This window comes from Pelobates fuscus, chromosome 2, assembly GCF_036172605.1.
Source record: "Pelobates fuscus isolate aPelFus1 chromosome 2, aPelFus1.pri, whole genome shotgun sequence".
Taxonomy (NCBI): domain Eukaryota; kingdom Metazoa; phylum Chordata; class Amphibia; order Anura; family Pelobatidae; genus Pelobates; species Pelobates fuscus.
The window spans coordinates 136,457,927-136,602,105 of NC_086318.1; the positions used below are offsets into that span (position 1 = coordinate 136,457,927).

Sequence of the window (144,179 nt, forward strand, 5' to 3'; positions counted from 1 at the left end):
AATAATGGGCTTGTTTCAGAGATTTGTTTTGCTTTTTAGTACCGTATATACTCGAGTATAAGCCGAGTTTTTCAGCACATTTTTTGTGCTGAAAACCCCCAACTCGGCTTATACTAGAGTCAATGTCTGTATTATGGCAATTTGCATTGCCATAATACAGACAGGGGGCTGTGGGGCCTGCAGAGCGGTTACTTACCTCTCCTGCAGCTCCTGTCAGCTCCCTTCTCCTCTGCGGCGGTCCGTTCAGCACCTCTGTCAGCTCCCAGTGTAAGTCTCGCGAGAGCCGCAGGGTCATAGTGCGGCTCTCGCGAGACTTACAGTGTCAGCTGACAGAGAAGCTGCACGGACCGGCGCGGAGGAGGAGGGTGTTGACAGGAGCTGCAGGAGAGGTAAGTGCTCTCCGCCAACCCCCCCCTCCCCCCCCACTGAACTGCCAATGCCACTGGACCACCAGGGAAGGAGAGCCCCCCTCCCTGCCATGTATCAAGCAGGGAGGGGGGACGAAAAAAAAAAATAAAAAAAAATAATAATAATTAAATTAAAAAAAATAATAATAATAAAAAATTATTAAAATAATTTAAAAAAATAATAAAATTGCCCACCCCCACCAAGGCTCAGCTACACACGCACTCATACACACACTGCACTCATACACACACTGCACTCATACACACACTGCACTCATACACACACACACACATACACACACTGCACTCATACACACACTGCACTCATACACACGCTGCACTCATACACACGCTGCACTCATACACACGCTGCACTCATACACACGCTGCACTCATACACACGCTGCACTCATACACACGCTGCACTCATACACACGCTGCACTCATACACACGCTGCACTCATACACACGCTGCACTCATACACACGCTGCACTCATACACACGCTGCACTCATACACACGCTGCACTCATACACACGCTGCACTCATACACACGCTGCACTCATACACACGCTGCACTCATACACACGCTGCACTCATACACACGCTGCACTCATACACACGCTGCACTCATACACACGCTGCACTCATACACACGCTGCACTCATACACACACACACACACGCTGCACTCGTGTATACACACACACACGCTGCACTCGTGTATACACACACACACGCTGCACTCGTGTATACACACACACACGCTGCACTCGTGTATACACACACACACGCTGCACTCGTGTGTATACACACACACACACACGCTGCACTCGTGTATACACACACACACACACGCTGCACTCGTGTATACACACACACACACACACGCTGCACTCGTGTATACACACACACACACACGCTGCACTCGTGTATACACACACACACACACGCTGCACTCGTGTATACACACACACACACACGCTGCACTCGTGTATACACACACACACACACGCTGCACTCGTGTATACACACACACACACACACGCTGCACTCGTGTATACACACACACACACACACGCTGCACTCGTGTATACACACACACACACACACGCTGCACTCGTGTATACACACACACACACACACGCTGCACTCGTGTATACACACACACACACACGCTGCACTCGTGTATACACACACACACACACGCTGCACTCGTGTATACACACACGCTGCACTCGTGTATACACACACACACACGCTGCACTCGTGTATACACACACACACACGCTGCACTCGTGTATACACACACACACACGCTGCACTCGTGTATACACACACACACACGCTGCACTCGTGTATACACACACACACACGCTGCACTCGTGTATACACACACACACACACGCTGCACTCGTGTATACACACACACACACGCTGCACTCGTGTATACACACACACACACGCGCTGCACTCGTGTATACACACACACACACGCTGCACTCGTGTATACACACACACACACGCTGCACTCGTGTATACACACACACACACGCTGCACTCGTGTATACACACACACACACGCTGCACTCGTGTATACACACACACACACGCTGCACTCGTGTATACACACACACACACGCTGCACTCGTGTATACACACACACACGCTGCACTCGTGTATACACACACACACACGCTGCACTCGTGTATACACACACACACACGCTGCACTCGTGTATACACACACACACACACGCTGCACTCGTGTATACACACACACACACACGCTGCACTCGTGTATACACACACACACACGCTGCACTCGTGTATACACACACACACACACACGCTGCACTCGTGTATACACACACACACGCTGCACTCGTGTATACACACACACACACTGCACTCGTGTATACACACACACACACGCTGCACTCGTGTATACACACACACACACGCTGCACTCGTGTATACACACACACACACGCTGCACTCGTGTATACACACACACACGCTGCACTCGTGTATACACACACACACACGCTGCACTCGTGTATACACACACACACACACGCTGCACTCGTGTATACACACACACACACACGCTGCACTCGTGTATACACACACACACACACGCTGCACTCGTGTATACACACACACACACACGCTGCACTCGTGTATACACACACACACACACGCTGCACTCGTGTATACACACACACACACACGCTGCACTCGTGTATACACACACACACACACGCTGCACTCGTGTATACACACACACACACACACACGCTGCACTCGTGTATACACACACACACACACACGCTGCACTCGTGTATACACACACACACACACACGCTGCACTCGTGTATACACACACACACACACACGCTGCACTCGTGTATACACACACACACACACGCTGCACTCGTGTATACACACACACACACACACGCTGCACTCGTGTATACACACACACACACGCTGCACTCGTGTATACACACACACACACGCTGCACTCGTGTATACACACACACACACGCTGCACTCGTGTATACACACACACACACGCTGCACTCGTGTATACACACACACACACACGCTGCACTCGTGTATACACACACGCTGCACTCGTGTATACACACACGCTGCACTCGTGTATACACACACGCTGCACTCGTGTATACACACACGCTGCACTCGTGTATACACACACGCTGCACTCGTGTATACACACACACACACGCTGCACTCGTGTATACACACACACACACGCTGCACTCGTGTATACACACACACACATGCTGCACTCGTGTATACACACACACACATGCTGCACTCGTGTATACACACACACACACGCTGCACTCGTGTATACACACACACACACGCTGCACTCGTGTATACACACACACACGCTGCACTCGTGTATACACACACACACACACGCTGCACTCGTGTATACACACACACACACACGCTGCACTCGTGTATACACACACACACACACGCTGCACTCGTGTATACACACACACACACACGCTGCACTCGTGTATACACACACACACACACACGCTGCACTCGTGTATACACACACACACACGCTGCACTCGTGTATACACACACACACACACGCTGCACTCGTGTATACACACACACACACGCTGCACTCGTGTATACACACACACACACACACGCTGCACTCGTGTATACACACACACACACACACGCTGCACTCGTGTATACACACACACACACACACGCTGCACTCGTGTATACACACACACACACGCTGCACTCGTGTATACACACACACACACGCTGCACTCGTGTATACACACACGCTGCACTCGTGTATACACACACACGCTGCACTCGTGTATACACACACACACGCTGCACTCGTGTATACACACACACACACACACACGCTGCACTCGTGTATACACACACACACACACGCTGCACTCGTGTATACACACACACACACACGCTGCACTCGTGTATACACACACACACACACACGCTGCACTCGTGTATACACACACACACGCTGCACTCGTGTATACACACACACACACACACGCTGCACTCGTGTATACACACACACACACGCTGCACTCGTGTATACACACACACACACGCTGCACTCGTGTATACACACACACACACGCTGCACTCGTGTATACACACACACACACGCTGCACTCGTGTATACACACACACACACGCTGCACTCGTGTATACACACACACACGCTGCACTCGTGTATACACACACACACGCTGCACTCGTGTATACACACACACACTGCACTCGTGTATACACACACACACACGCTGCACTCGTGTATACACACACACACGCTGCACTCGTGTATACACACACACACACACGCTGCACTCGTGTATACACACACACACACACGCTGCACTCGTGTATACACACACACACACACACGCTGCACTCGTGTATACACACACACACACACGCTGCACTCGTGTATACACACACACACACACACGCTGCACTCGTGTATACACACACACACACACGCTGCACTCGTGTATACACACACACACACACGCTGCACTCGTGTATACACACACACACACACACACACACGCTGCACTCGTGTATACACACACACACACGCTGCACTCGTGTATACACACACACACACACACGCTGCACTCGTGTATACACACACACACACACACGCTGCACTCGTGTATACACACACACACACACGCTGCACTCGTGTATACACACACACGCTGCACTCGTGTATACACACACACACACACACACGCTGCACTCGTGTATACACACACACACACACGCTGCACTCGTGTATACACACACACACACACGCTGCACTCGTGTATACACACACACACACACGCTGCACTCGTGTATACACACACACACACACACGCTGCACTTGTGTATACACACACACACACACGCTGCACTCGTGTATACACACACACACACACGCTGCACTCGTGTATACACACACACACACACGCTGCACTCGTGTATACACACACACACACACGCTGCACTCGTGTATACACACACACACACACGCTGCACTCGTGTATACACACACACACACGCTGCACTCGTGTATACACACACACACACGCTGCACTCGTGTATACACACACACACACGCTGCACTCGTGTATACACACACACACACGCTGCACTCGTGTATACACACACACACACGCTGCACTCGTGTATACACACACACACACGCTGCACTCGTGTATACACACACACACACGCTGCACTCGTGTATACACACACACACGCTGCACTCGTGTATACACACACACACACACGCTGCACTCGTGTATACACACACACACGCTGCACTCGTGTATACACACACGCTGCACTCGTGTATACACACACACACGCTGCACTCGTGTATACACACACACACACACGCTGCACTCGTGTATACACACACACACACACGCTGCACTCGTGTATACACACACACACACACACACGCTGCACTCGTGTATACACACACACACGCTGCACTCGTGTATACACACACACACACGCTGCACTCGTGTATACACACACACACACACACGCTGCACTCGTGTATACACACACACACACACGCTGCACTCGTGTATACACACACACACACACACGCTGCACTCGTGTATACACACACACACACACGCTGCACTCGTGTATACACACACACACACGCTGCACTCGTGTATACACACACACACACGCTGCACTCGTGTATACACACACACACACGCTGCACTCGTGTATACACACACACACACGCTGCACTCGTGTATACACACACACGCTGCACTCGTGTATACACACACACGCTGCACTCGTGTATACACACACACGCTGCACTCGTGTATACACACACACACGCTGCACTCGTGTATACACACACACACACGCTGCACTCATGTATACACACACACACACACACGCTGCACTCGTGTATACACACACACACACACGCTGCACTCGTGTATACACACACACACACACGCTGCACTCGTGTATACACACACACACACACGCTGCACTCGTGTATACACACACACACACACGCTGCACTCGTGTATACACACACACACACACGCTGCACTCGTGTATACACACACACACACACGCTGCACTCGTGTATACACACACACACACACACACACGCTGCACTCGTGTATACACACACACACACACACACACGCTGCACTCGTGTATACACACACACACACGCTGCACTCGTGTATACACACACACACACGCTGCACTCGTGTATACACACACACACACGCTGCACTCGTGTATACACACACACACGCTGCACTCGTGTATACACACACACACACGCTGCACTCGTGTATACACACACACACGCTGCACTCGTGTATACACACACACACGCTGCACTCGTGTATACACACACACACACACGCTGCACTCGTGTATACACACACACACACACGCTGCACTCGTGTATACACACACACACACGCTGCACTCGTGTATACACACACACACACGCTGCACTCGTGTATACACACACACACACGCTGCACTCGTGTATACACACACACACACGCTGCACTCGTGTATACACACACACACACGCTGCACTCGTGTATACACACACACACACACACGCTGCACTCGTGTATACACACACACACACACGCTGCACTCGTGTATACACACACACACACGCTGCACTCGTGTATACACACACACACACACGCTGCACTCGTGTATACACACACACACGCTGCACTCGTGTATACACACACACACGCTGCACTCGTGTATACACACACACACGCTGCACTCGTGTATACACACACACACGCTGCACTCGTGTATACACACACACACACGCTGCACTCGTGTATACACACACACACACGCTGCACTCGTGTATACACACACACACACGCTGCACTCGTGTATACACACACACACACGCTGCACTCGTGTATACACACTGTAAATAAATATTCAATTAATATAATTTTTTTAGGATCTAATTTTATTTAGAAATTTACCAGTAGGTAGTGCATTTCCCACCCTGGTCTTATACTCGAGTCAATACGTTTTCCCAGTTTTTTGGGGTAAAATTAGGGGCCTCGGCTTATATTCGGGTCAGCTTATACTCGAGTATATACGGTATGTTGAAATCAAATTTTATAGCATGACAGGAGGCTTCATATTTGCTTAAGTCTCTCTTTACTAGAACTCCACAGCAGCACATTAACAGAGAGATAAACACCAAAGACAAAAACATAAGGTATCTTTATAAGGCTCCTCCTAAGCCACCATTTCCTCTTTCTTTGCTGCTCTGCATCAGTACAGGTCAGAGTACCTCTGCCCCCTGCTTCTAGTGGGTGGCTTTGGGATTTAGTGTGATTTATTTATGATTGTTATGAGCTATGCTTGGTTGTGAGATTTATGTGCCTTTCTGGCTCTTTTATTTTCTTTGGGGAATGTTTCCTTTACAATACTGATAGTTTTTTTTCATGTGTTTATTTATACAGATTACTGGTAGTTTGCCACAACCACTTCGAGATGGAGGGCATTCACCTTCTTCAAAGCCTTCTCTGGCCAGTAGACTGGGTCGCGAGACTGGACCTAGAAGACTCTTTCCTCTCCGTCCCGGTGGACGGGGCCTGTCACAGTCCCCTCTGATTCGTATGGAGAGACTCTCCGTACCAATTCCCATGCCTCCCCTTCGGCCTCAGCTCGGCCCCTTGGTGCTTCACCAAGCTCCTGAAACCGGTGGTCACCCAATTCAGAGCAGAGGCCGTACGCTGCATCGTCTATCTGGACGACTTGCTTATCTTTTCGAGGACCCCGCCGGGCTCAGATTTCGGACGCGCTCTGCGTTTTCCTCGTTGGAATGCCTGGGGTTCGTGGTCATTCTGAAGAAATCGGCCTTGGAGTCTGCGCAGACGGTGGAATTCTTGGGTTTCGTAGTCGTTGCGCAAGACGGCATTCTCCGCCTGCCTGTGGCGAAGATAACGACCATTCGGAAGGAGATCAGACGTGTTTTCGACAAGACCGAACTCCCCTCCGGGGGTTGGCTCGTGTAGTGGGTCTCCTCTTGGCCTCGATACAGGCGTTCTACCCGGGCCCACTACATTACAGGGCCATGCAGCGGCTGAAGGCGCACTCTCTACGCAAGAGACCCTCTTAGGACCAGATGATCTCCTTGGCCTCGGACGTGCAGGCCGGATTGAGCTGGTGCCTCCTGCATATATCCGCCTGGAACAGCAAGGCGATATTCAGGATGACCCTGGATCTCGTGTAGGAGTCGGATGCGAGTCTTTGGGACTGGGGTGCCTCGTGCACGACGAGGTCCACGGGGGGCCCGTGGTCAGACAATAGATCGGAATCCCGCATCAATTGCCTGGGGTTGATTGCAGGTTCGTTGGCAATTCGGAACCTGGCGAAGCATCTGTCGGACTGATGCGTGCTCCTTCGGATGGACAATGGTTCGGCGGTGCAATACATCAACCACTCGGTTTCGAGCACTAGAGGAGGTGTTATCGCTCAACATGGAGCTCCTGGTTTCGCTGGTGCTTGGAACGGGATACCGATCCCTTTACGGGTCCTGTATCTAGCGTGCTGAATTTCTTGTCTCTTCTCTTTGACCTGGGTCGGTCATATCGCTTGGTTATCGTGGTTAGATCAGCTATCGCGACGGCACTTGTCCCGCTTCAAGGTTTTTCCCCATCGGCCAGGATCCGCTAGTCTGCAGGCTCCTGCGTGGAATGAGACTGGTGCGCCCTCCAGCGCCCAAGTATTCTTCCCTCTGGGACGTGCGTTTGGTTTTGGCGTTCTTTCGGAATTGGCCTGATAACCAGGACCTTTCTCTTCGCCAGCTTTCAGCGAAATTTGCCCTTTTGTTGTGTCTGGTCTCGTTCAGACGTGTTTCGGATGTCCGGGCCTTCGATGTCGGCGCTTTCTCGTTTTTCTCCAGAGGGGGTCTCCGTCAAGGTGCTTAGACGTACCAAGTCGGAATCGACGGTTGTATCATGCCCTTACTTCTAGGACTCGCCTAAGCTTCGTGTAGCGAAGGCACTGGCGCGATGGATAAGATGTCTTTTGGCTCTGGCGGGCGTGGATGCGACCTTCGGAGCGTTTTTGGTTAGGGGCGCTGCAGCTTCCGGAGTTTTTTTGGCGAGCGCTTCCCTTCAGGACATTTTGCGTTCGGCGGACGGGTCCCGTGTAGAGTTTTTTCGCCTATTTTACTTTAGACCGTCGGAACATGCTTCTTTTGCTTTGCTGTCGGAGCGTTAAAACAGCAAATATGAAGCCTCCTGTCATGCTATAAAATTGTAGATTATACTAGCTTTAGTGTAACTATAATCTTAATTTTATTAATGACAGGCGAATATTTCCCACCCAATTTGATTTCTTCCCCCCCTTGTTTTGGATGGATTGCATTGATTGTATTTCTGTTGATTTGTCTGATTATCTGGGCTAGGTTGGTTAGTCTGGGGTGATGTTGTGGGAAGTGCATGTTATACTGTATTGATGGTCATTAGTATGGATTTCGTGTCTTTATTCTATCAGTACTGGATCGTGGGATTTATGTTTTATCAGTACATTTCGTTCACTAATCAGTGTTTTCGATTCTGTTTATTTCGTTTCAGTTTAATGGTTCGACTTCAGTTCATAGGATCGGCCGTTTGGCGGGATAAAGATCAAGTTCATCCATTATCCGAAGTTTTTCCAGATGTCATTCATCGTTATGTTGTGAATTTTTCTTTATTTAGTTATTGTCATTGTTGTGTACGTTACGTTGTCGCAGCGTGAAAGAGGAAATGGTGGCTTAGGAGGAGCCTTATAAAGATACCTTATGTTTTTGTCTTTGGTGTTTATCTCTCTGTTAATGTGCTGCTGTGGAGTTCTAGTAAAGAGAGACTTAAGCAAATATTCGCCTCCTGTCATTAATAAAATTAAGATTATAGTTACACTAAAGCTAGTATAATCTACAATCATGTTCTTAAAGTGGAAACGATTGGGTTTGTATGAGCTAACTAGTGTAGTAATTAATCTTCCACTGAATACAAGATTCACGCTTTTACAGAAGATCAGTTTTAAAAGACTAAAATATAGCCTATCAACAAAATGTTGCATTCATAGCATAATAGAAGCCTGCAGATGAGAAATATTAGCCCCTGAAGGACCGGCCTGTTTTTGCAATGTTGTACGTTAAGGACCAGAGCGGTTTTAACACTTTTGTGGTGTACTTTAACACCTTCAGGACCGCTGACGGTTCAGGACCGTCAGTGGTAAAATGTGCGTTTGGACCGCTGACGGTCCTGAACCGTCATAGCGAAAAACGGGCTGCGGGAAGCGAGCCAGTATAACGCTGTAATTATCTGCCAGACATCCCAGGCAGATAGTAACAGCCAATTGCGGCGTGTGAGCGATCCGCGATTGCTCACAATTGGCTGCTGTGGGTGTTACAAACAGGCTCCCTTGATTAAGGCATTTTGCCGAAACGTTGGGGGCTTATTGGTTGACTCTTGTCCTCCTTCTCACTAGGTCTGGTATGTTGTCTTTTTCTTGGTGTTATTAATTATTTTCGGGTTTATCAAATTTGGTATCTCATATAGCTGTTTAGTACACTTGTATTCAATGATTTATACATTATGTAGTTTACTTATATGCAACTTTTGAACCTGTAGGTATTGCATTGTACTCTTTATTGGACATTTATTGTCTTTTTTATTCATTGATACTGTCTATGAGAGCCTATTATTTTGACCCATTTAATAAACATTTTTTCATATACTTTTGTGGTTGTGCTCCTTGTTCAAGTAATAAAACTTTGACAGTGATCTCTGCCCCTCTCTCCTCTGTAGCGTTTTGTGAGGCGAGAGAGACAGAGATCGTGATAGTTTGTTGCAGCAGAAGTGTTCCAGAGCTTTATACAGTATCTAAAGTGAATAAAAAAAAATCGGTTTTACAGCAGTGCATTTGTACTGTCTGTATTTTTTTTTTTGCCCTTAAAGTGTTACATTTGTTTTAAAAATCTGTGTCTTGGTCTGTCTTGGTCTGTCTTGGTCTGTCTTGGTCTGTCTTGGTCTGTCTTGGTCTGTCTTGGTCTGTCTTGGTCTGTCTTGGTCTGTCTTGGTCTGTCTTGGTCTGTCTTGGTCTGTCAATCTAGTCAAGACTAGTCAAGACGACATGCCATCTGTGTGTGAGCCGGCTGAAGAAAGAAGCTGTGCTTCCTCTGCTACGCCGAATGTGGATGAGTACTGGGTACCTCCACAATTAGCCGAGCCCAACGTCCCCCCTTTTAGTGCCAACGCAGGCATTAATGTTAATGTGGATGGCTTCTCCCCAATGCAGTATGTAGAACTATTTTTAGGTGATACCATCTGGGAGGAGATTGCTTCCCAGACTAACTTGTATGCTACCCAATTTATTGCTAACAATCCAGGTAGCTATACAGTCAGGGAGCATGATTGGCATCCCACAGATGCCCCAGAGCTTAAAAAATTCTGGGCTCTTACAATGCTCATGGGGATTATAAAGAAGCCATCAATTCGCTCATACTAGAGCAGCAACCCAATAATGTCTAGTCCAGTATTCTCCCAAACCATGCCTAGAGCCAGATACAAGTTACTGCTGAGATTTTTACATTTCAGTGACAATACCCTCTGTCACCCTAGAGATCACCCCCAATACGATAGGCTTTATAAAATACGCCCACTGCTAGACAATTTTCAAGACAAATTTTCGGATGTTTATACCCCCCAACAAAATTTATTCATAGATGAATCTCTAATGAAATACAAAGGGAGATTAGGGTTCAGACAATACATCCCCTCAAAGCGCTCTAGGTATGGCATAAAACTGTACAAACTGTGCGAGAGCGAAAGTGGATACACATTTGCCTTTCGTGTATATGAGGGGAAGGATGGTCAACTGGACCCTCCTGGCTGTCCTGACTCCCTGGGGACAAGTGGGAAACTTGTATGGGACCTACTAAACCCCTTGTTTAATAAAGGTTACCACTTTTATGGGGATAATTTTTATAGTAGTGTCCGTCTGTTTAAAAAACTTTATGGTTTACAGACACTGGCCTGCGGCCCTGCCAGAAAAATTCCAAAGACTTTCCACGATCTCTCATAGATGCAAAATTAAAAAAAGGCGAATGTAAAGCACTTCGGAAAGCTGAGGTGCTTGCACTAAAATTTAGGGACAGGAAGGATGTCCACATGCTCACCACCATCCATGACGAACGCATGTCCGACGTCTCTGTCCGGGGCAGAGTAGAGTCCAAACCGGATTGCATCAGGGCGTATAACAAGTACATGGGTGGTGTTGATTTGGCTGATCAGCTGATGCAGCCGTATCTTATTTTACGAAAAACCAAAGCATGGTATAAAAAGGTGGCTATATATCTGATGCAAATAGCAACCCACAACTCATTTTTTACTTTTTAAAAAAAATAATCCAGGGAAAATCACCTTTCTCCAATTTCAATTGAAAATAATTTCTTTAACAATTCATGGAGATGGACAAGTTCCAACAACGGTGCAAGCTGAGTCCAGACATTTTATTTGTAAGTTACCGCCAACTGCTAGAAAAAAAAAACCCCAGAAACGTTCCCCCCTTTTCACTGTCCTGATTGTCCTTCGAAACCAGGACTGTGTGTAGGAACATGTTTCAAGCTGTACCACACAGAACAGTTGTAAGAAGTGTTCCTGAATTTTTATTTTATTTTCTGTTTCTTTGGAAAGCAGCCATTTTTTTGTTAGTCAGTTTCCTTCCCCCAAATCTCCATTTAGATTCTATTTGCAGGAGTCAGTTTAAAGATTGCTGCTAAATGTACATTTGCTACCTGCACATTTGGCCTAACAAGTTTTCTGGCAGTAACACATAACCAGCTGTCCAAAACCAGATGACGTGTGCATAAAAACCAGAATAAAGAAAATACCACTACACTTTCTTTGGGGGGCAAAATGGTTGGGGGAAAGAAGTCAAAACACCCCATCCTCTCTAACCTTTGATGTCTACTTTATAAAAATATATACTATATATACTGTCATGATGGTAACATTAACTGGGGGGGTGCAAAAATATGTCAAACTGGAGATAGACCAAGCATACCTATATATCAAGTTGAAAAACTGACATGTACAAGTTCTGATTGTTGCCTTTTGGCCCCCAAACAACCCAGCAACCCTATACATGTGGGGGTATCACTGTACTCGGGAGATGTTGCTGAACATATTGGGCAGTGTTTGGCAGTGACACATAACAGGATCTGTTAATTCATCCCTAAAGTACAATGTGTGTGACAAAGAAACAAAAAAAGATTACTATCCAAAAGTTTGACAAAGGCTGGTGGTAGAATTCAGTGCATGAAAAGTGTTAAAATACCACCATTTAAAATACCCTGGGTTGTCTACTTTTCAAAAATATATGGTTTGATGGGGGTAAAATACATTGGCTCAAATGGGACATGGGCGCAGGTTGATTACATGTCAAAATTCCAAGTTGGGAAACTGATAAGCGCACCTGCCAAACGTGGCCTTTTAGCCCCCAAAGAACCCGACAAGCCTATGCATGGGTGGTATCACTGTATTCAGGAGATCTTGCTGAATAGTGATGTACCGAACTGTTCGCTGGCGAATAGTTCCCGACGAACTTAGCGTGTTCGCGGCGGGCGGACACATGCGCGGTTCGATCCGCCCCCTATTCATCATCATTGAGCAAACTTTGACCCTGTGCCTCATGGTCAGCAGTCACATTCCAGCAAATCAGCAGACCCTCCCTTCCACACCCTCCCACCTCCCTCCCAGCATCCATTTTCGATTCATTCGGAAGATGCATGCTTAGTGAGAGGAGGGAAAGGGTAGCTGCTGCTGATTAGATAGGGAAATTGATAGCTAGGCTAGGGTATTCAGTGTCCTCTACAATCCTGAAGGACTCATCTGATCTCTGCTGTAAGAACAGCACCCCAAAAAGCCCTTTTTAGGGCTAGAACATCAGTCTGCTTTTTTTTTTCTGTGTAATGTAATTGCAGTTGCCTGCCTGCCTGCCAGCTTCTGTGTCAGGCTCAGTGGATGCTGTGGCCATTTGCCCAGTTAGTGCCACCATTCATATCTGTTGTCACAATAGCTTAAGCTTTACATTTAAATTTTTATTTTTTTTTCACTGTAATAGATTGAAGAGCAGTTAGTTGTCTGCAAGCGTCTGGGTGTCAGGCCTCCTTCAGCGTGTGCTCTGCAGACCCCTGCCTGTGTACTTTGACAGTTGCCACTCATATCTGGTGTCTCTATAGCGTGCTTTTACAAAGAAAAAAAAGGTTTCCAGTGTAAGCTAATAGCAGTCAGTGTCCTTAAAGCGTGTGTCAGGCCTTCAGCGTGTGCTCTGCCAACCTCAGCAAGTGTAATTTGCCACTCATATCTGGTGTCTCTATAGCGTGCATTTAAAACCAAAAAACTTTCTTCACTGTTATAGATTGAATAGCAGTTACTTGTCTTCAAGCGGGTGTGTCAGGCCTACAGCCTGTGCTCTGCAGACCTGTGCCAGTGCACATTGCCACTCATATTTGGTGTCTCTATAGCGTGCTTTTACAAAGAAAAAAAGGTTTCCAGTGTAAGCTAATAGCAGTCAGTGTCCTTAAAGCATGTGTCAGGCCTTCAGCGTGTGTGGCGGAACCAACCTCGCCACTGAGAACTGGAGAAGCCTGGTTGCTAGCCTCCTGCCCAGTGATTATGGTCCCTGGAAGATATTGCCCTTTAAGGGACTGAATTGGGGCTTATGGACTGCTACCATAATGTACTGACCCTTTAAGAACTACTTTTGGGCATGTGGATTGTATAATACTGTCCCTAGCCCTTTAAATACTTTGGGGAAAGATTGGTACTTTTGTATATGGCACTTCGGACACTGTCGAAGTTGCCGGTGTTGCCGGTGTCGCCGGTGTCGGACAAAGGACCACGTGGCGGCGGCCATTTTAACTTCGAACACCGCCGACCGTTAACATCAACTCCACTTCGACACTTCGACTAAAGTCGAAGTACCGGCCAAACTTCGAATGGGACTTAGCCGTTTTTATGCCAGTAATTGACCGACCGCACAGCCCAAATCCATGGAACTCTTTTGGGCAGGAAAATGTGCTTGCGGTCGGTCATAAAGGGACCTCCAGCTAACTATTGATCTACTGGAGGGATTTGAACGATTTTTGAGAGTATTACTAATTGAAGTATGCTGAGTAAGAAAATGTATGTTTTATGTTTGTGACATGTATATTTTAGAAGTTATAGATATTGTGTAAAAGTTATGTTTTAAACTGTATAATAAGTGGATTATCTCTCAGGCTAAGGGGAGGGGATGTGTGGGTTGTACCATATCTCGGATTGGTTATTTTATGCCTCCCCCTGGGTGTGGCCTGTATGTGTACAATTGAAATAAAAGCCAGGCTGGATGTGCCAGTCGAGAGTTCCTGTTTTACCCTCAAAGTGAAGTGTCGTCTCATTATTGGGGGAAGGATTTATTGCATGCTGTTCCAGTTGACTGCTAGGAGTGTAAGCCTATTCGACGGTCTACAGCATTCATATGCTTGAGAGGATTTATACGCTTCTCTGATTCGGTGGTTGTGGTGTCTGCTGCAGTGCTTGGAGTCCTCAGGAAACACTAGGAGCATCCATTAACGGAGGTACCCAGTTGGGGTACCAGGCGATCCGTTACAGCGTGTGCTCTGCCAACCTCAGCAAGTGTAATTTGCCACTCATATCTGGTGTCTCTATAGCGTGCATTTAAAAACAAAAAACTTTCTTCACTGTTATAGATTGAATAGCAGTTACTTGTCTTCAAGCAGGTGTGTCAGTCCTACAGCATGTGCTCTGCAGACCTGTGCCAGTGCACATTGCCACTCATATCTGGTGTCTCTATAGCGTGCTTTTACAAAGAAAAAAAGGTTTCCAGTGTAAGCTAATAGCAGTCAGTGTCCTTAAAGCGGGTGTGTCAGGCCTACAGCGTGTGCTCTGCAGAACGGTGCCAGTGCACATTGCCACTCATATCTGGTCTCACAGTAGCTTGCACGCATAGTACCACTAATCCCAAAAATGACAGGCAGAGGCAGGCTACCCCGCAGGGGCCATCGTGGTCGTGGTGCTGTGATTCCCTTTGGCCCTAGAATAATGCCCAGTTTTCAGAGGCCACGTACCCTGAACTTGAAAAGTTCTGAGGACATAGTTGACTGGTTAACACAGGACACCCAATCTTCTACAGCCTCCGCTCGGAACCTTGACGCACCATCCTCCTCCAGCTTAGCTTCAGGCACCTCTCAAGATACCACTCACCCGCCTGCCGCCACCACCAAAACTAGCACCACAGCCGCTTTACTTTGGTATGTCAGAGGAGTTATTCACACATCAGTTTGAAGAAATGAGTGATGCGCAACCATTATTGCCAGAGGATGTAGATAACAGGGATATGTCTCAGGCAGGCAGCATTACACACATGGACATACGGTGTGATGATGATGATGTTGTACCCGCTGCTGCTTCCTTTGCGGAGTTGTCAGATACAAGTGAAGCGGTTGATGATGACGATGCGTCCATGGATGTCACGTGGGTGCCCGCTCGGCAAGAAGAACAGGGCGAAAGTTCAGATGGGGAGACAGCAGGGCCGGTGCAAGGATTCTTGCCGCCCTAGGCAAGAATACATTTGGACGCCCCCCTTATGAACGCAGCTACATTCCCTCAAAGGCTTATTCACTAAACTATGAACTACACTAAAGAGACATTTAGGGAAAGAGGCACACTGAGTAGATATTAAAGGGAAACTATAGTGCCAGGAAAATAAACTTGTTATCCTGGCACTATAGCTTCCCCCTCCATCAAGCGCATCTCCCCTTGTGGTGCAGCAGGGGTTAAAACACCTCCTGTCACTTACCTGGGTCCAGCAGTCTTTTGTGCTGGCTTGGTTCCGCCTTCGCTCCTCATTGGCCACGCTTGCAGTGGTATTTCCGTGACTGGACGTCCCCGTGCATAGCCACTAGAGGAGTTAACCCTGAACGGTAATTATTGAAGTTTCTTAAAAATTGCAATAATTACCTTTGCAGTGTCACTTACACAATTTCACTAATACACACTCTCTCACTGGCATACACACTTACACATTCTAACTAACTTACACACTCTAACACATACACATTCTCACTTACCTACACAGTGCCACTTGCACACTCTCACTAACACACACAGTGTCACCTACATACTCTCACCTGTACACACTCTCACTGGCATACACATTGTCAGTTACACACTCTAACACCACTCAGTGTCACTTGTACACTCTCCTTAACACACACACCCACAGAATCACTTGCACACTCTCCTTAACACACACACACACAGAGTCACTTGCACACTCTCCTTAACACACACACAGAGTCACTTGCACACTCTCCTTAACACACACACAGAGTCACTTGCACACTCTCCTTAACACACACACAGAGTCACTTGCACACTCTCCTTAACACACACACAGTCACTTGCACACTCTCCTTAACACACACACAGTCACTTGCACACTCTCCTTAACCCACACACAGAGTCACTTGCACACTCTCCTTAACACACACACAGAGTCACTTGCACACTCTCCTTAACACACACACAGAGTCACTTGCACACTCTCCTTAACACACACACAGAGTCACTTGCACACTCTCCTTAACACACACACAGAGTCACTTGCACACTCTCCTTAACACACACACACAAAGTCACTTGCACACTCTCCTTAACACACACACACACACACAGAGAGTAACTTGCACACTCTCCTTAACACACACACAGAGTCACTTGCACACTCTCCCTAACACACACACAGTCACTTGCACACTCTCCTTAACACACAATGTAACTTACACACTCTTTAACACACATACTGTCACTCAAACACAAACTTTACATAAAGTCACACTTTATTTACACACACAAACAAACCAATTTACACACTCCCCCATTTACAAACATGCACACAATAAGCAATCCCCCTTAACCATGCCATACCTGGGTGCTGTGATGAGAAGAGGTCCAGGCTGCAGGATCCAGGATGTTGCTCTTTCTCCTGGGGGAGCAGGAGAGCCATGCACTGTGAGCACAGCCTGCTTCCTGCTCCCTTCACCATGCTTCCGGTGTTCACAGGCTCCCCCTGCCTGCAGGAAGCACAGTGCTCTGCTCGGGGGATGGGGTTACAGCAAATCCCACTGCCCGAGAAGGTAATCGGCTGCAGAGGGATCCCAGCAGGTGAGTGGCTGCGCTGGGGGGTGGCTAAGGAGCCGCTCACCCAGCACAGCATTCCCAGACAGCAGCAGGGCAGCCCACCGGGAAACCTCTCGGTTTGCGCCCCCTAGAGGCCGGCGCCCCAGGCGAATGCCTTATTCGCCTTAATGGTAGCGCCGGCCCTGGGAGACAGAGAGGAAGAGGAGGAGACGAGTTGGAAGCAGGGGGAGGTCGTTGCAAGGAGCTAGTGGCACAGTCAGACAGCATGCATCGGCACCCGGGGTCAGCCCGACAGCACGCCAATCAACGCATGCTGTGTCCACCACCAGAATGCCGTCATTGCAGAGCTCAGCAGTGTGGAATTTTTTTTGTGTGTCTGCCTCTGACAACAGCGATGCAATTTGCAACCTGTGCCAAAAGAAACTGAGTCGTGAGAAGTCCAACACCCACCTAGGTACAACTGCTTTGCGTAGGCACATGATCTCACATCACAAACGCCTATGGGATCAACACATGAGTACAAGCAGCACGCCTACTCTAAGCCGCCATCCTCCTCCTGGTCCAGCATCTTCAGCCACGTCAACCACTGCTGTCCTCCTTGCCCCCTTTCAACCATCCGCCACTCCGTCTCCCGCCTTGAGCAGTTCCCGCTCATCTGCCCACAGTCATGTGTCTGTCAAGGACATGTTTGAGCGTAAGAAGCCAATGTCACCAAGTCACCCCCTTGCCCAGCGTCTGACAGCTGGCTTGTCCGAACTATTAGCCCGCCAGCTTTTACCATACAAGCTGGTGGAGTCTGAGGCATTCAAAAAATTTGTAGCTATTGGGACACCGCAGTGGAACGCACCCGGCCGAAATTTCTTTGCACAAAAGGCAATCCCCAACCTGTACTCGATTGTGCAAAAGGAAGTAAGGGCATGTCTGGCACACAGTGTTGGGGCAAGGGTCCATCTGACCACTGATACCTGGTCTGCAAAGCATGGTCAGGGCAGGTATATCACCTACATTGCGCATTGGGTAAACCTGCTGACTGCTGCGAAGCATGGAATGCATGGCTCTGCAGAGGAGTTGCTGACACCGCCACGACTTGCAGGCAGTCCTGCTGCCACCTCCTCTACTCCTCCTACTCCATCCTCTTCCATAACCTCCTTGGCTGAGTCCTCTTCTGCTGTGACATGATCACATCAATTGAGAAAGCTGAACTTGATGGTGAAACGTGTCTTGGTAACTAAGAAGATAAGAGAGGACTATTTAATATGGTATTTGTTTTTTTATTTTATTAGATTTTATGTTGAAAATTTTAATAAATGAAATAAATTCTACATACTTGCCTATCCTCATCTCCATATTGCACCTTGGATCCGGTAAGGGTAGGGTCACCCTGCAAATTGACACAAAGCCTGTATACTTAGAGCCAGTTATTAACCCCTTAAGGACACATGACATGTGTGCAGGGCCGGATTAACATAGGGGCTGATGGAGCTGCAGCTCCAGGCCCAAGCCCATGGAATAGGCCCATTTAAAAAAAAAAAAAAAAATTAGGTTTGCCACCTGACTGGTATTTAACTGGTTTGCCACCTGACTGGTATTTGAGGCTGCCTGTAATTGCAGTAATACCGGCAATACAAATACAGGTATTTTTCTCAGAATAAATGGAGATTACTCTGCAATACCAGCACCGGCCAGTAGGGGTCTCTGTGTGTGGAGAGAGGCAGGGATAGAAAGTTACAGCATATCCCTCCCTGCCTCTCTCTACTACTTACTGATCCGTGGGGGAGCAGCAACACGGCACAGAGTCCAGACAGCAGCTCTACAGCTCAGGTAAGAGAGGGATGGGGGGAAAGGCAGCAGAGAGACATGGGGACATGGGGACACTGATACATTGGGGACACTGAGACACTAGGGGACACAGACACATGGGGACACTGAGATACTAAGACACATGGGGACACAGACACTGGGAGACCTGGAAACACATAAAACATCGGGACACTGGGACACATGGGGATGCTGTGAGACATAGGGACATTGGGACACGGAGACACTATGTCCCCATTTCTCCCACTGTCCCCATGTTCCCCATCCAGTGTCGCTTGTGTCTCATTGTCCCCAAGTCTCCCAGTGTCTGTGTCCCATGTCTCTCAGTGTGCCTAGTGTCCCCATGTGTCCCTATATGTCCCAGTGTCCCCATGTCTATGTCCCCAAGTGTCTGTCTCCCAGCCAGTGTCCCCAGTGTCCCCTAGTCTCCCAGTGTCCCCTAGTCTCCCAGTGTCTGTGTTCCCATGTCTCTGTGTCCCTAGTGTCTTAGTGTCCCCAAATGTTTCAGTGTCCCCATGTCTCCCAGTGTCAGTGTCCCCATTTCTCCCAATTTCCCTAAATGTTTCAGTGTCCCCATGTCTCTGTGTCCCCTGGTCTCTCAGTGTCCCCATGTCTCACTGTGTCTCCAGTATTCTAGTGACATGGGGACACACGGAGACATTGGGACACTGGGAGAAATGGGGACACTGAGACACTGGGAGACTAGGGGACTGGGCGACATGGGGACACTGACACTGTGATACATAGGGACACTGAGACACTGGGTGACTTGCGAGACTGAGACACTGGGAGCAATCCATCTATACAGCAGAATCAAACTGTGAGTAGTTTGTTGGTGATTTTACAGAATTTTCTCTGATGTCACTCCTTGTGATTAAACAAATGATTACGGCTGGTATTTTTTTTTCCAAGAAAGGTCGCAACGCTAACTACTCTTCACATACTCTTGCTTAAAGGAGCACTATAGGGTCAGGAACGCAATCATGTATTTCTGACCCTATTATGTTAAAACCACCACCCTGGCCACTTCTTGCCTCCCTAAATATAGTCAAATATAACTTGTATTCAAGTCTGCAGCTGCTGGCTCTGCCTCTGAACTGACTGTCTGCTGAGATCATCAGAAGTGGTGGTCTGAGCAAATTACAATACTTCCCCATAGGATTGGCTGAGATTGTCAACTAGGCAGATCAGGGTGAAGAGCCAGCACAAGTCCAACATAGCCCTGGCCAATCAGCATCTCCTCATAAAGATAAATTGAATCAATGCATCTCTATGAGGAAAGTTCAGTGTCTGCATGCAGAGGGTGGAGACACTGAATGGCAGTGCTGCACACTAGGCAGTACTGCCCCAGGAAGCACCTCTAGCAGCCATCTGAGGAGTGGCCAGTGGAGTTATTTTCTCTGAAAAGTCAGTGTTTACTGCAAAAGGCCTGAATGGAATGATTCTACTTACCAGAACAAATACAACTAGAAAAGCTACAATTTCTGGGGGAATTGTGTGAAATGTTCTTGCCTCCACCAGTAGTCTACAACTGGAGTGGGCGGAGTAACTGTTATTATTTATTTATATAGCACATTTAATTGCAACGTTGTTGCCCAAAGTGCTTCACAGTTACTTTAAAACATAGTTATAAAAACATTAGCAGGTGCAAAAGGCCCTGTCTATGACATCACTTGCTGCTGCAGCCTGGCACAGGTCAGAGTATTTTGGTGGTTGCCATCTTCAAACGGTCGTATTTTAAAAACTATACATCCTAGAGCTTTATATTGTGAGAATCACAAGACCCAGACCTACAGTTTGATGCATAGAATGTCTCTGAAATATTAAAAATGAAGGCACAGTCGCAGTTTAGAAATTGCCCTTCAAATGTGAGCTTTGCAGAGTGGAGTTTCAATGAATGTCTATGGACGGCGTGAGTTGCAAACAAATGGTCATATTGTGAAAACTATTCGGACTATGGCTTAGCCGTGGACATTTCTAGTGGCAGCAGGGATAGCTGAACGTTTTGATATAAGATTTGTGTAGGTGGGCTTGAAAATGAGGGAGTGGTGGCAGTTTAGAAATCATGTCCTGATTTTTCAGCTTTTGCCAGCTCCCACTCTAGTTTTGAACATTTTGCCATTCATTCCTATGGGACCAATTTCACCACAAGAACGACGATATTTCGAGAACCATTTGGCGAAACGTTCCACAAAATAATAGCACACCAATCAGGAACAATCCGCACGTTTCGGTATATTTTTGTCTATGTAGTGTAAAAACTGTGGGAGGAGTTAGGGTGGTAAATTTGGCTATAATAAGAATAATAATATATATGTGAGATAACAGTAAGTGGTCTTGCTATGCAAGAACACTTAATAAGCTGTTGTTGTTATGGTGACTATAGTGTCCCTTTAAGTTTGGAAGCTTAAGAGGAATGTATGGCAACAAAACCTGTGTGGACTGGCTGACAATAAAATTAGTTTACGTAATGCAGACGCTGGTCTCTCTAACACTGTGACATGTCCCCTTTCTTTTACACTCACTACATACACCTTTTCTCTGTCTCAGACTATATACCAGGAACTTCTGCCTGCTAGTAAGAAGATAAGGAGACAAGTGGACCAGTGAGTGCTAGGGGACAGTCCTTAGAAAGCATGGAGTGAGCGCATCATTAGATGCATTTATGTCAAGCCACCATATGTCTATGCTGCCTGCATAGTATGCCCTTAGTTGGACAGTCTTCAGGATTGGCGGGCATCCTGACATGCATTCATGCCAGGCTGTCCTTCAAATTCTTTGGGCATGTTCTCCCCTTTTGGCAGGTCTGGTCACGTGATTCGCACCAGTGGCCCACCCTTTTACCCCGCCCATTGACTTCCTGCTTCACTGGACACTGCTGTTTGGGGTTATGGATTTACTTGAAAGATGAAAGCATAAATTAGAGAGAGATTGGCATAGAGTATGTGTATTCTTATAGCCGCATCCTATGAGTTTCCCTCCAACACCATCTCCATCAGATACATGACGATTGGGAGGTATGACTGTTTTAGTGTTTTTGGTCGATAAGATTCCATAATTAGGCCCATCATAATTGTCAGCACCAGGCCCACTGTGCTCTTAATCCGGCCCTGCATGTGTGACATGTCATGATTCCCTTTTATTCCTGAAGTTTGGTACTGAGCACCCATCTTTTACTTGATTTTTACACCAAAGCATAAAATACTGCACCCAGAGGTTTCCTGTTTATGTCTTCCTTTACCTGTACCATTGATGGAAATAAAGGAGAGTGAACAACACAAGAAAGGTTTAGTTGCCTACTTTAACCCCTTAGTGACCAGGCCGTTTTTCAAAATTCTTGCCGCTGGGACCAAGGCTCTTTTTACATTTCTGTGGTGTTTGTGTTTAGCTGTAATTTTCCTCTTACTCATTTACTGTACCCACACATTATATACTGTTTTTCTCACCCTTAAATGGTCTTTCTAAAGATACCATTATTTTCATCATATCATATAATTTACTATAAAAAAATTATAAAATATGATGAAAAAATTTAAAAACAAAATACTTTTTCGAACTTTGACCCCCAAAATCTGTTTCGTATCTGTAAAATATAATAGTAATTGGTGATTTTTTTTGAGACACATAGCAATTTAAGAATATATGTACTGAGAACTTTAAGGTTTACTGCCAAAGAACACCCCAATATGTGTTCAGCATCATCTCCTGAGTACAGGGATCCCACCCATGTATAGGTGTGTCGGTTCTCTCGGGGTTAAAAGACCTTATTTACAGTTTTCCAACTTGGAATTTTCACAGTTAGTTATCATGCACCCATGTCCTATTTGGGACATTTTTGAAGCCGGACAATATAATTTACCCCATCAAACCATATATTTTTTAAAAGTAGACACCCTAGGGTATTTGAAATGGTGGTATTTTGACACTTTCCATGCACTAATTTAACCACCAGTCTCTGTCAAACGTTTGGGCCGTCATTTTTTTGTGTAATTTTTCACTTATTCTACTTTAGGCATGGATTCTCAGCTCCTGTTAGGTGTTACTGCCAAAGAACACCCCAATATGTGTTTAGCAACATCTCCTGAGTACAGCGATACCACCCATGTATAGGTGTGTCGGGTTCTCTGGGTGCTAAAAGACCTTATTTGGATGGTGCGCATTCCAGTTTTCCAACTTGGAATTTTCACAGCTGGTTATCATGCACCCATGTCCCATTTGGGACATTTTTGAACCCGGACAATATAATTTACCCCCATCAAACCATATATTTCTGAAAGGTAGACACCCTAGGGTATTTCAAATGGTGGTATTTTAACACTTTCCATGCACTAATTCTACCACCAGCATTTGTCAAACATTTGGATAGTCGTTTTTTTTGTTATTTTTCTCTCACATTGTATTTTAGGCATGAATTTTTAGTTCTGTTTATATGTTACTGACAAAGAAACCCCCAGTATTTGTTCAGCAACAACTCCCGAGTACAACAGTGCACCCAATGTACAGGTTTTGTGGGCTTTGCAAACTTACAGGGGTCAAATGTAGGTCTTTTCCATGTTTGCACATTGAAATTTGCCAGATTGGTTTGCTGGGTCTATGTTGCCTTTGAGACCATATAGCCAGGGTTCAAGTCCTGGGGAATAAAGTGTGGGAACTCACTCGAGTTCCACCCTCACCCCACCACCAGAAAAAAAACAAAACGTGCATGCATATATAAACACGTACACATACACTCACAGACACACACATACACTCACAGACACACACATACACTCAGACACACACACACTCACAGACACACACGCAGACTCACAGACAGACACACACACACACACACACACATACATACTCACAGACACACACACACTCACAGACACACACACACTCACAGACACACACACACACTCACAGACACATACACACACACACACTCCCAGACACACACACACACACTCCCAGACACATACACAGACACACACACACTCCCAGACACACACACACTCCCAGACACACACACACTCCCAGACACACACACACTCCCAGACACACACACACTCACAGACACACACACACACACACTCACAGACACATACACACTCACAGACACACACACCCAGACACGCACACACACACACCCAGACACGCACACACACACACCCAGACACGCACACCCAGACACACACACACACACCCAGACACACACACACCCACACACACACACCCAGACACACACACACTCACAGACACACACACACACACTCACAGACATACACACACATGCACACAGACACACTCCCAGACACATACACAGACACACACACATACACTCACAGACACATACACACACTCACAGACACATACACACACTCACAGACACATACACACACTCACAGACACACACACATACACTCACAGACACACACACTCCCAGACACACACACACATACACTCACAGACACACACTCACAGACATACACACATACACTCACAGACACACACACACACACATACACTCACAGACACACACACACTCACATACACAAAAAATATTTGTATATATTTTTTTAAATTTCAAAATGTCCACCCAGCCTCCCTACCTGGAATGCTGGCGTGGACCTGTCCCTGGGGTCCAGTGGGGCTTCAGTGCGGCCGGCTCTTGTCTCGCTGTCAGACGCGGCAAGGGAGCTGTGTCCTCTCTGCTCCCTCTCGCCGTGTGGGCTGTCTGCTGATGCCGGGAGCCGGAAATGACGTCATATTCCGGCTCCCAGCATCAGCAAACGGCGCGGCGAGAGGGAGCAGAGAGGACACAGCTCCCTCGCCGCGTCTGACAGCGAGACAAGAGCCGGCCGGGGGGATCCTTCAGGTGGCCATTAGGCCACCTCTTGGGCCCCCCATGACAGGGGGGTCCAGTGGGGCTTCAGTGCGGCCGGCTCTTGTCTCGCTGTCAGACGCGGCGAGGGAGCTGTGTCCTCTCTGCTCCCTCTCGCCGCGTGGGCTCTCTGCTGATGCCGGGAGCCGGAAATGACGTCATATTCCGGCTCCCAGCATCAGCAAACGGCGCGGCGAGAGGGAGCAGAGAGGACACAGCTCCCTCGCCGCGTCTGACAGCGAGACAAGAGCCGGCCGGGGGGATCCTTCAGGTGGCCATTAGGCCACCTCTTGGGCCCCCCATGACAGGGGGAACACGGCCGGCATTTTTTGCCGCCCTCTTTGTGCCTGCAGGACCATAAACGGGAACGGCGTTCCTGCACTAGAAAAAGTTCCTGCAGGACTCGAGCCCTCCATATAGCAGCCCAGGAATTGAAATTAACCCCATCATGGCATACCATTTGTAAAAGTAGACAACCCAGGGTATTCAAAATGGGGTATGTCCAGTCTTTTGTAGTAGCCACTTAGTCACAAACACTGGCCACAGTTAGCATTTTCTTTTGTTTTTTGCATTTTTTTTACACAAAAACTGCACTTTTACTGGTGATTTCATCGTCTGAATACGTTTCACTGATTTAGAACACTCCTATTTGTGTTCAACTAAGTCTCCCGAGTATAACAGTACCCCCCATGTACAGGTTTTGTGGTGTTTTTGAAAGGGTCAATATAGGGCATGCCAGATTGGTTTGCTGGACCTTTGTTGCCTTATGAGACCATATGGTATGCCAGGAATGTGAAATAACTGCATCATGGCATACCATTTTTAAATGTAGTCAACCCAGGGTATTCCAAATGGGGTATTTCTAGTCTTTTGTAGTAGCCACTTAGTCACAAACACTGGCCAAAGTTAGCAGTTTTATTGTTTTTTGTATAAATGTTTTGTTTTTTAAATGTTTATATATATATATATATATAACTGTGTGTGTGTGTGTGTGTGTGTGTGTGTGTATATATTAGATATAGATATATATATATATATATATAGATATATATATATATATATATATATATACACACACACACACCACGGCAACGCTCTGATGGTCTCGCAAGATTACATGCAGACCGGAAACGATGGCCACTAGACCACCAGGCAGCCCACACTGGACCACCAGGGAGCCCACTTGACCACCAGGGAAGAAAGGGTATGTTGTCTCTCCCCTCTCCCCATCAGACCCCCCTCTTTCTCACATCACCCCCCTCCCTCAGCATCACCCCCTCAGCATCATCCCCCCTCACTATCACCCCCCTCACCATCACCCCCCCGACCACCTTCAGCATCACCCCCCACTATTACCCCCTCTCACCACCCTCAGCATTAACCCCCTCCTTCAGCATCACCCCCTCACTATCACCCCTCTCACCACCCTCAGCATTACCCCCTCACCATCACGCCCCTCCCTCAGCATCACCCCCCTCACTATCACCCCCCTCAGCATTACTCTCCCTCAGCATCACCCCCTCACCATCACCCCCCTTCCTCAGCATCACCCCCCCTCACTATCACCACCCTCAGCATTACCCCCCTGCCTCAGCATCACCCCCTCACTATCAGCCCCCTCGCCACCCTCAGCATTACCCTCCCTCACCATCACCCCCTCTCACCACCCTCAGCATCACCCCCCACTATCACCCCCTCTCACCACCCTCAGCATTACCCCCTCATCACTACCCCTCACCATAACCACCCCCTCACCATCAACCCCCCTCCCTCACTATCACCCCCCCTCACCACCCTGAGCATCACCCATCACCATCACCCCCCTCCCTCAGCATCATCCCCCCTCACAATCACCTCCCACACCATCACCTCCCTCATTATCAACCCCCCTCACCATCAACCCCCCCTCCCTCACCATCAAACTCACCCTCCCTCACCATCAAACTCACCCTCCCTCACCATCACCCCCCTCAATCAACATCACCCCCTCCCTCTCACATCACCCCCTCCCTCTCACATCACCCCCCTCACCCTCAAATCACCCCCCTCACATCACCCACCCTCACCGTCAACCCCCCTCACCATCACCTCCCTCTCCCTGTCACCATCACCCTACTCTCACCATCACCCGCCTCTCCCACTCACTATCACCCCCTCTCACCATCACCAGCCTCTCTCACTCACCATCACCCCTCCCTCTCATCACCCGCCTCTCTCACTCACCATCACCCCTACCTCTCATCACCCGCCTCTCTCACTCACCATCACCCCTCCCTCTCATCACCCGCCTCTCCCTCTCATCACCCCCTCTCTCTCTCATCATCACCCCCTCTCCCACTCACCATCACCCCCTCTCACCATCACCCGCCTCTCCCTCTCATCACCCCCTCTCCCTCACTATCGCCCTCCTTCCTCAACATCACCCCCCTCATCACTCCCTCTCACCATAACTATCCCCCCTCACCATCATCTACCCTCCCTCACTATCACCCTCCTCACCACCCTGAGCATCAACCCTCACCATCACACCCCTCCCTCAGCATCACCCCCCTCACCATCACCCCCTCACCATCAACCCCACCCTCACCATCAACCCCCCCCTCACATCACCCTCACATCACCCCCCCCACCCTCACCATCAACCCCCCTCACCATCACCTCCCTCTCCCTGTCACCATCACCCCTTCTCACCATCACCCGCCTCTTCCACTCACCATCACCCCCTCTCACCATCACCAGCCTCTCCCACTCACCATCACTCCCTCTCACCATCACACGCCTCTCCCTCTCATCACCCGCCTCTCCCTCTCATCACCCCCTCTCCGTCACCATCACCCCCCTTCCTCAGCATCACCCCCCTCATCACTCCCCCTCACCATATCCACCCCCCTCACCTTCAACCCCCCTCCCTCACTATCACCCCTCTCACCACCCTGAGCATCACCCCTCCCCATCACCCCCCCTCCCTCAGCATCACCCTCCCTCAGCATCACCCTCCCTCAGCATCACCCACCCTCACCATCAACCCCACCCTCACCATCAACCCCACGCTCACCATCAACCCCACGCTCACCATCAACCCCCCTCCCTCACCATCAACCCCCCTCCCTCACCATCAACCCCCCTCCCTCACCATCAACCCCCCTCCCTCACCATCAACCCCCCTCCCTCACCATCAACCCCCCTCCCTCACCATCAACCCCCCTCCCTCACCATCAACCCCCCTCCCTCACCATCAACCCCCCTCCCTCACCATCAACCCCCCTCCCTCACCATCAACCCCCCTCCCTCACCATCAACCCCCCTCCCTCACCATCAACCCCCCTCCCTCACCATCCACCCCCCTCACCATCACCTCCCTCTCCCTGTCACCATCACCCCCTCTCACCATCCCCCACCTCTCCCACTCACCATCACCAGCCTCTCACCATCACCAGCTTCTCCCACTCATCACCCGCCTCTCCCTCTCATCACCCGCCTCTCCCTCTCATCACCCGCCTCTCCCTCTCATCACCCGCCTCTCCCTCTCATCATCCGCCTCTCCCTCTCATCATCACCCCCTCTCCCTCTCATCATCACCCCCTCTCACCATCACCCCCCTCTCCCACTCACCATCACTCCCTCACCCTCTCACCATCACCCCCTCCCTCTCCCATCATCCTCCTCCCTCTCATCATCAACCCCCCTCCTTCTCATCATCACCCCCCCATACACACAACACACTTCAAGCAGCTACCCCATACATACACATAGGGTTCCAGATAAAAACGCAAACATGCTCACAGAGACATACATTCTCACACACACACAACGATACTCTCTGTCAGACACACTCTAAGGCACATACACAGGTAAACTGTGCATCAATGTGTATATGTGACAGTGTGCATGTATTGCAACTATATTTTTTTCACTTTTTTGTTAGTGGGGCCTCATGTTTGAGTTTCGCCTAAGGCCTCATAAAGTCTAGAGCCGCCTCTGCTCCAGATAACTTGTGTTTATCATATAAAATGTAACTCCAACATATTACATAGAAACTGTCACTCATATTATGTTACAACCATGTCTGACTGCCGGGCTTGTACTATGCATGAACACTGCCATTTTTACTTCTAGTTGACCAATTAAATCTACATAAACTAGTGTGAGACACAACTTGATTTGAGAGTTATTGTTTATTGCTCTTTTAAGTTTGTACATCTTGTAAGTGAATAATAAAACATAATGGTGTATGTGAAGAAGAAAAAGTAAAATGTAATAAAAAAACAAATGAAATTTAATGCATATTTAAAAAGGAAGTGCTGTTGAGTCCACTGGGGCAACAGGTGGAACATAGGTCTTGACTTCTCCTGGGCACTGAGCAGATGGTGAAGCTTGTTCAGGAAACGGTTGAATAAATGACTTGGATGCTTTAGGTTGTGTTTTGTCTCCTTTAGGGCCCTTTTCTTTTTCTGGCTTGGATTTGCCAGGATTATTTTTGTCTTTCTTGTCTTTCTTGTCTTTGGGCTCTTCTTCAGTACCTACATATGTAATTGTGCCTTCAGGTTTTTCAGATTTTGATGGGCGTCTTTGCCCCACTTGAGGGTGATGATGTTCATAGGGGTGGAGATGCTGGTGGTCATGTTCATGATCATCATTTTCATCATGATCATGATTAGATTTCCCTGGTTTCTTCCCTTGTTTTTCTTCCTTCTTTTCTTCCTTCTTACCAGGTTGACGTTTTCCAGCATCTTTCTCAGGTTTTGGATCAGTATGGCCATCCTGATGTTGTTGCTCTTCAATAATAGCATCCTGTAGGTTCAAATAATTGGTATGTATAATTATATGAAGAATAAAAAACTGACATACGTAAGTAAAAGGTGTACCTACACAGCAAGTTTTAATGGGGTTATGGAACATATGAAAGCCTTAATGCTTAAAATTCAGTTTAACTGAGTAATTTCTATGTAATCGTGACATAAAACAGCATTAGGAAAGCAACAATTAAACTTGATGAAATAGCATTAGCATTACAGTGAATGTAGATAGATTGAGAGACCACTTAAATGGGTTAGTTTTTCCATTATATATATTTTTTCTTTAAAAAATAATGATTTATTCCATACCTCTGGCTCAAATACTTTGCAGGTCACTGACAGATATGGATCATTTGGTCTACTCCAATGTGCTAATGCCCGACCTTTGCAGTAGCCGGTGTGCTAGGGAACAAAAATTCATATTATTCTTTTAAAAAGTTCTGTATTGCACATCATTATTTAATTTATTGATTCCTCAACAAAATGGAATTGACTGCACCTTTACTGACAGTTTAAAGGCACACTCCACTGTTCAAATAGAAAAATAGATAAACAAAAATAACTGTTTATTAGACATAACCCAGTTTTGTATTCCTAAAACTATAGTGTTCCTTTAAGATTAGGTTTATTTATGCCCTATATTTAACAAATATGTATTTGTTGAATATGATTGATATAAAATTTATTGGAGAAATCCACATCTCTTTATCCTACCAGTGGGCGCCTCCATATTAGCTTATTGTTGGTCATTATTATAAGCTCTGTGCTTTGCACATTCAGTGCAGAAAAACCTTCCATATAGTGAAGTGAAGAAATGGAACAATATTTACATCTCACCTCCTTATTTGCAATGTATGCCGGGGCAGAGTCTGGAATGAACTGAATTATGATATTATTCGCCAATCTTTAATATAAATTTAAAAGCCAACAAAGCAATACCAGGGAAAAAAAGGTTAAAGAAACATTCTAGAAACATAAAGTACTTCAGCTTTCAGGAGCCTGTATTTTTTTTTTCTAAATATAGCAAATCTATAACATACCAAAGTATTGCACAAGAGAAATACAAAGTATGTGATCGTAGATATGTGATCATAGATACAATAAAAATAAAGTGCTAACATAAAGTGCTTAGCAATACAATATACATACCTACAAAAGTCCACTAGTAAATTATACATGCATCAACCCATAAGTGTATTTTCAAGAATACTGACCAAGAGCTGGAGACCACAAAGCCCCAACATTTCGGGTACTCGTCTTCCTCAAGGAATCTCAAAGATTATGGTCATAGTTCCTGTTTTATACCTCCTCTAAAAGTGCATCCCATAATAAACAATTAAAAACCTGTATTGCAAATACTTTATATGTTAGCACTTTATTTCTGTTGTATCTATGATCACATAATTTGTGAATAAAGTTTCTCTTGAGCAATACTGTGGTGTGCTATGGGTTTCTTATATTTGGTTTCTGGGAGCTCAGAGGGTAGTTGGAGGACACCTCCCCACATCTACATGCTGTCTTTTTATGCTTAGTTGAGTTATACGAGACAATGTTTATTTGAAATATAAATAAATGATACTTACTGCAAATTCACAATCTAAAGGTGAGCAGAGAGCCAAGTTTTCAGTCGATACTGATTTGTTGCAGGTTGTTTCTTGAATTGTAAACTCAACATGATATGCAATTCCAGCAATCACCTTTAAATCACAGAGAAAAGCACAAGGTCAATTCACTTAAAGGAATTACGTGTATGTTTTCAGTGGTCATTAAAGAGCTCCTCACTCCAAACGATTCAATACATTACTTAATATGACTTACCAACTTAATCATTCATCATGTTCATTTATATTAACAGTGATCACAAATATGTAATGCCAGGGCTTAAAAATCTCAGGTAAAATTACTAAGGCTTCTAAAAACAGTAATATTATTGGTATCTAATGATTAATAATTAATCTATAGAAAATGTGATGGACATGTCTCTTCTCTGTGGCATTTAAAAACTAAGTTTGCCTCATTACTGACTCCATTCTTCAAACGTTTACCAAGTATTTACAAACTTGAGCAGAACTTCTGAGATGTTTGCAACTACATAAACATTGTTAGGTATGCCAATATACCAGGGGTAGGCAACCTTCGGCACTCCAGATGTTTTGGACTGTATCTCCCATAATGCTCTTACAGCCGTAATATTTGCAAAGCATCAAGGTAGATGTAGTCCACAACATCTGGAGTGCCGAAGGTTGCCTACCCTTGCCATATGCCTTGGGGACAGCATTCTAAAATATGTTTCGATTTATCCATGGAAATGGTGTGTTTATTTACCCATTTCTAGTGACAGACTACCCAAACAAATGACTCTTCCTATCTGTGGAACAAGCAGTGTTACATCTTTACATTCATTCTCAAAAAGTCTTTTTTGATTGAACAAATCTATGATAATAAAGGAGTAAGCAAGTGAATATACAGTAGTAAAATACGTGTGGTAGCCAAGAAATGGCTACAGACCACCAAGTGGGAACCCCTTATACCACTTATACAGAAAATATTAGAAATACATACAATTGGTGGAACACACGTCTGATGATTCTAGAAAATAAGACAGAATGGCATAGTATAATACTGTTTAGTATAGATATATATGGAAAAAATAAAGCAATATTACTCACAAGCCCAGAGCCAAATTAGCATATGGCTCTCATGGGAAGCGTGATGGGACGCTTAATAGGATGTCCCCATCCTTCTTCTTGTTGTTCCTTAAGTAGTAGTTGGTGAAGGATGCAATATTCAGATGTCTTTCAAATAGCAGATGTGTCTTTATTTGATGAATAAAAGTTGTACAAAGATAAAAGATAAAAAGTCCAATTGACAATTAAAAGGTGATATAAGTAAAAAAGTCCTGTATATACAGTCTGATCCAAAACGCGTTTCGCCCTGTGGTGGGGGCTTCCTCAGTTGGTGTCAGTCAGTATCCTCTGGGTAGGCTTCCTCGGCGTTCTTTTGTAGCACTTCTGTGTTCTACTTCCGGGTTTGCATTACTTATCCGCATTTGGAACGCATACTGCGTTCCACCGCCGTCTACATGCGTTCCACTTCCGGGTCGCGTATTGTGTGTCAATCGGGCGCACAATAGACGTCACTGGAAACCGACTATCATGCGTTCCAGTGACGTCTATTGTGCGCCCGATTGACACACAATACGCGACCCGGAAGTGGAACGCATGTAGACGGCGGTGGAACGCGTTTTGGATCAGACTGTATATACAGGACTTTTTACTTATATCACCTTTTAATTGTCAATTGGACTTTTTATCTTTTATCTTTGTACAACTTTTATTCATCAAATAAAGACACATCTGCTATTTGAAAGACATCTGAATATTGCATCCTTCACCAACTACTACTTAAGGAACAACAAGAAGAAGGATGGGGACATCCTATTAAGCGTCCCATCACGCTTCCCATGAGAGCCATATGCTAATTTGGCTCTGGGCTTGTGAGTAATATTGCTTTATTTTTTCCATATATATCTATACTAAACAGTATTATACTATGCCATTCTGTCTTATTTTCTAGAATCATCAGACGTGTGTTCCACCAATTGTATGTATTTCTAATAAAATCTATGATAATGCCCACAAAAACATCAGAGAAACAGAAAAATCAAGGCATCATAAGTCCACAATAATGTTGTTCTCAGAGGTTTAATGAGGCAGTGTTGTCATGGAAAAGTAATGATTATGCTGTCAAATAGTGGTTATGATCCAGAAGACTTTATAATGGGGTAGGTAACCTTTGATGCTCCAGATATTATGGACTACATATCCCCTGATGCTTTGTCAACATTACAGTTGTAAGAGCATTATGGGTGATGTAGCCCACAACATCTGGAGTGCTGAAGGTTCCCTGCTTTAAAGAAACACTCCAGGCACCATAACAACTTCATTAAGATGAAGTCTGACAATTTCAACTTTAGTGAATAACCCATAACAATAAAATAACAATCTTTTCTGTTAGAAAATTCAACCAAATTCCTGATTTTCCTGGAAACACATGTGCATTCTTACCTGAGCTGTGGCTTTTGTGATATTACCAATTGAAAAATATGCATTGTAGTTGCTCTTCGTGTTAAATTTCTCAATGGCCTTGTTTGCAATATCCTGAAATCTAGAGTCATTCAAAGCAATAGGTGCAGGACAGCCATGGCAGCCTTCAGAACCTCGAGCAACTAGATTTCACACAAAAAAAGTAGATAACAATGAAACATAATACACTGATCACAGTTAATAATGGCACTTACCAAATTTCACTACCAAGTCATTTTAATTAAAATTAGCATCTTAAAAAAATATAGCCTACAAAGAAACCATGTAGTTGTCAGATCTGAACCTTCACATCTCTTATTGGTTGCTAGATTGCAGCCTTAAATCTTGACCTACAAAACTTTCTATGAAGTGTGCAAGAAGGAAGAGGCCTGCCAATTACCTCTGGAAAGGCGATACATTATAAAGGCATTAATTTAATATTGTTGGATACGCCTTCCAAATTTTTAATATGTTTGGATAAACGTTTTAAAAAAATGTTTTTCAAAATATTAAAATCTGAAAAAATATATCATATATTTAAAAAAAAATCAGCATATCAAAATATTATAAAATATAATCCAACGATATTAAATTAATGTCAAAGTGTCTGGCTATGTGTTTATGAGATTGGGACAGGAGTCTGACCCATAAACAGAATTAGCATCTGTGATATGTATAAAATGTAACATTTACAAAATGATTACTCATTAAAAGCATATTCTGGGGCAGTAGGATAGTAAAAATGTGAATCATACAAATGTAAATGTAATGGGATACTGTAAGCGCAAAAATAAAAGAATGAAAAACAATTGCTATGGCTGCATAAATAAAATTATTTAATTCCTAAATTACAGAGAGATGAACACTGAGACTGCAGGAACATGATCTATACACTAAAACTGCTTTATCATGCTAAACTTGTTTTAGTATGAAGACTGTCCCTTTTTAAAATACAAAATTTAAATTTGTGAAGCCATTTTGCCATCTTTACACACTTTTTCTCCGTGCGAAAGACAAAAGAATCACACATAGGTACAAATATCTCAAATATAGGTGGACTGTTTATTAAGAGTTATCTCTTCCTTTGCTAAACCACCAAGCTTGTGAATCTATACATCCACCTACTACCAGCCGGTGCAAGGACTTCTGTCTACACAGGCGAAGACACATTTTGCTGCCCCCAAAATTTGTCTTAACCTTTCCCCAGTTTATCTAAAGTGTACTTGTGCAAATCAACAGATGAGATGAAACAGTTTGATTTTTAATCACAAAAATGTCTCTCTTATATTCCCCCTTTTTCCCCTCTTACCCATTCTTTTGCCCCTTCTGTGCATCTTGCCACCTTTGTCTTTCTTGTTTTCCTTTTTTTGTATATTGTATCCACTGTTTGGCATTCTTTTCATGTTTTTGTGTCTACATTCTAATGTTGTAGTCTCCTTACCCCCTTGTGTCACACACTCATTCACTGGCTCTTACACACACACACACACACAGTCTCTTACACACAAACTACTTATACACACACACTGCCTATACATAAACACACACTGGCTATTACACACTCACTGACTCTTACACTGCTTATACACACACACACACTGGCTTTAACACACACACTAACTCTTACACACACACACTGCTTATACACACAGAGCAACCCACAGCAGTTTTCATCACTGCTCCTGCCCTTGACCTTTACCTGGACAGACCGGTCTCCTCTGGACACCAAGAAACCCACCCACGCTGCTAGATATACACAGGACTGAAGAAGAATCTTCCCCTTCACACAAATATTCCAAACAGCCCACACACAAACACTCAGTCCCCTCAAACACTTCATTACTGACAATGTACATACATGCACACAACTCCACAAGCAGTCTCTCACATGCAATACTATAAATAGCCCAATGCATACACATACCACCAAAAACAATGTGACACATCCAGAAACAAAATTCCTTAAGCAGCAAACATACACAGCCTACATTCATATGTCTCATACACAAAACTACACACTACACACTACTCACGAACATATACAATATAACAGCCCATATATGCACAAATACAAAGTTACAATGCAACTGCAGAACCCATAAATAACATAAGCACAATACATCAACATACACACCTCAATTTAATAAATAAGCCAGAAACACCGTGGGCCTTTAAGATTGTTTTTGGCACAGTACTACTAAAAGATTGCCTGCCCCTGTTCTAGAGCAAGGGGTTCCCAACCCAGTCCTCAAGTACCCCCTACCAGTCAAGGATTTAGGGATTACCCTCTTGTGTCTAAAGTGTGTTGTTTTTTCAACTGTGTAATCCCTAAATGATGTACTCTTATGGGGTACTTGAGGACTGGGCTGGGAACCCCTGTTCTAGAGCATTTTCAGGTACTTCTCACACACCTTACTTTGTGAGTAGGTTGATGTATAGATTCACAATGTTTGGTGGTTTAGCACAAGGGAGCAGAGGAAGAGATAACTCTTAAAACAGACCATCTTTGTTTAAGATCTTTGTACCTATGTGTGGTTCTTCAGTTTTCCTGACGGAAAAGATGGCAGAATAGCTTCACAAATTTACATTTTGTATTCTTAACCCCCAAACTTCTGGAATAAAAGGGAATCATGACATGTCACACACGTCATGTGTCCTTAAGGGGTTAAAGGGAGAGTCTTAGTAACAAAACACCTGTAGCTCAATGAAGCAGTTTTGGTGTATAGATCATGTCCCTGCAGTCTCAGTGCTCATGTCTGTTATTTAGGAATTAAATCATTTTCTTTATGCAGCCATAGCACTAGGTTTTCATGTTTTTTTTTTTTTGTTTTTTTTCATGCTTAGCATATCCCTATATATTTACATTTATTTACATTATATTTTTTTACTATCCTACTGTCCCAGAATATATACTTTGAATCAGTAATCACCTACTTTTCTACCCTACCCTTACCTGTTGTGTCACTATACCCCACTCCCTCTAGAATGTAAGCTCATTAAGCAGGGCCCTCAACCCCTGTGTTCCTGTGCGTCAAACTTGTCTGGTTACAATTACATGTCTGTTAGTCAACCCATAGTACAGTGATTCAGAACTTGTTGGCGCTTTATAAATAATAATAATAAAAATAATACAAATTATGTATATGTTTCCCTTTGGTATGCTTACATAATTCTGCCATTATAAATGCTTGTCTGAGCCGTATTAATTAAAAACAAATTTAATTGTTGGGATAGGAGAAGCAAAACCATTCATTTGTTACCAAGACATATGTGGAAATCTGTAGAATACCATTTGTGTAGTTTGAAACATTTTAGATTTCATTACATACCTGGTGTCAGGGTACAGTCGTAGTTGTATAATTGAGCTATTCTCTGCGGTTTGTTAAGATGGAAAATAAATTTGCATTGTCCAAATGCCTTGAAAAACATAAAAAATACAATGAAACTCACATAGGAATGTACAAGTATTGCATGATTAATGTTAACAACAATTGGGGGATGGGGTGATATACTTGCTTTAAAGAAACAAAGCTGTATTCCTAAAACTCTTATGCCCCCTCCCTCCCCCCAACCTTAAATAAACCTTTAAATACTCATCTGGTTCCAGCACCGAGGTGCCTCTGCACCACTTGAGGACACCCAGCATTAATTTATGGAGTTAAACTCCTGTGGCTGTCTCTTGTGACTGTCTAGTAGACATCCACTAGACAATGGCAATGACAATGCAAATGTTTTGCAGTGCAGGGTTACACTGTCCCTTTAAGGGGTTTATCATCTATGAAATAATAGATGTTTTATACATTGATTTAAATTTTTATACCGCATATTGAAACATTAGCTTGTGAAGGTGGTCAAGTCAGAATTGGATGCTATCTAGTTATACCCAGGAATAGACACTGCAAACGTTTATAAGATATAAAAAACACAATCTGGGAGTTTCAGTTAAACGTACAGCTTGATTGCGGGCTTTAGGCGCACAGTCTTTCCAGTCTTTTCGACTCAGTACATGGCATTCTGTCTCCAACACTTCCAAGGTCAGGTAATACACAAAACCAGTCTCCTCCTGCAGGAACATTTACAGGATTTTCATTATTATATTTAATTAAATACACTCCATCAGTAACACAGGTCAGATATGGTACTTGCATATTAATGTCTGCATTTAGTTTATTGAACATTGGAATAACGTGGTAAGGTTCCAAGCTGTAAACATTTTACAAATGTTACATTTTATACATATTGAAATTTAGAACATGGGGTACGATTTGAACATTGGAACAATGGAGTAAGCAGTAATCATTTTGTGAATGAACCAATTATAACTGGAAAATAAAGGCTGGCTACATACTGCCTGGAAGCTACCAACTGGAATTTATCTGGCCACTTTAACCCCTTAAGGACGCAGCCAAATGTACACGTTGTGATCAAAACATAAACAAAAACTGGAATTTGCGCTGTATGTCTGTTCAGGCGTAATGCGCCTCTTTCATATTATGTGCACCCACACTTATTATATATAATTTTATTCAGGGGAAACAGGGCTTTCATTTAACATCATATATATATACGTATGAAACATAATTTAATATGAATAAAATATAAAAAAAAATGGGGAAAAACAAGAATTAAAATTTTTTTTTTAGTTCTATGTCACATTCTAACTGTGAATGTCATAATACTGTTTGCTTTTACTCCAATAAAATACACATATTTGTATTTAGCGATGTCTCACGTGTAAAACAGTACCCCCTATGTACAGGCTTTATGGTGTTTTAGGAAGTTACAGAATCAACTATAGCATGTTACATTTTTCAGTTTTTTCACATTGAAATTCGCCAGATTGGTTATGTTGCCTTTGAGACCATATGGTAGCCCAGGAATAAGACTTACCCCCATGATGGCATACCTTTTGCAAAAGTAGACAACCCAAGGTATTGCAAATGGGGTATGTCCAGTCTTTTTTAGTAGCCACTTGGTCACAAACACTGGCCCACATGGCCCAGAGGGGCCGAAGAGGAAGGAGGAAGTCCCCATACCGCGATCGTCGGCGTGGGATCGCCAGCAACCAGGTAAGTACATAAGATCGCAGGGACATTCTATGCCGCCCTGCGGCATTTAGAGACGCTTAAGGGTGGCATAGAACGTGCTGCGATATTAAGGGGTTAAAAGGGGTTAAATGTTAAAATTCAGCAGGATTCATTCATTAGCTTAAACCTAGACGTGCACAGTGAGAAAATGCAGCTTGACCTGAAGAATTTTTTTTATAAAAATAGAAACGTTTTTGGAACTCTGAAATTTCAGCCATATGAAAAACTGACTAATTGAAGGAAAAAGATAAGGAGCAATAAAAATAAATCTATTTTTTTATTTCACTGATCTTTCTTTTTTCTTACTATTGCTCACTTTTCACTTGATCTATGAATAAAATCAACATTTAGTGACTGTCCCCTAGCCGTCAATCAACTTTTTCTCCTATCAATTACCTTTTTTTTTTTTGTGCCACAGGCAGACACAGAATCACAAATCAAAACAAACAAGCTTGGCCATTGTCTGTTTTGGTTGATTCATGATTCAGTTACATTTTGTTTCGTAGTTCAGGAATTTGACCTGATTGACCCAAATTTCAGGTGGATTGCCGTTTGGACCGAAATGAATCTCCAAGTCTACTAAAGCCACTTCTGCTCATCCAGTAATAAAAAGTAACCCACTACTCACTCCAGGTGGCAACTAAAAAAAAATTAAAAAATGAAGCATATGGCTCTCAGATTTAGGTCACACAAGAGTAGTCCATTAGCCTTTGAAATTATATAGAATCATCCACCCAAACTCTGGAATGATCTAGACTGGAATAGATAACCTTCAGCACTCTGTTTTGGACTACAACTTCCCTGATGCTTTCCAGCATTATGGCTGTAAGACCATCATGGGAGATGTAGTTCACAACATCTGGAGTGCTGAAGGTTGCCTAACCATGAGAAAGACAAATTATACTGACTACAGTTGATCCCATGGGGGACCAGGTACAGTTTTAGAGGCACTGATGGAGGAGGAATTGGGGAATGGATTATCTGTTGCTTTGATTCTTTGAAGGGAATTTTGAACCTAGTGTTAACTAATTTCATATTGTCTGACTGCACCACTAAAAGTCTATGGTTTTCATGTTATGTATTTTTGGGTTTTTTTTGTACGTGTATTCACACATCTCAATAAAACATTTAATATGGAGATTTGCAGGCATTGTTAGTGAATATGGTATTATGCAGAAACCATAGCTTTAATGTGAGATAATACCCATCTCCGATTTCTCTTTCTGTAGTGTGCTCTGTCTGAGATAGATCCCACTAATGCCAGGAAGGTAAAATAATTTGCTTGGGGATTAACAGATCAAAGAACCCACTTATCTAACTATGGGCCTGTTGGCATCCTTTCTTTCTTTTTCAGTGCATGAACAATATTTGTGGAAAATAAGGGCTGCTCATTTATAAGATTAATGGACATCTTTCAGTGCACTTTCACTGTCTGATGCATACTGTATGATGCACACTCTCAGATACATACCATATGATGCACACTCTCAGATACATACCATATGATACACACTCCCAGATACATACCATATGATACACACTCCCAGATACATACCATATGATACACACTCCCAGATACATACCATATGATACACACTCCCAGATACATACCATATGATACACACTCCCAGATACATACCATATGATACACACTCCCAGATACATACCATATGATACACACTCCCAGATACATACCATATGATACACACTCCCAGATACATACCATATGATACACACTCCCAGATACATGCAATATGATACACACTCCCAGATACATACCATATGATACACACTCCTAGAGATGCACTGTAAGATGAACATGTGCTGTGCACAGAACTGTGCTGTTATATCCCTGTGCTATTACATTCAAACAAAGTACAGGGCTAGGAGAAATATGTGACTTTCCCAAGCCACCAAAACGGGGGGCATTGAAATAAATGTTTTCAGAGAGCTTAGTAAAGTGGGTAAATGACAGAGTAATAACAAGTCTAGAATATATTTAAGAGACTGGAGTGTTTGTATGTATACTTTTGGGCTGAAAAGCTACAAAAGAAACTGGGAGAAGACTAAAAGGGGTTTTGAAAGACTGGTTGGGTGTTTGGAAAGTCCAGATGATGGAAAAAGATACACTGTATCAAAAGGATTAAAATATGTAAATAAATTAGGAAAAATTTGGAAATGGGTTTACAAAGAAAAGAGCTCAAGAAAGCAATAGAAACCAGGGATATGACTGATGAGTGAGAGATATGGGGAACACATAATCAATGGATGAGAAATATAGGAAAAGAGTACATAGTAAAGAGTGAATTGGGGCTAGAGGTTGAGAGATAAATCATTAATGTGGTTCGGGGAGAGAGAAATTGAGAAATGTGAAAAATGAAGAAGAGAAATGTTATTAAAAGTGACCATTAATGAGAAATGAGAATAACTGAACATGTATGAGAGATAAATTAAAATGCACAGATTTAGGTGTAGTGTGAAAAATGATAGATGAATCTTGAATTACTTATAAAGAAAAAAATGGGAGTACATTGAGCTTGAGAGTAGGTGAAACTGGAAAAATTCTACTAAAAAGCAGGATTGTAACAGTAAACTGGGTTTATTAATGAAGGATTGGCAAATGGATTACAACATTTAGACCAAAAATCCCGACCCAAAGAAGAAACTTAGATAAAAGGTAAAAAAAAAAAAAAAAAAACTGGCAAGTTTGATCCAACATTTGCAATTCCAAATCCTTTTCAATTCTTTCTTTTGTTGACTTATTCCCCCAAATTTTTTTTCCTAAATGTATAAGTTCTGTTGTCAATTAATCACTAATCACTAATTAACAAATAAAATATTTATTTGTGTATTACAAATGAATGATTTTGCACAGGCGATACTTTTACCAGCTAATTTTGCTAAACAGCTAAAATCGCATCAATTTATGGAAAAATGTGCTAGAGAAACTTATTAATTTACTTACGTTTCTTAAAATCCTAACTTTTGGCCATTCTAGGAACAATACATTTTACTTGTAATAAACCTAAACCTAATTTTTTTAAAGTTGTTTTAATATCATAATTATATATACAAATATATAAATTTCTGAAACTATTTTTTCAAACTGGTTGGTTGAACATCATATCTTATGAACCTATTGTAAAGAGCTACAGAAGATGTTTGCACATAATAATAATAATAATAATATACCTCATATTGTTCTTGCACATTGACAATCCTCTTCAGTCCAAACACAGCACCCTGTCTGCGGTTGGCATTTAGCTGACTCAGGGACAAATCCGCAGCTGCTTCTGCTCCAGGGTCATTGCAAGGAAGGGCTGTAAGCTTAGACACATGGGTTTGTTTTTTGGCAGCATTAGAGCCGAGTACCTGAATACATACTAGTAATAAAATTGTAAGCTTCATCCTTCTAAGAAGAAGGGTATGGAATATGAAGCTTATTGTCCTGTTATAACTGTCAATTCCCTTCTTAGAGGACATTGCAAAAGTTTGAATGTAAACTCCCTTATATACATTCTTACTCTTTGAACTTTTAACCCTTTGCTAACATAAGAAAAAAAAATAATCAATGCTCAGGAAAATATTTAACTGTATTGCGAAGTCAGGAAGAATCCTTAAGAGAACGATCAATGGGTCTGGTTCATATTCAGACAAATTTGCCTTGACCTGCATAGTTGTAATGTGTGGTAATTTCACCCCCCTCAAAGTCTGAACTCAAAGTCAAAGTAGGGAATTATAAAACATAATGTTATCTTTTTTGGCAAACACATGCATTTGAAGTGCTAATTTGTAATCTTTGTTATTCAACCACACAAATATGTTTCTATTCTACATCTCTCCGGAAACACCATCACGTTTCCACCAGGTTTAACTGTAACCTTTGACACATAAGGCATTGAACTCTTTTTTGTATTTAATATATGTATAGAGTCCCACAAGGGGAAACTAACATCAGGAGAGCTCCACTGTATACAAAATGAGGAAGGGGGGCCCTACCTTTAATCAATCTAAGGATAAAAAGGGATATGCAAACAAAAAGTATAACTTGAAAAAAAAAAAAAGATCTACTAAACGTTGCCCAGGGGATCAATTGTATGGAGCACTAGCTAGCATCTAAGTTCCAGTTCCCCTAGTGTACGACTGATGGGAAGGTAGTGTAAATGAGGTTAGGGAGAGAGAAAAGGCACAGGGTCCCCAGAGAACAAGGGACCAGGTAATCTGGTCCAAACGCAGATGAAAAGCCTCACACATTAGTTGAAGTCAGACCAAAATCAAATAATCAATCTCTTAGTAGAAATAAAATGAAAATAAATTACACATGAGTAAAACAATTCTAAGCAGTCAAAGTGGGTGTAAATGGCACTGGCAGCAGCATCTAGGCAAGAGGAACTTTTTTCATTTTTAAGTCACTGGATGATGAGGAGTCCAACTGTTCCTGTCCAACCTATCTCTGTTGACTACTGGCACTATCCTCATTATCCCTCCTGCTCTGCCTAATGGTGGTGATAGTAGTAGTAGTGGAGGAGAAAGCACTGGGGGTAAATTGGGACAACTGGGCAGAATAAGATACAGAACCAGTCAACCTGCTGTATGTTCTAGTACTTTCTTGTTATGCTAATTTCCTCAGTAATACAGACTTGTGGTGTCTTTTCAGATGCTGATTCATACCAGCATCAGATGACCCTTCACCCAGTGATTGAACTACCGCCAATGCAGTGGGTGCAGCCACATCAGGTCCAGCACGCTGGGTGGGCCCATCAGGTGGCCCATGCACTTGGGGGTAACCAATGGGCATCACTAAACAGGGGTATGGTCAGTTGTCAAGGCCCTTTAACAACACACCCAGGCCTCTGCAAAATTGGCATCAGTGGGAGGTCGTGAGAGCCTGTCACTTTCTCCCATCTACAGAGGGAGCCGCACAGAAGGGAAACAAGAGACAGAGATGAAGGTGGAGAACAAGGAGAGAGCCTGCTCCTTTCACACACTCCCTTCAGCCAGCAGCAGGAGCCCAGGCAAGCTCTCCTGTACATAAACGTTTTGTTAAAAGGAGGGTGACTAAAAATATTAATACTATGACATTTATGTGTGTATGTATGTGTCAGTGTGTGTGTCAGTGTGTTTGTGTGTATATCTGTGTGTATGCATATATGTATGTGGCTGTGTATGTGCCCACATCCCTGCAATCAAACACCAACACTAAATGCAAACACACCCCTGCAATCAAACACAAACATTACTTACAAACACATCTCTGTTGGAGCTCGTTTACTGAGTGTGGCGGAACCACTGCCTGTCCGTGAATTGCCTTTCTTTATATTATGTGTGTCCTGACCATTCTTTCTTTTACTGTGCCCGCTCCCCTTTCGGGAGGTCTTCCACGAAAGGAATCCATTCACCTCTCGAACAAGGATCACCCTGATATCTCATTGAAAATGTTATGTTCGAACGTTTACACCTCACTACATAGGTGTCAAACCGTAAACTGCAAAGGGAAACATTTAATCAGTGCTTCCTTGGGTGGCCACCATTCGTACAGACGAACACCACCAGGGGGAGCATTCGTGGATTGTTTCCCGACTCATTTGTCTCCCAAACAAGGACCTCCCCAGTGCCTCATTAGAACGTTCACACCAATTCATCAGAATGTTCGCATTCGTAACGTTCCCTGAGTTTGGTGGGGACACTCATGGGACACTGGCTAAGTTGATGGGCTTGTTGGTGTCTGTGGGGTCAAAGAGACCAGCTCTTTTCGCGTGGGCGGGCTTTTCTGTGCCTGGGAGACAAAGGGACGGTCCCTTTCACCCGCTCCTGGACTCCCAGGCACAGAGGCTCCTGGGAAGAGGACCACCTGGCGGCTAGTGTGGGAAACCCTGTGTTCACAGTGGTGGGCTTTGGGGACAAAGGGAACAAAGTCCCTTCCCATGCTAGGGTCCCACAGAGGGGGAGGATCTTGGGATGTAACCTTGACTCTTTGTGTGGGAAACCCCTTGCATGGGGTTATGCATAAAAGCTGTGTGTGGCCAATAAAGTGTTGTTGTACGTCCAGGACTGTGTGTGTCGTCCAGTTACTGGGGGGAAATGGGTCTAATTTTTTTTTTTTTTTCATTCTTTATTTTTGCAGTGCAAGTAAAGAATACAGGCTGATCTGCAATGCCCCAACAGCATGACCAGGCAATATGTGTTACATGACGATACAGTGAAATGGCATTTTTACAATTCTGCACAATGTTTTGATAGGTACTACTCATGTAAGATAAACTTGTCTAATTCTCTGTATATACTCTGCAGGGAAGATAGGCAAGACACGGATGGAACTGCTTAAGTACTAAATGTTAGGTAACATGCTAGGCAAGACACGGTTGGAACTGTTTAAGTAATAAATGTGAGGTTAAATGCTAGGCAAATCATGGTTGGAACTGTTTAAGTAATAAATGTTAGGTTACATGCAAGGCAAACAAATTTTATAGTCAAGACCACTGCTGTGAAAATACATATATCTGTGTGGGACCTAGCGGGAGAAATGGTTAGGCAAAAACAAAAATGGCTGCAGATAATGTCAGAGAAGTTTGGATCAGAGGCTGTAATCGGTATCCCAAACGCTGCAGACTCTTGCATAGCCCTTGTTGTGTGTGCCTCTGTGGTGACATAAAGTGTATTAAGGGAGTCACTGGAGACTTATAGTCTGTTAACAGATGATACAGCAGGTCTGAGTAGGTAAAATAATATAGGCCCAGAGGTCTTTGCAGGTATTTCAGGGATTCATCTGCGTTGCATTAGAGCTTCCCCTTTCATGTTTGTGAGGCCCTTCGATGCTTGGCAAGCTTAGTGGCTGTTTAATCCAGTGACTCTCACATTGCTGAGCTCTCCCCAGTGGGGGTTAACAGTGGACTCTCCACTGGACTTGCTTTGCGGTTTTACTTTTCGGTGAGTGGCGTGATTTCTCCCCCCTGGAGCTTCATGAGGGAAGGAACCGTTGGAAGGTAGGCCTTGGGAATTCCACGCCACCCAGTCTCCACACATCCTGAGCTCTCCGCAGTTAAACCCCTACGGTCAACAGGGGGGAAACGGGGCTGGCAGGTGCCTCTGGAAGTCGGCATGTGGCAACCGGGAAGGGAGGTAGCCGTCCACCCCGCTCCCCTCTCGAGTAGGCCGCAGCCCCCGAAGCTTTGTGCTCCCCACTGGGGACCCAAGACTCACGCTCTCAGGGTCTGCCACCTCGTCCACCACCGTGTAGATGTCTCGTGGGCTCGTTTCAAGTACCAGAGCTGCAGTTTTTACCCAGAAGGCCAGATTTCTTCGGAGCCTCTCCTGCATGCGACCGGTCAGCATGGCGGTCCGGCCCCACCCTGGAAATGGGTCTCTTTGTACTTTAAATGGTTCCTGACCTGAAGAAAGGGAATTAGCGGAGGTAACCAGTTGGGTTACCCGTGGTCCACTACACTGAGTACCTCCACCAGGTCAGCTTCCTGTCTAGTACAAAGGAGTCTGAAGCGCTTCAAATTCAGTCTTGATTGGGGTCTCTGAGGACCTCTTCCTTAGGACCAGACTGCAGTGAATATAGCTTGGGAGACCCCCTCTCCTGTAGATTAGTGATTATAGCTTTACTATAGTTTTTTTCCACACACATTTGGCAAGTCTAAATGTAGGAGGTAGAATGATCTTTATTGTACAGAATATGGCTATTTATTCAGAACACTGTTGATTCTCCCTGCAAGGGGTCCTCCATACAAAGCAATGCCCAACACATCCCTCTAAAAGATTAGCCAGATCACGGCACAGTTTCAACCCATGGAAATGTTTCAGAGTGTTTCAGTGTATCTCCCAGGCAGGCGCTCAATATTTAAAACGCATTTAGGAGATCCCCAGAGATCCACAAGCCCAGCTGGGAAGCATGGCATACTCCTTCTCACAATAACAAAAGCCCATTTTGGCTCTTGGAGTTAGGCCTATAGTCTGCGAGCAGGAGGCTGACCTGGGAGCTCAAACTGCCACTGGGGAGTGAGGCAATCTGCCTCCTCTCCCTGGGAGGCAAACTGCTGCTAGTGAGAGAGGCTGGCTATCTTTGCCTCCTTGCCCTGGCGATTCTCCTGCCAATGTGAATGGAGACCAACTACATCCTCTCCCCGTAGTCCAATCTGCCACTGGGGAGGCCAACTACTTCTACCTCCTTTCACTATATGAGAGAATATGTATACCCAGTTGTTGTCTGATGTTCGTTATGATCGACAATTTGTGAAGATATTAAGGATCACTTAGTAAGGCATCCATGTATATTTCTCAAGAACTTTTGATGTCTGATGACTTTTTCTATTTAGGATTTTTTTTTATTTATTTTTTTTGCCGCTTAGCTCAAACAAGTTTTTTTTTTCTCACCCACACCATTTAGATAAAGGACAGAGGTATATTAGAAGAATAGAAGCTCTCTCGGCTGACGCAGGCTGGCAACTGCAACATCCCTTGTTAGAAGTTAGTGAAAAGGTCAATTAATGAAAACGTCCACAACCAAAATGTGTAACATTTTTAAATAATTAGAAATATATGTTCCTTTAAGGATACTACACTTACACATCCTAACTTATTCTAGGATGGCTGATGCATATATTTGCTGTTAAGGCCGGCTGAACACAATGGTTAATGTAGTTTCCTACTTTTTATTTTCTACTGTTCTAAAGGGATAAAAAATAGGGCACCAATTTATATTCCATTAATAAAGAGTGCAATTTCTATGTTTAAACATGACACCATACAATGCAATTGTGAATCTCTTCCTTTAGTGATTTTTATCCCCAAAAGTTCTGGGGTTATTTGCAACTGACTCAAGCTGGTTAACTTTTGATTGATCATTAGCTTGTGGTAACATAACATGTAATATTTGCCTTGCATGTGGTAAACCTTGAATTATTTGCACTATGCTTCCATTGTTTGAGTTGGCATGTTGTAAAAAAAAATCTATCCAAGAAAATTAACAGAGAAGTTACTTCAAAGAATGTAAAGTCCCAGACTGAAATAGCATAAGTGCTAGCTGAGTAAACCCCAAGAACCAGCGTGATTCAAAGTCCCAGACAAATGTCTTCAGAAGTTTGCCATCAGTTAATTAGCTGGAGAGTCAGAGGAATGATATGACCATTTTATCAAGGAATATTTAGTAATTTGTTACATTTTTATGTTTCAGTTAGTATCAAAATAATGTAGTTATTGTATTACAAAGTTCTTTGCCTTTTATATGTTTTGATTGCACTGGAATTTTAGTGACATTATATCGCAAAATACAGGCAATTTTTGTCATAAAGATTCTATTAGATATGACAAGGTATTGGGATGAAGGGGATACAAAGCATCCATTATGTCACGGAGCATTTTAAACATCAGAATGTGAAGCAACATCTCCAAACCTCCTCTCGATTACTTGTGGAGATAAAGTGAATTTCCAATGTTGATTCTGTTTACAGGAAAACCACTTTTCCAAAATGTGTTAGAGGCAATTTAATGTGGGAATGGTGTTTATACTTATTAAAGTGAATTACTAGTATCTTTTGTTTCTGTCCCCAAGTTTATATTATACATAAACAACAATCAGTGAAAAGAAACCATAGTCACACAGACAACTTCATCTCAATATAAAGTGATATTGGTGCAGTGGGGGGGACACAGGGGCTGTAGAGGGGGAGGGGGGACACAGGGGCTGTAGAGGGGGGACACAGGGGCTGTAGAGGGGGGACACAGGGGCTGTAAAGGGGGGGACACGGAGACTGTAGGGGGGACATGGGCTGTAGAGGGGGACACAGGGTCTGGTAAAGTCAATATATAGAAATTACTATAGAGAGCATAACTACATATGCAATTAGTATAATAGGACCCCCGCCTTGGACAATTTGCCATACAAATAGTATTTACTTGTGCAGGTAAGATGGCTGATATATAGAAGGAATGTCTACATTCATGTTACAGTTTCCTCATTTGTAGCTAGAGATAGTGTAGTGTATACTTGTGTTATAGGATTGTGTTAGCTTGAGTTGTCTTCACTTTAATACCAGGGGCTATAGATGGGGTGGGCAGGAGCTGTAGAGGAGGATACAGGGGCTGTGGCGGGGGCACTGGGGCTATAAAAGAAGTTGCCAGGGGCTGTAGAGGGGGGCATGGGCTGACAAAGAAAATGTAAGTATATCCTCCCACCCTTGAGGCTTACCTTGGGCCAGGGAGGTTTGGGCAGGAGCAGGAGCCTGCAGCCAGTACAGAGCTGCAAGGAAGTCAGCCGGCCCGACTTCCACTGCTCTTGAACTGATAGTGTAGATTTAGTCGCTGTTACTGAGACCTGGTATAATGAGAAAAATGACAGGGACATAGCAATACCAGGGTACTCTTTATATAGAAAAGACAGGGAAGGCAGGAAAGGGGGAGGGGTGGCCCTGTATGTGAAGCATAGCATAAAATCTAGCCTAATAAAAGTTAGTGATGCGAACATAGAGTCCGTTTGGGTTACGTTAGAATTTGGTAATCACACAGTAACTCGTGTAGGTGTGATTTATAGACCCCCAGGAAAAATTGAAGAGTTAGCTAATCTACTAGTTGAGGAAATAGCTAAAATGACAATGAAGGGGGAAGTTATCATCATGGGTGACTTTAATCTTCCTCATGTGAATTGGAAAACAAAAATAGCTGCTTGTGCCAGGAGCACACATATTCTAAACTCCCTACAAGTCGTTGAGGAGCCAACTCGTAAAGAGGCCATACTAGATTTAGGGTTAGCAAGTGGAGATTTGGTATCCGATATTACTGTAGGTGAAAGTTTAGGATCCAGTGATCATCAGTCAGTGTGGTTTAATATAAGAACAGTGACTGAATCACACCACACAAAAACAAAAGTTTTAGACTTTAGAAAAACAGACTTTTCTAAAATTAGAATATGTGTAAAGGAGTCATTATCAGACTGGAGCAATTTAAATGGAGTCCAAGAGAAATGGGATTATTTAAAAGTTGCACTACTGAAGGCAACAGAAAATTGCATTAGGCTTGTCAGTAAAAGGCAAAAATTCTAGAAACCACTGTGGTACTCCACAGATGTGGCCAAAATAGTAAAAAACAAAAAGTTAGCATTTAGTAATTATAAAAAAAACCAGAGTGAGGAAGACAGAATGATCTATAAGATTAGGCAGAAAGAGGCTAAGCAAGTTATAAGAGCTTCCAAATCACACACAGAAGAGAAAATAGTAAAAAAGGGGGACAAAACTTTTTTTTTTTAGATACATAAACGAGGAAAGAAAAGTAAAACAAGGATTAGTTAGATTAAAAACAAAAGAAGGAAGGTATGTAGAAGAGGATAAAGGTCTAGCTGACTGCCTCAATGAATATTTTTGTTCGGTATTTACAGATGAAAATGAAGGAAAGGGACCTCAGTTAAAAAAAAAGGATAAATGAGTAATTTATTACACGTGAGTTTACAGAGGAAGAGGTTGTATTTCAACTGTCAAAAGTAAAGACAAATAAGTCAATGGGACCTGATGGAATACACCCAACGCTATTAAAAGAGCTTAGTGGTGTACTAGCAAAACCATTTAAGTTTGGATTCCAATACCTCAGGGATCTGTACTTGGACCCATTCTCTTTAATATTTTTATTAGTGATATTGCAGAAGGTCTTGATGGTAAGGTATGTATTTTTGCTGATGATACTTAGATATGTAACAGGGTTGATGTTCCAGGAGGGATAAGCCAAATGGCTAATGATTTAGGTAAACTAGAAAAATGGTCAGAGTTGTGGCAACTGACATTTAATGTGGATAAGTGCAAGATAATGCATCTTGGACATAAAAACCCAAGGGCAGAGTAAAGAATATTTGATAGAGTCCTAACCTCAACATCTGAGGAAAGGGATTTAGGGGTGATTATTTCTGATGACTTAAAGGTAGGCAGACAATGTAATAGAGCAGCAGGAAATGCTAGCAGAATGCTTGGTTGTATAGGGAGAGGTATTAGCAGTAGAAAGAGGGAAGTGCTCATGCCATTGTACAGAACACTGGTGAGATCTCATTTGGAGTATTGTACGCAGTACTGGAGACCGTATCTTCAGAAGGATATTGATACCTTAGAGAGAGTTCAGAGAAGCACTACTAAGCTGATTCATGGATTGCAGGATAAAACTTACCAGGAAAGGTTAAAGGATCTTAACATGTATAGCTTGGAGGAAAGACGAGACAGGGGGGATATGATAGAAACATTCTATGTTTCTTCCAGACTCCCCAATTGAATAATGGGGAGTCTGGGAAAAGAGCAGTGGAAGTCACTCCCCCTCGTCCTAGCATCATCATGAGAGGCCGGCTGACTCCACTGGCTGCAGGGAGACAGGTAATCTGAAAAATCAGAGTGCTCAGCCAGAGGCAGGGGATTCGGATTTTTGCGCCCCCCTGCTCTGGCGCCCTAAGGCGGCCACCTGTGCCGCCTTATGGATGCGCCGGCCCTGGCTCCTACCCCAAACCCCCCCCCATCCTGACTAGGCACATGCTAGATACAGACTACTACATTCACACTGGTCTCCTTCATCCTAACAGTGGCTGCCTATTATTATTAATAGTATTATTTATAAAGCACCAACAAACTGCCGTATAATGGGTGGACTAAAAACAAGTCTTCACAACAAGATGAGTTAGACGCACAGGAACAGATGGTGTTGAAGGCCCCACTCAAACAAGCTTACATTCTAGATGGAGTGGGATAAAGTAACACAAGTTGTAGGGGTACGATATATTTTATAAACAAGAAAAGAAGGTTGCAAGAATAGTTTAAATTGAAGTCTTAGTTTTTCTGGATGACACAGTTCCTCCACATGACACCACGTGGCCTCATCCTCTACTCATCCTACTATCACACTCCCAACATTATCCCTCTATATCTAGATTCCTCTATATCCCTACCTCCCTACCCCCTAGTAAGACATGGACAGCCGTTGTGAGAGTGGATGTAAGAAGTGGTAGTCATTTCCTAATGTAAATGGAAACTCAAGACATTAAAACTTACTAAATGGACACTATAGTCAACAGAACAACTAAAACTTAATGTTCTGGTGAGTATAATCATACTCAAGGAATATCCATGTCATAGAAAAGGCAGTGTTTACATTGTCCCCTAAGGACACTTCCAAGTTGCCACTCCTCAGTTGGCCACTGGAGGTGCTTCCTGGGGCAGTGCTGCCATTCGGCGTCTCCACGCTCTGCATGGAGATGCTGAATTTTTCTCATAGAGATGCACTGATTCAATTCTGATGATGTCACCAAGGAGGCAGATCGGGATCGGGGCCAGCGTCAGTGGACCCGCGTGGCGCTGGAAATAAGGTGAGTTTTAACATTTTCTACGGGAGAGTAAGGGAGGCAAGCCAGCTAAATAGTGGATAAAACACTATAGGGTCGGGAATACATGTTTGTGTTCCAGAACCTATAGTGTTCCTTTAAATAAAGAGAGCAAATGTAACAAGGCACATTAAATAGTAAGCAATATTTTTTTTATTAGGAAAAAAGAAGCACCATTTGATTTATTGTTTGTACTGGACCAAATGTTGTCACAGCATGTTTTAGTAATTCATAAATCCACACGTGGCATTACAGTAAAGTTTAGCACCATTGGATATATAAGCAAACACCTGTCAAATACAATTTCTAATTTAACAGTGAAGTGTTCTAGATTCATTTCCTGAGCTCAAACAGGGTGATACATACAAATGAAAAGCAGACAATGAGGCCTTTATTGATTTAGAGTTTTTTAAAATTCTGTGTAATTTTTATTGAGAAGATTAGTTTTATGAATATGATTGAAAGAAGGCTCTTAATTTTTGTTATTTTCAAATACAGAGCTGTAATGAACTGCATGTTTAGAAGAATCGTGTTCAACCTTGGCCCTTCTACTGTTATTGGACTACCGAAGTTAGGTGGTAGAGAATTATGATATATGTGGTACAACATTTGGTCGCCAATTTGTGGTTCAAACATATTAAGCAGGAGGAGAGGTTTTGTTGATATTGCTGTTTGCACTCCACTGACAATTCCATCATTTCAGCATATCTGTCTGAAAATATGTATGCAAGCTTGATTGTACAACAATTTTTTTTGTGCCATTTTCTTACCTGTCAACATTTATTATTTAGGCTTTGTGTGGGAAAAAAAATCTTTTAAACTCCTAAATATATGAAACATGATAGACAAACATGCAACTAATTGTGTCCTACTTATTCACTGGTTTGCATTTAACTTTTTTCAAGCGGTAGGCGATTAAAAGAAAATTTTTCTCCCCGGACATAGTGGTCTTTGCAGTGTATTTGGGGGTACAGGCTCACCAGTCAGTGACCTTCTGACCACGGGCTTGCCAATAGCTTTGTGGTGATGCTCTGCAGAACTTGATTCAGATGAGTGTGGCCACAAACTTGAATGATAGAGGTTATGGTGATAATGCCCATGCACTTTCGGTTGCTGTGGTACCACAGGTACATCTTGTACTGTTGCTTGTTGATCTTGTGCAGGCTAAAAACACAAAATTGCAAACGATTAATATGACCATGCAAATTCAAACACATCAGTAACATTGATAGAGCTTGTAATTCATATTTAAGACAGCAGATGGTGGAATAATTCAGCTAAAATCTAAAGATCAAGGTTGGTCCAACAGACCTAAACAACACTTTGGGATGGTGGTGGCACATTGCTTTATGGTTCCATACACATGCCACTCCTTGTTCAATGCATACCCCATCCTGGAAGGTTGCCCTATGCTTTTTGATAGCTATAATTCATTGATGGGAATTGACAAGGCAGCTCTGGTTATATTGCTAAGGAAGACAGGAGGCAATTTGTTGGGATGAGCACTGGAATTTTTAGGTGCAAGACAAAATGTTAACTGCTGTCTGTCCAGCATTCAGAAACTGCAGTAAGAAGGAGAGAGTTACCGTCTGTCAGCTGCATATTAACAGTAAACCAGGCAGAGGGTGTTGGGATGTGAGGTGATATCCTGGCATCCAGTGCTCATTTTTTTTTTTTTTTTTTTTTTTTTTAATTCTTTATTTTTGTTCGTGCATAAGATTAACATGTGAATTTACACTGCCACAATAGCTGGTGCATTCAAGTTTGCAAACACGCATTATTACATGGCATTATTGACATTGCACTTTTTTTAGTAGTTATATAAACAGGATAAAACATTAATGATGTACATAGCTTAGAGAGATTGAGAAACATAACATATAAAAACAACGCTTTTGTTTCCACGCAGTAGGTTAATATGCTGTGTCAGATGCTAGGCTGAAACATGTAAAGTTGTTCTGATTGTAGATTAAGCAGACATGTTACACATTACGACAATACATATGAAGCGGTCACTGTGGATCACCTAAACTTGTGTGACTATATGAGAACGTTGAAACTTAGATTAAAGAAAACATCAAGTCGATTAAGACAATTAGCTAACAGGCTTATTCATGTGTGTGAGTAGCTTGGCAGGGTATGTTGCATTTATCTATGAGCACACAGTGAGACACCATTTCACCTAAGAGCTGTGTGTGTGTGCCGTGGTATTCCACATATGGGTGCTTTCTAAAGTAAAGTAGAGCAATATAGGTAGCATTATGCTGTATACTTTAGGACACGCTGAATGAGTTGTGGGTGTATACTTGCCAGTACTGTATATGCTGTACATATGTATCACATGAGAAAATAAAAGGTGGTGAGAGACAGGATAGCGTTCATTTTCCAGGTGGATTGAGTGCCATATCCCCTGTTTTACAGTGGGTAAGGTGGATGGCCATTAAGTCCATGCGGTGAGGACAGGTTAACCAATTCCCGACCGGAGGTGCACAGAGTCTTGTTTCCAAGCTGAGCATTGCAGGCTGTCCCGATTTATTGTGGGTCTGCAGGTAGGGACTGACGCTGGAGGGGCACTCCCTGGTACTGCTGTTGAGGTGAGCTCTCTGGCTTGTACTTGGTGCTGTTGTGGCTTCACTGCAGGACGTGCGTGTAAAGTCTCAGCTGTAAGTGCGCTGTACTTGGCGGTAAAGTTAACTGTCGCTGGTGGGGGTACATGCTGTAAAGTCTCCCTCTCCTCTAGCACCTCTGCCTTGTTCGTTGGAGACAAGCCCTCACTGTGAGGCTGGTGGGAGGTCAGGTTAGTGTGCCTCTGCTCGATTACTTGCCTTCTCCTATTGCCATCTGACCGGTCCTCGGTCTCCTGCTGCTGGCGAGTGTCTCGCTGCTGCCACCCTTTTACTTGGGATGTCTGTGCCTGCACCCGTGCGGTCTCGTTTGGGTGTGTATGTGGCTTGATGGCAGGTACTGCCCTAGTGCTCTCCGGGAACATAAGGGCTTCCAGCTTGTCCCAGAAAGCCTGGAAGGCCCTGTCCAGCCGGTGCCCTATGTCTTGCTGCTCGCTGTGAGTACAGGGGGAGCATGCGGTCTCCGCCATTTTAGGTGTAGTGCCATCGCTTGTTGTAGGACCCTGTGTCTCCTCAGCTTTCTCGCCGGGTCGTGCCAGGGTCTCTCGAGGGTAGACCGGGATAACCCCCACCGGTCCAGAGGGGGGGGAACGAGGGTCTGGTCTCCGCTTGCCAGCTGTGGGGGTCAGCGGGGGAGCGGCCGTCTCCCTTGCGCCGACCACGCGTGTAGGCCTCATAGGTAGGGCAGGTGGTGTATACCAGTTCTGTCGTTTGGGTGGCATAGTTGTGTGCCCCTTGATGTCACCTGCCGGTTGGTAGCCTTTTTGGGCCGATTAGGTCCCGTTTAGGTGGTTTAATTCAGCTTAATTGTTGCTGCAGGGCAGGAGCTAACCAGGTCTGCGTCCTCTCCCTGCAGCGGTCAGGCCCCGCCCCCCCCATCCAGTGCTCATTTAATGGGCACCATGTAAATGAGGGCAAGAAGGAATGTTGCCCAGTGAACAGATACTGCTTCTCTAACATTCAAAATCATGAAGATCAGCCATAGCCCTCTTCCTTCTCGATGAAACAAGGGTAAGCAGCAGGAGAGAGTGAAGGCACACGTAATACAAATACAATTACAAAATATGGCTGTGAGTGTTTGGCTATATATGTGAGTGTGTGTCTATATATATGTGTGTTACTGTGATTCAGAGTATGAATGCTAGCTTGTGTCTCTGTATATGTGAGAGTATTGGTAAGTTTTGTGGTAAGTGTAGGTGTACCTTCAGAAGGTGGGGTTTGGTAAGTGATGCTTGAGGCACACCTTTTGCCCTTGATCCCAAGCATCAATGTCTTGGGCCAGCCTTATGGATGTATATGTTACATGTGTTATGTTATTTAAACAGCTCCAACATTGCATTTATGGTAGGTAAAGTCAATATATAGAAATTACTATAGAGAGCATAACTACATATGCAATTAGTATAATAGGACCCCCGCTCTGGACAATTTGCCATACAAATAGTATTTACTTGTGCAGGTAAGATGGCTGATATATAGAAGGAATGTCTACATTCATGTTACAGTTTCCTCATTTGTAGCTAGAGATAGTGTAGTGTATACTTGTGTTATAGGATTGTGTTAGCTTGAGTTGTCTTCACTTTAATACCTATGACATTTTGTTAGACAAAAAAATGCAAGTATTGAAGCTTTAATGATATGCACGTGAAGCCTCTTAAAATACATAAAAGGACATGCATCACTTTGTTGCAAGGTAAAGAGATTTTCCAGCTGCACATGTGTAAGTCTGTCAGGAATGCTTAATGCACTTTTCTAGTATTCCTAGGGATAGGGCAGTGATTGGTTAGCTCAGTGTCCCCCTCGAGTGGGTGTGGAAAGCATAAGAAAGAAAAAGAAGGTGAATACATTTATAGTATGAAGACACAATAACAATCATGTAAACATGTACTAGTACTGATGTGGAAGGCACACACAAATGCATATCCATAGACACACTACTACACAAACATGGAGAAATAAACATGCATATACATATCCATGGACACACACCCACACAATCAAGTGATAATTTTAATCTCTCTCCCTCTCCTTACTCACCTCAGAAAGACAGAATAGAAAAGCTCCATACAACTAAGCTATCCCTCGTGTCTAGAGTTATGGGAACAGGAAAGCTGTGCTCTGAGCAGTAGCACTGCCACTTCACAACCTGCACCATTGTCTATGGTTTCCAGACAGTCAGCAGTTACTACTCTATTCAGCGCCTGCAGACTTCAGTGGTGTGTGCTGATCATACCTGTGGTCCATAGATGTTGCACTGCACATTGACAGTCTCCTCCTGTAGAGCAGGATTTGGGACAACTGTACTAACGCACCCACCATATTGCTGTAACAAAATATACATAAATTAGAGATTCTTCCTCATATATGTTATTTGAAGCCAATTATAACTGCTTATACTTTGTATACTTTGTAGACATAAACTATCATTTATAGCATATATATTTAAATGAATATATATGGATAACATTTTGTTTTGCAGTGCAAGCAATATACTTTTTTCGGGTAATTGTTTTTAAAGGGGCACTTCAATCACCATTCCCATTTATGGTTCACTGTTCCTCGTTTTTGGAGGGTGTGGTTTTGTCTTGTATTTTTTTTTTTTTACCTTTTTCAAGTATCTGCATTTCAAAACAAAAGCCAGGGTTCATAATCATGCAACGTACCCCTATGCCTTGGAAGTATTTGAAAAGATAATAGAATTTTACCTTATTACATCACAAGATAAATATGAGGACTTTGACAACAAGTAATTAGCATAAAGAATAAAAAACAGACGAGATGAAGAGATTAAGAAAACCCTGCTCAGATCAGCTTTCAATCTATGAGGAAAGGGTAAAGATGCATGCAATAGGAAGGACAGCATGTCATAGCAGGTATGGGCAATGTTTGGCACTCCAGATGTTGTAGACTACATCCCCCATAATGCTCTTACACCCATAATACTGGCAAAGCATCATGGGAGGTGTAGTCTAAAACATCTGGAGTACCAAAGGTTGCTTGTCAAAGGGTGTAGTGGTTGATGGATAAGATGCCTGTGTCAAAATCCATTAGTCAAAGTGGTGTGTGAAAGAACCACACAGTGGCAAGAGAGAGAGTGTACTGGACTATGTAAGCAAGGAAACTGAGGAAGGCAAATATAATGAGAGAGGCATCTCACAGGACAAAAGTAGGCTATCCTAAAGAGATGTGTTTTCGTTGACATCTTAAATAAATGGAGGCTAAAGGAGAGTCTGATGGCATGAGGTAAGGATTTCCAGGGAAATGAGGCAGCCCATGAAAAAGTTGGCAGTGCAGGAATGAGCAGTACAAAGTCACTTGCAGAGAAGAGGGAATAAGAAGAGGTATATGTCACTGGAGTCTTACCACAACACACAGGGAAGTGGAAACCCACAAAAATTGGATCCGAAAGACATATTACCGAGCCTTAGACTGGCCAGACTTAACGTATTAATACAGCAAGAGACAGGGTTGAGATAAATCAAGGTCAGGATTACAGAAATCACAAAATCAATACAAAGCTTGGTCAGTATACCACAAAGTGACAATCTATACAGAATAGGGCAATGAAAGTAGGCTAAAACAAGCCTTAAATAGGCTCAAAAGGACCCATTGGTCCACATCATCACTGTGACCCCAAACACCATTGGGTCTTCTAGATGACGTGGTCCCTTTAAGGTCATGATGTCATGAAATAATATTTTATTTATAGGGGCTTCAGTTCATCCTACAAATCAGCAGAGGAAGCCATTCGTGGGACCGAAGGTAAGCAATATCTATTCAGGCCGGGCTGCCACGTGGAGCCTTCGGCCAGGCGGCCTAAAGGACGGAGTTGATATGGCAACGCGATGCGTTGTGCCCCCATGGGCCGAGTAAAAAGTCATTGTATTAAGGAGTGGAGCTCCTATCAAGAGCTTACATTGGCTTCCTGTACCATTTGGGTTCTGTGGCGAAAGGGACCTCGCCACTTGTTTTTGGAGGGGACTGATTGTCAGCCTCATGCCTTGGGACTATAGCCCCTGGGAGATTGGGCACTTTAAAAACAGCATTTAGGGCTTATGTACTTCTATTGGACTGTGTATGGCCCTTGTTAAACTTAAACCCCATGGCGATTTTATTATGTTTGTGGGATCTGAGCGCTGTTCGGATATATTGAGCGCTCAGATCCAAGCTATCTGGGGATAGGTTGAATGTGGGGGTTCTGTTCAGTATGATAGGAATTATGTATTTTTATGTGTTTTTACTGTTGTTGCAAATGGAGATATTTGCTGTATGCTGGAGATAATTGGCTTACCACACCCAAGCCATGCTTGCAGTTGGAAAAAGGGATTTCCAACTAACTTTTAAAAACAACTGGACCAATTTGTGTGATTTTGACATATGTTTGTATTTGGAGTATGCTGATTCCGAAAATGTAAGTGAATGTGAATGTGATGTATACATTTAAAGTTATGAATATTGTGTAAAATTGTGTATTTTCCTGCCTGTGATAATTACGTTAGCCCATTGTGTTCAGTAATTATATCATAGGCAGACGGGAGGATTTTGTGTGTTATTGCTGGGAGTGTCTGAGTGTATTGTACGTATTGATTGGTTGTTCTGCAAAACCCTGTGGGCAGTACTATGTGTGTAAAATGTGCATAAAAGCATAGTGTTGGATTAAAGCTTCAGTTCTACTTCACCCTTAATTTGGAGTTCCGTCTCTTATTGGGGGAATCTGCTACAAGGGATTGCTATGCTCTGCATATTCCCTTGCTATAATCACTCCTTAGCTCTTTCAAGAGCTTGTTCCTGCTTCGCTCTGAAAGAAGAGAGGTTTGGCCTGCGGTGGTTGTGGTGTCTGCTAGAGTGCTTGGAGCCCTCCGGAAGCGCCAGGAGCATCCTTCAACGGAGGTACCCAGTCGGGTTGCCAGGCGATCCGTTACAGGTTCCAATTCAAATTACTAGTGTTAACAATTTAAATTGCATCCCAAAGGGTACAGGAAGCCAATTTATCTATTGGCAAAGGTGGCAGCATTCATTTTAGTCTGAATAGTGTCAATGTGGGTACTTGAATGGTCGATGAGTAGTGAGTTGCAATAGTCAGAAAATGAAGAATGCATGAACAAGTGCCTCAGTTATATCTAAAGTTAAAAATGGTGAATGCAGGCAATGTTTTTAGGTAGAAGTTACAGGAGACAGACTGGATGTGAAAAAAAAGATAAGGCCTGAGTCAAGAGTAACTCCAAGGAACCAACCTTGAGGGGTTGGCATAAAAGGTGTTCTATTGACATACAGGGAGATAGAATGAGGTGGATTATTTAAGAGAAAAACACAAGGAGTTCATATTTGGAAATATTACGGTTTAGGAAATGGTAAGACATGCAGTTAAGTTGGAAAAGAAGCCGTTTGTGACATGTTGGAAAAAGTTTAAGGGAAGAGAAGTAAATCTGAGTATCATCAGTATAGCGATGGTATTGAAATCCAAAACAGTTTATAAGGTTACCAAGAGAAGCAGTGTAAATGGAGAATGCAAGAGGACAAAGAACAGAGCCTTGAGGAACGCCAACTGAGATGGTTGGTAAAAAGGAGGTGGCACCAGAAATAAAGATACTAAATGAGCATTCAGAAAAATAGGATGGACAGTACATTGTCACAGAGTATGGGTGTCTGCAGGGGGGAGGGGTAAGGGAGCCTATAGATCAGGGAAGTGAGGCATGGGGGGCAGCCTATAGATCAGGGAAGTGAGGCATGGGGGGCAGCCTATAGATCAGGAACGTGAGGCATGGGGGGGCAGCCTATAGATCAGGTATGTGAGGCATGGGGGGCAGCCTATAGATCAGGGAAGTGAGGCATGAGGGGCAGCCTTTAGATCAGGGAAGTGAGGCATGAGGGGCAGCCTTTAGATCAGGGAAGTGAGGCATGGGGGGCAGCCTTTAGATCAGGGAAGTGAGGCATGGGGGCAGTCTATAGATCAGAGAAGTGAGGCATGGTGGGAGATAGTCTATAGCTCAGGTAAGTGAGAGATGGGGGGATCCACCTACAGATCAGGTAAGTGAGGGATGGGGGAGACAGCCTATAGATCAGGTAAGTGAGGGATGGGGGGAAGGCAGCCTATAGATCAGGTAAGTGAGGGATGAGGGAGACAGCCTACAGGAAGGGTTAGCAAGGAGCTGGAAGATAAAGAAGCACAAAGGTAAAGTAGAAGGAGCAGAAAGGGTCAGCAAGGAGCTGGAAAGGGCAGCAAGGAGCAGAAAGGGTCTGCAAGGAGCATGAAGGGGCAGCAAGGAGCAGGAAGGGGCAGCAAGGAGCAGGAAGGGTCTGCAAGGAGAAGGAAGGGTCTGCAAAGAGCAGAAAGGGACAGAAGGAGCACAAAGGTAAAGGATCAGAAGGAGCACATAGGTAAAGTAGGAAAAGGAGCAGAAAAGTGTAGCAAGGGACAGCAAGGAGAACAAAGATAAAGTAGGAGAAGGAGCAGAAAGGGATCAGAAAGAGAAAGGAGCAGAAGGGTTCAAAATAAGCAGAAAGTAGCAGAAAGGTAAAGGAGCAGAATGAGCCAAGGAGGAGAGAAGACAGTGTCAGAAGAAAAAGAAGACTGTGTCAAATGAAGGAGAAGAAACGGAGATTGGAGCAGGAAGGAGAAGTGAACCCTCCACTTTATTCTGGACACCACATCATAAGGCTTTGGTACCTGGGCCTGGCAGGAAAACTTTGGACCTTCTGATCTCCCCAGGTAAAAAAAAAGTATCAGTGTAAATGTGTTCACTTTTATTTACTGAGTGTCAGGAAGCACAGAGTGCCGCTGGGTAGTTGTGTCGCTGATTGGCTAGAGCAGTCAGCTGGCATTCTAAGCCAATCAGTAGCTCCACATTCATAAAAAAAGTAAAATATTGTTATGAACCGGGAACTAGCGATTGGCTTAGAGCATCAGCCTGACCACTCTAGCCAATCTGCAGCACCCATGCCTGACGTCAATCTGCACTTCCTGACACTCTGTTTCAGAAGCCGAATACCACTGAGTGACCTGGAGATCTGGAGCTGGAGGAAGCCTTTGGAGTTAAACCAATTTAGAGCGGTTTAACCCCTTAATGGAAAGAGAGCACTCAGGGGCTTCCTGGCATCATAACATTTTCATTTAGATGAAGTTGTTATGGTGACCAGAATGTTCCTTTAATTTCCTTAAAGGAACACTATAGTGCCAGGAATACAAACATGTATTCCTGACACCATAGTTGTGAAAACACTATTCACCCTGGCTTTATGTGATAATGACTACGCCCCTTCCCTTTCATGACACTGTCAAAAAGGGACCAAGCATGGATTTAATTACAATTATGCCTCCCTCCCCCCTGTCCCCCCCCCCCCCCGAAAAATTCCTGCAGGCGCCCATGTCACAGAGTCCAAGGAATCGTGAAGGGTTTGAAAATATCTTGATATCTTTTAAAGCTAGCGCATGAGAAGAAAGAACACAATAAACTCCCCTAAATTGATGACAAGTACAAGGAATGTTAAAGGAATACTCTAAGTACCAAAACCTCGTCATCTCATTGAAGCTGTTCTTTCATTATAGGAGATTAAATGTTATTCTTGCATCCAAAATAATTAATCTAATCAGTAACATACAGTGTACCGTTAAATATAAAAAGGTACTTACAGCATCAGCTCCAGTTTTCGCCACACATGCACTCAGACCTGAATTTGCTTCTTCTATGGAACAGTTAGATGCTGCTACAACAAATTCAACACGCACACTGTTTGCAGCCTGTAAAATAAATAAAAACAAAACTGCTATAATAATACTGACAGAACGAAGTGTAATATCAGTCCATAAAATTAATGTATCTATGGGGACTAAGGAATGTAAGTTTAGTGTACATGACGTTGGAGGCGATATTATAAATCTAAGGAGAGCAAAAAAACAAGTTGCTAGAGAGTGCTCAGAAAGTGGACAACAGCTCAATTAGCCTGCCCTTCGGTGGGTCCCTGCTCAGTTCTCAAGCTGGATATTATAAATATGTTTTGTGGTTGTAGTGATTTCAATTACAGTGACACTCTACGCACTATAACCACTTCATGTTATTGTAAAAAGAAAATTAAACACCACAATCACTATCATTTTATGAAAATTACCAGTTTAAAAATTCTTCTCAAACCTAGATAAATAACATTACGTCCCGAGTGTACCTTAAATGTTTGGATAGAAACATCATTTTAAATTTTTTTTCGTGGCTGTTACCAGCACTTGGTATATTGAACAGGTATTTCCGTATAGTTGTATGTATGAGTTACATTGTATACATATTAGATAGGATGATGATGATTTGTGATAGTCTTATGAATTACGTGGGTGACCATGTCCCTGGGTGCTGCTTCATTTATTTATTTATTTTTTGTAACAAGAGTTACACGAGATGTGGAAAAAGATAGTACCAGAATAAACTTCCATCTTTCAGCGTGAAGCATGTAGTCGTCAATGGTCACTGATGACTTGTTATGGCTTGTTACGCTTGTTGACATTAGACATGAGTAAAATGTATATGAATACTTGCTTGAAGCCCTATCACTGCCACATTAACTTTTACTTGCCTTTAGGAATGATGATTCACAGGAATTTGGTTATTTTATTCCGACTGTAACTTTTGGTACTCTTTTCCCTTATAATTAAAGAACATTTAAAAATTTACCTGGAATTGCCCCCGACCAATTTCATGTAGGTGGTAGAACACAGTGTTATTTCCAGCATTGAAGTTTACAAGGGACACATCAACTGCATGGATAACGTTTGTGTCATTCAAAGGAGCCAGGTGACATAAAGGACAGACAGGAAATACATTTTCTGCTGAATCTAAAAAAATAAATAAAGATCTAGATGGAGATAATGTTGCTTGAGATGGTTTTGCAGCATCATTCTAAATTCTTAGGTGGTTCTAGGTAAAAATGAATCAGCAGATCTTGAGATAAATTAGCACAATTTATTAAATTTATGTTGAGTAGGTCATAGAGAATGAAACAGCTAGGAAATAGTTCAGCAGACAATGGGATAAAAATGATTGAAAGTTCTGTTTTATCTCTTAAAAGAGTTTGCAGTTATTGCTAGCAGATATACTAGACAAAGACATTGGTCAATCTTCTCCATTCTATCATGTCTTCATTTTTAGTACCACCAAGATACCACCAAGTGTCACCATTTTTAGTACCACCAAGTGTTACCAATGTCAATTTTTTAATAACAAGTACTCAGTTCTCTTTGCTTATCATAAACATCAGAAAATTCTAAGTGTTTGGTCACTGTGATATATGAAATCAAGTATATGTACAAAAGTACAAAATGTACAAAGCTGTAGTCTATTTATTGAACACTATTTAAGGAATAATGGATAATAAATGTAAAAAAATAGCATGTTTTAAAGATACTTGGCCATTATACAGACTCGCCATTTCCATGTGTTTGAGAGAATGATTTTGAAGTTACCATGATAAACACACGGCAATGGGAAAATGTAAATCAACATAATTGTCATCAAGCAAGACAGATATAAAGCAAAATTTCTTACATAGAACAAAGTTGTTGTTTTTTTCAATTGTAAGCTAAAATGATCCATGAAACATACTCTTTCTGTCAGCTAAATAGGGTCTTCTGTCTGCCAAATTAGATCTTTTATTTTCCTATATCTACTCTAGAGCTTTGATCTTGCATGAGGCATAGAAATCCATGTGCCAATGTTTGCAGATGACACAAAACTATTTAAATATAGTCTTAGCAGGTTATATCTTCTCTATCATAGGTGTTGCTGGGGAGTGGGAGCTTTTGGGGCTTTACCCAAAAAGCTTTACAGGTGGTGAAGGGGATCAAGAGCAATTATCTATATATAGGGCTGGACTGGGAATAAAAAGCAGCCCTGGAAAAAATTCTATACCAGCCCCATAATGCATTGAGCTAGCATAGTGTGCAGATATGGAAGCGGGGGGAAAAAACCTTAAAACTGAAAACTATCACTAAAACGTGACAGAAAGCACTCATGGGGCTTCAAAATAAACAAAAGAGTGGATTTATTGTAAGCAGCTGAGCATTTGCATATAATCAATATTTCAGTCCAACTACCTTGACATATAAAGGAAAGTTTGGTAATTGGGCTGAAATTGTGAAATTGTAATGAAAAGAGGAAGTTATCTTGTTTATTTTGAAGTAATAAGAGTGTTCTCTTCACTTTGGCTGACAACTGGATTATCTCAGTCAACGCCAATTCAATTCCCATAGGAAAGCATTGGGAGGCTATTGCGCTTGTGTGGCAAAATGCTGCGTTTCACCACACCAATCAGCATCTCCTCATAAAGATGCATTGCATCAATGCATCTCTACAGGGAGCATTCAGCACATCCATGTAGAGTGTGGAGAGGCTCAACATAGGTGCTGCACACTGTGCAGCACTGGACTAGGAAGCAGCTCTAGTGGCTGTCTGCGTAAATGTTACCTTTCTCTGAAAAGATAGCATTTATAGTGCTTAGCCTTCAGGGAAAGACTATAGATACCAGAACCACTACATTAAACTGTAGTAGTTCTGGTGACTATAGTGTCCCTTTAATACAAAGTCTTTCTCTCACCGGTCAACTCTGAGTTACAGGGAAAGCAGGAGACACAAGTCAAGATGCCTTTTTATGTGTCTTTCTCCCCCAAGCCCCTTTGTCTCTTTCTCCCCATCCCTAGCTCTTCTGTGAGTCTCTTTCCCAGGCCCCAAGCACCTCTGTGTCTCCCTTTCCTCACAGCTCTTCTGTGTGTCTCATTCTCCCTTCCCCAGCCCCTATGTGTGCCTCTTGTTCATCTTCCTCAGCTCCTCCATTTCCCAGACCCTCTTTCTCCCCACAACTCTCTGTGTATTTTTTTACTCCCCAACCTCTCCATGTGTCTTATTACCCCCTAGCCCTCGATGTGTCTCATTCCCCCACTCCCAGCCTTCCATGTGTCTCATTACCCCCACCCAACCCTTCATCTGTCTCATTCCACCCCCTCCAGTCTTCCATGTGTCTCATTCCATCCCTCTAGCCTTACATGTGTCTCATTGGCCCCCATCCCTCCATGTTTCTCAATCCATCCCCAACCATCAATGTTTCTTAATCCATCCCCCCAGACCTTCATGTGTCTCATTACCCCCCAGACCTCTGTGTGTCTTATTAGCTCCCACAGCCCCTCCATAAGTCCCTATAGCCCCCTCACAGCCCTCCAAGTGTGCCAATAGCCCCCTCCCAGACCTTAATGTGTCTCATTATCCCCCTCAGTCCCCCTCTCCATGTGTCTCATTAGCCCCCCCCAGCCCTCCATGTGTCTCATTGGCCCCGTGTGTCTCATTAATCCCCCGAGTCCTCCATGTGTCTTATTTGCTCCCCCAGCCCTCCATGTGTCTCATTTGCCCCCATTTGTCCCATTAGCCCCTTCCCAGCCCTGTATGTGTCTCATCACCCCTCCATGTGTCTTACTAGCCCCTCCATGTGCCCCATTAGACCCCCCATGTGTCCTATACCCCCTCCCAGCCCTCAATGTGTCCCTATACCCCATTCCAGCCCTCTATGTGTCTCATTAGCCCCCCATCCCAGCCCTGTATGTGTCTCCCATCTGTCCCATCTGTCCCATCAGTAGCACCCCCATGTGTCCCATTAGCCACACAGCCCTCCATGTGTCCTATTAGCACTCCCTCCCTGCCCTCCATGTGTCCCTATAGCCCCCTCCCAGCCCTCCATGTATCCCTATACCCCCTAGCCCTTCATGTGTCCCTATACCCCCTAGCCCTTCATGTGTCCCTATACCCCCCAGCCCTTCATGTGTCCCTATAGCCCCCCAGCACCCATGTGTCCCTCATGTTAGTTACCCTGTAATTGCTATGTGCGGCCTGCGGGCCAGTGTGCACTAGACAGCCATGCACCGCCCAGATACTATGCTGGCCCACCGGATAATTTCGTGTCCAGTCCGGCCCTATATATATAGTGGCAGACTTATGCAATGTATGATCATATAATGTAACTAAACCCCCATTATTTTTTGCCTAGATTAGGTTTTTGTTTTTTTCTTTTAAACTAATAAAATCTGTCAGCATTGAAGAAGCTATCTAGTTTTTAAAAAAAGACCAGTAGTATAGTGCCCTAGTTCTCTATCAGACTACATATGGGGAGGAAGTGGTGCCCCCTAGATGACTGTCAGGGGGGTGCTGGGGAACAGAACTTCCCATCTATTAGAATAAAAATGTGTCAGGATGGCATTGAATATCTGCCTGTGCAGCATGTGCTTGTTTCAAGCTATGTTTTCTTCAAAGTTCATCATGAGCATGCTGCTCGTGGGTAAAAAGATGGTGACATAATCTAGAAAGGTGGTAATATGTCACTGTTAGTGTACAAGTTATCAAAGTTTCCTGTGAGTTTAAGCCCCAGGTATTTCTGGAACCCAGCAATGCCCCTATTTTCTGCTGGGGGATTTGGATACATTAGAGGTCTGCATGTGTAAGTAGGAGATAAGTTTAAGCTTTCTTTTTGCTGTAGCTAGCCCCCAGAGTGTGCAGATCATGTAAAATTAAAAAAGGAGGTAGCCCTAGTGGAGAGATTCCCGCAGGATAGTAGGGTGATACTGTACAAAATCTACAAAACTTGCTAGTAAAATGAATACTGTTTCCACAGCTCTGCTTTCAGCATGTCCAAGTTATAGACACATAAAGTCTTTAAATCCTATGGTTTGTCTCATTCCTGTCACCATCCACTGAGTGACTAGATCACATAAAATTTGGACAAGAGGAATCTCTGGGAAATAGTTATTTTAGCATAGCTTTAGAATGAGAGAGACACCTTGAGGACTCAAGCAGTTGACCCTCAAAGTTTGCTGAACACAAAGGGGAAGTGTTGAATTCCGCTATACCATAATTTGTAGCAGAATCTAGAACCAGCGTGGAGCTATCATCTTTGATTTGTTGCTATATGTACAGACTGTTGTGGATTGAAACCCTGTTTACCTGTCATTAATGTGTATTAATCTCTTCTGCCATGCATTGTATGGTGTTTAAATGGGACAGTAGGGGTTTAATCATTGCTAATAGTATAACTGAGGGCAGAAGAACCCTAGATGTCTATAGAGGTGCTCCGTGAAGGAGAGACAGGTGAGGGGGACAGAAAAAGAAAAGAACCCATTGCACACCATACGCTAAGAAAATAGATTTTATTATATTTACTTTAGTCAAAAAGGGACTTGAATAAATTGCATGTGGTAATATAGACTATATAAATATATACATAGATGCATAAACTGTAAACCAAGTATTACCAAAAAGTTAAAGTTCATGTAAACATATGTATATGAAAACCCACATAGAGACCAAATAGGTGTACTGACCTGTGGCTAGGGACCGCAATTACCCCCAACGCTTCAGCTCAATGCCTTTCTCAAAGTGATCTCTGCAATGTACTAAGGTATCCTGTCTTATTTTATATCCAACACCCATGTGTAATGATTTAAAAACTCATTATTACTTAATAAATAACAGCTGGTGTGGGAGAGAATGGGTGGGGGAATTGGCAGTTCGCCAGATGGGTCAACATCTTTGGGTGATACAGTGAGGCTTTTATCGTCCTGTTGCCACTCCTCCCACAACAGAAACTATGCATTTGTTTTTCTTTTTACTATCTACATGCATTTTAGTTAATTATAATAATAAAAGACATTAAAATTATTTTTATAAGATCCGTATTATGTCAGTTAACATGAAAGAAAACATTTACCTAATTCGGATTTGCACCTCACCCCAAGTACAGTATAATTGCCATGCAGCTTCTGAATTTTAACATCACAGTCTCCTTCCACAGCCTGGAATAACAATAAATGTTGCATTGTTTATAACTGATACATGGATGGTATGTAAAAAAAAATAATTATGAGATTATCTATAAAACTGTAATTCTGGAGCATGGGTCTAAAAAATGGAACAATTAAATTGAGTATCCCTTTGTCTTTTGTGTTAATTTCAAATTAAGAACACTTTCAAAAGTAGAACTTTTTACCAGAACTGTTTTTTTTTTTAAAATATATAATCTCCATTGGTCCGATTGCTTACCTTCCGCTGTTTTCTTATGGCGCTGCACAATACATTGAGCCTAACATAATTGAATGCATGCCATACAAATGGGATTGCAGGGGCTGAAGCTATGGTTGTGATTCCACATGTGTTAAAATGTGTTGTATCCCTCATTAACTGACCCTTCAAGTAAAAGTCAGAGGTTAAGTCTCATCTGTGCAGTTATAGGCTCGTTGCGGACCTCAGAAACAGCCCCCAGCTGGCCTACAAACAGGCCCTCAAAGGAAATACTGCAGCCATGTTGCCACCAGAATGGCACATGGCCATGCTACTGTAGTATGATTGATGCTGCTACAAGGGGATAGAAAATGAGAGAGGCATGGGGGTCATGTGGGTTGGAGACATAGAGGTTAAGGACACAAAAGTTTAGAAATGGTGACATGGATGCTATGGGTGGAGTATGGAAAGGAATTATTGGTTTATTCTCACAGTAAGCTTTCACTTCAGGAACATACAGGATTATTTACTAATGTGATAATTACCTGGAATTCAAAAAGAATTCAAGGGGAGTTTCAAATTTTAGATACAAAATAACTGTACTGCAAGCATGGCTGGTTTAGATTCATTTTTCCAATTTACCTATTTTGGACTTGAATTTGAAGTTCACTTTAAATTCATATTGAGTTCCTAACAATTCTCATTTTAGTAAATAACCTTTGGTCTCAATGTAATATTTTTGGATAGTCTTTTCAAAAGATTTAATATTTTAGGAAAAACTTTTAAAATTATTAAAATTTTGAAAAATATTTGTTGATATATTTAATATTGATATTAGTATTTTAATATTTGCAAGAATCAATTTAAATGCTATCCAAACATATTAAATCATTTGAATAGCTTATCAAAAATATTAAACTGAATCTATTATTTGTATTATTATGCAGACATTTAAAGGGACACTGTAGGCACTACAATCATAGATTTGAGTCTTCCGTCGGGTAATACCATTTCATACCAGAAATGGACCCTGTGGCAGGCTGGAATTGATCAGCTGACACCCTCTGACACTCACAGTTGCTCATTGCTGCTCAAAGCTAATGCTTCCTCCATTAGCCCAAGCAGAACAGGAGGCATGGGGACTCTAATTTAGCATTGCAACATTACAAATGTTTTAACAGTAAATGGAAGGATGGTGCCAGGGGACTCCAGACACTATAACCACTTCAATGAGATTAAGCAGTTACAAGTGTCCCTTTATCTAATGCAAATCTATGTTTATGTTATGTTTTCCACTGGTGTGCACTATAGTGTAAATATATATATATATATGTGTGTGTGTGTGTACGGGATAATAGTGGAATGTATGGTTGCAATTGAATGTAATTTGATAACAACAAAGTCGGTTGAGGTGTGCCGTAACCGACGTGAGGTTAGACCTGTAAAAAAGAGGGCCCACCTAGATAAATTAATATGAAATAATAAAGGGTGAGGTGGGAGGGGAACTTACGAAATTGTCAACGACAGGTAAGCAGGGGCTACTGGGTTTAAAAAGGACCAATAATACCTCCCACAATTTCATGCATATGCCTTCCACTTGTGCACGGGATAATAGTGGAACGTATGGTTGTAATTGAATGTAATTTGATATGAACAAAGTCGGTTGAGGTGTGCCAAAACCGACGTGAGGTTAGACCTGTAAAAAAGAGGGCAAAAACTATGAAAACGATTTTCTTTATTTTACAAAACATTAGACATTTCATGGAAAGCAAGTCTGATTTCCTTTTCTGGGTTTGGAATGTATCTGTTGTATGCAGAGGATTTCCAGCGTCCCATATTCTTAATGATATGTGTCGGAACGTGATTAATGGATGCTGCTGTGGCTGCCCCAATACAGAATGAATGACTGGAGAAGGAATGTGGATTGTGGCCTAGCCTGAGTAATAGTGTGCGTATGTATAGCATGAATTTTTGGTGGTAACAGGTTTCCCTTGAAGGGATAATAGTGGGTAATCAGGGTTTGTTGTGAACTGATTCTTAATTAAGTTATCCAATACTAGTATTGGACACCATTTGGAAAAGGTAGAATAATACTTCATTTCTACTGGGGGGCCTGTCTGGCTAGTTTTGGTATGAGGGATTGACAGCATATAATGGTTGTTCACTTTTGCTAAGTGTTGTTGCTTAAGTCATGACTTAAAGTCGAAAGCTTTCTCCACAGATAATTCTTTGGGTCTCAAGAAACTGTAAAATGCCAAATAGGCGGCTGACTTGATTACCAAATTAGTGAGACTGTTGAAAGGGTTGTTATCTAATAATTCAGAGATCTTCCTACATATGTTACTGTCTATGGGAAGTCTTTTAAGGGGATTCTGATGTTTTAGTCTCTGAATGCCTCTCAGGACACTTTTGACTGGATATGAAAATAAGATTGGAGTTTTGTTTGGGTATATAGTTAACATGTAATGTTGTATGCCTGTCAAGTAAAGTTTAATGGTATTGTATGCAAGTCTCAAAGAGATGTGGCAAAAAGTTGTTACATTCAAGTCACGCACAAATTTTTTAAACAGATCATACGCTCTGGCATTAGCTTTTTTTAGTATTAATTGACAAATCAGCGTGTGCGAGGGATCTACTGTGTTTTAACAGCGTATTTAAAGCATAATTAGGACTTTGAACTGTGGAGGTTCTTTGGGCTGAACGTTTGCTGTAGGATGTATTCCTGTAAATTAGAACGTGACAGAGCGTCAGCTGCGTTGTTCAGAACGCCTAGTACGTTGATACAACATACACAGAACTGTAGATTTGCAGCTAACCAGGTAAGTTTCCTTACTAGATTCATTATTGTAAGGGATTGAGATCGGCCTTTGTTAATAATGTTACATGCCGCTATGTTGTCTGAAAAGCACCTAACTGTTTGACCTTTCCATTCCTTGCCCCATATGTGTGCTGCAGCTACTATTGGAAGCAGGGGCGGACTGACCAGTCGGGCACTTCGGACATGGTCCGAGGGCCCGGCCGGGAGGGGGGCCCGCCGCCAAGGTCACCATCAGGGGGCCCCGCGGCAGGACCGGATTGGCCCACCGGGGCCGCGGCATCAGGGTGCCACCGGGTGGCCTGTCCGGTGGCACACACTCTGAGGGGGCCGGCCGCGTTATATGCTGGAGCCGCCGGGCGGTCCGGCGGCATTCCTGTTCTGGCTGTCACTGACGCTGAGGACGGGAGGAGCATGTGTCTCTCTCACTCATGCTCCTTTGCGGTTCCCACAATTCCCAGCACAGCATCCTGTGCTGGGAATTGTGGGAACCGCAAAGGAGCATGAGTGAGAGAGACACATGCTACTCCCTCCTCCCGTCCTCAGCGTCAGTGAGGGGGTTGTGGAGGGGAGAGAAAGAGACAGAGAGGAAGAGAGATGTGGGGGAGAAAGAGACACAGGGGAAGAGAGAGACACAGGGAGAAAGGAGAAAGACACACAAGGGGAGGGGGAGAAAGAGGTAGAGGGGTAAGAGAGACTGGGAAGGAGAGGGGAGACATGGACACAGAGGAGCAGTGAGGGGGAGAAAGAAACATACAGAGGGACTGGGGGGAGACAAAAAGGCACACAGTGGGACTGTATATATCACTGGTGGATCCAGGGGGCAACGGCGTAATTTCCCCTCCCCTGCCGGCCGATCTCTCTCCCCGGTCCGCAGGCACCGTGCGGGCAGCCAGCAGGGGAGGGAGGAAGAGAGGACCCGGGAGCTCAGCCTGCAGCTCCTCTGGGTCTTTCTTGCGCGAGCACAGAGCGTTGCCGCGCTCTGGCTCTCGCAAGAGTTAACTCTAGCCCTGGAGCTACGGGCTAGAGTTCACTCTCAACACTGTGACCACCAGGGATTCCTGGTGGTCACAGTGGTGAGAGTGAACTCAAGCCCCATAAACACACTGCCCCCATATTCACACCATACACATTCACACACTGCCCCCCCACACACCATACACATTCACACACTGCCCCCACACACACCATACACATTTACACACATTGCCTCACACACACACATAATCTGCCCACCCATACACACACAGACCCCCCATACACAGCCCCCCATACTAACATTGCCACACACATACACAGCCCCCTCATACAGACATTGCACCACACACCCTACACATTCACACACTACACCCCCCCCCACACACACACTGAACATTTCACACTGCACCCCGCACACATTGCACCACTGCTCCTATACCCTACTACAGCCCCATATCCCAGCAGACCCCAGGTAAGTTTTCAAACTGTTCTTAAACGGTTTGACTACTTACTCTGGGAGGGGGTCCCGGCCCTCCTGGCACCAGAGCAGTAGTGGTTATTGTGCATGGATTATTTCTTTAAATAATCTACAAGTGCCCCAGTAGCCAGCCAGCCAGCCTACAGACCAGCCAGCCCACAGGCTGGCCAGTAGCCAGCCAGTCAACCCATTGGCCAGCCAGGCCAGCAGCCAGGCACAGGCCAGTAGCCAGCCCACAGGCCTACAGCAAGCCACAGGCTTACAGCCAGCAAGCCCACAGCCTGCCAGTCGTAGCCAGCAAGCCAGAGCCTGCCAGCCCCAGCCAGCAAGCCCACAGCCTGCCATCAGTAGCCAGCAAGCCACAGCCTTCTAGCAAGCCCACAGACTGCCAGCCAGCAACAGTAATTAAGGTAAGAGGAGCCAACTTGGCCTAGGTATCAGCAAGCTATGTTGTGTTGCTATATTGTGAATAGGAACCAGAGTGTTGGAGAGACACCCCTGCAGGCCCCATTATACTCCATTGTAGTCTCTAATGGGGCCTGGAGGAGATTCTTTCTAACACACTCTCTAAAGGACACTGCGATAGCCTCTGCTAGAATGACCCCCCCTCCATGGCCCAGTAGCTGTCAATTGTAATCTCTACTGGGGCCTGGAGGCGACTGTTTCCAGTAGAGTCATCCTAATGGACTCTGAGATGGCCTCTGCTAGAAAGACCCCACTCCATGGCCCATTAGCCCTCAATTGTAGTCTCTACTAGGGGCCTCGAAGGGATAATTGCACTTTTGTTCCTTGTGCCTAAAGATTGTGTAGGGTGTGGCTGGAGGCGGGACAAGGGTGGCGCTTGCTGTGGAGCATGGGTGGGGCATGTAAGGGGGCCCTTGATTTATTTGGCCCGGGGGCCCTGAGGGTTCTCAGTCCACCCCTGATTGGAAGATTTCAAACAGTGCTGAGGTCTTCTTAAAATTCTCTAGGGTGGAGGTTTATGGTGGCCAAGTATCATATACCCAGTTGTTGCCAAAAATAGCAGCGTAACCTATGGCTCCTGCTGTGTCAGTCCATATTACAGGGGAATCATCAGAGATGGTGGAACAAATAAGGACCTGCCATTCCAAGAGGATAAAAATAGATGCCACATTCTTAGGCCGGCCCTGGCTGGTTTGTCTAAACTAGTTCTAGAGTCGTCGTCAGGGAGACCGTGTAGAAGAGAGAGTATTCTAGAGATGAAAGACCTTCCTTGATGAATAATCCTCATAGCAAAGTTGAGTGAACCTAAAAGTGGTGCAAGACCAATGAATGGTGCAGACTTCAATATAGGTTAAAACACTGTCTACCTTTTCCTGAGGCAGGCTAGCAGGATACTGAATTTAGCTTGATACCCAGGAAAGTTATTTCGGTGCTGGGACCTTTTGTTTTGTCTGGGGCTACCGGAACTCCCAGATCTTAAATAAAGAAAGCATTTGTTGTAGACTGCATGGTGTGTTGTAGTGTGGTTCAATGGAGAGAAAATCGTCAAGATAGTGAATCACTACTGGACATCTGCTTTTCTTAATCAAGAGCCAGGTCAAAGTTTCTGCGAAAATATCGAAGATTTTTGGGCTACTTTTGGAGCCAAAAGTCAGTCTAGTCGCGAAATAGTATTTTTTTCTCCCACTTAACGCCATGCAGATGCCAGAGTGATTGATGAATTGGTAATAATTTAAAAGCATTTGTGTTGTTTGTTTTGCTTAACCAAGCTGCCTTGCCGGAGTTAATAATAGCTTGTATGGCATCGTCTATTTTTGCATATTGTAAAGAGAAATCCTCCGATGGTATTAGTGCATTTAAACTAGGGGAAGTAGAAGAGTGAGGTGCTGAGAAATCGATGTTGAGTCTCTTTTTATTGTTAAATTTCCCTGTAGCTATGCCTAGAGGGTTCGTTCTCCAAGAAGTGAATGGTGGGGTAGTGAAAGGCCCTATCATGAAACCATTCTCAATATCTTTATTGAGGAGTTCCTGCAGACTAGTTGGGTCTGTGAGTGCGGATTGTAGGTTGGGACATTCTATAAATAACTGTGAGGAGTGCAACAAAGCCAGGGTGAAACCCGAGGTGAGAAAGTCTACAAGATTTGAAGAAGGATAATCAGTCAGGTAACATTGCAAATTGGGTACGTTTATTAGGGTTGATGATTTTTTTGGGAACAATTTATTCGGACACATTGTTTTGGCGTGTGCTCTGAAACAAAGTGAGAACACATGAAGAAGTCTGCAAGCACTGTAACTACATCCCCCTGCATTGAAGTTATTACATACTTTCCCGAGAAAAATTATAGGCCTGCCTAATTTATCTTTCAATTCTCTTTGAGTCATATTACGTTGAAACTGTGGGTTGGCATTGCTAGTGGAAGGTACAACCATGTTATTGGGACAGAAATTAACAGTATGTGAAGCTGAGGAACATATTGCACAAGCTGGTGTTTTAAGACCCGCAAAATGTATGCAAAACAACTCTGTATCTAACTGGCCCCAGTCAGTAGTATTGAATTGGGCCAGCGTCGCAGCAGATCTTGCTGAGAAGGACTTATGGTAATCGTAGAATGCGTAGCCTCCGTATTTATAAGCTAAGTCTACCAGCTTTTGTAAGTATAAATCTAATTTCTCTCTACGGTGGGGAAGAGCAGAGCAAATAACGTCCCAATATAATCCGAAGGCTAGGAGCTAAGTCTAGGGTCTCTAGACTTCATTACCACGGATAAAACGTCAAACATGTATGACCTGTTTTCAATTATATCTTGTGATGCTATGAGGAGAGAAGACAGATTAATATCTTTGCCTTCTAATATGTCACGTTTAAGGTTTTGTGGAATGAGATGTACTGGATTAATGATATTAGTACTTTTAGCGTTTTGAGGGTTAGAGTTACCTCCTGAGTTTGGTTCTGGCTGAGATACGGGAATTTAAACATCTGGGATGATTGGTTGGTTATTGGATTCCAGATTATCCAATCGGTTGTTAATGGTGGCTACGGAAGTCACTAGAGAGGAGATCATGTTATGTAGTTCTGACAAACTGTTTTGTATATTACAGTCAGAACTAGGGCCAGTCCTTTCATTATCATCATACGTGTTTAACAGGCGAAATAGTTTGGTTTTCCTGGCTGTGGCAGGAAAGGGAATGTTCTTCCTTTTAAGTTCGGCTGTAATTTTTGGTATTGTCCAGGATCTGAAGCTGGATGCTGGGCTGGCTATAGCGGTTTGCCTCGTCCGGGACTTAGGTCTGGTAGGGGTGCTGGTAAGCGACAGGTCATCTCGTTGTATTGAATCGTTAGACATGTTATGGGTGTGAGGTAGATGACATGGTTAAAATGATATCCTGATAGGTATGAAGGAACCCAGCTCCCTAGATTTAATGTCCAACAGCGAAATTATATTATTCTAACTAATTTAGGTGACAGGCGATGCCTTCACTACTTGCCAAGTGGCTTTGAGAGGCTCTACCTATGATTTGGCTCGTGGGAGCATTTGGTGCCACTGACGTAAGCAATGGGGCGTTGGCCTTTCGTGACATTTATGATATTTAAGATAGATTGGCCATGAAAGGTGAGGCCCTAACTATGACACAATGCAAGGCGCTAACTATGAGTTGGGCCGTTGGGCTTGTACCTCTGAGCATGGGGATGGGAGTTGGCCTTGTGGGACCGCTCAACTTAACGCAAAGAGGCCTATGAAGAAATTATTCCTAATTGGCGAGGACTTTTTAAAAAGGTTACTTCCTATCTGGGTTTATTTATTTATTTATTTTTTTACACATACCTGCTAGTGGACTGATAGGGCGTATTTGGTAAGATGACCCCAACTTGTTTCTAAAACATGTCATAATGAATGAGTTATAACTTTATACTCCCAAAGTAGTTGTAGAGCAATGACGAGAATAATAAATGAGAAAAAGAAACTAAATACTAACCAACTTTAGCTATTTATGTTGACTTGGGAGAGCTTGGACTTGTCCTTGGAAAGCATATTAACTTGAAACTATTTATAGAGGGAAACAAACTGGAACTTGTCTTATTAATAGTCCTGGTTATAACACCTGGACCTGGTTTTAACAAACAACGTTGATCTTTTGACCAACATTCAAGTAGGTGAGCACTTGGGAAACTTGGGAAATAGTGAAAAACAAAAGCACATGGGGTATACTAAAACATATAATTTTAAAAAGGCCAATTTCAATAAATTAAGGGCAGCTTTACAATATATTGACATAAACTCTTTAGTGAAAAGAACACTGAGGATAAATGGATCATCTTCCAACAAATATTAGAAAGGTACATTTCTCAGTATGTACCATTGGGTAATAAATATAAAATAAATAAATTAAAACCAATGTGGCTTAGTAGAGAAGTAAAACAAGAGATTAAAAATAATAATAAGAAGAAAAGGGCATTTAAAGCATTTAAATCGGAAAAATCAGATGCATCTTATAAAAGATATAAGAAAGCAAATAATGCGTGCAAAAAGGCGATTCGATTTGCTAAACTTCAAAATGAAAAAATGATAGCTAAAGAGAGCAAAACCAACCCCAAAACATTTTTTAAGTACATAAATTCTAAAAAACTAAAAAATGAAAGTGTAGGTACACTAAAAACTGAAACGGGGGTGTTAGTTAATGAAGACCAGGAAAAGGCAGGAATTTTAAATAACTATTTCTCCTTCGTATATATTAAGGAAGAACCCATGGCAATAGATGTGCAAATGATTGCTACTAAAAACTTGCAGAATAATTGTAATTGGTTAACTCAAGACAGGTGCTGCAGCAACTAAAGAAAGTTAATATAAACAAAGCCTGACGGTATCCATCCACGAGTACTTAAGGAACTAAGTGTAGAAATAAGTGAACCTCTGTTTTTAATCTTTCAAGATTCTTTTCTTTCAGGAAGTGTTCCGGAGGATTGGAGGAAGGCAGATGTGGTTCCGATATTCAAAAAGGGTTCAAAATCCTTGCCTGGAAATTATAGACCTGTGAGCTTAACTTCTGTGACTGGGAAAATATTTGAAAGGTTATTAAGGGATAATATTCAAGAATTCCTTGAGAAGAACATGGTTATCAGCAAAAATCAGCACGGTTTTATGAAGCACAGGTTATGTCAAACTAACTTGATTGTGTTCTACGAAGAAGTAAGTAGAAGTATAGATCAGGGTGTTGCAGTGGATGTGATCTATTTGGATTTTGCCAAGGCATTTGATACAGTTCCACACAATAGATTAGTGTTCAAACTCAAGGAAATCGGTCTAGATGATTGTTCTTGCTTGTTCTTGGGTAGAACATTGGCTTAAAAACAGAGTACAAAGAGTTGTCATTAATGGTAAATTTTCAAGCTGGACAGAGGTGGCAAGTGGTGTCCCTCAGGGGCCTGTTCTGGGACCCCTTCTATTTAACATGTTTATAAATGATCTTGAAGACAGCATTGAAAGTCATGTTTCAGTGTTTGCAGATGACACAAAACTCTGTAAAATAATACAATGTGAGCAAGATATTACTTAGCTGCAGAGGGATTTAGATAGAATGGGGGACTGGGCACTCAAATGGCAGATGAAATTTAATGTTGAAAAATGCAAAGTTATGCACTTCGGCGTAAAGAATACACAAGCAACGTATACCCTTAATGGAAGCGAATTAGGGATAACAACACACGAAAAGGACTTGGGAATTGTTATAGACAACAAACTATGCAACAATGTGCAATGTCAATCAGCAGTGGCCAAGGCCAGTAAGGTATTGTCATGCATGAAAAAGGGCATTCATTCTCGGGATGAGAATATCATTTTGCCTCTTTATAAATCACTGGTAAAACCACATATTGAATATGCTGTGCAATTTTGGGCACCTGTTCTAAAGAAGGATATTATGGCACTAGAAAAAGTGCAGAGGCGAGCTACAAAATTAATAAAAGGGGGGGCGGGGCCGGGCTGCCGGGCCGACTGGACGCCATCCACATGGGCTCCAGAGCCAACCAAGCAAAAAGGCACTAAAAATAGCCCCCAAACTGCTCAAAAACGTGATTCCACACCATCCCTGAACGGAGAACGGCACCAGCTCACTCCAGATGCCCGCACAACACTTACCGCACGTCGGGCAAGCAAAGAGGACCGGGCCGGGCCTCCATGCGGCTGAGAATCAGAGAACCAGCGGCCATTACATGCAGCAATCATCGAAACATCACGCCACATGGAAAACACCCCGGTATGGGGAGGCCCTCGGCCCGGGGCATGGCCCCGCCTCCCCTCTTTTGGGCGTGAGTTGGATGCCGACCACCTGCACTGGCGAAGGCCATGTGAAGGTCAGCCAGCAACAGCAGACACATCCACGGAAGGGAAGCTATACCCTCCAGAGGTAACACCCTGATTGGAATTAAAAGAAGCCTAAGCTTCTACAGAGATTACTGAAGGACCGGGCAGGGCTGCGCCCCACAACCTACAAGCACACTCCTTAAAGGCACCTTGGCAACACCAGAGAAGGAGTAGCTGTGCAGAATATGAACCAAGGGGAGCTGATCTGGCCGCCTGAGCGGACTTTGGTGCAGCCGAGCACTGGATGGATCCTCCGCGGTGACTACCCGCCTGCTGGGAAAGTGAGTGCCCTGGCATCTGGGTCTGAGGGGTCCCCGGAGCGCCAAGTCCCTGGTGCCGTGAGCCCGGTGGGGCGGGCCTGCGCGGCCCCTCCGGCGGACCGGTGGCCGGGAGCAGCGCGCGCCGGCCCCAAGTATGCGGCCGGCACCAGGTGAGACGTCGGGCCACGCGCTCCCCCGAGTCTTGGGTGGTGATGAGGAGGTGCAGGGAGAGGAAGTCCCGTGGACTCAAGGTGTGGGAGTCGTATGGACTGCCTCTGCTCCCGAGTGCCCACAAAGCCACTGAGGACTCTGGCGATGGGCTGGAGTTGCTGCAGGGAGGACAGACGGAGACTCGGCGGCCCAGGAAATGCACAGCAGCTGTGCCATGAGGGTCCCCCACCGAACTGATAATAAGGCCAGCCTTGCTCCTGTATTGCTAAAAGTTTTAAACATTTACAATATTGTTTTTTACAAATTCATCTATATTGCATGCCTCTTCCACAACACATTAGAAACACCCTTACCAGGCACTGACTGTTTTAATTTGATCAATAATACGCTTAGTGGTACATGCATCTGACGTATGATTACAATGCAAATGAGCTGTCTCACTAATACAAATCAGACTCATATTTTCATGCTTCCAAATTTGTATAAATGCATCATATCATATGCCCTTATAAGCTTTCTTTATAACTCTGCAAGATACTAGGACCGTGTAATAAGGGTCTTCACATATGGTGATAATAATATTGCAAGATCCGCTTACCAGCCTTTAACTAAGTTGACTCGATACATAGCTATTAGCCAACCTATATGCATGTAGAAGGGGATGATAAGGCTACGTGCCTACTTTAACATGGGCATAAGACATTGCAATGCTATAGACCATGCAGTTATGAATTCACTTCATCCTGGATGTAGACCATTTTCTTGCTCTACTTAAGATTGGCCCGGTAATGCAATAATATATAAACCTAGATGTTAACTATATTTGCAACACACGCAGACAAAAAATATGTTATCTACTCGTAATGCAAAAACCTGCTCCAACAACCGTACCGGAGAAATGGGCTAGATAAAAAACGTTAATTGTCTCTATACGGTTATAGCAGCTGGGACACAGCATTTAAACGAGGCCTCCCCATGTTCGATTCAAGTTAAGAATCATAAATTATCGTAAAGTTACTACATGTTTAATATACAAGACAACAGCATTTTATATAGGGTGTCTAGTTATATAACCTTTACCAGTACTGCACTGTTAGCAACAGTCTATATCAGACCACGCATTGTAAGTCAATTACTTTAATTAAATGAGCATTCACACGTTTACATGCTTACATAATAATATATTTTATTTGGCTATAAATATGCAAGATAGACAGATAAAAATCAGGCCAGGCAGCAAGGACTTAATGATATGTTATCATTCAATGCCAAATGATTATTAGATACTGCAAAAACACGCTCAAATGTGATATTATATTAAACGCTGTAGAACAATAGACATGATTGATGAGCCTCTGCGCAGGCAACGATTTGAACATCCATTCATGCAATGAAAACCAGGCCTCTGCGCAGGCACTAACCCGCTTTAACACTAATACGTTTGCGTTGGAATATGTTATGAAACAAATAAACATATTTAAAACAAAATTAATAAAAGGAATGGAACATATCAGCTATTAAGAAAGGTTAACAAATTTAAACCTATTTAGTTTAGAAAAATGTCGCCTGAGAGGGGATATGATAACATTATACAAATATATTCGGGGCCAATACAAACCATTGTGTGGAAATCTATTCACAAACCGGACTTTATATAGGACACGAGGTCATGCGTTTAGACTGGAAGAAAGAAGATTTAATCTAAGGCAAAGGAAAGGTTTTTTTTACTGTAATAACAATAAGGATGTGGAGTTCTCTGCTTGAAGAAGTGGTTTTATCAGAGTCCATACAGATGTTCAAACAGCTACTAGATGCATACTTGCAAAAACAGAATATTCAAGGATATTATCTTTCAATGTAGGGTAATAACTGCTTGATCCAAGGATAAATCTGACTGCCATTCTGGGGTCAAGAAGGAATTTTTTTCCTAGCTTGTTGCAAAATTGGAAGCGCTTCAAACTGGGTTTTTTTGCCTTCTTTTGGATCAACAGCAAAAAACAAATGTGAGGAAGGCTGAGTCTCTTTTCAGCTAGGTAACTATGTAACAGATAAAATGACTGTAGGGAAGACAAAATGAAGGGATAGGGAGATAGCAACCTAGAGACCTACCTATTTAAATAATTTATGAGTTAGTTTTAAACTTGATGACCGCAAACCAGTATCTGTAATTATAGCATTTTTAAAGGGAAGAAGAAAAAGAAAACTTTAATCTATTTAACTAGAACTGGCATAATTAGAGTTGCGAAATGCTGTTCTGATTAATTTAACTATTTCTTTATGGAATTTATTAATACAGGCATCTAACCGAACAAATAATAATAATAATAATAATAATAATAATAAAAAAAGAAAAGAAAATTGTAATCCATTTAAGAGAATGAAAATTGTATATATGCCGCAGTTTTATATTGTGAAAGCAATAATATGCACATGAATGAACTATGCTAACTTATTGAATTGAACTTATTGAAATTAACTACCTAGAAGGAGGTACGTTTTTTATTATTTTATGCAATTTGTACACTATATAGGGTATCCTGGTTGCACTTTGTTTCCAGATATACAGAATTAAAAAATAAATTAAAATATATTCTTTTAGAATACACCTGTGATTTTCCTTGTCTCTATTCTTTCACTATTTCTCACAGAAATCACGGTTTTAAATTTTGGAAGCTACACTCCTCTGTATGAAAATGGTAACCAGTTTGCCAAATAGGTTTTAAAATGTCATTTTCACAATTATTCATGCAGTTGCTGCTGCCTCCATTTATAAGTACACACCTTGCAATTGTCAAAAATTATTTTTATTTTGTATCGGATTTTTGTTAGACCACAAACTGCTAGTTTAACATCCTTATTGGCTTTTAGTGACAAGATATAAATACCAGGAATACATATAATCTAATGATATTACTACTAAGTGCGGATCATACCGTAACGGAAGACATTGAAAGCATACCTGTTCGTTACGTGGCCTTACAATACATTGGTCTACTGGAGTTGGGCTGACAGAAGGACATTTTGTCTCCAGAAGATCCAGCTCTAGAATGTATATTACATGATCCTGGTTCTAAAACAGAGAGAAAAGAAAATTTCAGAAACATAAAAAAATTTTAGATTTTGAGAGCGCTGCAATGAATTCAAAGCAATTTCAAAGTGAATCTCAATTGTAAGGCTAAAATAGACAAACTGAAAACAGCATTAAGTTGGAGAATTTTTCCAATTCAGTTATTTTGGTCTAAACGTTTAAATTTAATTTGAATTCACTAAGAATTCCCAGCAATTCGCACTTTAGTGAATAACCCTGTAAGCCTTTTTCAAATCACCTTACTAAATACTATTTAGGATAAGAAGCTGAATAAATTGAATGACTGTTACGAGAAACATTATTTATTTCACACGCAATGTTCAAGAGCAGAAATATGAAAATCATCACTCCAGCTATTATATGTTTTCTAACCTTACATATAAGATCCAATAAACTCACCTTAGTGTATGCTTTTGCATCCTCAACACGGCTCAAAGCATACTTGTATCCGTGATTATGATTCAAATTAATGTGTTGTAGAGCAAATAATGCTGCTTCATGAGTTTGTGGGTCATCGCAGTCTATAACCCTATATAAGTGCGGCAAAGCTGTGCACTGGAGCAATAAAACAAAAAATGATGACAGCTTAAGAATCATTGTGGTGTTGGGTTTGGGATTGCTTGACAAATGCTTAGGAATGGAGAATGAACATGGTATTGCAATATCCTTATATATGTATATATAAAACTATTTGCCAGAAAGAAAATATTTGTTCTGGCTCCTTGATTCTTTACACATAGAACAGAAAAATAAACATTTGGGAGATCAATCTGTCTAGTTAATATTTTGCTAATAAATTTTAACCTCAAATTGGAAAGGCGTTGACATCTGGTACCCCCTGGCAATAAAAAGAAATGGAATATAAATTATAGTATTTAATGGAATACAGGGAGTGCAGAATTATTAGGCAAGTTGTATTTTTGAGGAATAATTTTATTATTGAACAACAACTATGTTCTCAATGAACCCAAACAACTCATTAATATCAAAGCTGAATATTTTTGGAAGTAGTTTTTAGTTTGTTTTTAGTTTTAGCTATTTTAGGGGGATATCTGTGTGTGCAGGTGACTATTAATTTGCATAATTATTAGGCAACTTAACAAAAAAAACAAATATATACCCATTTCAATTATTTATTTTTACCAGTGAAGCCAATATAACATCTCAACATTCACAAATATACATTTCTGACATTCAAAAACAAAACAAAAACAAATCAGTGACCAATATAGCCACCTTTCTTTGCAAGGACACTCAAAAGCCTGCCATCCATGGATTCTGTCAGTGTTTTGATCTGTTCACCATCAACATTGTGTGCAGCAGCAACCACAGCCTGCCAGACACTGTTCAGAGAGGTGTACTGTTTTCCCTCCTTGTAAATCTCACATTTGATGATGGACCACAGGTTCTCAATGGGGTTCAGATCAGGTGAACAAGGAGGCCATGTCATTAGATTTTCTTCTTTTATACCCTTTCTTGCCAGCCACGCTGTGGAGTACTTGGACGCGTGTGATGGAGCATTGTCCTACATGAAAATCATGTTTTTCTTGAAGGATGCAGACTTATTCCTGTACCACTGCTTGACTCCATCCTCAACCCGAAAAGGCCCCACAAGCTCATCTTTGATGATACCAGCCCAAACCAGTACTCCACCTCCACCTTGCTGGCGTCTGAGTCGGACTGGAGCTCTCTGCCCTTTACCAATCCAGCCACGGGCCCATCCATCTGGCCCATCAAGACTCACTCTCATTTCATCAGTCCATAAAACCTTAGAAAAATCAGTCTTGAGATATTTCTTGGCCCAGTCTTGACGTTTCAGCTTGTGTGTCTTGTTCAGTGGTGGTCGTCTTTCAGCCTTTCTTACCTTGGCCATGTCTCTGAGTATTGCACACCTTGTGCTTTTGGGCACTCCAGTGATGTTGCAGCTCTGAAATATGGCCAAACTGGTGGCAAGTGGCATCTTGGCAGCTGCACGCTTGACTTTTCTCAGTTCATGGGCAGTTATTTTGCGCCTTGGTTTTTCCACACGCTTCTTGCGACCCTGTTGACTATTTTGAATGAAACGCTTGATTGTTCGATGATCACGCTTCAGAAGCTTTGCAATTTTAAGAGTGCTGCATCCCTCTGCAAGATATCTTACTATTTTTGACTTTTCTGAGCCTGTCAAGTCCTTCTTTTGACCCATTTTGCCAAAGGAAAGGAAGTTGCCTAATAATTATGCACACCTGATATAGGGTGTTGATGTCATTAGACCACACCCCTTCTCATTACAGAGATGCACATCACCTAATATGCTTAATTGGTAGTAGGCTTTCGAGCCTATACAGCTTGGAGTAAGACAACATGCATAAAGAGGATGATGTGGTCAAAATACTCATTTGCCTAATAATTCTGCACTCCCTGTATGTTTGTCTAGAAATGGGAGCTAAACAAGTATAATTTGTTTAAATTCCTAAATCAAAATTCCTGACTATAGAAGAAGTTGGGTATAGACATTATAATTAATATTCCTACTATAAAGAGTCAGAAGCCAAAAAATATGTTTTGTGACTATAGGCCTCTTTGATAGCACAGTCAAAAGAAAATGGAAACTCTATGCTTACAAAAAGATTAAAGTTCTAGAAAATGTAATCATCTATGTAAAGATCTCAAAGTTTTGAAGGTGACATTTTATCTAGCACATCAATAAGGTCCCTATTAAAGGAACACTGTAGCTTAGATACAGTCCCATTCAACCCATTCAAAAGTTTTACTTACTTTTTTCCATCATTCCTTGAGTCCAGCAGATCTTCCTACCCCAATTTCATTTTGTCTGCTGACTCTTCTTCAAGGGACACTCCAGGCACCCAGACCTGGGTGCCAACTCCCACTACTCTTAACCCTGCAATGTAATTATTGCAGTTTATATAAACTGCAATAATTACATTGCAGGGTTAACTCCACCTCTAGTGACTGTCTACTAGACAGCCACTAAAGGGCACTTCCGCGTTTTTTGGCAAAGATTTTCTTTGCTAGAGCATCGCTGGACGTCCTCACGCTGTGTGAGGATCTCCAGCGTCGCTCAATTCCCCATAGGAAAGCATAGAATTTTTTTTTCAATGCTTTCCGATAGGGAGACATAATGCACGTGCGTGGCATTGCTGCGCATGCGCATTAGGTTACCTCAGCCGGCGTGCGGGATCAGTCTCGCCCACCGGCTGACATGATTACAGGGAGGAGCGACGCCGACCCGAAACCACTGCCGAGGGACATCGGCGGGGTCTCAGGTAAGTGACCTGAAGGGGTTTTCACCCCTTCAGCTACCAGGGATGGGAGGTGGGAGGGAGAGGAGACCTGCAGTGCCAGGAAAACAGATTTTTTTTTCCTGGCACTGGAGTTTCCCTTTAAGCTTCTCGTCCAATCAAATTAGTCTTTTAGAGACACTCCAAGTACCAGAAACACCAAAGCCTCTTTACATTGCTGTGGTGCAATTAGCTCACCTGTCTTTTTATATGCGGCCATTTATAAGTGCAATCATTTGTCAAAATCCCACAAAATTAATATTACACAATGCTTCATGCAAAGTGTATAAAAACTGTAAACTTGCTCACTGACATATAAAACTGTAAAAATATATATAATTTGTCTTTTTAAATCTATCCACATGCTGTGGTCTACCCTCCCTAACAATTGTATCTACTCAATTTGCTATATAGCACCAATCTGATACCTCTTTGTGATACTCGTTTCCACACCAACTAGATACAGCACTGTTTTGTTGAAGTCTTCAAAATTATTTTAGTCACATAGTAACGCGATCAGAACTAGTATCTTGTGTCTTCAGTTTTATATCTCATCTCATCTTCTTCGAGGTAGGAGGATCCTAGTTAGCCCTATTTCGCTCACTTCAAAACAATGGTATAGGTTTGGATTTTTGCTCTCCATAACCCCTTTAAAAAATCTTAAAGAAATACTATAATACTATAATTTGAATCTATCTATGGTAGTTTGCCCCCCGAAGGTGAGTCTTACATACCTTTCACTGCTTGCCACACTGGCCTACATGGGGAAGTTCAACCTCCTTTGCTAAGGTCATCAAAATCGTCAATCTCAGCCAATCCAATGCTTTTTCTAAAGCACTGGGAGGCTAGTGCGCATGCAAGCCACAACGGTGTTTCTCTATGAGACCATCTGTTTTAATTAGCTGAGTTTTGCTTGGCTATTTCATCAGAGTGACAGCCACTAGAGGCATTTAAACCCTTTAACACAAACATTGCAGAGGTATAATGTTTTCATTTGCAGGGACAAAACTAGAAGAACATGGCACCCAGGCCACTTAAATGAGATAAAGTTGTCTGGGGTGCCTATAGAGTCCCTTTAACAAAACCACGTTTCAGTCAACTTTATTTAAAGTTTTAAATCATTGCGTTACACACATATAAGCTTTATTGTCATTTTACCTTTTTGCATCGAAAGCTTCATTAGTGGTTTGCTTGGAAATCAGCAGCTGATTTTCTCTTCAAAGTATAGATTGGGAGGGGGGAAGGAGAAAGCTAAATCCCTAAAATGTCATCCCAGTCTTAAGGCTGGCAAAACATGGTGGGAGTTCCTGCCACACATGTGGATCAGCTGTTTTACCACTTCTGGTGTAGATCTCTACCAGTGGAGCGACTTATGTGGGTAGCATTTCTCTTATACATGATTTAGCAATGATAGCACATGGGTTTTGTAAGACATTATTCAGATGAAATTAAAGAGAGTCAGAGGTTAACCCAATGACATTTTGAAATAAGTGTTTTGCAATGTCATGAAAATGCTAAATAATGAGTAACTGGGTCATTACAGGATGCCTGGGAAAGGTCTCCAGAAACATGCAGGTAAATCAGAAAAATGGAGGAAAACTGCAAGTGTCTGGGTAGGCCCACGTGTGGCTAGGATATGAAAAATAAGTGGATCAGAACCAACTCAGAGAGAGTACATAAAGGCATGGTACACAAGATAAAACCCTGGTGAAATAAAATTGAACGGAAAACTTTTCCAAGTTGCTCAGCATTAATCATTTAATCATTTAGGTCTCCATTGATGTTAGAAAGCTCAGGAATGATGGATAGCTTATGAATGTGAAGATAAGATTTGTACAGTTTTGTTCATATATACTTCAGCCCAGGCAAGTAGAAATTTGGTCCTCTTCAATGTGCCATCGATCCTCCAGACTTATAGTGACTAGTAAGTTAGACCTGTCCTAGTAGTGTAGGCTTTAAAATGTTGATGTTTGATATAGGAATTATACATGTATGCATGCCATACATCCTGACATTTAACCCCTTAATGACACAACTTCTGGAATAAAAGGGAATCATGACGGAATATATCCGTCGTCTGTCCTTAAGGGGTTAAAATGGACAAAGAGGGTTCACATTAATTTTAGGGGTGTTAGTGGAGATGTGGCCAGAGGTGGGACTCTTCTGAGAAATTTCAGGTGACGGATTTATGTATTTTATTTACATAGACTGATTTGGACCTCTGTTATACAATCAGACACAAAAACAATATGGAGCTCATAGAAAAGAGGGACGTTAGGATAGAAGGGTGGACAGAGAGATCCTGTAGTAGCATCCAATGCTAAATTTCAAGTTTAGAATATTTTTTTTATTTTGTATCATATATGTTTGCAGGTGTATCTGTATCCATGGTGATGGATTGGGAAGACCTTGTTTATTACTTCCTGTCATGTGATTAACCCCTTAAGGACACATGACATGTGTGACACGTCATGATTCCCTTTTATTCCAGAAGTTTGGTCTTTAAGGGGTTAAGGTGTTGGCCTACATGGGTTTGTAACCTTTGATAAATAGATTATATGTTACTTGCCTTGGTGTGTTGACCTCATCCCAAAAGGCTATTTGTGCTATACCCTATTACAATGGGGACCTGAAAAACAACAGGTTTCTGAAGCAGACATTCTACAATGAGCCATTTTAGCAATGATGACTCTGTTGGTGTTATGTCCAATATTATTGTAATTCTGTATATGGCTTCTTATTAATATATTTTTAGTAACAGTACACATGTACAATTCGGTTCGGTCCAAATGAAAATTCAGACGAATTTCAGAAATTCGGACATACGGATGCTGCCGCATGTACGAAGTGCCGAATTGCCGAATTTCTGAACTGCCGAAAGAAACCAAATTGCCAAATTGCCGAATTTCTAAAGTGCCGAATTTCGGAAGTGCCGAACCAAATTGCCGAAGTGCCGAATTTCAGAAGTGCCTCAGTGCTTCGGACTTCTGAAAAGTAGCAAAACGTGTAGGGGTAAGATTGGGGTTGGGGTAAGGTTAGGGGTAGGGTTAGGAGTAGTGATAGCGGTAGGGTTAGGTGAGGGCTAGGTTAGGAGTAGGGTTAGGGTTGGGTGAGGAGTAGGGTTAGGGGTAGAGCTAACCCTACCCTAACCCTAACCCTATTCTTAACCTATCCCTACTCCTAACCCTAACCCTACCCTAACTCAACCTTAACTCTAGTCCTAATGCTAACCCTCCTCCTAACCCTAACTCTACCCTAACTCAACCCTAACTCTAGTCCTAACGCTAACCCTCCTCCTAACCCAACCCTAACCCTACTCCCAACCCTAACCCTACTCCTAACCTAACCCTACTCCTAACCCTACTCCTAACCCAACCTTAACCATACTCCTAATCCTATCCTAACCCTACTCCTAACCCAACCCTAACTCTACTCCTAACCCAACCCTACTCCTAACCCTACTCCTAACCGAACCCTAACCCTATGCCTATGCCTACTTCTATCCCTTACCCTACTCCTAACCCCACTCTTAACCCTAACCCTACTTCTATCCCTAACCCTAACCCTACTTCTATCCAAACCCTAATCCTACTGATAACCCTACTTCTAACCCAACTCCTAACTCTAACCCTACTTTTAACCCAACTCTAACCCTAATCCTACTGATAACCCTACCCCTAACCCTATCCCTAACCCTACTCCTATCCCTAACCCTAACCCTACACTTATCACAACCCTAACCCTACTCCTAACCCAACCCTAACCCTAATCCTACTAATAAGCCTACCCCTAACCCCAACCCTACTCCTAACCCAACCCTATCCCTACTCCTAACCCTACTCCTAACCCAACTTCTAACTCTAACCCAACCCTTACCCTACTCCTACCCCTAACCCAACCCTAACCCTACCCCTAACCCTACACTTACCTGAAGTGCCAAAGTCCCGAAGTGCCGAAGTTCTGAAATCCTGAAGTCCCGAATTTCAGAAGTGCCGAATTGCGAAGTTCCCATTTTTTGCCCATGCACATCCCTAAGTAATAAGTAATATGCTCTTTCAACAATATTTTTTTTTCTACTAGCCTAATAAGTAGTTCTAGTTTTATTATAAGAGTGCTCCATTTTGAGTCACTGACTGTATTTATTGCCATATAGTTTTATGGAAATCACACATTAACATAGTCTTGGGGGGGGCGGAGCCTAGCAGCGAACCAGAGCGGCCACACTTTTCCGAGCTCTGCAATAACTTGCCCTAAAAGGCTATTTTCACAAGGCTACCTGGCGACCAAACAGGCTATTCACCCTGCCCTACGAACCCACACCACTATGGGTCGAAAAAATAAAAAGCCTAAAGCGGACAAAGACATGCCGAGCCGAGATATAGGCGAGATGCTCCGCAACACACAGAAGGCCGCATGGGACAAGATGGCGTCCCTCGGGGAAGGCTCCTCGTACTCTTCTGACGACTTTTATGCCGAGTCGGAGGAGGGAGCAGCCCTCAGACCTCGCACAGGTCCCAGAACCAACAACCCAGAAAATAAAGACCCAGTCACCGCCGCTCAGCTGAAAAGTATGCTAGCGGAGCTCCGCGCCAACATAGCGGGAGACATGGCCCACTTCCAAAAAGCCATGGAGGGCGCTACGACGAAGATCGCCCAGCTTGAAGTGGCGCGCAGTGCCCACGATTCGAGGTTGACCAGGGCTGAGAAGAAGATTGAAGAACTGGAGCAGGCGCAAGGTACCGCCATGAATAGGCTTGATGCTATGGAGGATGTACGAAGAAGGTACAATCTCAAGATTAGAGGTGTGCCGGAGATACTGGAGACTGCAGACTTACCACATTTCCTACGGCGCTTCTTTACAGCACTCATCCCTCACAAACAGGCGAAGGCAATAAAGCTTGATGGCGTGTTTCGCTTGCAGAAGCCCGCGAACGCACCGACAACTGCAACGCCAGACCTAATTGTAAGATTCCAGTCCCTGCAAGATAAGGCCCTACTCCTCACGGCGGTGAGAGGGAAGTCTTCACTGGACTTTGAAGGAGCAACGCTGCAAATTTTTCCAGACCTCACCAGAAACACTCTGGCGTGGCGCCGCTCACTGCGTCCACATCTGCAGATCCTGAGAGCAAACGCCATCTCTTATCGGTGGGGACACCCAAGAATTGTCCGATTCCAAGCACAAGGAGAAACGTTCCGGGCGGGCACCTCGAAGGAGCTGGAAGAACAAATGGGTAAGCTGGGAATCCTAAACCCAAGCACAACCCCTGGTTCAGGACTAGCTCACCTAAACCCAGCCACTATCCAGGAATTCACACCCCGCACAGCCCAAGCCTCATCGACGCCCAGAGACTTAACCTGACCCCAAGCCTGAGACTGCCGGCAGAGAGACAACCTAGCTGAGACGGCCTCTCACTATTACGGGACATACCCAACAATGCCACCGCTGTTACCTTCTACAGTTTACATTTTATTTAATTGTTGTTTGTTTTTTAATTGGTTACCTCTACTTGACGTGCTTTATTATTATTTTTCAGTCACTGCAGTATTTTACCTTTCTGCTCATTCCTAGATCAGGCTAATAAGAGCCAATCCCCGCGGAGTAATATGACCGCACACTACCGACGACTCCTGCCTTGTTATACTACGGCAGGTACTCCGCTTAAAAAACTACCCAGATGGTTAATTAGCGCCCTGGTCACTGCCAGAAATGCCACACGGGTACTTTAATTACCCTCCCCCCCCCTCCCCCAGAGAATTTTTAGTAAACCAGCAAACACCCTCTGATGCCACTGACCCACTATGGGGGATAACACTAAATGGTCTGTTCCCCGTCGCTCATCTCTTTCTAGCAACCCCTGTGTAACAGGCCATATTTTCTTTAAGCTCACCCACTATGTGTCGCTCGCTTTATTGAGTAATGCCGGCTTTCCGTGCTGTTGTTGATATTCTGAAACCCCCCCCCCCGGCTAATGTTAAAATGCTGTTCCAACCAGGCGACACACATGGGTGCTGCACCTTTTTCTGTGCTCCATATCCAATTATAAAAAATGTGCAAGTTCCTTGCTAACCATATCAAACCGTTGTAAAACCTGTCATTATATTGTCTGTCTCCGCTGTTGTGGCGAGGCATTATTTTCTGTTAACCCTGGCACACAAAAATAAAGAATTCAAAAAAAAACAAAAAACATAGTCTTGGAAGATTACTAAAAAAACACAAACCTAGAGTGTGTCTTATGTAAATGAACCCTTTCCTAACCAACCAGTCATACTTCCCAACACAAGTGGGCAGGACTAAAGAAGGGGTCACTGGCACCGGCTAACGTGGGCTGTAGTGGTTATGGTGCTTGGAGTGATTGGCTGTGTAAAAAGAGTCAAGTCAGGAACTCAGCTCATATTGATCTCTTTTTCACTGAAATGGGTATATTGTCAGAATATATGTAATAAAGAAGTTGATTTGTGTAAAGAGGGGGCATGGTTAAAAAGTACAGGATGATGATGCAGAAAGTAAAAAAAAATGTTTTCCTTTAATAAAGGAACACTGTATTGTCAGGAACACAAACAGGAAACGTATTCCTGACAGTATGGTCCTGATGTGGCATTTTAGGTGATCACGCTGAAAAGGTGATTTTACTCACCTTTTCTCCCACACAATACTGGCCTTTCCTGACTCCCTCCAATCTTGATGATCTCAGCCAATGCAATGCTTTCTCATAGGATTGAATCAATGCATCTTTATGGTGAACATCCAGTGTCTCCATGCCAAGCGTGCAGACTCTGAATGCCAGTACTACACACTGTGCAGCACTGGACTAGGAAGCACCTCCAGTGGCCATTTGAATTAACACTGTCTTTTCTTTACAGGGACAGGACAGAAACACAAGAATCACTACATTAAGAAAAATGAATAGATAGAAAAACACAGCATGAATATGAGGACAAATGTACTTAAATTATGTTGGTGCCCAGAGTGTTACTTTACATATATACTTAACTGTGCAAATATTTTAGGTACAATAATATTACTGTGAGGTCCAATGTTACAAGAGTTCATTACTGTCTGCTTTTAGGACAAGTGGAAAAATGTTTAATAATTTATAAAATACACAGAATAAACTAGTACATAGAGGAATTACCTCTTGTTCAAGGCCACATATGTCATGTGCTCTGCTTGTTGTTGTACCTGTTGAATATTTATGTATTTTCTATTATTTTCTTGGTGTTTTGGGGTAATATTGTATTCATGGAAAAATGTAAAAAAAATAATAATTTAAAAATAAAGTAGAAAAAAAGTACTAGCCGGCAAAGATTCCCTATTACAGACTTATTTCCTTGTTAATGATTACTGGCCAAGAATTTAACTTCTAAATAATTAGAGCAAAATCTGAACAGAGGTAAGATACAGTTGGCATTTTGCTAGTTTCCAGCTATGCCCTGGTGCCAAATTTAATAGAATTTACATTATTAGTCTCAGAAGGATGTCTTGAACTTGCTCTTGCTCTCTAACCTGCTATGAGATGGAATTCTATCCACTGAGCTACCGTCTTTCTGGGGGGGGGGGGAAGAGTTTTGTGAATCAAATGGGAAAAAAAATCCCAGTTCAAATAACATTCATTTAAGAATTCGAATGTAACAAAATAAGGTAAAACTAATTGTAACAGAATTGTAAATGTAACAGAAGAAGGTAAACAAGACATACAAAGTGTACATCAGCTATCAGTTTAATTTCATGTAAATCTACATCCACATCATCCCCAATTCTCAATGAAGAATTGACAATTAAAAATGCATAATTTAGAATTCAGTGATGGTGATCAAGATGCACTCACTAAAGCCCCTATTACCCACTACAGCTCCAAACCCCTTGCACCCACTACTGCCTCTAACCCCCTGCATCCACTATAGCCCCTATCTGGCAGGGTGTGTGAGGGAGACAGGGGGCATCAGGGTGCGTGTGAGGAGGACATGGGATGGCAGGGTGTGCGTGAGGGGGACATGGGGCGGCAGGGTGTGTGAGGGGGACATGGGGCAGCAGTGTGTGTGTGAGGGGGACATGGTGCGGCAGGGTGTGTGTGAGGGAGACATGGGGTGGCAGGGTAAGAGTGAGGCGGACATGGGGCGGCCGGGTGTGTGTGGGAGACATGAGGCGGCAACATGTGTGTGAGGGAGATATGAAGTGGCAGAGTGTGTGTGAGGGAGACATGGGGTGGCAGAGTGTGTGGGGGCATGGGATGGCAGGGTGTGTGTCCCCCCATGAGGCAGCAGGGTGTGTGTAAGGGGGACATAGGGTGGCAGGGTGCATGTGAGGGGGACATGGGGCGGCAGAGTGTGTGTGAGGGGGACGTGGGGCATCAGGGTATGTGTGAGGGGGACATGGGGCAGCAGATTGTGTGAGGGGGACATGGGCAGGAGGGGGGCGTGCAGAGCCGGTGCAAGGATTTTTGTCTACACAGGTGAAGACGTATTTTGCCAAACACAAATTTCATCTTCACGTCTACTAGACAGCCACTAGAGGGAACTTCCTGCTCTATAGCACAGATTACGCACGTGTGAGGACCTCCAGCGTCGCTCAAATCCCCATAGGAAAGCATTGACATTCGTTTTCAATGCTTTCCTATGTGGAGACCTAATGCGCATGCGCATTAGGTCTCCTCGGCTGGTGGGCGGGATCAGTCTCGCAAACCGGCCGACGAAGTAAGAGGGAGGAGCGGCGCGGAGGAGGAGACAGCAACGAGGGACATCGCCACTGCCTCAGGTAAGTGACTGAAGGGGTTTTCACCCCTTCAGTAACTGGGGGTTGGGGGGTGGGAGGGAGAGGGAACCTCCAGTGCCAGGAAAACGGATTGTTTTCCTGGCACTGGAGTTTCCCTTTAACCCCTTTGTGCCACACTCTCACTCACTTAGTGGCTAATACAAACACACTGACTCTTACACACACATTTACTGGCTCATACACACAGACATACACATTCACTGGCTCATACACACACAGGCACTTACACAAACTCACACTCCCTGACTTCTACACACACACACACACACACACACACACACTGACTCTTACACACACACACACACACACACACTCACACTGGCTCTTACACACACACACATGGCCAGTCCCAACAAATATTCATTCTATATCTATTCTTTCTGCAATCGCACAAGGGTGCCAGTTTATTCTACAAGATGCAGCCAAGGCCCAACACATAATGACCGAATTTCATTGCAAAAAAAAAATGTCCGAAATTCGGTTCTGATTAAACAAATTTTTATTGCCGTCTGAATGGATTTGGACGACAAAAAAAATCTGAATCGTATCCAAGGCTAACTGATAGAGCACAAAGAGCATGCATTGGATTAAGACCCCATCTCATACTCGGACAGGAAAAGTCAGTGACATTACATAAATAAGGATTCGGTTCCATGAAGATTAGCAAAATTATATTTAAAATTAGGTGATTTTGGCTAAGATATATGGAAAGTGGAAAGTTAAGGGTTGAAAAGTAAGGAAGGGGGGAATAAAGTGTATGTGTGACAGAGCAGCTTTAAATATCCATGTCTACACATTTCACTTGCAAATTAAATGAACAGAAATTACTTTATCGAGGCAGGGGTACTTGGGAATTTTTTTTAAGATCTGCAGTGATACTTCTCTGTAAAAGGATGAGAAACATTGCCCTAACACAAAGTCCACCTTGACAATAATACTAAACCTTGCACTGAAGACTTTATTCAAAGACACAGTGGCTCTGAATAAAAAAGACAGGCAGTTAAAATGTCTTCCCTCTGCTAAAGGGACATTTAGACCTTTGCTCAGTTGAAAATAGCAATAGTAGATAGCATAATAACAATATAAAGGTGGAAATCGTGTAAAACATCACTGTAACAGAGCAAACAGCAATAGCAGAAAAATATATATACCCTGTTCCTTTGAACTGATTTGAGATGAAATTACTGTACACTTTTAGTACAACTTACAAAAAGATGTTATTCGTTATACAAAAAGGAAACTTAGAAAGAAACATACCGTAATCTGAATTTGGAAAGAAGGCAGTGCACTGGTAATAGCTTTACTAAATTTACAGAAAGAGTTGCAGTTCCATGAAATCACTTAAAGGTAGAAGTGTTCTGGAATATTAATGGGATTATTCACTAAAGTCTAAATGTTACCATACTGAACAGGCAAAAGCATTCACTGTTGTACAGGACAATATGGATTGTAACATTCAGACATTTTTCACAGTATTAAATAATGTATGGATTTTGCACTTCAGGACCCAAATGGGCCTGAATTTGGTCTGGATCTCAGCCAGACCCAGCACTGCCAGGTAGCTGAATTCCACACCGTGAGTTTTAAAAAAACTCAGAACTATCAACACGCTATTGTTTAATAAAATAAATAAAGAACTAATAAAAAAAACTAAAATTTGTAAAAAAAAGAACAACTGAAAAATTAAAAACCTGACACAATTGAATGAATACATTTTCTTACTATGTGGGCTTGCCCCCAGATTGAGCTCTTTCATAAATCATATATCAGCTACGACATCACGTGGGACTGTTTCCCACTCGTGTAATATCAGTAAGAGTGCTCTTATAGCCAAGTCCCCTGAGAGCCCGCTCCCCTTGTTTAATTAATAAGAGCCCTCACCCACCACACATGGGTGGGGGCTGGGGTGATAATAGGTCCCCACACCTGACGCACATGGATGGTGGTAGGTGTGTGGACAGTGACCTGTCCACTTTACATTATGTATTTTAAAGTCCCCCATCTGATGCCCACAGTTTTTTCACAGCCCCAATGGCTCCGTAGTTGCAATTTTTAAATGTTTAGTAGATATGTCCCTACCTGAAACATGGCCAGCTGCTACATAATTCACCCTTGCATTGCCAAGGGTTATTTAACTATTTGTCAGCTGACTGCTAGCACTGTCGGTGGGCAAATTGTCTTAAAATTATCATTCACTTGCATGAAAGCAATTTGGAAATGTACATCCTGCTGAATACATATAGTCCCACATTTTATTAAAAGCGGTGCTTTGTGAATCTTCTGAATACAGTACTTGAAAGTACCAATTTTAATCCAAACGTCAAATGGATCAGGCCAAATTATGACCACATTTGGCTTTAGTAAATATGAGAATTGCCATTGTGGTCGGAATTTTGTCATTTTCACTGGATTTTGTCCATTCAGACAAAATCTAGTGTTCGGTGAAATATCCTGTAAGTGTATGATTTAAAGAATGTCTGGAATAGATGGACATACAAGAATATATATTTTGTTTTTAGAAAGAACTTTGACACACAGTATTTGTCTGGTACCAAACTCAAATTTTTAAATTGCAATCTTTAATGCCCAACTATAGAAGGCAATATCACTATCACATAATATAATCATGAGATAATTAAAAGTTTTATGGAAAAAAATATAAAGCCTACTGTATTATTATTTGCTCTTGTTTACTTACCTGATTAGCAAAGCAAAAACTAATTACTAACTAAAAACCAACAGTGAAACTTTTATTTAGAATGAAGGAAAAAACCTTGTTGCAACATACAGATGATTTCATAACTATCTCCAGTCTACACCTTGTCATAAAGGACTTAGAGGACACCGCTCAGTCAACTCAGTGTATCTCTCTGTCTGTATGCATAACCTTATAAAGAGATAAGGACGAAAGTTTAAATTCCAGTTTCTCTGTGTATTGTACAAGTCTGGAATATGCTGAACAGCTCAAAAATAATGTATACGGCATTAGACTACCAAGAATCACACAAAATTTTAAATTTAGCTTGTTCTTATAACATACCTCCCATTCCTATGTAGGAGGTACTGTTCCAATGCTAAGCCCAAATCTCCCCCATTCCTCTTTTCCTTCTTATCATCATTCTTTTCTAGGAACTCAATACTGTTTGTGTGTATGAGTGTATGACAGAGGTATAATGCAGTTATAATCAAAGCAATGGTGAAAGTAAGAGAATTTCAGAGAGGGTAGGTGAAAACCAATCTACCTACAAAAAAGTCCCTTAAGTGGAGCGATAAATAGTACTTACCCCTAATCTTAGGGGTATCCGGTATCCCAAATGGAGGTTAAATATGCAACAACAAAAAAAAGGAAAAATACACAGTAGTGGAGTATGTCAATGCTGATACACAAATCCTAAAGTAATATAATCAAACTCACAAGCGAAGAGCCAAGTGGAGGACTGGCTCAAATCACAATCGCCTTGGTGTGCATAAGGAGACACCTTTCCTCTTTGTATTTTCTTTCTTCGATGTTCATACAGGGATATACAAAGGAAAGATATCTAGTTGGTGAAGTATGTTAAGATCAGGTATTAACGCAATCAAAGTACCAAATGGTATAGTGCTCATCTTTTCCAGAGCCAAATCTGTATACCTGGCTCTGGTTTAAACAGGTCGTTACCCACTAAGGGGGGTACACCTTCTTTGGAGGTAGATGAAGATAGCAGCAAGTAGGACTACATATGATCCAATTGATCAATTTAATGAAATGTATAAGAATTAAAAGTAAACATATATGAATTACAAAACAATAAAACCAATGTCCATAAATGCTGGGAATTTCCTTTGAGACGCGTTTCGCCCTTTCCTCTGGCTTTTTCAATCGAAGTTGATCTCCTCTTCGTTACCTTCTTCTTTTTAAACCTGAGTTCTGGCATCAGAATTGTCCTCTAGGCACCTCATTATCAAATCTGGTCCGTCCTTTCTGTAGGTGTTCCTTCTCCAGCTGATCGTGTTTGACGTCACATCCATTCGTCACTTCCGGTGCAGGTATCACCATTTTCCTTACTGGTGTTTTTCGTCGTGCCAATGTCCATACATGGGGGTAAATAAGTCCATGACTCTAATGCAACTTATAATCGCAGAAAATAACAATATCAAGCAGTTAAAATATGAATAGGATAATGCATACATCAATTATCATAAAAGAGCAAAATTGGATGAATACAAAATATGTATATCTTGTATACATATTCTCTTGGATTTAAAGTGGTACACTCTTGAATTGCCCCAAAACCTTACATACCAATAGCTAGTGATGGGCTCTTATAAGCCGTAGCAATAAATATGCTAGTGAATATAAAGAATTAAAGCATATCAAAAAAATAATAAAAATTCACTATTAAAGAACAGCTATTAAAAAAGTGATAAAAACTATATAAAAAAAACTTTATAAAAAACTTTACAAAAAACATTATAAAAAATGGCATAACTCAAAGTCATTGTTTTACCCATAGGGGAGAAGAGAATTGAGATTAAAAATCCATCTCATTTCTATTTTACCCATTGCGGTAATGAGATCTTTTCCCCTCCAATTAGTTTCCACTTTTTGTATTCCTAAAAACATAAGTTGTGTTGGGTCCTTATTGTGCTTACGTTTAAAATGATGAGAAAGACTATGTTTATCAAACCCTATTTTAATATTTCGCACATGTTCTTGAATTCTCACATGCAGTGCCCTTGTAGTTCTCCCTACATAAAGTAAACCACACGTACAACTTATAACATCACTTACTCTCTTCGAGTAACAGGTAATCAATTGTTTTATGGGGAATTTTTCTTTATTGTTTTTAGGATGCGTACATTGTTTAGTGTGTCTTTTTTATTTTTCGTGTTAGTGCATGCCCCACAATTCCCACAGCCATAGAAACCCCCTTCTTCTTTAAATGGGTTTTTGGGCGCCTCTTTTTTTGGGAGATGGCTACGTACTAATTTACTTTTTAAATTTGGTGCTCCCCTGTAAATTACCCTTGGTTTTTCTGTGAGTATGGAGTTTAAAATCTCGTCTTCCTTCAGTATTGGACAATATTTTTTTAACAATTCTTTGAACATCGTTATATTAACAGTTAAAATCACAAATAAATGAGAGTTGATTTTCATTATTGCCACTATTAGATTTATTTGAAATTAAAAGTTCCTCTTTTTTTTTTAAAAGAGTTTCCTCAAGTGCCTTACTCAGGAGTTATTCTTTATACCCGTTCTCCCTAGAATCCCTTAAAACTTCTTTGTGTAATTCTTAGTGATTGTGACTTCGGGATATCTTTTAGCCACAGAGAGAAATGGCAACTTCCCTCTTACACATAGCTATTCACGTCAACCGGTTTAAAATATGACCAAGTTTGAATTTGATTTTCTTCAACATAAATATTAAGATCTAAAAAAATTTACATTTAATTTGCTAAAATCACTTGTCAGGGCGTGGCTTAGCGAGCAACGTGGATGGTCGCACTGATATGAGCTCCACTCAACGCTAACCCAAAAAGCTAAGAAAAAAGCATTATTGCAAAAACACAACGGAACCCTCGACTCACTCAGCAATGACCCACCCAAAACAAAAAAAAACAGGTTGAAAAAACCGACAGATCAGGGTTTTTTTGCAGCCCAAGCATCGACGGCAAAAGTTGCAGGCCTGACAGACCAGGACCAAGATGGCGATGGCGGGAACGGCACGCTGCCGCTGCATACCTCCCCGGGGTCACATAACCTACCGGTAACCCAGGACTTCTTACAAACCTGCCTGGAGGACATGTCCAGCAAAATCCTGGCGTCCATCCAAGGCACTCTGAGGGAGGTCCATAAAGACATGCAGGAGCTGGGAGACAGAACTGCGCGGGTAGAACAGCGCATGGAGGAGCAAGCGTCTGCACAAAATGAAATGGCAGTCCAAGTGCTGAACCTGCAGCAGCAACTGGACCAGACGCAATGCAAAATTATGGACTTGGAGGACCGCTCACGGAGACAAAACTTGAGACTCCGGGGTATACCGGAGGAAGTGACACAACAAGACCTACATGCATACCTAATAGAGTACTTTAAAGCTTTAGCACCTGATTTACCAGCGGAGGTACTGATCCTGGACAGGTACCACAGAGTTCAAAAACCAACGTTCCTGCCACAGGATACGCCAAGGGATGTGCTTACTCACCTACACTACTTTCATGTGAAGGAGGCAATTCTCTAGGCCATAAGGGCGGGCAGGGATCTGCCTAAAAAATTCTGGAACATTAAAATCTTCACGGATTTGTCAGCAGCTACATTACACAAAAGGAAAGAATTTAAGGCCACTACAGAAACCCTGCGCAATAACAACATCCAGTACCGATGGGGATACCCGATCCGCCTACTGATCAGGAGGAACGGCACGATGACAACGGTAAACACCCCAGAGGAAGGCCGCAAGCTACTACGCAGCTTGGGCATCCCACCAACCCAAGAAGGGAAGACCTTAGCAGTCCAACACAGACTGTTTCCGGAGTGGAAAAGGCCCTAGAAATGATCTGAAACGAGGACTTAATGCATGAGAGGCGGAATGACAGTGACTTTAGATGGAGTGGAACAGACACCGAGTTGCAAGTATACCCGACACACACGCTACACATATACGCAGCTTAACAATCAATCCACAATACACATAGTCACACCATTAAAATGGCATATAGCAATGCCTAGCATCCCCAAACTGAATACAACGAGACACGAAAAAAAAAAAAAAGTGGGGGGACGAGAGGAGCTGAGACCTACGTAATCCTGACTATATTATACGCTCCACACATATACGAACCTTCACTTACCTCACCTCTTGCACTTCAGATATCAGTCTCGAGCAATGGGCATAGCGTGCTCACCTAGTAACACTGTATATACCATCACTGTACACCACGCACCCACCGGCACCAAATAACTGGTGCCTCACCCTTCAGTGGGAAATGTTCAAACATAATATTGAAATATTGTTAGTTATTTATGTTACAATGTTAGCCTCAAATGTTATGCATAGTGGTTGCACTACTGTTTCTTTACCCGTACACCTTCTTACCCTAACCCACACCACCAGACAGGTTCCGAACAACAAAGTAAACCTCTCTGTTGAGAACTACAGGAATCAGGGAGACGTAGCACAACACTAGGGGAGATCACACTACAAGGGACACACTGCAACGGGGCAGGTGGGCAACAGACCGAGACCCAGAGATAACAAGAATGACGTACTAGTCTCCAAAAACAAAAAAAAACAGTACAAACCCATGAAATATGAAAATATATAAAAAGCACATTCCTCAATCAACTTACAGAATGCTCCATAGGCACCATAACGTGGTCGGACCACGCCCCAATAACCCTAGAACTATGTGATGCATACGATTACAAACACCGCAGCCCGTGGAGACTCAATGAGTCTTTACTAACAGACCCCCAATTCTGCAACAAATTAAAAGACATCATCTACTACTATTTTGCCACAAACCAAACACCAGATGTCACGCCAGAAACATTATGGCAGGCGCATAAACCGGTAATAAGGGGACTCCTTATAGGGAAACCTAGTGCACTAAAACGAGCAACCCAAACAAAAAGGAAAGGATGGCTGACAACCCTGTACAACCTAAATAGACAGAACCAACTATCACCGACCCCACAACTAAAAGAACAAATTAGAGTAGTCTTAGAAGAAGTTAAAAAGTACAACTTAGCGAAATTGGGATTCACCATGCGGAAACTTCAGGCAACACACTGCACCCAGGGAAACAGAGCAAGCAAACTATTAGCAAGGAGACTATCACACAGGAACGCACAATCAAAAATCCCATATATACTGAACTCGACAGGGGAAAAAAGGGTAACGCCCAAAGACATCAGTGATGTATTTGCTGATTATTACGCAACCTTATACAATCTGGGACAAGACCCGACCACCCCCCAGCCATCACAAGCGACCATAGAACAATACCATGAGGGGGTATCTCTGCCATGTCTAAATGAGGTACAGATAGAGAGCCTACAGGCCTCTATCACAGAGGAAGAAGTCCTACAAGCCATCACACTTCTTCCAAATGGGAAAGCACCAGGACCTGACGGGCTTACCAATGCATACTATAAAAAATTTGCTACCATTCTTGCACCACACCTAGTAAACCTATTTAATGTCACCACCCATAAAGCAGAAGCCCCGGCGGATATGTTGGGTGCCCACATCAAAACACTGCCAAAACCAGGGAAACCCCCCACATGTAGCCAAAACTACAGACCAATATCACTACTCAACACTGACACAAAATTATACGCTAAAATACAGGCAACTAGGCTAAAACACATTCTCCCGACACTGATACATGATGATCAAGTGGGCTTTACCACGGGCAGGCAGGGATCGAACAATACGAGGAAAGTGATCAACCTCATGCATAGTCTACGTAGAGGCCAGACAGAGGGAGTATTGCTCTCGCTAGATGCAGAAAAGGCCTTTGATCACCTTAACTGGCCTTTCCTGGAGGCGGTGCTCCAGAAATACAAATTTCCCAGACCATTCATAACCGCGGTAAGGGCACTATACTCACATCCCACAGCAAAGGTCCGTAATACAGGATTTGTATCCAAACAAATCACCACCATAACGAATAGGTCTAGGCAGGGATGCCCCTTGTCCCCACTACAATACATCTTAGCATTGGAACCGCTAGCACCGTCAATGCGTGCAGAACCATCCATACATGGCATCACCTTAGGAGATAGGGAGTATAAGCTTAACCTATTTGCCAATGATATTCTAGTCACACTCACACAGCCCTTGATCTCCCTGCCAAACCTGATGACGCACATTCAAACATATGGAGCAGTTTCCTACTATAAACTGAACGTAACCAAGACTCAAGCACTAGGGATGCACATAAGCGAAAACCTCATGACCAGACTGATCACGGCATTCCCCCTAGATTGGAGACATGACTACCTGACGTTTCTGGGACTCAAACTCACAAAAAACCCCACTCAACTTTTCAACCACAACTATGTACGTCTGCATAAGGAATTCACAGAATCTATGCAGGCCTGGAGGGGGAAGTTTCTATCGTGGACGGGCCGCATAGCAGTGGTAAAAATGTTGCTTATACCCAAAATCCAATATCTTTTCCGTACACTACAAATACCTATACCGAAACAATACCTTAAAAACATGCAACATACCATTACCACCTTCATATGGGAGGGGAAAAAAACAAGAGTAGCAGCAGGAACTCTACAACAAATGGTGCGCAGAGGAGGACTGGGCCTCCCAAACCTGACAGCCTATTTCAGGGCAGCGTATCTTCATAACATAGCACAAATAAACCACCAAACCAATGCACCACAATGGGTAACCATAGAATCACACTGGGCTCCCAGACGGGATCTACGAGCACTTGTATGGCAGCAAAATTGCTGCAGATACATCCAGGACAAACTTTTGCCCAGCACCCAAACTCTATTACAAGTATGGCACAAAATGAGAGATAAACTGGTGGCGAGGCAATCACTCCCCCTGGCCACGCCGATACAAACAATAGGGCTGGAGATCCCTACCTCCCCGTGGGAAACATGGGTGAGAGGGGGATACACCACATGTATCAGGTAATTGACAGGGGATGCCTGAAAACGCTTCCAGCCATTCAGGCGGAGCACGCATTACCCACCAAGACCACATTCTCCTACATGCAACTAAAGTCATACGTGACGAGTAAATTAGGTGACGAAAAAGACCCAGAGGACAAGATAAGCATGACGAGGATCGAAAAAAATTGTGTGGGAAGCACAAAACTCAGGAAGACTCTATCCTGGGGATACCGGGAGCTGGTCATGTCCCAAACACAAACATTAGACAAGATTAAACAGGCATGGCACCAAGAGCTGGGACAGACAATCCCAGACGATACATGGGATAACGCATACTCGGCACACCAGGGGCTCACAGCATGCAATACACATCTGGAATTGCAACGCAAAATACTGTACCGCTGGTACCTAGTGCCGGACAAACTGCATAGTACGTGGCGCAACACCAGCAACAAATGCTGGAGGGGTGGGAGAGGGGTGGGAACAATACTACACATTTGGTGGTCTTGTGCCACGCTCAGCACATTCTGGAAGAAGGTAGCCCAACTACTACAAAAAATGCTACCGACTCCAAGGTTAGATAACCCACAAACTTGTGTTCTGTTCATGCTGCCAAGGGGTCCACCGAAACACATAAGGACAATAATCTACCACACCATCATATCAGCAAACTTGCTGATATCCAGACTGTGGAAAAACAACAACACCCCCCACGATTGAGGGGTTGATAAAACAGGTAGAACAAAATTGGGAGTATGAACTTATGGCGACAACACAATTCGGTGCACGAACACACATACATGAAGCACACAGGATATAGATAGCATTTACAAAGTCCGAGGTACGAGAGCCAGAAGTCACAAACACACCAAATTGTAGACTGTAAACCACCTACCAAGTGATACTGTGAGTTGTATAGGCAACAACCAACAGATGTAAGGGCACACACCTCACTCAGCACTAACCAATTCATAGTGTGTAGAGCTGAAGTAGGAATGTGAACACTACGTTACTTTGATAGATGTGTGGGAAATAATTCATGCCAAACAAACACAAGTGAATACCCAACATAAAAAGGTACAATGTACTTATGTAAATTCATGAGTGAACTGTCTTGGAAACCCTTCGTCAACTGTATAAATAATAAATGTACCTGGAAGCTCATGTACCTATCTCCTCCCCCCCACCCCATTTCTTTTCTGTACCCCAAACCCATCCCAATGTTACACACCTATGAAAAAAGTCAATAAACTTTAAATTACAAAAAAAATCACTTGTCAGTTGAATGCCCCAGTCGTTGTCATTCAAAAAGTTAAGAAAATCTTGCAGGGAGGTTTCGCTTCCCCTCCATATAAAAAATATATTGTCTATATAATGACGATAGAGCACCAGATTCACATCCCAGTCACGTCTACTGTAAACATACTCATGCTCCCATAGGGACATGAATAAGTTAGCGTAGCTCGGTGCGAATCTGGTGCCCATTGCCGTACCGCAGATCTGGAGATAAAAACTATCCTCAAACCAGAAGTAGTTGTTATCTATCCATTGTATAGCTTCTAAAATAAAATCGATCTGTGAATGGGGAAAACCTTTAAAATATTCTAAACCGTATTTTGTTGATAAGCAACCCTTCTCATTTGAAATGATAGTATAAAGAGATCCAACATCCGAAGTAACCAAAAAACTATTCTCGTCCCAAATGTGGTCTTTTAAGATCGTAAGAAGGCCAAGGGAGTCCTTCAGATGACTTGGACATCTCTGTACTGTTGGTTGCAAGAATCTATCTACATATTGTGAGAGTTTACTCGAGATGGAGCCTATTCCCGAAACAATCGGGCGTCCTGGGGGTTTCTCTCTATTTTTGTGAACCTTAGGAAGATAATAAAAAAACTGGTGTCCTCGGGTTTAAAACATTTAAAAAGTTATATTCTTTCTCATTTAAAATTCCTAGCATTTTTCCTTTACCTATTAATGTAGTATAGCGTTTCTTAAAATCCACTATTGGGTCTTCATTCAGTATCTTCTAAGTATTTCTGTCTCCTAGTTATCATAAGGATTCTTTAATCCAATCTATATAATCTAATATAAGTCTATAAAAAAAAATTGAAATTATCAACTGTTTTTGTTGGGGCGAATTTGAGGCCTCTATTTAATAGAGTTATCTGAGGTTTCTTGAGTGTTCTCTCAGTGAGGTTGAAAATGCCACTCTGTTGTACTGTTTGTTGTTTCTCCTTCCTTCACTGTATATTTCCTCCTTCTCTATTTCCCCTTCCTCTAGGGCCCTCATCCTCTTTCCTGGAAATTTGTGTATTCCTTCCACCTGTTTGTGTCTCCCTTTTGCTTGAGTTTCCCAAAAATCCTCATCTCTAGGAGTTCTATTAAGATGTTCGAATCTATTTTTTGTATAGATCTCATTTCTTTTTTTTATCCATATTATCTCTCTGTTTCTCTCTTTGTATAGGGTATGATTTTGTTCTTGGAGTTTCTGGGTTCTTTTGTTGTTCCTATATCTAACCACCTCCCACTGTTGATCCTTCCTCTGTTCTTTATTTGGAGTTCTAGGTTTATATGTATTCACGGATGTTTTCAATTGAGTTCTATTTTTTATTTTAGCGGGTTATTCCTCTCTATATGGTTCTCCCCAGTTCCTTGTGTATGCATTCTTTTTCTGCTCTTTTTTAGAAAAGGACCCCACCTGATTTTTGGCATAATCAGTTTTATCTCTAATATACTTTCGTTTTTGATTTCTATCACATTGTTTTCTACTTTTTCAAAGATAATAAGAAGTTAGAATTATCTAAATGTTATAAAGATTGCTACTTAATAATAATTATTGAAAGTGTCTCCCTGCAAAGGGAGATAATAAGTATCTCCCTGCAGAGATAATAAGTAGTTAGAATTATCTAAATGTTATAACATACTATTTAGAGATGGCGACATTACCGCAGGGCGCATGATGGAACAGTGCTGGAAGATCATGAAGATTGCAGCTCCCTCGCTGCCTCTGTCTCCATCCCTTCTCCACCCACCCCCAGACAATCTATTTAGGCAGAGTGGACAACAGCTGTCCAGGTAAGCAGGTGCCTACTCAGCCTTAGCGAACAGCTGACTGCCTCCTGTGGGGTTGCAAAGGTGGCCAGCCAGCTAGCTCTTGGCGTAACCCCAGCCTTTTGTGTGCGTACCCCCTTGAATATGTGTACTTCTGGTTGAGAAACAAGGAATTACAACATATAGCCATAATGTGTCAAGCCCACCACTAGTTCCCAATACCCCAATATTGGTGGGTGCTATGTTAGTTTTAACATGGGAGATAAACATGCTAACTGCATGTATTGGGGCTGATGTGTCCTATAGTCAAATTAAGCCCAGGGCTTAATTTTGTATGTTCGTATTTGCTTTTGTAGTACACATCCATATTACAGTGCTGCTGCCCACTCCATGTGTTAACTATTAAGAGTTAATACATATGTGGGGAGGTTAGAAAATTGCCCCTATCTGTCTCACTAGAGATATTACCTTATTTGAATTGTTAGTGTAGGACACCAGCAGGTAGAACAATATCCTGGATGTCCTGGCACAGAAAGTGAGCTGTGGTACCAGTGGACTGGTGATGTGTGGACAATTAGCTAACCTTTGCTTCTATTTGGGCATGACGGGCACATAGCATCATCAGAAAGAGGTCAAAGATTTAGTGGAAACAGTGGAAAATTTCAGCTACTGAGCAAATCACATATTCTAATCCGCTGCTCATGCCACATGTCTGATCAAGTGATACATTTTGCTGGTTATCTCTTATTTTATTTTTTTTATTAATCAGTAACTGTGTCTGAGTGTTTAGAAATTGTGATGCAATTCCAAAGTTACTTAATCCACAATGAAAAGTGATGATTAGAGCTTAACCTAAGATAAATATCGAAAAAAGCAACCACCAAGGTGCTCAGCCTGTAAAGATAAATGGTGATAGCATTGCAGAGAGAGCCCCACCATCCAGGCAACTTGTTTATGTGCAGCAACTCAGGCTCTTTTTTCCATGTCCCCAACTTACGACACTACCTGCATTTATCTGTATCAAACCAAAATAAACAATAATCTAACTGTAAATGATATTTATCTGTAGCTCAAAATTTTTTTTGCATTTTTTTTAATGTGTTAGTGTTTTAGTGTTCTGTTAATTATTTTAAAAAGAACTGTTATATGCTGTAATTGTAATCATGATGAATGGAAACGGCACGTTTGATGGCTGAGTTTATAGTAAATATTCTCCTTCCATTTAAACGTAATCTCTGGGTGCACATCATTATGGAATTTTGTATGGATATATCTATAAGTAACAAAGGAAATGCAGATATTTTCTAATAGGAATTTAAACTTCATAACTTATCAAACATTAATATGATTGAGATTTTATTGTTAGTTCTAAGTTTGTCATGGCAGGGCTCGCACGTATCATTACTGGGTGTCGGTTTGTAACTACAAAGTAGAAGTGCGGCCATTCACCCCTTAGGGATAAGAAGTTGACATCTGTAAAAACATTCAAGCGCAACAACATTTAAGTGAAAGGTCTGAAAGACACAGTGTACTAGACAGGGTGAGTGACCACCAAACCACACATCTCTGAAACCTGGTACAGGACATTTAGCAAGTGTTACTAAAGCTAGTCATACCATATTGATACATCCTATACACATGCTAATATGTCTTACTTAAATGTTACATGTTAATTAAAGGAACACTCCCAAGCACCATAACCACTACAGAACGCTGTGGTGGTTATTTTGCCAGGAGTGCCCTGTTGCCTCCACCATGTAAGTAGACAAACCGTTTTAGAATGCTTTGGCTTCTTACCTAGGGTCCACCGGTCACTGCTTTCTGCCTCCACTAAAACCACCGGGACACCCAGTAGTTCTCTGTCTGAGATATACACACACTATCTAGCTCTCTTTAGCCCCTAGCCACACCTATTACACCACAAACAAATCATGACTGAAACTGACCTAGGTACACAAAATACCATACCATAATAAACTCCAGGACCGGCCTTAGGGGTGTGCAAGCTGTGCTGGTGCCCTGCGGCCGACACAGCTCACACATGGCCGGCCGGAATAAAAAAAAACATTGTGGCGGGGCAGAGCTTCTGTGCAGCGGGGGCGGAGCTTCCCGTGTGACAGAGCGGGGCTTTCCGTGCGACGGGGCAGAGCTAAAAGCGCCGGATAACTGCTGCAGGGGAAGCAGGAAGAGTCCCTGCTTCCCCACCAAACAGTCTCCAGGAGCTGCACTGCCTCCACAATGAACTCCACAGGTAACTGTGTGATTGTCAGTGTGAGTGTGACTGACTGTCTGCCTGTGTTTGTGTGTGTGTATGTATGACTGCCTGTGTGTGTGTGTGTGTGTGTGTGTATGACTGTCTGCCTGTGTGTGTGTGTGTGTGTGTGTATGACTGTTTGTGTGTGTGTCTGTGTGTGTGACTGTCTGCCTGTGTCTGTGTGTGTGTATGACTGTCTGTGTGTGTGTGTCTGTGTGTGTGTCTGTCTGCCTGTGTGTGTCTGTGTGTAAGACTGCCTGTGTGTGTGTCTGTGTGTATGACTGCCTGCCTGTGTGTGTGTGTGTGTGTATGACTGCCTGTGTGTGTGTCTGTGTGTATGACTGTCTGCCTGTGTGTGTGTGTGTATGTGTGACTGTCTGCCTGTGTGTGTGTGTGTGTGTATATGACTGCCTGTGTGTGTGTTTCTGTGTGTATGACTGTCTGCCTCTGTGTGTGTGTGTGTGTGTGTAGCTGTCTGCCTGTGTGTGCGTGTGGCTGGCTGCCTGTGTGTGTGTGTGTGTGTGTGTGTATGGCTGTCTGCATGTAAGTATGTGTGTGTAAGACTGTATGTGTGTGTGTGTGTGTGTGTGTGTAAAACTGTATGTGTGGCTGCCTGTGTGTGTGTGTGTGTGTGTGTGTGTGGCTGTCTGCCTGTAATTGTGTGTGAGTGTGTTTATCTGTTTATCTACCTGTAACTGTGTATGTGTGTTTCTGCCTGATCCTGTGTATGTGACTATCTGCCTGCGACTGTGTGCATGTGGTGGATTTGACAGTGTATATGTATAACTGTGTGCATCTGACTGTGTGCACATAACTCTGCAAAAAAATATACACCTGCATTCACACACAGGCTTAAATGCATGTTTTGTATCTGAATTAAATAGCCATCACACACAGCCAATAAACCCAGCACAAATATCACATCCAACCAATACACGCATATCACACACTGTTAATAAACCCATTACAAATATCACACACAGCCAACACATAGTATACATATCACACACAGGCATCACACCTACTATCACATACAGAGACAACACAAACATTACATCATACATGGATGATGGGGGGGGGTGGGCACTGTGAAGATTTTTCACACAGGGCGTCTAAAGGCGTAAGGCCGGAACTGATAAACTCACTCTACACACACAATCCCAAAAGCAGTCTCCAACCACATCCACAATACGCTTTCCTGGCCCTTTCGGGCTCTGGTATCACCAGAGACAAGTCACAAGCATACACAAAGCAAGCGTATTATAAAAATTGCTTGCTCTGTGCAGAACAAATGCAGGATCTTTTTCTGATGTGAGAGCTCTTCAGCAGGGCTCTGCGCATGGTCTACGGTGCAGTGGCGGATCCAGAGCCTGATCTCGGGAGGGCCACTTGTTGATTATTCAAATAAATAATCCAGACACAATAACCACTACAGCTCAGTGTAGTGGTTATGGTGTCAATAGTGCTGGGACCCTCTCCCAGAGTAAGTAATCAAACCGTTTAAGAACAGTTTGACAACTTACCTGAGATCTGCTGGCAAATGGTGCTGTAGTAGGGCATAGGAGCCGTGGTATGTGAGTGGTGCAATTTGTAAGGGGTGCAGTGTGTGTGTGTGTGTGAGGGGGGCAGTATGTGAGCAGTGTGTGTGTGTGTGTGTGAAGGTTGCAGTGTGTGAGTGAGGGCGGCAGTATATGTCAGGGGTACAATGTGTGTGTTAGGGGCGCATTGTATGTGTGGGTCAGTATGTGTGTGTGTGACAGTTGCAGTGTGTGTGTGTGTGTGTGTGAGTATTGCAGTGTATGTGTGAGTGTGGGGCAGTGTATGTGTGTGGGGGCACTATGTGTATGGGGGCAATGTGTGTATAGGGGGCAGTATGTGTATGGGTATAGTGTATGTGTGTGTGGGGCAATGTATGTATGGGGCAGTGTGTGTATGGGGAAAATGTGTGTGTGGGGGGGCAGTGTATGTGTGTGGGGGCAATGTGTGTGTATGTGGGGCAGTGTGTGTGTGGGGCAGTGTGTGTATGGGGGGCAGTGTGTGTATGGGGCAGTGTGTGTATGGGGGGCAGTGTGTGTATGGGGCAGTGTATGTGTGTGTGTGGGGGGCAATGTGTGTGTGTAGAGTGTGTGTGTGATAAGAAGGGTAGGGGGGCTTTTTATTATAATATGTGTTCTTTTTTAAATTTAATTAAAACAAATATACATTATGTCCCCCTCCCTTCTTTCCTTTACTGAGGGAAGAGGGGGGACATTTCTCGATCCCTGGTGGTCCAGTGGAGAATCCCTGGTGGTCCTAATGGTCAGAGTGAACTCTAGCCCGTAGCTCCAGGGCTAGAGTTCACTCTCGCGAGATCTGGAGCGTTGCCATGGTGCAGGCTAAGCTCCCGGGTCCACTCTCCCTCCCTCCCCTGCCGGCTGCCAGCATAGGGTTGGAGATCTCCCTTCCGGTCAGTGAAGGCACATTACAGGGCCGGCGTCTTGCATGTGCTGGCAGGGGAGAAGGAGACCCTCGGTCTGCTCGGTTTTCTCATGGGGGGGAAGAGGGCAATTGCCCCATCCTCCCTCCCCCTGGATCCACCACTGCTACAGTGGTAAGAGGGATGATTAATTTCACCATTGCCAGATTTACAGACAATGTATTTATAGATTGGATTTATTTAAACATCTTCAGTCTCAGGGTAAATTTTTATTAGTATTTAGACAAATGCAACAAATTACAAAATTAAATTTAGTTGCCTTCGTTCTTCTAAATTGTCATGATTTTTTATTATTGTCTCATTTGAAATCACCGCTTAATTAAAGACCCTTTTGATATAATTTCAAATAATCCCACTATATTGTTATACCTTACATCAAGCATGTCAAACATGCGGCCCATGGGCCGCATTCAACCCACAATGAGTATCTTTGTGGCCCAGGGCTGGACTGGCCTACCGTGAAATTTTGCGGTAGGCCGTCTGCCCTGGGTCTCTTTCGCTTGCACTTGCCAGAGAAGTGTCTGGTTTGCTTGAGCAGAGAAGATTGTGCAGGGCTGGACTGGAAGACAGTTTAAGGTAGGGGAAGAGTTGTGAGAACAACCCAGTAGTGTATAATATTAAATTGGGGGGGGGGTGGTAGTGTATTGGAGTGGGGAGTGGGAGGCAGTGTATTAAATTGTAGGGAGGGAAGTGGGCAGTGCATTAGAATGAGGGGAAGGGCAGTGTATTAACTGAGAGGAAGAAGGGGGCAGTGTATTAGAGTGGTGGGAGAGGGACAGTGTATTAAATTGGGGGGAGGGAGGTGGGGCGGTGTATTAGAATGAGCTAGGGCAGTGTATTAAACTGAGTAGAAGGAGGGGGCAGTGCATTAGAGTGGTGGGAGAGGGGCAGTGTATTAAATTGGTGTGTGGGAGGGCAGTGTATTAAATTGGGGGGAGAAAGGTGAGCCAGTATATTAAATTGGGGGAAGGAGGGGGCAGTGTGTATTAGAGTGGTGGGAGGGGGCAGTGTGTTAAATAGGGGGGAGGGAGAGGGAGGGAGCAGTGTATTAGAGTGTTGTCAGGGGGGACAGTTTATTATAGTGGAGGGCAGTTTATTAGATTGGAAAGGAGGGGGCAGTACATTAGAGGAGGGGGGCAGTAGAAGTGCAGCCATTCACCCTTTAGGGATAAGAAGTTGAAGAGGTGACATCTGTAAAAACATTCAAGCGCAACAACATTTAAGTGAAAGGTCTGAAAGACACAGTGTACTAGACAGGGTGAGTGACCACCAAACCACACATCTCTGAAACCTGGTACAGGACATTTAACAAGTGTTACTAAAGCTAGTCATACAATATTTAAACATCCTATACACATGCTAATACGTCTTACTTAAATGTTATATGTTACTTAAAAGAACACTCCCAAGCACCATAACCACTACAGTACACTGTGGTGGTTATTGTGCCAGGAGAGCCCTGTTGCCTCCACCATATAAGTAGACAAACTGTTTTAGAATGCTTTGGCTTCTTACCTAGGGTCCACCGGTCACTGCTTTCTGCCTCCACTAAAGCCACCGGGACAGCCTGTAGTCCTCTGTCTGAGATATACCTCACACTGTGGCTCCTGTACACACACTATCTAACTTTCTTTAGCCCCTAGCCACACCTATTACACCACAAACACATCACGACTAAAAATGACCTATGTACACAAAATACCATACCATTATAAACTCACTCTACACACACACACACAATCTCAAAAGCAGTCTCCAACCACATGTAGAATACGCTTTCCTTGCCCTTTCGAGCTCTAGTATGCCACTTATGGAGACACCAGAGACAAGTCACAAGCATACACAAAGCAAGCATATTGTTAAAATGTGCTTGCGCCGTGCAGAACAAATGCAGGATCTTTTTCTGATGTGAGAGCTCTTCAGCAGGGCTCTGCGCATCATCTACAGTGGCAAGGGGAATGATTAACTTCACCATTACCAGATTTACAGACAATGCATTTATAGATTGTATTTATTTAATCATCTTCAGTCACAGGGTACATTTCTATTAGTATTTAGACAAATGCAACAAATTACAAAATAAAATGTAGTTGCCTTCGTTCTAAACCTAAATTGTCACGATTTTCTATTATTGTCTTTTAAATCACTGCTTAATTGAAGACCCTTTTGATATAATTTCACATAATTCCACTATATTGTTATACCTTACATTCCACATTCAGCCCACAATGAGTATCTTTGTGACCAGGGGCGGGCTGGGCCGGGGGGCAGGGAGGCAATTGCCCCCCAGGCCGCCCGAAATTCTTTTAGGACCGGCCGCGGCGGGCCGGCCCTTTAAATGCTGCAGCCGCCGAGCGCTCTGTAAAGAGCGCTCAGACGGCTGCAGCAGCTTTTCCCTCCCTCCCCTCCCCTGTAGGTGGCCGAGCTGCACTCCGGTCCGCGGTCCCGGCCGGAGTGATGGGAAGGTGCACACTGAGTGCGCACTTCCTGTCAGTCCGGCCGGGTACAGGAAACAGAAACTCCTGTTCCGCGCGGAACAGGAGTTTCTGTTTCCTGTACCCGGCCGGACTGACAGGAAGGTGCACACTGAGCACCTTCCTATCACTCCGGCCGGGACCGCGGACCGGAGTGCAGCTCGGCCACCTACAGGGGAGGGGGTAAGAAGAAGGGGGGGGGGGGGGGAGAGAGTAAAAAGAGGGGAGGGGGGGAGAGTAAGAAGAGGGGAGGGAGGGGGGGGAGAGTAAGAAGAGGGGGGGGAGAGTATGAAGAGGGGAGGGAGGGAGGGGGGGAGAGTATGAAGAGGGGAGGGAGGGGGGGAGAGTAAGAAGAGGGGAGGGAGGGGGGGAGAGTAAGAAGAGGGGAGGGAGGGAGGGGGGGAGAGTAAGAAGAGGGGAGGGAGGGGGGAGAGTAAGAAGAGGGGAGGGAGGGGGGGAGAGTAAGAAGAGGGGAGGGAGGGGGGGAGAGTAAGAAGAGGGGAGGGGGGGGAGAGTAAGAAGAGGGGAGGGGGGGGAGAGTAAGAAGAGGGGAGGGGGGGAGAGTAAGAAGAGGGGAGGGGGGGAGAGTATGAAGAGGGGAGGGAGGGGGGAGAGTAAGAAGAGGGGAGGGAGGGGGGGAGAGTAAGAAGAGGGGAGGGAGGGGGGAGAGTAAGAAGAGGGGAGGGAGGGGGGAGAGTAAGAAGAGGGGAGGGAGGGGGGGAGAGTAAGAAGAGGGGAGGGGAAGGAGGGGGGGAGAGTAAGAAGAAGGGGGTAGTAAGAAGAGGGGGGGGAGTAAGAAGAGGGGAAGGGGGGAGTAAGAGGGGCGGGGGGAGTAAGAAGAGGGAAGAGAGGGAGTAAGAAGAGGGAAGAGAGGGAGTAAGAAGAGGGGAGGGGGGATAATAAGAGGGGGGAGTAAGAAGAAGGGGAGATAAGAAAAAGAGGGGGGTAAGAAGAAGAAGGGGGGAGTAAGAACAAGAGTGGGGAGTAATTAGAAGAGGGGGTAAGAAGAAGAAGGGGGAGTAAGAAGAAGAGGGGGGAGTAAAAAGAAGAAGGGGGTAAGAAGAAGAAGGGGGGTAAGAAGAAGAAGGGAGTAATAAGAAGAAGGGGGTAAGAAGAACAAGGGGGGGAGTAAGAAGAACACAGGGAGGAGGGATGGTAAGAAGAACACAGGGGGGGGGTGAGAACACACAGAGGGAGGAGTGAGAAGAACACAGGGAGGGTGGAGGGGGGATGAGAAGAGCACAGGGAGGGTGGGTGAGTGTGAGAAGAGACCGCTAGGGGAGGGTGGGGGAGAGGAGAGACCACTAAGGGGCAGGGGAGAGCTCTAAGGGACAGAAGGGACAGCTCTATAGGACAGGGGGCAAGACAGGGAGCTCTTTAACACTACGCGCACACACACACACACACAATGCATCCCTATACATACACAGAAACACACAATGCATCCCTATACATACACAGAAACACACAATGCATCCCTATACATACACAGAAACACACAATGCATCCCTATACATACACAGAAACAGAACAGGCTTCCCTTACACACAGAGAAACACACAATGCATCCATTACACACACACACACAATGCAACCCTTACACACAAAGACAATGCATCATTTGCACACATACACAGAAACATACACTGCAAACCCTTACACACACATGCAAACACACACACTGTTTTTCTTACATACACACAGAAACACAATGCATCTCTTACACTCAATGCACACACATACAGACACACACCTTGCATCCCTTATGCATACAAACACAGATTCACACAATGCATCCCTCACACACAACCAGAAACACATAATACATCCCTTATACACAAATACACACTGTTCCACTACACACAAACACACTGCATCACCTGCACAAACTGGTATCCCTATACACTACATACCATAAGCACACATATTAGATAACACATAACACATCCCCTACACACTCCACTCCCTGTGAGCGAGCTCATGGGTGGGTGGAACATATAAGTGGACTTATGAGTGGGCCTTATGGGCATACTCACCGTCAGGCACTGGAGCCCAGACCTTGAGCTGTGTAAGAGGCCCCCAAAAAATGGAGCTGCTTCCAATTCTCCCAGAACGTTGAATTTTGTGACCACAGTTGCAAGCAGCCTCCAGAGGTCCTGTTCTACACCAGACCAGTGGAGCCAAACTGCAGCCCATCATCATCCTCATCCAATTGTAAGTAGGCAATCTAGTATATTATTAGTGACACTAATCTATAATTTACCTCACATTAAAGGGACACTATAGCTTAATGAAGTGGTTCTGGTGTCTATAGCTGGTCCCTGCAGGCTTTTTAATGTAAACACACACTGTGTGCAGCACTGGCGTTAGTTCATATGGCAGATCATATGGGTGGGGCATTGTGATGTCACATGGGGGGGTGGCGCAATGGGCCACTTGACTGGTTTTGCCCCCCAGGCCTAAGGCTGCCAGCCCTCCCCTGTTTGTGACCCTGGGCCGGACTGGCCTACCGTGAAATTTGGTGGTAGGCCGCCTGCCCTGGGGTCTCTTTGTGCAATGGCCCTCCCGCGGGCCGTAGCTGATCGCTTGCTCTTGCCCGTTCCCTGCCGCCTGCAGTTCCAGTGGAGCATGTGGCTTGCTTGAGCAGAGAAAATCGTGCAGGGCTGGACTGGAAGACAGCTTAAGGTAGGGGAAGAGGGGCTTGGGGGGCCTTCCAGTAGTGTATAGTATTAAATTGGGGGGGGGGGGGCAGTGTATTGGAGTGGTGAGAGGGAGGGAGATGGACAATACCACCATATATGAATATATGAACCCTCATCTTGATTACATCTCCAACATAAGTTTGAGTTTGTGACTGATATTTTGTGTAGCTTATCTGGGGTATAGTACCATTTATAAATGACCTTAACATGGGTCTCTACATAGTTTAAACAATGTATATTTTTGTAACTAAATGGAAACCTTTTGCCCATTCAGTTGTATCTATTTGGTGGCCCAGTATTTTTTCCCACCTGGCAGCTAACATCCGAAACTGTAATAATATAGAGGGACTTAGGATCAACAACACAGAGGCTAAAGTCAGTCTATATGCTGATGATATCTTAATTGCTATAACATCACCTAAAGAATCAATGTCAGCTCTAATGAGGGAAATAGAAGAATACAGCCTAGTATCTCATTTTAAGCTAAATACTAATAAATCAGTAATAATGGATTCTAACGTTACAACAACAGTAACAATAACTTTATCTGGGCAATGCGGAGCATGGAATACTTAGGCCTTGAGGTGGTGGGAGAGGTTCAGAGGACCATGGAGCTGAATTCTTTAAGGCTTCTAAGACAGATTAATAAAATGTTAAAAGAATGGAGAATGGATGAATTATCATGGTGGGGAAGAGTAAACACCATCAGAAATTATGTTCTACATCGAATGTGACGGCAGATAAGAACAATTTGGCCCATCTAGTCTGACCAATTTTCTAAATACTTTCATTAGTCCCTGGCCTTATCTATAGTTAGGATAGCCTTATGCCTATCCCACGCATATTTAAACGTCTTCACTGTGCTAACCTCTACCACTTCAGCTGGAAGTCTATTCCATACATCCACTACCTTCTCAGTAAAGTAATACTTCCTGATATTATTTTTAAACGTTTGCCCCTCTAATTTAAGTCTACATCCTATTGTTGTGGTGGTTTTTCTTCTTTTAAATATAGTCTCTTCCTTTACTGAAAGCTTTAGTAATAGTATAATATGACACTATGCTGATTAGTCGGGGACCATTGCTCTAATGGGTTACTACAAATTCAATAACCACTTCAGTGATTTGAAGATGTCATGATACTTGAAGCCTGTACAGAGATTGACCCCTCTGCAGTCAGAAACTCCAAATACAGTAATATCATAGACGTGTATTTAGCCAGCTGGTAACAAGAGTTCTGAGCTCACTAATATAAATTCTGTGCAAATTTGTTTTTTATCTTACAGACTGTTTGATTGTAAAAAAAAATGATATATGACTACCTACCATTTTGCTGTCAGATGAAATTCTCTGATATTCTGTCTGCAGGGTGTCATGCTTCGTTCATCGATCTTCAACTAAGTGCAATAGAGATTCAACCCCACGAGTATGCGAGTCAGCATCTCACCCTTTGTTACAAAATTAAAAAATAGAACCAAAACTGCAGTGGAGAGGACTACAGAGATTTTTTTTTTTTTTTTTTTTTTTAATTTTCAACAGTATTAACAGGAAAAGAAAAAAAGGTGAGGTGAGGGTAGTTTGGGCAGAAGGAAAGGAAAAAAAGATTTTCTGATGGAGTTTTACTTAACAATTTTCATGGGAAAAGTTAGAAAACAAGCTGTGTTGTATTGCTGGAATGATAACAGTTTTCCAGTTTCCCCTCCCCCTGGTTAAAGACAGTCCGGACAAGCTATAGGGAACAACTGTGCATGTCAAGATATTTTTGCAATTGCGAAAAAAAAGTGCGTGTAACGGAGCCCCAATACTCCAAGCTTGTATCCCTGCTAAAGTCCTCTCAAGTTGGGAGAAATGCTACTGTAAGGATTATTGCCTACCTCCCCAAGCACTAGACGACACATAGCGAAGGTGAGAACAACACAATTCAGCAAGAAAGCAGGTCTTTGGGACTAGGTCCATAGACTTTTGGCCTGCATGCCTCTCCAGGAGTCTGTGTCATGGGAGCCTCCATTATAGTAGCCCTTCTGTTTCTACACCCCTATCTCTATCCCCTGTTATAGTGCCATATCTGTTCCCAGAAGGACTTTCTTATGTCACCCGTTTCCTATAAGGTGACCTAGGCAGCTAGGTCAATGAGCACTTCCTGTCAGTCCAGCCAGGTACAGGAAACAGAAGCTCCTGTACCATGGACTGGAGAGGAGCTACACAGGGAAGGGGAGGTGAGAAGAACGGTGAGGGGGGAGGAGAATGTGTGGGGGTTGAGGAGAGTCCACTAAGGGAGGGGGTGGTGAGGGGAACGTGGGAGGGAGGGTGAGTAGAATGGGGGGGAAGAGTCCTCTAAGAGGGGAGAGCAGAGATCACTAAGGGAGGGGGGTGAGGAGAACATGGGAGGGGCTGTGAGGCGCATGTGAGAGGGTTGAGGAGAAACCACTAGGGGAGGGAGACCACTAATGGAAAGGGATGGGGGGGAGAGGAGAGACCACTAATGGAAAGGGGGGGAGGAGAGACCACTGGGGGGGGGTGGGGGAGACCACTAATGGAAAGTCAGGGAGAAGAGGAGAGACCACTAAGGGTGGGAGAGTAGAGACCACTAAGGGACAGGAGAGGAGAGACGACTAAGGGCCAGGGGAGAACTTTAAGGGACTGAATGGAGAGCTCTATAGGACAGGGAGCTCTTTCACACTACGCACACACAATGCATCCCTATACATACACAGGGCATGCTCCTGGGGCCCAGACCTTGAGCTGTGTAAGGGGCCCAAAAATATGGAACTGCTTCCCGTTCTCCCAGAATATTGAATTTTGTGACCACAGTTACAAACAGCCTCCAGATAACCTGTTCTGCACCAGACCAGTGGAGCCAAACTGCAGCCAGAGCCCATCATCATCCTCATCTGGTTGTTAGTAGGCAATCTATTATATTATTAGTGACACTAATTTCTAATTTACCTCACATTAAAGGGACACTATAGTCCCCAGAACCACTGCAGCTTAATGTAGTAGTTCTGGTATCTATAGCCTGTCCCTGAAGGCTTTTTAATGTAAATACACACTGTGTGCAGCACTGGTATTGGTCCATATGACAAATCCTTGCACTGGCCCTGCCTGTTCACTTTCCATATAATGTAGCAGGAATGTGGAACTTCACTCAAACCCATTTGAAATGTATCCAGGTGCACCAGACCAGTACTGTCAGGATCATCATTGTGCTTTGCACAATATTGTGTATTTGGGTCTGGCTGGGATCGAACCTGAGTTTCCTGCATCCCAGTCAGGATCCTTACATTGGGCTCGACGCATCGTTGACTGTTTCTAGATGTTCTTGGTATCCTGTAGTCTGAGCCTGTTTGCCTGGGATTTGCACACCTGTTCCTGGTTCCATGATCATTGGCTGAGTCTTCCTATTTAAACCCCGCAAGTCTGGTTCTCGTTGTCAGATCGTGTTTCCTGTTCCGTTTGGTTTCACTGCTGTTCATCTGACTCCTGGTTTTGATCCCCTGCTCGTCTACTGTTTTCGCCTGATTGCCGCCAGCCCTGACTTCTGATTCTGTTACCGACTACTCTTCTGGATTTCCCTTGTCTGTACTGCGTTCCAGGAAGCACTGGTTATTTCAGTCCCAGTGCACTGTGTCACAGCCTTGGGGATTTCTGTCCTGAGTCCCCTCGGTCTGTGCCGAATTGCAAAGGGTGCCTTAACTCTGCCTGCCGGACTCCCACTCCAGGTAAGATCCCTGACAGTACGATCTGACCAAATGGAGTCTGCAGAGTTGAGGATTACCGTTGCAGCCTTGACCCAGCAAGTTTCCCAGCTCACCCAGGCTTTGCAGGGCTTACAGCAGTTGCTGGCTTCCCTTAAAGGGAGAGTAACATATGACTCTGGACTATCTGAACCGCTGGTTGCTCTACCTGAGAAATTTTCTGGGATCCGGTCTAAGTTTGATACCTTCAAGGTTGACTGCGAGGTCCTGTTCTCCTTGAGACCACTTACCTATGCCACAGATGTCATTAAAGTGAGGACAGCAATTACCTTATTGTCGGGGCACCTTAAGATTTGGGCCCACCAATTGTTACTCACCAAAAGCCCAGTCCTGGATTCCTGGGAGTCCTTTATTCGGTCTCTGGGGTTACAATGCAACAAGACACAAAAATCCTATGTACATAGAACACCTACTGTTGCTTCACATATATTGCAACCCGGACTGGAAATGGATTACACCACTCCTTTTACTCGGACTGATGTTACAACTAACCCTACCACTCCCAAGTCTCCTGAAACGCCTGAAACATCCTATACATCTGGCAGGGAGACGGAGGAACCCATGGAGATTGGACTGGTTAGGTTCCGTCAGTCATCTCAAGAAAGGGCAAGAAGGGTGGCGCATGGACTGTGTTATTATTGTGGGGAGATGGGGCATTTAATCTCTTTTTGTCCCATTCGTCCTTCTAGGCCTCGGGTTCTCCGTCTGGGTACTACTCCGGCATATCCTATGAGACCTGTCTGCCAACATGCTGCCTGTCCTTGCTTGACCACTTTGACCAATCCTCAGCCTTCTACAGTTGTTGCCCCTGAGGTTGTGCTGGAATCAGTTACGAAAGAACCTGAGATCTATTTCCACTAAAGAGTCTGCTTCTAAGAAGGCAAGCACCACAACCACTACAAGTCCTGTCAAGGAAGTCCCTCCTGCTGGCTGTACCTTTGCCTCTAATGGGACTCTAGTCCGGAAGGAGGACTTGCAAGATTTTGAGAAGGCTCTAAAAGCTATGACCTCCACTCCTACAAGTACTACTAAAACCAAGAAAACTAAAAAGTAACCTCCTGGGTCGTGCTTGCCTTCCTCTTCTCGCCTACTGTGTCTTTGAAGGGGGGGTAAGTCAGGATCATCATTGTGCTTTGCACAATATTGTGTATTTGGGTCTGGCTGGGATTGAACCTGAGTTTCCTGCATCCCAGTCAGGATCCTTACATTGGGCTCCACGCATCGTTGACTGTTTCTAGATGTTCTTGGTATCCTGTAGTCTGAGCCTGTTTGCCTGGGATTTGCACACCTGTTCCTGGTTCCATGATCATTGGCTGAGTCTTCCTATTTAAACCCCGCAAGTCTGGTTTTCGTTGTCAGATCGTGTTTCCTGTTCCGTTTGGTTTCACTGCTGTTCATCTGACTCCTTGTTTTGATCCCCTGCTCGTCTACTGTTTTCGCCTGATTGCCGCCAGCCCTGACTTCTGATTCTGTTACCGACTACTCTTCTGGATTTCCCTTGTCTGTACTGCGTTCCAGGAAGCACTGGTTATTTCAGCCCCAGTGCACTGTGTCACAGCCTTGGGGATTTCTGTCCTGAGTCCCCTCGGTCTGTGCCGAATTGCAAAGGGTGCCTTAACTCTGCCTGCCGGACTCCCACTCCAGGTAAGATCCCTGACAAGTACCAGTACCAGGAACCAAGTATTTGATGAGGAAAAATAGAAGAGAAGATCAAGCACTCTCAGGATACAAAAAGGCAAATTTATTGAACCCACTGCAATGTTTCGACCTACAAGGTCTTTGTCATGCTTTGTTCACTTTCCATTGAGACATCTTATCCTGGACACCCTAGGAGAGAGGCATCCAAATTGTTACCATCTCTCCTAGAGCTCTTAATAAGCTCTCAGCATTAGGGGATCTGGGTTAAAGTACATGGGCATCTCACAAACAATGAAGAAAGCTTGCAAGTAAAGCAAGCATTATTGTTACTATCAACAACAACTGCCTGTAAAATTAGTCCTTTTTTTTTTAACCATCCAAACAAAACCTATGGTGGAAAGTGTTGGCCTAAGTTTGAGAATTTACTGAGTATCTGTGTCAGACTGAGATGATTTTTTTTTAATTTTTTTTACATTCTTTATTTTTGTGGATAAAGCATGATGTTACAATATTCCATGTTTGGCAATATAATGAACAAACAACACAGTAATTTCAACATGTTGCGTGGACTATCCATTTTTATAGTTTTAATAGCTATTACTGCCTGTTCTCCTGCGGGGGTTTGGTGATGTGCAGGGGAGCTCCTTTCCTACGGCGGTGGGTGCCCTTATGCTCGTTATTGTGAAGTTACGTATGGCATTAACGAATGGCATATCTGGGAGGGTGATCTGCTGGTGAAGCTCGGTTAGTACTGTGGGTGCCCATATGCTTAGTAGTAGCATGGTATATGTAGCTTGGGCCTAAGGCACGTCTATAAGTGTGGGTACCTGGCATGGGTCCTGACGGACCTGGGCATAGGGCTTAGTGCTATAATTGCGTGAAAAAGCTGTATTTGCTTACCGAGTGTGAGGGATACGGGCAATATTAACTCTGCTTTGTGCACTCAAAATAAGGGGGGGGATTAACTTGGTCATATAACCTGAGCCGTAGCTTACAGAGCCAGTGGGAGGAAGTTATCTAAGAAGGGGAATTTACAGTCCAGGGAACTGTTGGTGCTCCTGCTGTCTACAACAGGTAGAGATACATGGAACTTGCGTGGCTGTAACTGTATCAGGTAGGCAGGGAAGCAACTTGCGGACCCTCTCCTCTGGGCACGAAGGGGGTGATATCTGCCACAGTCCAAGGTGGTCGAGCTGTTTCTTGTGCTGCTTGCGCCGGTATGCCCAATGATCTGAGGAATGCCGGTATTTCAGAGGTATTTCTTTCGTCTTCTAGCGAGCCTGACCTTGTTTTTATGTATCTTGTTGTTCAAATGTGAGTTGTATTCGCATCTAGTCGCCCTTATTTGCCATAGAGCGATTGCCCAGCTCCTATCCTCTCATCAGTCTATTTGTGTAATGTCTTGGAGACTGTGTCTCCATGGGCCTGTCCCTGTCTTGCCTCTGTCTTTTGTCGATATAGCGTATCTATGTTGCTTCGTGTCATGTCTAGATATTGTGTGTCAGAGTATTCGGCTCCTCCAGGCTCTGACCCCCCCGGACGCAAACCACACTGTTGTATGCGGAGTCCCTCAGAAAAGTGATGTGAATAAAATGGGGAGGGTGAAGTGGGGGGGGCTCAGGAAAAAAGGGGGGGTTGGAGAGGATAATATGTGTCGAGGTGCGCCCAGGCATCCTAGTTCCCTAGGTGCTGTGTTGTGTGCTTGTGTCTCCCTAAATTCTGTGACGTGAGAGATAGAAATACCATGGGGTCCAGATGTCGACATGCTTGGTGCCTCTCCCTAGTAGTTCTGCGTATCGTGCCTCCGCTGTGTGTATCTCCTCAACTCTCTGTAGCCATTCTGCAATGGTGGGTGGTTGGGTTTGTTTCCATCTGGCTGGTATTGATGCCTTTGCTGCATTAAGCAGGTGTCCCGATCGTTTGTATTGGGCTATCGAGCTTTCAGTGTAGTGTAGTAGAGCCATTTCTATGTTGAATTCTGGTATTTCTCCCAAGATTGTCATCACTTCCCTTTTTATGTCTTCCCAGTATGGCTTAAACAGCGCGCAGTCCAACCAGATGTGCCGTAGGGTGCCTGTTTGGGTTTCGCATCTCCAGCATGTATCTGCGGTTCCCCTAAATATTATGTGTAGTAGAGATGGAGTCCTGTACCATTGAGAGATCAGCTTAAAGTTGACCTCTTGATACCTTGTGCTTATGGAGCTTTTGTGCTGTAATATTAATATCTGTTGCCTCTGTGTATGTCCTATCTGTCATCTCTTCCCATTGCCTCTTAAACGCATTTTTCCTCGTGTGATCTCCTGTGATCAACTGCTGATAGAGGAATGATACTCTGCCGTCCGCGTCGGTGTTGTTCACACATAGGCATTCGAACCACGTCTGCTCCCTGTGTACCGCTACCCTGTTGGGCAGGTTGTAGTAAAAGTGCCTCTGTTGTGCGTGAAAATCTGTGCATCAACGTCTGTTGTGTTGCTGTGCTCCACTCTCGTAGGTTTCTCAGCCCTGTGTCAGCGTGATGTAGTCTCCGTCTCCTTCTATTGGCCAGGCAGACCGGTGTAGTCCCCCACCTATCTCACTGTTGTATGTTATCAGAATCAAGGGACTCGGTTGGGGGGGAAATATGTTGGTTCCTGGCAATACTTTCTTGATATCCCCAATTTAGGTTGTCTATATGGGAAGTAACTGTTTAGTGAATCTTTCTAATTTTGTTGAGAGCAGACTCCACCTTGGGATTGGACTAGATAATTGCATTCTCTTACTATAAAACAGACCCAGAAATGGGAATCTGATTCATATTCTTTGGAGAAGCGGTTCCCAAACTGTGTGCTGCGGCGCCCCACAGGCACACAGGGAAGCCGCAAGATATTTTTCCGGAGCTATAATGATAGCACTGGGAACCATGCCTCACTCTCACCGGCCAACTCTGCAGGACCAGTACTCTGGCTCTCTCACAGTGTACTGCTGGCAGCCGGCAGGGGAGCTCTAACTTGCAGCTCCGCCGGGTTCTCCTCTAGTGAGCTAAGAGCGTTGCTAGAGTTCACTCTCATCACTGGGACCTCCCACCCCCACAGACCCCACACCATACAATAACTCCCCCCACACACACACTGCCCCCATACACAAACACATTACCCCATACACAAACACTGCCCCACACACACAATTCCCCCATACACACTCACTGCCCCTCATACATAAACACATTACCCCTTATACACACACAATTGCCTCCCCATACACACACACACACTGCCCCTCCATACACACAAACTGTACCCCTCACACAACCTGCCCAACACACGGTCTATGCCTCACAAACACTGTACCCCTCATACAACCTGCCCCCATACACACACTGCCCCCCTCACACACAAGTTGCCCCACATATGCACACTGCACCCCTCAGACACACGCACACTGCACCCCCTCACACACACACTGCGCCCCTCCCACGTACCCCACACACATATTGCACCCCTCACACACACTACTGCCCCTATCCCAGCAAATTACAGGTTAAACTGTTCTTAAACAGTTTTACTACGCACTCTGGTAGGGTACTACTGCACTATGGCACTGCTGGCACCATAACCACTAAAAAGTTCTGTAGTGGTTATTGTGCCTGGATTGTTTCTTTACATAATCTACCAGTCCCCCTCCCAAGATTAGGTTCTGGATCTGCGCTTGAAAGGCAAGCATTTCTGCCAAACAGGGGTCCAGTATATGCCGCTGCGCTGTACATATATACAACCTAGAACATTTTTTGACTTGGGGTGCTGTAGCGGAGGGCAGTAGTAAAATCCCCGATATCCGCTGGTTACACAGGTACATCCACAGTCAGCGCTGAAAAGTAAGACAAGTTCCCCAATCCTCCCAATAACCGGACGAAACACAGTCTGGGAGTCAACTAACTTGCTTTATTCACAGACTTCCATATTTATGCAGTTCCCCTTGCAAGGGGTTTCCGTACAGATGTTACAGGGGATTTCTCCCATCAGGCAGCCTGATTATCCCAACAGGCATTGCTGCACAAGAGGGATACTCCCACTAAAATGGACGATTAAGTGGATTATCTCCTCGTGCAGCAAAACCGACAATTTATACAGAAATCCATATTTTATACAATTTTACTCGCTTTTAGACGAATGACCGTTCGGTAGATAGCTGGGGTCGGCGGGCACATTTAGTGAGAATACCGCTCCGATCCCAGCTAAACTAACCGAACGCCGCACAAAATACATTAAAACATTGAGTTCGGTTTAAAAGTACCGAACCCCTATGGGGAACAGAATGTGCCGAACGCGGAACTCCCGAACGCTCTGGAAGTCCAGCGGTGTTCGGATCATTGAGTAGCCGTTTTCAGTTCCAGGCTCTCGAGGACCAAACACCGCTGCAGAGACAAAGGATCCAAGATGGCCGACCGCCGCATGGTCGGTAGCCGAACGACGGCCACCTAGGAGAGCCCTTAATTACCGATTGCAACATTGTTGCAATCGGTTAATTGGTGCCACACGACTTGTGAGTGGGTGGTCTACCTGGGGAGCCCGCATTCGTATGGCGAACGGCCTTGAGAGCCGTGTTTCATCAAACGAAAGGATTTTGTATGCTGGCAGCGTACAGCTGCCAGCATGCGAACGGCCATAATACAGTACATACACAGATTAAAATACACAGTATATATTCAACCTACGGACAACCTTTAATAACTATAGTCCAGAAGTGGCTAGGTTTGCCACAATGCTCCCCAGAACCAAGCCGGCATACACAGTCTGATCCCAACGGATCGGCTTGGGGATGTCCGGGGGAGTACTCACAGATCACTTCTCGAGTTCAGTCTGTCTGGATAACCCGTCAGCGTTACCGTTTTGCTTTCCTGGGCGGTAATGGATGGTGAAGTCAAAGGGCTGCAGCGCCAAACTCCAGCGCAGCAGCCTGGCATTGTCCCCAGACACACGGTTCAGCCACACCAACGGGTTGTGATCTGTGAGTAAGGAAAAAGGTTGTCCATACAAATACGGCTGTAACTTTTTAAGGGCCCACACCACGGCCAGGCATTCCTTCTCAATGGCGGCGTAGCTCACTTCACGGGGCAACAACTTTCGGCTTAAGTAGGCTACGGGATGCTCTCCGCCATCGGCTCCCACTTGGCTCAGCACTGCCCCCAATCCAAACATTGAAGCGTCTGTGTGGACAAGAAATCTTTTAGTTGGATCAGGAGCAGTTAACACAGGAGCATTAGTCAGAGCTGTCTTGAGTTGTTGGAATGCCTGTTCACACTCTGGGGCCCAGACAACCAGTCGGGGAAGGTTCTCCTTGGTCAGGTCCGTCAGGGGTTTGGCCAGGGTGCTGTAGTCGGGAACAAATTTTCTATAATATCCGGCCGTCCCTAGGAACGCTAGCACCTGAGTTTTGGTCCTTGGGGTAGGCCACTTGGCTACGGCCTCAATCTTGGCTGGCTCGGGTCTCTGCTGCCCACACCCTACTCGGTGGCCCAGATACTGCACCTCGGCCATACCTATGTGGCCCTTACTAGGTTTTAACGTTAGTCCGGCTTCCCCAATACGGTCTAAGATCGCCCCTATATGGCGTAGGTGGTCTTCCCAGGTTTGGCTAAAGATGGCTATGTCATCTAAGTAGGCACAGGCATACTCCTGAAAGCCGTCCAGTAGCCGATCTACCATCCGCTGAAAGGTAGCCGGAGCGTTTTTCATTCCGAAGGGCATGACCTTGAACTGGTACAGGCCAAACGGAGTGACAAACGCCGACTTGGGGATGGCGTCATCGGCTAGAGGAATTTGCCAGTATCCCTTACACAAGTCAATGGTAGTGAGATACTGACCCCGTGCCATCTTATCTAGCAGCTCGTCTATCCGAGGCATCGGGTAGGCATCAGACACTGTTTTGTCATTCAGCCTCCGGTAGTCAACGCAGAATCGGGTAGTGCCGTCCTTTTTAGGCACCAGGACTACCGGTGATGCCCAGGGGCTATCTGAGGGTTCGATAACCCCTAGCTGCAACATTTCATCTAACTCGGCCTTCATATGGGTCCGGACTGATTCCGGAACCCTATATGGAGCCTGTCGCATAGGTAGCTGTCCCGGGGTTTCGACTCGGTGGGTGGCTAGTGTACCCAGGTAAATTGGAGAAGGTAGCCCCTTTAGCTACGATCAGCGCCTGTACCTGGGCACGCTCGTGAGGGCTTAGCCGCTCCCCCAGCTGAACTCCCCGGGAGGGCTCTATCGGTTCTTCCGGTTCTAGTAGGTCAGGTAGGGGCAGGTTCTCCTGATCTTCTAAGGCGGAGGCACAGATTGCCGTCACATCCTCTATCCTCTCATGGTAGGGTTTGAGCATGTTCACATGGAGCATGCGTCTCTTCCCTACCCCTGAGCAGGGGCCAATCACATAGGTGGTGTCGCATCGCTGCTCTACCACCTGGTATGGGCCTTGCCAAATGGCCTGCAGCTTGTCTGTGCGGACGGGTTTTAAAATTAACACCTTCTGTCCCACCTGAAAGCTGCGGTCTCTGGCTCCTCTATCGTACCAGCGTCGCTGGCGTTGCTGAGCCGCCTGGAGGTTGGTGCGCACAGCCTGAGTCAGCGCCTCCAGACGGTCTCTGAACTCCAGTACATATGATACGATAGGGGTTTCGTTAGTCGTACTCTCTCCCTCCCAGTGTTCTCTAATCAAGTTCAAGGGTCCCCGCACCCTTCTTCCAAACAGTAGTTCAAATGGGGAGAATCCGGTCGACTCTTGGGGGACCTCTCTATACGCAAAGAGTAGGTGAGGTAGGAACCTCTCCCAGTCTTTGTGGGTTTCCCCGAACATCCGAAGCATCTGCTTCAGCGTCCCGTTGAACCTCTCACATAGTCCATTGGACTGGGGGTGGTAGGCGGAATTGACTATTGGCTTAATGCCACATACCTTCCACATATGTTGGGTGACCTCGGCAGTAAATTGGGTGCCCCGGTCCGATATTATTTCTTGGGGGAACCCTACCCTGGAGAACACTTTCATCAAGGCTTCAGCTACGGTCTCAGCATGAATGTTAGTGAGGGCCACAGCCTCGGGGTACCGGGTGGCGTAGTCCACTATGGTTAAAATATACTTTTTGCCAGAGGGACTGGGTTTTGGCAGGGGGCCTACTATGTCTACAGCTACCCTGCTGAAGGGCTCGGCAATAATAGGTAGGGGACATAGCTTGGCCTTGTGGCGATCCCCCCCGTTTACCTACTCGCTGGCAGACGTCGCAGGAGGTGCAATACTGGCGCACGTCCTGAGAAATCCCGGGCCAGAAAAACGCATGCGTTAAGCGATATCGGGTGCGGGTCATCCCTAGGTGTCCTGACAAGGGAATATCATGCGCGATTCTAAGCAGCTCCTGTCTATATTTCTGCGGTACCACTAACTGTTTATTGGTCAAGGTGACAGACCCCCCCACGTCTTTTGCCGTGCCACGGTATAACAACCCTTTTTCCCACGTATATCGCTCCCCCTCTAGCCCTGTCTGGTCAGCTTGTGCCCGGTCCCTATATACTTGTAAGGTGGGGTCGGTCTGTACTTCGGTCACAAAGGTAGTCGGGGTATCCCAAGACAGGGGAGTCGGGTGTGGGTCATGGTCTCTTACCTGAGCCTCAGAGTGTATCGGGGTAGCCGTGGTGCGAGCCTGCTGCCGGGTAGTTACTGGATGTGCTTCCTGGTAGGGAGCCTGTGGAACAAAGGCAGAGGTCATCTGGCCCAAATCATTCCCTAGAACAACATCTGCCGGTAAGTTCTGCATTAGTCCCACTTCTACTGTCCCCTCTCCCGCACCCCAGTTCAAATGTACTTTCGCCGTGGGTAGTCGGTATACAGCTCCCCCGGCTACCCGAACGGCCACAGATCCGCCAGTATGCGTGCCCTCAGATACCAAATGGGGTGCGATCAGGGCCGGTGCAAGGATTTTTGGGTACATAGGCGAAGATGTATTTTTCCGCCCCCCCCCATTCAAAAATAACATCTTCACCTATGTGCCTCTTAACCAGCCCCTCTCCCCGTCCATTATTGGTCCCCTCCCTTCCCTGTCCCTTAGTGTTCTTCTGACAGTCACACACACTCAATGACAAACACAGAGACTCACTGATCTGACACACACACTGATTGACACTCATTGACAGACACACTGATAGTCACACACAGACTCAATGACAAAGATACTCTCACTGATTTGACAGACACTCACAAACACACACTCCCATGCAACACTCATACAATCACTCACAGACACACATACACTCACGCACACACTCACAGTCACTCACAGACACATACACTCACTCACGCACACACTCACAGACACACATACTCACTCACGCACACACTCACAGTCACTCACAGACACACATACACTCACGCACACACACACAGACACACATACACTCACTCACGCACACACATACACTCACTCACGCACACACTCACAGTCACTCACAGACACACATACACTCACGCACACACACACAGACACACATTCACTCACTCACGCACACACTCACAGACACACATACACTCACACACAGTCACTCACAGACACACAGTCACTCACAGTAACACATACACTCACTCACGCACACACACAGAGACACATACTCACAGACACTCACTCACACAGAGACACATACACACTCAGACACACAGACACTCACTCACACACTCACTCACACAGAGACACATACACACTCACAGACACTCACTCACACACACAGTCACTCACAGTAACACATACACTTACTCACGCACACACACACACTCACACACACACAGACACTCACACACACACAGACACTCACACACACACACAGACACTCACACACACACACAGACACTCACACACACACAGACACTCTAACACAGACACTCTAACACAGACACATCACATACATTCACAAATTATTTTAATACATAAATAATATCCACCCAGCCTCCCTACCTGGAGAGCTGGTGTGGATCATTCCCTGGGGTCCAGTGGGGCTGCTGGGCGGCGTGCGGCAGGGAGCTCTAACCTCTCTGCTCTGCTCCCTCGCGGGCTGTCTGCTGATGCCGCGGGAGCCGGAATATGACGTCATATTCCGGCTCCCGCGGCATCACTAGACAGCGCGTGAGGGAGCAGAGCAGAGAGGTTAGAGCTCCCTCGCAGCGCCTGATCGCAGCACTGCCGCGCCGGGGGCGTAGATGGTGGCCGGCAGGAGGGAGAGCTTCCCTCCTGCCGGTCACTGAAATCTTGCGCCCCCGGAGCCGGTGCGCCCTAAGGCTGCCGCCTGTGCCGCCTTATGGACGCGCCGGCCCTGGGTGCGATCAGGGTTAAGGTAGCTCCCGAATCCCGTAGTCCCTGAACCTCATTCCCCTCAAGAGTTACCAGCTGTCGGTGATGCTGTCGGTTATCGGTAGCTCGGACCGACATTACCTCATGCAATATACCCAGGGGTTCCTCCGCATGCACACTCCACAATTCCTGAGTGGCTGGTTCCCTCTGGTAATGGTGAGCAGCCGCCCTGGGCACTGGATTTGGCCGCCCCTGATTCCAGGTGGGCTTGCCACGATTCTGGGTACATTCTCGGGCCATATGCCCCCATTGTTTACAGGAGTGGCATTGGATGTTAGCCCGCCCGTTGTATCTGGAAGGTGGGGGCATATTCCCCAGTGAAGGGCGTAACGGGGCAGCTGTGGGCGCTGGAGGTGGGGTAGCGCTAGGTAGTCCTGTGGGTCGGGCGTAGCTTTTGGTTACCGGTCCCTGGTGCCTTCGTGCATCGAAGTGTTGGTCAGCCAATCTAGCCGCTTCAGTTAGGGTAAGGGGTTTCCTGTCCCGTACCCATTCTTGTGTCTCCGGGGATAGTCCATTAAAAAACTGCTCCAGCAACATCAGCTGACGCAATTCCTCCATGGTGGTGGCTTTGCTGGCCTGTATCCACCCTTGGGAGGCTTGATCCAGTTTGTGTGCCCATTCTGCGTGCGAATCTCGCTCTGGTTTGCGCAAGTGTCTGAACTTGCGCCGGTACGCCTCTGGGGTAATGGCATATCTCTCCAAGATTGCTCGCTTTACTTTTTCATAATCTTTGCTGTCCTCACTGGGTACAGCACGGTAAGCTTCGGCTGCCCGACCTGCTAGCTTGCTTGCTAGCAGTTGCACCCATACTGTCCGCTCTAACTCATGTAGATCACACAGTCTTTCAAAGTCCTGTAAGTACCCATCGATCTCATCCTTTTCCTCGCAAAATGCTTTGAAGGCCTGGTACGGGATCTTGGGCTTTACCGGGTTGTAGAGGGACCCTGGGTTGGACTCGGTTCGAGTCAGGGTGTGCTGCGGGCTATGTGCCATTACGTATTCCTGCACATTTGCCATCACCATATGCATCATGGCTTCCGATATAGGCTGCGGCAAAAATGCTAGCCTGGTCCTCATCTCTTTTTCATAGAGCGTTTCTTCCATGACTGCTGGGGGTGTAGCGCTGCGGGCTTGGTCTCCCTCCATCAGCTCGGCAATTATTACCGCCTTGGTTTTGCTGCTGGCTACTTTACCCCTGGCTTCCAGCAGTTCCTTTAATGTCTGTTTCGTTAGTTTAGAGTACTCCGTCTCCATTCACTTCGGCAGTCGGTTCTTTCGTTGGGTTCTGATGCCATTCCCTTTTCTCATTCGGCAGTTGCAATTTGCACGAATTGCGCTTTCGGCTGGAAGTTCGGATCCCACCGCTGCCACCAATTGTAGCGGAGGGCAGTAGTAAAATCCCCAATATCCGCTGGTTACACAGGTACATCCACAGTCAGCGCTGAAAAGTAAGACAAGTTCCCCAATCCTCCCAATAACCGGACGAAACACAGTCTGGGAGTCAACTAACTTGCTTTATTCACAGACTTCCATATTTATGCAGTTCCCCTTGCAAGGGGTTTCCGTACAGATGTTACAGGGGATTTCTCCCATCAGGCAGCCTGATTATCCCAACAGGCATTGCTGCACGAGAGGGATACTCCCACTAAAATGGACGATTAAGTGGATTATCTCCTCGTGCAGCAAAACCGACAATTTATACAGAAATCCATATTTTATACAATTTTACTCGCTTTTAGACGAATGACCGTTCGGTAGATAGCTGGGGTCGGCGGGCACATTTAGTGAGAATACCGCTCCGATCCCAGCTAAACTAACCGAACGCCGCACAAAATACATTAAAACATTGAGTTCGGTTTAAAAGTACCGAACCCCTATGGGGAACAGAATGTGCCGAACGCGGAACTCCCGAACGCTCTGGAAGTCCAGCGGTGTTCGGATCATTGAGTAGCCGTTTTCAGTTCCAGGCTCTCGAGGACCGAACACCGCTGCAGAGACAAAGGATCCAAGATGGCCGACCGCCGCATGGTCGGTAGCCGAACGACGGCCACCTAGGAGAGCCCTTAATTACCGATTGCAACATTGTTGCAATCGGTTAATTGGTGCCACACGACTTGTGAGTGGGTGGTCTACCTGGGGAGCCCGCATTCGTATGGCGAACGGCCTTGAGAGCCGTGTTTCGTCAAACAAAAGGATTTTGTATGCTGGCAGCGTACAGCTGCCAGCATGCGAACGGCCATAATACAGTACATACACAGATTAAAATACACAGTATATATTCAACCTACGGACAACCTTTAATAACTATAGTCCAGAAGTGGCTAGGTTTGCCACAGGTGCCTTGGAAAAACATTAAAATATTAAGTGTGTCTTGAACCTAAAAAGTTTGGGAATCACTGCTTTAGAGGGAATAGGGAATAGGGAACCCCTTCCTCCGCCTTTGTCCTGATCGTGTATTTGGCTTAAGGTAATGGAAGTGTGCGCCCGGGAGCCCGTGCCCCGCACTCTGCGTTAACGGGTCGGTGTCCGTTATCTGTCTGGTCTTTGTTGGTGTAAGGTCAGTCAGTGTGGGAAGGGAGAGAGAAAATAAAAAAGGGGGGGAAGGGAAGTGGGGAAGGGAGATGTCGGCCAGGGCGGGGGGGAGTCCGCCAGCACCCCCGCAACCCATCACCCGTGAATTCGGCCTCCCGCTCCAGCCGCCCCGCAGGCCTACGGGCCATGTACTCGATCCAGGGAGCCCAGAGGCGGGTGCATTTCTCCCCCGTCCCTCTCAAGTCTGGCGTGAGGCTCTCCATGCTGTATATTTCCTCTACCTTCTCCATCCAGTTCGCCACCGTTGGTACAGTAGTTGTCTTCCAGCGAGCCGAGATCAGGCTCTTGGCGGCATTTAAGAAGTGTCTCGTAAGCGATCTCTTGTACACCCCCAGGGGCATCGCAGTGTGGTGGAGGAGCATCGGTAGAGGTTGCATCGGGATGTCCGAGTCTAGAATCTCTCGTAGCTTTGCGTGTATTTGTTGCCAAAAAGGTTCTATTAGAGGGCAGGACCACCAGATGTGCAGGTCCGTGCCGTCATCCGCCTCACATCTCCAGCAGCTGGCCGATGGTGTCAGGCCCATCCGGAAGAGTAGGGAGGGCGTCCTATACCAGCAAGTCATGAGCTTATAGTTCATCTCTTGCAATTTCGCACTAGTCGTACCTTGGTGCGTGAGGGTGTGTATCTTCTCCCAATCAGGGCTCGTGAGAGTGACACCCGTGGCTCGTTCCCAGTTAGATTGGTATGTCGCCGGGGGGCTCCGAGTTACAGTCAGTAACATGGAGTACAGCGTGGAGACACCCTTCGATATTTGCCTCCCCTCCGCGCAGAGGGCCTCGAAGCTGGTCAACGCCCTGTGTACCAACTGCTTGCCCGGTAAGGATTGGTAGAAATGCCGAACTTGTTGGTATCTGAATTGGGTCAACCCAGTTGGGGGTGTCAGGGAGGTTAAAGTTTTCAGGGGTTTCAGCTGACCCCCCGTGCACCAGTCTCCTAAGTATGGTTTGTCTGGGCTTCCCAGCCCAGCCATGTTTCTTGGCGCCAACCCTCCCGCAATCTCAGGGTTGTAGATCACCGGAACTAGCGGGGACGGGTTAGTCGTTAGTTCCAACTTGTAGCGTATAGTGGACCACACTTGTAGGGAGCGGGTGCCTCCGGATGTCCCTCGTCTGTATGGATTTCAGTAGCCACATGACCCAAGGGATTCACTCCCTGACTTGTGCGCGTTCTAGGTTGACCCATTGCTTATCGGTTTCGGGTAAGTGCCAGTCCACCACTCTGAGGAGGTGTGCCGCTTGATAGTAAGTTTGGAGCGAAGGCAGTGCTACTCCACCTTGGCATTTTGGGCGAATCAACTGGGTGTGTCTGAGTCTGGCTGCACCCGCAGCCCACACAAATTGTCTGATGGCCGTGGTCAGGGAGCCGAAGAAGGTCCTGGGGAGGTTGATGGGGATTGTCTGGAACAAATACAGGAGCCGCGGCAAAAGGTTCATTTTGACCACGTTTATTCTCCCGAACCAGGATACACAAGTCGCGCCCCATCTCTTCATGTCCGACCCAAGCGTCGCCAATAGGGGGAGAAAGTTGTCGGGGAACAGTCTGGTCAAGTCCTTCTTCAGCCAGATTCCGAGGTATTTAACCCCTTAAGGACACATGACATGTGTGACATGTCATGATTCCCTTTTATTCCAGAAGTTTGGTCCTTAAGGGGTTAATGCGCTGTGAGCACCACCGGAAGGGGAAGTTCGCCCTCAGTTGGGTCGTCAGGCTAGTGGGTAGAGAGAGCGGCAGCGCCTCGGACTTATCCATGTTCAATTTTAAGTTGGAGAGCGCCCCATATGTCCAAAAGGCCCGAAGTAGATTTGGTATTGCCACCGTCGGGTTTGCAATAAAAAATAGTAGGTCATCTGCGTATGCAGCTACCTTATGTTCTCCACCCCCCACGACGAACCCTGTGATACCCCCATCCCGTCTGACTGCCACCAGGAACGGTTCTAGCGTGAGGGCAAACAGGAGGGGGGACAGGGGGCACCCCTGTCTCGTCCCATTGCTAATCGAGAAGACAGGGGACAGGGCACCGTTTATCCCCAGGCGGGCCTTCGGGGTCGCATATAGGGCCGCTATCCAGGCCTGGATGTTGGGGCCGAAGCCCATGACCCATAGGGTCTCCCTCATGAACTGCCAGTCAACTCTATCAAAAGCCTTCTCGGCATCTGTGGAGAGTAGGAGGCCCCCGCGTGCAGTTTCCTTGGTGGCATGTATGAGGTTGAGGGCCCTAATTGTATTATCCTTCGCCTCTCGCCCCGGGATAAACCCGGTCTGATCTGGGTGTACCAGGTCCAGAGCTACCTCCCCCACTCGGCGGGTGAGAATCTTCGTGAATAGCTTGAGGTCCGCATTGAGTAGGGAGATAGGTCTATAGCCGGCGCACGATGTGGGATCTTTCCCGTCTTTCGGCACCATCGCTACTGTTGCCATGAGGGTATCCTCTGGGAACCTCCCTCTCTCCAAAATGGAGTTGAGGCTCGCTAGCAGCTCCGGCAGGAGGATCTCCCCGAAGGTCCGTATGTATCGCACAGGAAAGCCATCCGGTCCCGGGGCTTTGTTCATCTTCGCGGCTTTGAGGGCACCCGTGAGCTCTTCCAATGTGATGGGGGCATCCAGATCCTCGGCCTGGGCCTGCGTAAGCTTCCGGGACACATGTTGTTCTAAGTATTCCCGGATATCGCCCAGTCACTGCCGAGACACCCCCTCCCCAGTGTCTTTCGGCAGGTTGTATAGTTTGGTGTAGAACTCCGCCATTATGCCATCTGGTCTTCGTATGGGGGGCGCATTCGCCTTTTGCAGGATGGTTATTTGGGACAGTCGTCGTTTCTTTTGTAACATTCTAGTGAGCATACGCCCACATTTGTTTGAATGCTCATAGAAGAATCTTCGGGACTTACGGAGCGTATGCGATAGGTTCCTGGATAGTAGGCTCTTCAGGTCTCTCCTCGCCTCCAGTAGAGATCGGTAGTTGGCCTCCGTCGGGTCTGACCTGTGCGTCTGTTCCAACTGCGAAGCTCGGGCATATGAGTCTTTCAGTCTTGTGTTTTGTTCTCGTTTGCGTTTGGAGCAGATCTGGATGAAATGACCACACAGGACGCATTTATGGGCTTCCCATCATATCTGGGGCGAGGTGTCCAGGGCATGATTGTCAACGAAGTATTGACAGAGGACCTCTCTCATCTCCGCCTGAAGTAAGGTGTCCCCCAGGACTTGTTCATTTAGTCTCCATTGTCTACAACTGGGTTTAAATAGAGGTGAGTGCATCGTAGCCAGGACCGGGGCGTGGTCTGACCAGACCGCCGTTTGGATGTCACAGGTCTGGAAGAGGTGCAGATATTCCTGCGCGATCAGGATATAATCTAGGCGGCTGTGGCCGTGGTGCACCTGCGAGTAAAACGAGAAGTCCTTGTCTTCCAGGTGAAGTTCTCTCCAAGAAACGGCCAGCCCCGTTTCACGTAGCGTTTTTCCCACCATTCGAATACATAAGTCAGAGTGCGAGCTGCGTCCTCTTGACGTGTCCATGCGTGGGTCCAGAGGGACATTGATGTCACCCGCCACAAGGAGGACACCCTCTCTGAACTGGTCCAGCTGTCAGAGGGTCTTGGAAAGGAAGCGGTGCTGGCCCGTGTTCGGGGCATATATTGACGCCAGTGTGTATTTTTTATCAGCGATCGTGCCTTTAAGGAATAGATAGCGGCCATTCGGGTCCGCCCTCGCCTCCAAGCAGCTGAACGGCACGTGCTGTGCAATTAGGATCGCCACCCCTGCCCTCTTTGCCAGCTGGTGATTTGCAAAATATCCAGTAGGATATCTTGTCTCTAAGGAGGGGTCCTGCCTCACCTCTGAAGTGGGTCTCCTGGAGGAATGCTATGGAGGCTCGAGCGGCCCACAGGGACCGAAGCAGGTGTGACCTCCTTTCCGGGGCATTCAGCCCCCTAACGTTGTTGGTCCAGAGGCGCAGAGGAGCAGGGCAGAACCCCCCACCCCGTGGCCCAGCCATGGCCAACAAAGAAGGGAGGGGGGGGAGAGGGGTGGAGAAAGAAGGAGGGGAGAGGGAGAAGGGGAGGCTCTGTCTGAGGGGATCTGTCAGGTATGGAAGGTAGTGTCCGTCAGGCAGGGAAGGAGTTTGTGACCTGATAGCAGGGGTAAAAAGGACGTGACTCTATGGGAAGAACTCGTCAGGTCTGAGTCCCCAAGCCCTTAGTTGACTCAGTCACCCGCGATCCTCCCAACTGTAACCCTCAGTCTGTCCGCGGGGACGTGCGTGGTGCCCGTGCAGAGGTGCCCGTGTCTATCTGTCTAGGTGTGAAAATGTACCCAAATAGGATTGACCAACTCCCTTTGGCCCTCGGCCTATCTAAAATGAGATGGATTGGTAGCTAATTACAAAGCAAGGTTCAGAGTGGGCGTTATGAGGCGGAGGGAAACCCGCATCCCGCCAGACCGCCCCCGGGGGTTATGCTTCAGATCCATGTCGCCCTGGGCGTCTGCTGTGTCCGCTTCTACTTCCTCCACATATAGCGGCCACCGCCCCCACCCCCAGCCAAGCCCCCCACTCCTACTGCGAACCAGCCCCTCATCTCCATCGCCACCCTAGTAGAAGTGTTAGTGTACCAGCGCAACCCCACCACCCCCCAGAGACCAGAGTCACCAAGTTCCGCCTAGATGAGGGAGCTCCTTCTATGCTATGCATACTGACCCGGGGGGGGGGGGGGAGGGAGGGGGAGCAGGGGACAGGGAGGGGGGGACACGTTTCCTTCTTGCATCAGGGGGAGGGCAGGGGGGGGGAAGAGGGAGGGAGGCGAGGAAGGCCCACCAAGGAGGTCCCCAACCGCCACCCAACCTAGGCTCTTATAACCACCATGGCCAACCACGATGCCCAACCCCAGTACCTCCGTGGAAGTCCAGTCGCTTCAGCTGGTGAGCCATTACTCCTCAGCGCCCGTCGGGCCGCCCAGCATCCTTGCAGGGGGCTCCCTCTCCTGCTATTGTTCCGGCTATGGGCTCCAGGGTCCCTGTCTCCTGCTAGGCGCCAGCGGTGTCTCCAGCAGCCAATTACGGGTGCGTATGTGGGGAATGCGGAGTGTCCTCAGCATCGGGTCCACGTCATCCGGCCACCGAATATGAAGCCAAGCGTTACCGTGCTTTATCTGCAGGCTGAAGGGGAATCCCCAGCGGTAGGGCACGTTCTTCTCCCATAGGGCAGCAGTAATGGGCCGCAATGCCCTTCGGGCATCCAGAGTCAGGCTTGACAGATCCTGGAACAGTGCCACCTCCACTCCCTGGAACATAATCTTATCCGTGCCTCTGGTGGCGAACATCAGTGCCTCCTTGAGGCTGTATGCATGCAGGCAGCATAGTACAGCCCTGGGTTTCCCATCTTGTCTTGGGGGACCCAGGGCCCTGTGGATCCGGTCAAATTGTATCTCTTCAGGGCAGTTACGCCCCAGGATATGTTGAAAAGTGCCCGGGCCGTGTCCTGTAGCGGTGATGCGTCCGGCTCCGGTAATCCGCGTATCCGGATATTCTGGCGGCGACTGCGGTTCTCCAAGTCCTCCACCTGTCTCCGCAGTGTCAGTAGGAGATTCCCCTGTCTGCTGGCCGCTATCTCGGCGGCCCTATGCTGGGAGCGGCTCGCCTGCGCCTCTGTCTCCAAGGCGTCCACTCTCACCTCCACAGCAGACAGATCTGTGCGCAGTAGGGTGATCTCCTCCCGCACTGCGCCCGGAACTCTTGCAGCATGCCACTGGAATCCGCCTTCGTGAGCATTCTCGCCGAAATCCGGGTGAGTTCTTGGCGGATCAGATTCAGCGCGTCGCTCTGTTCTCCTTCCTCAGACGAGATTCCCGCGCTTTCGGCGCCCGGGGAGGCTGGCGCCATTTTGGCTGCAGGCCCGGCTCCCCGCAGATCCGCCGGCGTGGACACATAATCATCCATCGTGCCGCTATATTTACGAGGTGAGCCGGTGGAGGGTGTCCCCTGTGGCAGGAGCTTCTTCGTCCGGACCATGATAAGGTAGGTATCCGCTAATTAGTAGCTGGTTATTAGACCGAAGGCTCGGAGCACAGGCACTACACGTCTGCTCCCATGCACGGTCCGGCCATGCCCTGAATAGATACCCTAATTTAATTGGTAAACAGAGTTACACTTTATGTCCGTTTTCATTTTGGCAACAAATAAAAAATAAAACCTAATAAACTACTGAATAAGTAACAAAGCGAATTACTTGGTTACCAAATTGTATCTATTTCCCTTCATTCTATCACAGCTGCATTCACTCTTAGGACTGTAAAGTGTTCATTATTTTTATTATTATTATTATTATTATTATTATTATTATTATTATTATTATTGCCATTTATATAGCGCCAACAGATTCCGTAGCACTTTACTATATTATGAGAATGGGGGATTTAACTATAAATAGGACAATTACAAAAAACTTACTGAACGATAGGTTGGAGAGGACCCTGCTCAAACAAGTTTACAAATACCAATCTAGGGATCTCCTTCTGGGATCTCTTGAAATCTAATCATTCTAAGTTAATTAGGGTTAAGCCCTAGGGTGAAATTGCTACCACCAATGCTGACCAACCCTTACTAGTAATATCTAGATAACAAGGGTTTCCTAGTAATTTTTAAATAATTAAACTGTAAGTATAACCAGTAGATAGATGCATCATATCAAAGGACATACAGTTTATCCAATCTTTATATCATATCAATAAATGTAAGGTCTCTCTTAATTAGGAAAAGACCTTAACATTACTTTGAGTGGAAATTAGACATGTGCAATTCGTTTCGGTCCGAATATGAATTCGGACGAATTTCGGGCAATTCGGGTACTTCCGAATGTCTGAATTGCCGAAGTGCCGAATTGCCGAGGTCCCGAAGTTCCGAAGTGCTGAAGTTCCGAAGTGCTGAAGTTCCGAAGTGCTGAAGTTCCGAAGTGCTGAAGTTCCGAAGTGCTGAAGTTGCCGAAGTTCCGAAGTGCGGAAGCACAGTATTGCATAAGTACTAATATACTTACCCAGTGAAAGAAGAAGAATGTTACATTGTAAACGATTTTAAATAAAAAGTATACAAACATAGCCAGGATTCAGCTGTAAGCATTTGCAACACTTACAACAATCAAGTAACATACATTCATATAAAATGTAAGTTACTTGGCCAGTCAGTGTAATGACAGGAATGAATAAGTAGATAACTCCCTAATTCACACGGTATTAGGGAGCTATCTACTAAAAGGCTGAAAGACCTAAATTGGGTACTTAGTATTACTTAGTATTACTTAGTATTAGTAAATTATGCCCCTACTCGCTATACCGTGAGTAGGGGCATGTCTATTAAACAGTGAGCAGCCTGTGGCTGCGCACTGTTAAAAAAAAATTGCCCCGGCCCCCACCACTGAGCGGCGGGTGGGGGCCCTAATGTAAAATAATGGGGGGGGACCTATTGTCCTCCCCCCGGACCCTCACCCCTGAGTGGCGGGTGGGGGCCCTAAATCAGAATAGGGGGGGACCTAATGTCCCCCCCTGGCCCCCACCCCTGAGCGGTGGGTGGGGGCCCTAAATTATAATAAGGGGGGTGATGTGGAATTATTAAAAATTACTATTGTACTTGTATTGAATTATTGTACTAACTCCATTTTGTCCCCCTAACCTGACTCTTTCAATCCTCCATTTTGTCCTCATGACTTAACTTGTTCATTTTAAAACTACATTACGTGACTGAACTTCTCAACCCAATTAGTACAGTAGACAAAGACTGTGTTTTCCTACAAGGACAAATACCAGGAGGTGCTGGTTACTCGTTAAGACTTGCCGGCTACTCCTTAGAATTTGTAAGATAGTATAGTTTGAAGGCCACGAGAACACAGTAGTAATGAAATGTTCTATTCATAAGAGACCTTGCATCTGGACATGAAGCCTGATATCATTGACCGTGTAAAATGACGTTTAGGACCCCCTTATCCCCACCCGTGTCCAGAATAATCCCACCTCTGATGGGTGGGCACGGGACTAACCTTTTTATTTTTGAACCAATAGGTAAGACACTAACACCGACACTTAACAATTAATCCAATTGATGGTGTTTATTTGCTGATATTCTAATAATCAATGATGACGCAAAATGCCTCTTAAAAGGGCCTGCGCGCCCGCTTTTTCTTCACTTGCCAATAAACTTTCTCGAAGTTATTTTAACCTGAACCTTGTGTGTCAGACTTAATTACTTCAGCGTATATA

General features: G+C 44.6%; 2 protein-coding genes across 2 annotated transcripts; both read right to left on the reverse strand.

Moving 5' to 3' along the window:
• Positions 1-30,064: 30,064 nt before the first annotated feature.
• LOC134586855 (fetuin-B-like) lies at positions 30,065-43,377 on the reverse strand. Its single transcript, XM_063442734.1, has 7 exons — positions 43,069-43,377; positions 38,742-38,852; positions 38,119-38,206; positions 34,772-34,932; positions 32,288-32,401; positions 31,014-31,106; positions 30,065-30,699 (listed from the first exon to the last, which is right to left on the reverse strand). The coding sequence occupies exons 1-7, from the start codon at positions 43,357-43,359 to the stop codon at positions 30,196-30,198; spliced, it is 1,362 nt and encodes a 453-aa protein (XP_063298804.1). The 5' UTR covers positions 43,360-43,377; the 3' UTR covers positions 30,065-30,195.
• A 9,976-nt stretch (positions 43,378-53,353) lies between these two features.
• AHSG (alpha 2-HS glycoprotein) lies at positions 53,354-84,609 on the reverse strand. Its single transcript, XM_063442737.1, has 7 exons — positions 84,373-84,609; positions 83,845-83,955; positions 69,571-69,655; positions 64,503-64,663; positions 63,473-63,580; positions 58,076-58,165; positions 53,354-54,382 (listed from the first exon to the last, which is right to left on the reverse strand). Exons 1-7 carry the CDS (start codon positions 84,568-84,570, stop codon positions 54,134-54,136), a joined length of 1,002 nt encoding a protein of 333 aa, XP_063298807.1. The 5' UTR covers positions 84,571-84,609; the 3' UTR covers positions 53,354-54,133.
• Positions 84,610-144,179: the final 59,570 nt, after the last annotated feature.

Coding starts and splice junctions, on each gene's coding strand:
- AHSG (XM_063442737.1), bottom strand. CDS start 84,570: ATGATTCTTAAGCTGTCATCATTTTTTGTTTTATTGCTCCAGTGCACA. Junction 83,956..84,372: donor ATGCAAAAGCATACACTAAG/GTGAGTTTATTG, acceptor TCTCTGTTTTAG/AACCAGGATCATGTAATATA. Junction 54,383..58,075: donor GCAACATCTATGGACCACAG/GTATGATCAGCA, acceptor TTGTGTTTTTAG/CCTGCACAAGATCAACAAGC.
- LOC134586855 (XM_063442734.1), bottom strand. CDS start 43,359: ATGTCCTCTAAGAAGGGAATTGACAGTTATAACAGGACAATAAGCTTC. Junction 34,933..38,118: donor CGACTGTACCCTGACACCAG/GTATGTAATGAA, acceptor TGTGAAATCTAG/TTGCTCGAGGTTCTGAAGGC. Junction 32,402..34,771: donor TCACAAAAGCCACAGCTCAG/GTAAGAATGCAC, acceptor TGTGATTTAAAG/GTGATTGCTGGAATTGCATA.